General features: G+C 49.7%; 4 protein-coding genes across 6 annotated transcripts in view; 3 read left to right on the top strand and 1 right to left on the bottom strand.

Moving 5' to 3' along the window:
* Positions 1 to 57,742: 57,742 nt before the first annotated feature.
* Positions 57,743 to 62,253, top strand: S100A11 (S100 calcium binding protein A11). Its single transcript, XM_048828956.2, has 3 exons — positions 57,743 to 57,976; positions 61,259 to 61,414; positions 61,935 to 62,253. Exons 1-3 carry the CDS (start codon positions 57,974 to 57,976, stop codon positions 62,106 to 62,108), a joined length of 333 nt encoding a protein of 110 aa, XP_048684913.1. The 5' UTR covers positions 57,743 to 57,973; the 3' UTR covers positions 62,109 to 62,253.
* Positions 62,254 to 64,310: 2,057 nt separating this feature from the next.
* On the bottom strand, positions 64,311 to 97,971 carry COPA (coat protein complex I subunit alpha). Its single transcript, XM_048828950.2, has 33 exons — positions 97,814 to 97,971; positions 96,816 to 96,929; positions 96,219 to 96,292; positions 95,759 to 95,839; positions 94,839 to 94,915; positions 93,543 to 93,652; positions 88,532 to 88,641; positions 87,604 to 87,703; positions 86,783 to 86,918; positions 84,703 to 84,785; positions 83,209 to 83,359; positions 82,599 to 82,665; positions 82,162 to 82,237; positions 79,997 to 80,079; positions 78,754 to 78,893; positions 77,505 to 77,590; positions 76,034 to 76,172; positions 74,965 to 75,127; positions 74,717 to 74,863; positions 73,652 to 73,841; positions 73,299 to 73,394; positions 72,327 to 72,415; positions 71,966 to 72,089; positions 70,325 to 70,414; positions 70,119 to 70,228; positions 69,345 to 69,422; positions 69,036 to 69,104; positions 68,389 to 68,525; positions 67,496 to 67,682; positions 67,285 to 67,395; positions 66,725 to 66,886; positions 66,176 to 66,370; positions 64,311 to 64,973 (listed from the first exon to the last, which is right to left on the bottom strand). The coding sequence occupies exons 1-33, from the start codon at positions 97,851 to 97,853 to the stop codon at positions 64,914 to 64,916; spliced, it is 3,675 nt and encodes a 1,224-aa protein (XP_048684907.1). The 5' UTR covers positions 97,854 to 97,971; the 3' UTR covers positions 64,311 to 64,913.
* Positions 97,972 to 98,051: 80 nt separating this feature from the next.
* On the top strand, positions 98,052 to 121,669 carry NCSTN (nicastrin). Of its 2 annotated transcripts, none has more exons than XM_048828951.2 (17): positions 98,052 to 98,202; positions 100,312 to 100,416; positions 102,706 to 102,829; positions 103,719 to 103,837; positions 104,985 to 105,130; positions 106,351 to 106,501; positions 107,603 to 107,712; positions 109,252 to 109,404; positions 111,479 to 111,583; positions 111,840 to 111,917; positions 112,836 to 113,005; positions 115,080 to 115,182; positions 115,428 to 115,523; positions 116,738 to 116,825; positions 116,962 to 117,116; positions 117,989 to 118,201; positions 120,933 to 121,669. In XM_048828951.2, exons 1-17 carry the CDS (start codon positions 98,103 to 98,105, stop codon positions 121,053 to 121,055), a joined length of 2,139 nt encoding a protein of 712 aa, XP_048684908.1. In that variant the 5' UTR covers positions 98,052 to 98,102; the 3' UTR covers positions 121,056 to 121,669. The 2 variants fall into 2 exon arrangements, with proteins under 2 accessions (XP_048684908.1, XP_048684909.1); XM_048828952.2 differs by having other exon boundaries at positions 107,606 to 107,712.
* Positions 121,670 to 139,133: 17,464 nt separating this feature from the next.
* Positions 139,134 to 142,295, top strand: part of NHLH1 (nescient helix-loop-helix 1) — a 9,796-nt gene continuing 6,634 nt past the window's right edge. The window contains exons 1-2 of one of the 2 annotated variants that reach the window (XM_075122822.1): positions 139,134 to 139,402; positions 141,736 to 141,865. The gene's annotated coding sequence lies outside the window, so the exon portion shown is untranslated. The remainder of the gene's footprint in view (positions 139,403 to 141,735; positions 141,866 to 142,295) is intronic. The other variant, XM_075122823.1, reaches the window with a different exon arrangement.

Below are 142,295 nucleotides of genomic sequence, written 5' to 3' on the forward strand. Positions count from 1 at the left end.
TCACCTAAATATATGCCCCTCTGGATTTTTCAGTGTGCCCCATTTCTCTCTTGCTTACAGGACCCAATCCAACAACTGGAGCAGGACAGGCCCACATGTGGAACCCCACTGACCTCAGGAGCAGATGACAGGGTGTCAGCAATTTGGGGCAGTGACTGCCTCTGTTTTGTTCACTGTACTATGTCAATAGCACTGTCAACATGAGGAACATTAAAAACATAAGACCGGCCTTCCTGGGTCAGACCAATGGTCATCTAGCCCAGTATCCTGTTTTCTGACAGTGGCCAATGCCAGGTGCCCCAGAGGCAATAAATGGAACAGGGTAATTATCGAGTGATCCATCCCCTGTCATCCACTCCCAGTTTCTGGCAGTTGGATGCTTAGAGGCAGAGAACATGGGGTTGTGTCACGACAATCTTGGCTAACAGCCGTGGGTGGACCTCTCCTCCATGAATTCATGCAATTCTCTTTTGAGGCCAGTTTTACTTTTGGCTTTTCCAACATCCCCTGGCAATGAGTTCCACAGGTTGACTGTGCGTGGTTTGAAGAAGTCAACATTAAAACATGTTGATAATGAAGACACTGTGGAATCACCTCCCCCAGGGACTAAAGACCACTAGAAGCCTCACCACCTTCCGCTCCAAGTGCAAGGTGCATTTCTTTGACTTTGCAGTCTCTAACATACATTATATAGCCAAATTAGTATTCAAAAGAAACCATCAAAATAACCCTACCACCAAAACTAGATGCTACTCCACACACATCTCCCCTTGGGAAGAGGATGAGAGAAACAATAAGTGACAGATGCTAGTCACATCACTTAATGAACGACTGGAAGATGCTCAGTTGTTACAGTGATGAGGGCGGTACAAGGCATAGAACAGAACACAAGGGTTTTTTGTTTGTTTATTTATTTGGGGCTTTCTGAAAAAAAAGATCCGCCCCTACTCTTAGGCCTTGTGTTTGCAACACAAGGAGAGCACTGATGGTCCTAAGTACTTTGCAATCCTGCACTTTTACTTACTTTCCCAAGCTTCCAGTCTTGCAAGCTACCTCCCAAGGCTTTGTGCAGTTAGTTTCCACCCCTGCAAAATTCACACCATTCCAAATGCCACCCTGTTGCTGCTGACAATATTCTCCAAAACAGCCTTGTTCAATCTTGTTCCACAGCAGCCTTTCCCTCCTGGCCCTGGTGCGAGCCCTGCCAACGTGCCGGATTCCTGTCCTGCAGCATAGCGGTTTCTTGGTGTGGGCAATGAAGTATGAAGATGACATCAGTAAAGTCACTGATTTCATTTCTGACCCAGGCCACGTTTGGATACCTGTGTTTACATGGCGCCGGGCTAATGCTCTCACACGCTATGTTGCATCGCCTTTGATCACAGAAACAGTGGAGCCGTGCTTCTGCAGAGCAGTTTAACATTATGATCATTCTAATATTTAACATTAAGGTCCTATGACCAAGCACCTAGAGAAACCCAATGCCTGGTCAATGCACTAGTAATAGCAATAGGTCAGTTCAAGAACCAGAAGCTCTCCACTGACTCCCCCTTCTCCGCCGCATTAAGTTAAAACTTCCTGTCCTTGCCTTTAAGGTTCAGTGTCACAGTTTCCCCATGTCACACCCACCGATTGCTCCAAAGCTCAGTAAAATCCTCAGAAATACTCCCATTAACTTCAGCCTCTTGTCATGTCATCTCGGCCTCCCTTGGATCCTTCTTCTCTAACCATGCCCTGTTTATCTCTCAGCAACCTCCAAGCCTTTTCCCAATTTCCTCTCACTTCCAATCCTCAAAGCTCCTTCCATCTCCAATTTCCATCTTCCAAAGCCTTACTTGTGGCTCACTTCCACCATGACCACCAGGCGTGAGTCAATAATCACCATTCGGAGAACCTCAGCCGTTTTAACTGAACCATCAAGACGAGCCCGTGATGAAACTGAATAACCGCATAATCCTGCCTCATTCCCATCTCCTCCCTTGTTGCCTCGCACTAACCGCGGCATGTCAAAAATTCTAGCTATCAGAGGTTTTTACAGTGCTCACCGCCCTAGTATCTATGCACTTCCCAAGCCAATTAGGTCTGCAGTGTACTCCATGACTCCTCTCCCTTTCCTGGTGGCGGAGGGTCTTCTTGGTGTTCAGACATCTGATTTGATTGTAAACTCTTCAGGGCAGTGGCCACATCTTTCTATTTGTCCTGAAGCATGGCCAGAATGTTTGTGGGCTGTGAACAGCAATGTTGTCATAGCTGAGGCCTAACTCCCTACAGGGCTCAACACTGGTGGTGAAAAGTTAGTGGGGAAATAGACTTGTCTGGCAAAGTCAGCTTTGTTTGCCCAAGTATGTCACAGAGGCTGAAACTTTCAGAAGGCAAGAACTAATCATGATCCTTTTTCTCTGGCCTTCCTGGGGCCCTTTTATCCAAGGATCTCAGAGCACTTTATACATGTCAATCAGGCAAGCCTCCCAGCAATCCGGTGAGATGCTAAGAGAAAATAAACAGTACATAAGCAGCTCACCAAGCGTGCCTGTCCCTCCTCCAAATAGTGCAAGTCATTTTAGCCCAGAAAGGTGGCTTAATTCACCATCAAGGAAAATTTAACCTGGTCTAAACTGATCAGAGGAATTTTGGCTAAAAGTTGATCTTCAAAGCTGAACATTTCTTACAACCCTTGTGGGGTACTAATGCAAATCTGTGCTGCTTGGAGCCATGGTAGCAAAGTTCAAATGGCAAAGCTGATGTCTAAGGGACAATGTCCCGGCTGGAATTGTACATGTTTTTTTCTCCATTGTACATTTCATTTGTTCATTATATTTCATTATACTCTGTGTGTGATGTGCAGCTGCCTCTGCTGGTAAAAATGTGCACACAAAAGGTTTCACATCTGGAAGCCCTGCTTTAGAGCTTGAGAAATCATCCTGCTACAAGGGAGATAGGAAAGGCAAGGGAGAAATGAAGGAAAGAATCACTTATGCAGACTGTCACAAATCACTTCCTCGTGGTGCAATGATCTATGAAACATTGGTAAAGCCTCCCAAGCTAGGGGTGGCTACATAATAGTTATTTGACTAATTTCTTTTTCAGTTAAATTGTCCAATAAATTGTACATACAAATATATTTGACTCTCTTAGGAACACAGGAATTGCCAGACTGGATCAGACCACAGGTCCATCTTGCCCAGTACTCTGTGGCTGACAGTGGTCAAGAACCCAGATGTTTCAGAGGAAAGTGTAAAAACCCCACCGAAGATGATGTGGGAAAGTCTGCCCCCCACGTTCCTGCTCTCTAGCAGTTAGAGTCCGGCTTAAATCCTGAAGCAGGAGGTTTATTACCCATTCTACATTATAACTCTGGATATTCTTGCTAGCCATATACACGGCCAATCCCTTTTGCCATCCAAATCTAGAGACAGATACTAATCCTCAGATACATTTGTGATTCCCCCTTCCCCCGATCAGAGGGAAAGCCTATGAAATGGGGCATTTTAACCCTGAATATTAGAAAAGGCAACACAGAGGAGACTCCTGTCTTGGTGAGAAGGAAATGTCTCTCTCCATCTTTACCCTCTGCATATGAAATGTGGTTAAGCATTCTTGCAGCTAGATAAGCATTTATTTAAAAACTATTCTAGAGAACCCTCCTTTTGAAAATAGGCATCAAATACAGACCTAAAAAAAAAATCCCTACTAACCGCTAAGGCCATATTTTAACCAAGCACTTATTAAGCACAGATTTAACTTTAATCCTAAGTGTGTCCACAGGCTTAAGTGCTTTACGGAGTAGGAATCAGATTATCAGCATGCTTTAAGTGCTTTGCCGAATCTGGCCTGAGTCCAGTTATCTTGGGAGAAGTATGCTTATTATGTTCAATATGCTCGTTAATACGTGAAAGAATGTAAGTGCCTTTATTAGAGAAGTCAACATATTATTCAGTTAACATTAATCCAGCGAATCAGGAATAACAAGGCTTGTAATGGACTAAAAATAACCCGCTGGGATGTGCGGGAAGTAACGAAAAGAAACATTTTATTCTCATTGGTGTGATCCCTGATAATGACACAATTATTATGTTCTCTGTGCTAATGTGCCCTACTTCTTATATACCCAAGCTACGCTGTATTTATCTTCCCTTCTTTGCCCACAAAGATGCAAAAGGAAAGATGCAATAATAAGATACACAAAATTAAAACTGCTAAACAAAAATCTAACACCAAATACGCTCCAGTACTTCAAAGGGATCAGACAAATTGGAGGGGGAACCACAAGAAGTGGGAAAGAGGCTGCAAATAAGCGTAATAAACAACCCCTTTGAAACAGAAAAGCAGCTAGTTGTTGGTTAAATGCAGAACGAGGAATCGACCTAAACGTTAAAGGGGAAGCAGATTTCACACTTTCAAGGTCACTCCAGCAAAAGCAAGATTGCCAGCTGTCCTGAGACAGAGTGTGGGAAACCCTCTGCAGTTTATGAATCTTCCTGAGAGAGTTTTGCCCTGATGCTGCAGACGCATAAATAAACAACAGAGGGAGGGTAAGATCACCGCTCACTATCCTCAGTGCTTGATAAAGTAAGAGAGCGGATGTAAAAATCAGTGTTTGCCTACTAATAATAATAATGAAATACAAATACACTAGGAAAGAAACAGTGTTGTCTAATCCTGTGTAGTTTCTAAAAACTTGAAACTATAGAGAAGTAGTTTGAAATGATCCTTTAAGAAAGAGGGTCCTGCATGACATAGATTGTAAGTTCTTTAAGGCCAGAACCATCTTTGTGGTCTGTGTTTGTACAGCACCCAGCGCCATGTCTGGTCCGTGACTGGAGCTGCTAGGCGCTACTGTCATACACCTAGTAGTAATAATAATCCTTGCCCTTGTTACCCCTTGTCTCTGAGCTCCCCTGTATTGAAGTTCCCCAAACAATGGCCGTGGATCAGAGAGACTTAAGCCTCATTCATGAGATGAAATCCCAGCCCAGGGGCTGGAAGCCATTCCCAGATGATGCAAGGTGGGCGGCCTGTGTGACGTGTATCTCGGTGGGTCTCAGTTCACTGCATAGCAGGTCAGGTGGGCACACAAGACTAAACTCCCCTTGGATTGCTCAAGGGAAGCCCCTTCCTGATCAAGGCTGGTGGGTGGGACATCTCAGAAGTGTGCCCTCTTGTTTCACGCGCCCCATGGATGGAGGACTTAAGAACCCCATAGATCTTGGAGCCAAGCCTTATGCACAGGCCACCTCTGTCCTGTGTCTCAGAATAAGTGGACAAGCTGCACGTATTTAGTTAATTCAGGCCTGCTCCTTGCCCTCCTCGGACTCCTCCACCCGTTTATACCTCCCGCTCCTGCAGACTCAGCAGGAGAGGTGTCCTGGAATTCTAGAGGAGGGTCCACAGGGAACGTTCATGAGGCTTTGAGACAGGGTGGTGCTTAGGTGTTGTGGAAAAGGAGCTATAGAAATACCACAGATGGAACAACCCACTGAGAACCACCCACAGTAACCCACTGGAGGACTGGACCCTCATTTTGGGGACCCACTTGTAATAAACCCCCCATGGATTGGAACCCAGAACCTTCTGCATCACACCAAGGACCTCAAGTGCATGAACTTAAAAAGCAACTCCATTAGCAGGTAGCAGTAGTACACAAAATCTAGCAGATCAGCCCTGTCAAGGTTCCTTCCCCCCTCTGAACTCTAGGGTACAGATGTGGGGACCTGCATGAAAACCTCCTAAGCTTACTTTTACCAGCTTAGGTTAAAACTTCCCCAAGATACAAACTATTTTACCCTTTGCCCTTGGACTTCCACTGCCACCACCAAATGTTTATCTGGGTTTATTTATTAGGAAAGCGTTGTTTGGAAATGTCTTTCCCCCCAAAATCCTCCCAACCCTTGCACCCCACTTCCTGGGGAAGCTTTGGTAAAAATCCTCACCAATTTGCATAGGTCACCATAGACCCAAACCCTTCGATCTTAAGAACAATGAAAAAGCATTCAGTTTCTGAAAAGAAGAATTTTAAGAGAAGTAAAAAGTAAAAAAGAATCACCTCTGTAAAATCAGGATGGTAAATACCTTACAGGGTAATTAGATTCAAAACATGGAGAATCCCTCTAGGCAAAACCTTAAGTTACAAAAAGACACACAGACAGGAATATCCATTCTATTCAGCACAGCTTATTTTCTCAGCCATTTAAAGGAATCAGAATCTAACACGTCTCGAGCTAGATTACTTACTAAATTCTAAGACTCCATTCCTGTTCTGTCCCCGGCAAAAGCATCACACAGACAGACACAGACCCTTTGTTTTTCTCCCTCTTCCCAGCTTTTGAAAGTATCTTGTCTCCTCATTGGTCATTTTGGTCAGGTGCCAGCAAGGTTACCCTAGCCTCTTAACCCTTTACAGGTGAAAGGATTTTTCCTCTGGCCAGGAGGGATTTTAAAGGGGTTTACCCTTCCCTTGATATTTATGACAAGCCACTAGACAGGCACAAATCAATGGGACTTATGTGCTTTGGGAAATTTTACTCACCCTGTGTAAAATGAAAACAAATAGATTTCCTGTCCCTGGGAGTATGAGTTCTTTCCTGGGTGCTACAGGGCTTTTGCAGCCAGATACTTGGATTTAAATTTTCTATTTTAAACAATCTGTCTCAAGGTTTGCACTTCCCTTCCAGCATCCATGTCTAAACGATCCTAAAGTTCCTTGCTGAGCAGTCGCATTTATTGTCACATCAAGTCAGAGGAGCAAGCGACTATTATTTCCACGATTATTAAGAAACCAGTTGGTCTGCAACCCCAACCTATTTCCCCCAGCGAGCCCAAATTATCATGCCATTTCCCTGTCAGATACATCTTTAAAATCATTGCTATTTATTATGTAGCATTTGCTAAGTAAACAACCCACTGCTACACAGACTTGCTTCTTCGCCAGCCAAACCTAGCAACTTTTATCCATGGCAGCAACAAATCAGCATGACGAAGGCAGCAGAGAGGAATGTACATATGAATGGCCAGACTGGGTCAGACCAAAGGTCCATCTAGCCCCATATCCTGTCTTCCAACAGTGGCCAGTGCCAGGTGCCCTAGAAATATGTCTCACCTGCTTCAGTTCTGTTTGATCCCCACCTATTTGTCTTTACCATCAGCCAGGCTGTCCACTGTGAGAAAACACGAGTGTATGTGTCAAAATTAGACACACAGCCGCTCCCCTCCTGCCCTCAATTTTCTAAATTAGAACAATAATGATGGGTTTCTAGCACCTCCCTGTCCTGAGGATCTCAAGAAGCTTTGAAAAGTGTCATCAGTTTTGATACTATCTCCCATGACCTTCTCATAAACAAACTATGGAAATATAACCTAGATAGGGCTACTATAAGGTGAGTGCAAAACTGGTTGGAACTTTGTTCCCAGAGAGTAGTTATCAGTGGTTCACAGTCATGCTAGAAAGGCATAACGAGTGGGGTCCCTCAGGGATTGTTTCTGGGTCCAGTTCTGTTCAATATCTTCATCAATTATTTATATAATGGCAGAGTGTACACTTATAAAGTTTGCAGGTCATAGTGGATCACAAGCTAAATATGAGTCAACAGTGTAACACTGTTGCAAAAAAAGCAAACATCATAGCAGGAGTGTTATAAGCAAGACATGAGAAGTAATTCTTCTGCTCTACTCTGTGCTGATTACGCCACAACTGGAGTATTGTGTCCAGTTCTGGGCACCACATTTCGGGAAAGATGGGGACAAATTGGAGAAAGTCCAGAAAAGAGCAACAAAAATTATTAAAGGTCTAGAAAACACATGACCTATAAGGGAAGATTGAAAAAAATTGGGTTTGTTTAGTCTGGAGAAGAGAAGACAGAGGGGGTATGATAACAGTTTTCAAGTACATAAAAGGTGGTTACAAGAAGGAGGGAGAAAAATTGTTCTTCTCAACCTCTGAGGAAGTACAAGAAGCAATGGGCTTAAATTGCAGCAAGGGAGGTTTAGGTTGGACATTAGGAAAAACTTCCTACTTGTCAGGGTGGTGAAGCACTGGAATAAATTGCCGAGGGAGGTTGTGGAATCTCCATCATTGGGGATTTTTAAGAGCAGGTTGGATAAACCCCTGTCAGGGATGGTCTAGATAATACCTAGTCCTGCCTTGAGTGTAAGGGACTGGACTAGATGACCTCTCGAGGTCCCTTCCAGTTCTATGATCACACAAGCAGCACCACCACGAAGGTGCATTAACCTCCCAGTTCCTCAGTTTTCCCGCTACAAAATGGGGCTAAGTGTATCATCTAAAGCCACACACTACGTTTACTCAGGGAGGTAGGGGTGTGATTCCCTGCTCATGCACTCAAACCAGTAGCACAGCCATGGTGGCACGGGCAGCAGCCAGCAAAGGCATGGACTATCCGTGCTGAATATGTACCTACAGGCTACCCCCGAGCTTGTACTTTCCCCAAGTAGCTGGAGTATTTAATCTGGCCCATGCTGACAGCAAATGTAAAAAACTTGCCTGAACGAAATACCCTTTGGAATTCATGTTGCTTATGTGCTGTTCTCCCGAGGAACCCGAGGAAACCAGAACCATCAAATGTGCCGGTGGCACAAAGAGCCCTAATCTGCAGACACATTCTGTGGGAGAGAGACCTATTTGTACAGCACCTGGCACAACGGAGTTCTGACCCATAACTAGGGCTTCCTGGGTGCTATCTCAGTACAAACAAATGATAATCAGTGAACTCAGCAGCTTCTCTTGCATGACAACGTGAGGGTCTCCGATCAGGGCTTACCTCCATGCCCCTGGAACATAAAGCTCCAGTCTCAGGAAAACCAACTCTCTCCCAGCACACTCACCTCTTCATACAAATCAACAGACTCAACCATATTTCCCCATCCTCAGACAACTGGACTGGCCTCCCCATTCTTAGCAGGACCCAGTTCAAAGTCCCTTACCTGGCTTGCTAGAAACCCTGCATGGATTTACTCCTGGATTTCAGGTGTGTTTCTCTCTACTCCCCTCCCTGGCCTCAGTCTCCTTTGTAACCCTTTCACACAATTTCACTAATGGCAGAGCTTTCTCCTCCATCTGCATCCTACATTCTCCTTCTCATTTCAAAACCCAGTTGAAATATGTAATGAATTTTCTCCTTTGCCTGCACCTGAATTTCTCTCTGTGTGTTTCATGATTTCTCTCTGTCCATGCACTATTTGGCTTCTGTAAGATATTCAGGGATGTGGTGTGTATTAAAGATCCCCTAGAAAATAAAACTGTGTGATTGTCTCGAGTTGTTTTCATCAGAATGCTCCTCCCAGCTTGGAAATCACTTCAGAAGTGGGCCAGGCATTTAACTAGAAATAACTCCAGTAAGACGGTCACAGCACGCCTCCCTTCTCAGTACACTCTCACCAATTACACTCCTCCCACGTTACAGCTTAATGACAAGGTTGGCAGCCAAATATTTTGAATGCTACAGAGGAAAGAGGCCTGAGTAGGTGTATAATTTGGGCAAATGTAAACCGGTCTCAGCTCCAGACCGTGATCCCGATGTTCTTTCATAAGAGACTGTCTGTCCTTCTAAGCTCTGCGTTGTCTTGACCCTATAACTAGAGCGCTGTATAAAAGTGTCGGCGGGGACCAGAAACAGAATGCCGCAAGTGCTGTGCACCTTTGTGACCGTTCAAAGATCCTGAGTGCTGTTTCGTTGCTGAATATCAGAGGTTTCCCTCTGTAGTTTCAATTATAGGGACACAACACAGGATCCATAGCAAAGTTTGCTCGTTTTTAGTTCTGTTGCAACCCAGCAACAGTATCATATATAACAGGGGCTTAAAGTCCTGCTTTACCAGCTTGGCTCAGCTTCTCTCATCCCCTCAGCCTGTGCTGGTTTTCACCAAGTTTGGCTCCTAGGGCCATGCCAGCCAGGGCAAGGACTCTCTCGCGCTGGGTACTTACAGCTCCAAATATAAATGGGCCCTGATATCAGCTATGGATTCGACACACTACCATAAATCAAATAATTCCATTAACAACAACCGTGGCTTTGCCCCTTGACCATTCATGCAGCTCCTGTGACAGCTCAACTTAGTTAGTGTTGGCTTGAATCCTAGGGCTCAGCATTCACACCACCCTCCTTCCTCCAAATTTTCATCTGAGGACCCTCTTGTGTCCCCTATTTATGTTCACCTCCTACCTAATTCGTGAGTTATTAAGAGGCACACCTGTAGTGATTTCAAACCACCCCACTGAAACCATTTAACCCTTTATGTTGCTGGAGGGGCATTTTGATCCTAATGCTGTTTCTAATATAGATTCTGGAGCTGAATTTCCTTAGGTGATTTGGGCTAGTGGGTAGCACCCTAGACTAGGAGATAGGAATTCTCTCCTTGGCTGTCTTCCTGAGCGAGGGCAAATCTTTCCTCAGTTTTCCCATCTCAAAAATGGGACTAAAGACAGTGGCTTCCTTTGTAAAGATCTATTGATACATATCATTATTATTATTCCTTTTTCCCCCTCAAACAAAAATGTGTACTTAAAAATTGTAAGTATTTCTGCAGTGTTTAAAATAAAACTCTCTAATTAGCCATTTGTTGGCTAAAGCAAAGATGCTCAAAAATAGGAGCCTAAAATGGGGGGTCCTACTGTGAGGATCTTGCCCTAAAATGCCGAATAGTAAACTTTTAAATTGCACTTAGTTTGTAACAGCTTCTAATAAAGATATTTAGGGAGTTATTAAAACTTAACTTCTTGACCCAGTGAGATAAGTTTGCTGGGACTCACTCCAGGTCCCAGCGAACAAATGGACACATTATAAAAGCCAGTAGCAACCGTATGGACAGTCCAAGTGGAAAGGCAGAAGACTGATATCCATTGAGAATGAATTCTCTGCTTGCTCCTAGAGGGAGTTCTGCCTTGGCAGAGTGGTAGCAAATGGACAGGGAACAGCTCGGAGAAGAGATACATTGCCACGGTCTTTGCTGTCTGCGTTGTGGGCACAGTGGGCTTGCTTCAGCTGACGCTGGCTCTTGGAGGCTTGATCCAGCGTATTCCATGTCTCTACAGTACAACAGAGCTGTTGATGGAGAGAGTAAGTCACTTCCCTGCTATGTGCCTCAGTTTCCCCACCTGTAATAATTATACTAATCTTTCTTTGAACAGCCCTCCAGGATCTATGAGTGGGAAGAGCTAAGCATTATTATTATCCTCATTTCTTTTCACTGTCGGCAGCTGTCACTCCGCCTTTAGCTGATCTCATTGAGGTGTGCCAGGCTGCTGAAAGTCCTGGCTGCTATATATCGAAACTCCCAGCTGGTGGCACTCTTTGAAAAGCCGCCGTTAAGTCTGTCCAGGAAGACGCTTGAATTATGGCCAGCCACACTGTGCACCAGAAAGAGAGGTTATAATTTGCACCCCACCATTGGCTTCAGATACGCTAAACAAAGGGGTGTGCCTTATGCTCGTCATTCAGTAATACGTGTGGTAAAAGACTTAAAATCCTTACAGTCTGATTAGTGTTTGTTTCATTGGAACATGCTTAGGATGCTTTGCTAGCGAGGCCCAGAAGTAATCAAATGTTTTATTATAACAAACCCATGGGTATCTAGGCCTTCGTGGTTCTCGCTACGTCCCACAGCCCCTTGGAGTCTCCGGGATAGCTCGCCAACTTCTTCTGCTCTAAAGGCACAGGCCACCAAGATCCACCAAGCTTTTTAAGTGGAAGTTAAGCACCTAAATACATCTGTGGATCCGGGCCACAGTCCCGTGGTACTTGAGCTAAAGGAGCATTTTGGCTATGTGCTAGCAGAACGGGGCCTATGATGGATAGTTAAGCAGTTCTGATTCTCTCCAGCAGAGAGCAGAGGTGAGACACCCCATCACACTAACCCCCTTATTCTTATGGCCTGGACTATGGTTGTTTCCTTGAACCCACTGGACACCAGATTCCCAGCATTGAGCCTGAGGGAAAAGGGCTCTGTTAACTTGCTTTTCAACACGTGTATCACTGTTCTCTGCTAAAGCCATTAAATGTATTATATTATCATTATTTATTTATTTGTGTTCCTAGGGGCTATCCTAGGAACTCCACTCATAGACCAGGGCCCCACTGTGTGAGGTGCTGGACAAACGCAGAACATAAAGGCAGACTCTGCCCCAAAGACCTTACAGTCTTAGCCCTCTCCTACCAAAAGGCCAGCCCCTCATCCCCACGCAGCAGGACCGTATTCCACAAAGACGCCCGTTGACTTCAGTTGAACGACTCCTGGCGTCAGGGCAGTGTGAATAATGGAGCCACAGTTGTGTTTCCCTGCCTGTGCACAGGCCTCTGTAGTTTGCAGCGGACAGGCCTCAGTTCTGATTCTGTTGCTCTCTGCCCCCATCGGTGGTCCGGGAAGTTGACTCTCCCTCTACCCAGGCTGTGCAGAGGGCTTCGTGGCTATACAGAGGGCTTTGTTCTCCAGCACTATGAACCCAGCACCTTAAAGGGCATGATATAAATGCCTACAGAACACATCAGAGAATCCAGCTGGAGACTCTGACCCACAGCCTGCAGTGACATTTGCCTCGTAGTTGGTCGGAGCTCAGTGTTAGGGTCTGGAACCAGATACAGTACAAAATTCTTTGTCCATTTCAACTGCAATTGCTTTAGGGCAGGGACTGTCTCTTGCCGGGTGTTTTTACAGCTCCAAGCCCAATGGGCCTATGATCTCGGGTGGTTACTTTACTTTACTTTACTTTACTTTAACCATCTATTCGATCAACAGTCCTTGCTCAGAATGACTGTCCTGGCACAAGGAAGATGCAGCACAAGGAAGATGTAAAACCACAGAATACTCCACAGGCCCCATGGGAAGAAGCCAGGTGAATGACACTGTTTGAACACACCTCCATGAGTCCAATTGCCCACAGGGTGTTAATTACACCCCACCTTGATGCTAATGATATCCTTGGGAGACGGTAATTTTGAATGTTAAGTTTTCATGACAGTTACAATGAGAACAATTCAATGACGCTGGAACAAGTATTTTAGCCATATGTAGCTAATCCCAAAACACCTATGCAGGAAGGGACATGAAATATAGGTTGACCATATAACCTGCTCCCAGGGGAAAGACAGAAAGATGCATCCTTCCACAATCAACCCTAGTGCATAGTGAAATAATCCCCTTATTTCTCCAATGCTAAACCAAAAATAATTCTTCTCTATACCACTGGCCAAATTCTGCCCTCAGATACCTCTGCTGCCTTCTGATTGACATTGTAATTATTGTTTCTATTACAGCAGTGCCTAAAGTAACCACCTGAGATCATAGGCCCATTGGGCTTGGAGCTGTAAAAAAACCTGGCAAGAGACAGTCCCTGCCTTAAAGCGATTGCAATCTAAATAGACAAAGGATGGGAGAGGAACCAGAAGGCAAGAGATTTACAGAGGATTATATATTAGGTAATGGCAGAGCTAGGACTAGAAGCCAGATCTCATATCTCTTAGGCAAGGGTCTGATTCATTAGGCCGCATTGCCTGCTATGGCAAGTGCTGTAAATGAGGGATCGATTTTTCCCTACATGTTAAGTGGCTGCCCTATATGTGGTGGAATCTATAGATTGTATTTAGTTCTTCAATAGACATTTTCTCTCACCCCCACCCCCGCTCCTCTGTAATATTAATTACTATCATTGTCATTTATTTATTTAGTGCCTTAGGCACTTCCCAGCCATCAAACGGCATGGCCCTATTCCAAACAGCTTGCACTCAAAGGACCTGATCCTGCATTCTCACATGTGCAGGTGCATTGGTCGACCTGCACAGATCCAAGTGTAGAGCGCCTGATCCTGAAAACACTTACTGCCAGGAGCAGCGTTTGCTACTCTGAGTAACCCATCACAGGAGTGGGCCCTCAGTGAAGACCTGACCTCACAGAACAGAAGGGAGCAAGTAGGGGACTTAACTCTGACATTTCGGCTTCTCTTAAAAGTGCCTGGGGGGGAGAGGTGCCGTGTCAATTTCAAATGAATATCGTTACCAGGATGGGGGTGGTTCTGTGTTTGTCTTTAATTCTGCCCCTTTCTGCTCCTTCTTCAATGTGTCAGCATCAAATTTTTAAATCTACAATGTTCAGGCAGGTTCAAAGTTAGCCCAAATAAGAAATCTTTTAAATGATACTCACCACACACCCAGAGGAGCATTTTTAACCAGACTAACCGCCCTCAACAAGCACAGATAGGGTGTTAACACCTACCCCTCTACGCACACGCACTCAGAAGACTGATCCAAAGGATACTTACCCCCCAACACACACAGACACTTATGCAGAAGAGTGTCACTGACAACATTTCCCCTCCACGGCACGCACACAGCTGTGTGGTCCTAACAACAAGGCACCTACAGCCACAGGCAGAGTTTACATGAACTAACGCTGTCATATTTTGCGCTCAGAGACCGAAAGCACAATAGCAGTGGGAGGAGAGTAGTTGGGTTTAACCCGCTCATAAAAAAACGATTCCCGTCACTTTAATATCACAATCGCTTTTCAAAAAATATTCCACAGATTCCAAAGCCAGAAGGGACCCTGGTGATCATCTTGTCTGACCTCCAGTGTGACATAGGCCAGAGAACGTCCCCTAAGGAATATATTTTACAGCATATTCCTTTATGTTATGTGTGGCTTCTTCCCCTGCTTCTCCACCTAAAGCCCATCACTTTGAGAAGCTGATCCTTGCAAAACAGGTTTGCCCTACAGAAATTCAGAGACATTTCTGGGTGACACCTAAAGCAAAATTAAAAGTAGCCTTTCTGTAAAATGCCTTGGCAAGGCGTCCAGGGTGGGGCTAGCGTTAGACATATTCTGCAGTCGCTGGTGCAGCAAATCAGGACAACAGAAGTGAGAGATAAATAAAGCCGCAGAGGGGGAAAGCTGAACTGCTTAGAAATGAATCAGGCCATTGCACGTCGAGGGTGTCGCCTTTGGCAGATACACAGGGTATGATTAAGAACCCTATATAAGATCTCTGCTCCACTCCAAACTATTCTACTGCACTTTTCTTGTTACTGGACCAGGTAAGTCTGGATACCGGGGATCTTGTTATTTTCACAGATGTTGAATGTTATTGGTGGTAGTAAACCAGGACCGATATAAGTGAGGAACAGGTTCCTGGATGTATCAGTGCCGAGCTGTCTTAAAGGAATGTCTCTATTTGTTTTTTCCAACCAGTGACTGTAGCAGACCATGAATTAGAAATAACAATCGACTGTACTTAATCTGTGGTCAGAAGCAAAAAGATAAATGAGGAAAGGGGGCTATTTATCTATCCCTCCAACGCTCCATCCATCTCACTGTCAATCTCTCCATCTATCCCTCCAACTATCCTTCCACCTCACCAACTGTCTATCCATCTGTCTATCCCTCCAACTATCCTTCCATCTCACCAATTGTTTATCCATCCACCTCTCCAGCCATCCATTGATCTGTCTAGCTCTCCAGCCACCAGTCCAGGCATCTATCTATCTGTCTCTCCAGCCATGCATCCATGGTGCTGCCCATCTATCAAGCTCTCCATATGCTCAGCTAGGCATTATCTATTTGTCTGCTCATCCAGGCATCCACCTCTCCACCTACCCATCTTTTTGACTGTTCATTAGTCCATGCGTTTAGCCACTTCGTTGTTTCCATCATGCACATCCAAGTGGGATCTGAGATTAAACCTGAGTTTAGTGTCACTGGGGAAAAATTATGTCTGTTCCTCTCTTCCAGGCTCACTAGAACGTGTAGGGAGATGACTCAGCTGCTGAGCAATATCAAAGGCATTATCAATGCTTTCTACGTGTCCGCAAAGAAGGATGGCGCCTGCCCCACGTTGAGCAAGGGGGAGCTGAGGCAGCTTATCTGCAAGGAGTTTACTGATGTGACTGTGGTGAGCACTGCCATGATCCCTGTGCTAGTTACTAGGCTCAGGAGTGAGGAGGGGGAAGGTCTATGCAACGAGTGTCTCTTCTAGGACGCATGTGTTTTTGTTTGGGAACTGATGTAAGAGACTGCACAAGAGTCTGTTCTCCGGTTTGTGTCGTAATGAAACAGTTTGACAGGCTGAGCTGGTAAAGAAGGGACGTTTCAATCTGTGCTAAGGAGCAGCTGCCCTGAACATATTTTAAAATAAAATAAATATTTTGACCATTATGTCATACGATGACATGACACGCTATGAGATGCGTTATTATGCACAACGGCTGCTGACATGTCATGAAATAACGTGCAAATCATAAAACCAATGTAAAAAAGGAAAAAATATAATACATTTCAAACTGAAAATTTCACTCTGAAACAGAATTTTCTGAAGGGATTTTTTTCTCAGCATTTCCCTTTCCCGTTGACGTGGATCCCGCTAATGCGAACTAGGAACCTTTTTGCACGTGCCTGCAGCATCCATGCAGGGGAGCTACAGCGCAGCTCTTGGATTTTCTGGGGAATTCACACCTCCATAGTCCAAACTGTCGGGCCATTTCGCCCTGAGACTATGCCGGCACTTACGGTGGCATGCAGAGGCATTACACGTGTAACTACATGCCGCAGTGAAAGGCTCCAGCAGCAGGGAGCTGCCAGAGTCTTTCCCCACTGCGTCCCCACCGCCGGAGCCTTTCCTCACCGCCGGTGCCTTTCACAGCAGGGGCAAAGGCCACAGCAGTGGGGGGGGGGGGGGGGCAGCAAGACACTCTGCTAGAGACAGCAGTGGGAGGCACAGTGTGGGTGTGGAGAGAGCTGTGGGGGTTCAGGGGTGTAGGGCACTCTATTCTACTTGCCTAAGACAGGCCTCACAGGCTACACTGCTCTTTAGACCCATGTTAGCTGGATGTGGATGTCTGTAATCTACACCCCGCCATAAGTGTAGGCATTACACCCGGGCATTACAACCGAGCTGGCTTGTTGTTTCTAACTGGAGAATATTTGAAGGGTTAACAGGTTTTGGTCGGGGTGTTGTTTCCTTGCAGGTCCCCCCGGGTCTCCAGACCATAGACAAGATGCTGCAGCTGCTGGACACTGACAGTGATGGCAGACTTGACTTCAGCGGGTTTCTCGTGCTGGTGTTCCAAGTGGCCAAGGCTTGTTACAGGGAAGTAAGCCAGGGTCAGCGACCAGGCCACGGTGGACGCTCAGCATCCCAGGGAGAAGCAAAGTGTGGGGAGCATGCACAGGAGCCTCAGATACCAGAGCGAGACCCGACCCCACATCAGGCTCCGGAGTTCCAGATTTCAGAACGGGACCCGAGCCCCCATCAGGCCCCTGAGCCTCAAACACCAGAGCAGGACCCGAGCCCCCATCAGGCCCCCGAGCCTCAAACACCAGAGCAGGACCCGAGCCCCCATCAGGCCTTGAAGCCTCAAACGCCGGAGCGGGACCCAAGCCCCCATCAAGTGCTGGAACCCCAGAAACCAGAGCAGGACCTGAGCCCCCGTCAGGCCCTGGAGCCTCAAACACCAGAGAGGGACCCGACCCCACGTCAGGCTCCGGAGTTCCAGATTTCAGAACGGGACGCGAGCCCCCATCAGGCCCCCGAGCCTCAAACGCCGGAGCGGGATCCAAGCCCCCATCAAGTGCTGGAACCCCAGAACCCGGAGCAGGACCCGAGTCCCCGTCAGGCCCTGGAGCCTCAAACGTCAGAGTGGGACCCAAGTCCCCGTCAGGCCCCAGAGCCCCAGAAACCGGAGCAGGACCCGAGCTCCCATCAGGCTCCCGAGCCTCAAACACCAAAGCAGGATTCGAGTCCCCATCAGACCCCGGAGCCTCAAACACCAGAGAGGGAACTGAGCCCACGTCAGGCTCCAGAGTTCCAGATTTCAGAGCAGGACCCAAGCCCCCATCAGGCCCCCAAGCCTCAAACACCAGAGCAGGATTCGAGTCCCCATCAGACCCCGGAGCCTCAAACACCAGAGAGGGACCTGAGCCCACGTCAGGCTCCAGAGTTCCAGATTTCAGAGCAGGACCCAAGCCCCCATCAGGCCCCCAAGCCTCAAACACCAGAGCAGGATTCGAGTCCCCATCAGACCCCGGAGCCTCAAACACCAGAGAGGGACCTGAGCCCACGTCAGGCTCCAGAGTTCCAGATTTCAGAGCAGGACCCAAGCCCCCATCAGGCCCCCAAGCCTCAAACACCAGAGCAGGATTCGAGTCCCCATCAGACCCCGGAGCCTCAAACACCAGAGAGGGACCTGAGCCCACGTCAGGCTCCAGAGTTCCAGATTTCAGAGCAGGACCCAAGCCCCCATCAGGCCCCCAAGCCTCAAACACCAGAGCAGGATTCGAGTCCCCATCAGACCCCGGAGCCTCAAACACCAGAGAGGGACCTGAGCCCACGTCAGGCTCCAGAGTTCCAGATTTCAGAGCAGGACCCAAGCCCCCATCAGGCCCCCAAGCCTCAAACACCAGAGCAGGATTCGAGTCCCCATCAGACCCCGGAGCCTCAAACACCAGAGAGGGACCTGAGCCCACGTCAGGCTCCAGAGTTCCAGATTTCAGAGCAGGACCCAAGCCCCCATCAGGCCCCCGAGCCTCAAACACCAGAGCAGGACCCGAGTCCCCATCAGGCCCTGGAGCCTCAAATGTCAGAGCGGGACCCAAGTCCCCGTCAGGCCCCAGAGCCCCAGAAACCAGAGCAGGACCCGAGCTCCCATCAGGCCCCCGAGCCTCAAACACCAAAGCAGGATTCGAGTCCCTGTCAGGCCCCGGAGCCCCAGACACCAGAGCAAGACCCAAGCCCCCATCAAGTGCTGGAACCCCAGACACAAGAGCAGGACCCGAGCTTCCGTCAGGCCCCGGAGCCTCAAACGCCAGAGCAGGACTCAAGTCCCCGTCAGGCCTCAGAGCCCCAGATACCAGAGCGGGACCCAAGCCCCCATCAGGACCTGGAGCCCCAGATACCAGAGCAGGACCTGAGCCATAGCGAGACAGAACTTCCACCAACACAGCAGCGAAACCAAGGTGTTCAGGACCCAAGAGAACCTGCTGCAGGACAAGCCTCTAAATCATCTCAGTGCCTGTACTCCTGGCATTATCAGAAACCACTACCCTTTCCTCACTGGTGGCCATCAAAGAAGTAAGGGCCAAAATGGCTCCTTGTGTAACTGAGGCAGAAAATGCAATACAAATCCAAGTAACCCTAGTGCGCACTTACTGCTGGTGATCAGGGCATGGTCTTTCTCTGCACAGCCTCTTTGCTATGGCTCCAAACCTCTCCTGCAGTGTTTTCCTGCTACTGTCTATAAAATACATTAGGGAACAAGCTCTCAGCTGGTGTAGCACCCAGGCTTGTCCCCTAATGTATTGGCATTTGATTTGACAGCGGGGGAGCAGACGCTTTCATAGATGCATAGAGATTCAAAGCCAGACAGGACCATTGTGATCAGCTAGGCTGAACTCAGAGAAGGCCCCCAAATAATCCTCAGAGCAGATCTTTTACAAAAATATCCCATCTTGATTTAAAAACTGTCAGCGATGGAGCATCCACTACAAACCTTGGTCCATTGTTCCAACAGTTAATTACTCTCACTGTTCAAACTGTACATCTTATTTTCAGACTGAATTTATCTCGCTTTGACTTCCACCCGTTGGATCATGTTAGACCTTCCTCTGTTAGACTGAAGAGCCCTTTATTAAATATTTGTTCCCCATGACTGTACTTGTAGAGTGTGACCAAATCACCCCTTGACCTTCTCTTTGTTAAGCTAAATAAATTGAGCTCCTTGAGTCTATCATTCTAAGGCACGTTTTCCAATCTTTTACTCATTCTCGTGGCTCTTCTCTGAACTCTGTCCAATTTATCAACATCCTTCTTGAACTGTGGACACCAGAACTGGACATAGATTCATAGATTCATAGATTCATAGATATTTAGGCCAGAAGGGACCATTATGATCATCTAGTCTGACCTCCTGCACAATGCAGGCCACAGAATTTCACCCACCACTCCTAAAAAAGACCTCACATCTATATCTGTGCTATTGAAGTCCCCAAATTGTAGTTTGAAGACCTCAAGGAGCAGAGAATCCTCCAGCAAGTGACCCGTGCCCCATGCTACAGAGGAAGGCGAAAAACCTCCAGGGCCTTCCAATCTGCCCTGGAGGAAAATTCCTTCCCGACCCCAAATATGGCGATCAGCTAAACCCTGAGCATATGGGCAAGATTCATCAGCCAGATACTACAGAAAATTCCTTCCCGGGTAACTTGGATCTTACCCCATCTAAAAACCCATCACAGGCCATTGGGCCTATTTACCATGAATATTTAATTACCAAAACCATGTTATCCCATCATACCATCTCCTCCATAAACTTATCGAGTTTAATCTTAAAGCAAGATAGATCTTTTGTCCCCACTACTTCCCTCGGAAGGCTATTCCAAAACTTCACTCCTCTGATGGTTAGAAACCTTCGTCTAATTTCTAATCTAAATTTCCTAGTGGCCAGTTTATATCCATTTGTTCTTGTGTCCACATTGGTACTGAGTTTAAATAATTCCTCTCCCTCTCTGGTATTTATCCCTCTGATATATTTATAGAGAGCAATCATATCTCCCCTCAACCTTCTTTTAGTTAGGCTAAACAAGCCAAGCTCCCTGAGTCTCCTTTCATAAGACAAGTTTTCCATTCCTCGGATCATCCTAGTAGCCCTTCTCTGTACCTGTTCCAGTTTGAATTCATCCTTCTTAAACATGGGAGACCAGAACTGCACACAGTATTCCAGGTGAGGTCTCACCAGTGCCTTATATAATGGTACTAAAACCTCCTTATCCCTACTGGAAATACCTCTCCTGATGCATCCCAAGATGACATTAGCTTTTTTCACAGCCATATCACATTGGCAGCTCATAGTCATCCTATGATCAACCAATACTCCAAGGTCCTTTTCCTCCTCCGTTACTTCTAGTTGATGCGTCCCTAGCTTATAACTAAAATTCTTGTTATTAATCCCTAAATGCATGACCTTACACTTCTCACTATTAAATTTCATCCTATTCCTATTACTCCAGTTTACAAGGTCATCCAGATCCTCCTGTAGGGTATCCCTGTCCTTCTCTAAATTAGCAATACCTCCCAGCTTTGTATCATCTGCAAACTTTATTAGCACATTCCCACTTTTTGTGCCCAGGTCAGTAATAAAAAGATTAAATAAGATTGGTCCCAAAACCGATCCTTGAGGAACTCCACTGGTAACCTCCCTCCAACTTGACAGTTCACCTTTCAGTAGGACCCGTTGTAGTCTCCCCTTTAACCAATTCCCTATCCACCTTTCAATTTTCCTATTGATGCCCATCTTATCCAATTTAACTAATAATTCCCCATGTGGCACAGTATCAAACGCCTTACTAAAATCTAAGTAAATTAGATCCACTGCGTTTCCTTTATCTAAAAAATCTGTTACTCTCTCAAAGAAGGAGATCAGGTTGGTTTGGCACGATCTACCTTTTGTAAAACCATGTTGTAATTTGTCCCATTTACCATTGACTTCAATGTCCTTAACTACCTTCTCCTTCAAAATTTTTTCCAAGACCTTGCATACTACAGATGTCAAACTAACAGGCCTATAATTACTTGGATCACTTTTTTTCCCTTTCTTAAAAATAGGAACTATGTTAGCAATTCTCCAATCATACGGTACAACCCCTGAGTTTACAGATTCATTAAAAATTCTTGCTAATGGGCTTGCAATTTCTTGTGCCAATTCTTTTAATATTCTTGGATGAAGATTATCTGGGCCCCCCGATTTAGTCCCATTAAGCTGTTTGAGTTTCGCTTCTACCTCAGATATGGTGATGTCTACCTCCATATCCTCATTCCCATTTATCATGCTACCATTATCCCTAAGATCCTCTTTAGTCTTATTAAAGACTGAGGCAAAGTATTTGTTTAGATATTGGGCCATGCCTAGATTATCCTTGACCTCCACTCCATCCTCAGTTTTTAGCGGTCCCACTTCTTCTTTCTTTGTTTTCTTCCTATTTATATGACTATAGAACCTTTTACTATTGGTTTTAATTCCCTTTGCATGGGATTCCAACAGTACTTGCACCAGGGCCAAATACAGAACCCCCCAAACTTTTTCAGAGTCACCGCTTCCCCTGATGGAGTCCCCCATCCTGTAAGTATGGCCCGCAGCCTTTGTTCCTAGATATATGCATTGACATTTAGCCATTTTAACATAAATGCTTTTTTGCTTGTGTCATAAATATAAAGGGAAGGGTAAACCCCTTTGAAATCCCTCCTGGCCAGGGGAAAGCTCCTCTCACCTGTAAAGGGTTAAGAAGCTAAAGGTAACCTCGCTGGCACCTGACCAAAATGACCAATGAGGAGACAAGATACTTTCAAAAGCTGGGACGAGGGAGAGGAACAAAGGGTCTGTGTGCTGCTCTTGCCAGAGACAGAACAGGAATGGAGTCTTAGAACTTTTAGTAAGTAATCTAGCTAGGTATGTGTTAGATTATGATTCCTTTAAATGGCTGAGAAAAGCATTGTGCTGAATAGAATAACTATTTCTGTCTGTGCATCTTTTTTGTAACTTAAGGTTTTGCCTAGAGGGGTTCTCTATGTTTTTGAATCTAATTACCCTGTAAGATATCTACCATCCTGATTTTACAGGGGGGATTTCTTTATTTCTATTTACTTCTATTTTTTATTAAAAGTCTTCTTGTAAAAAACTGACTGCTTTTTCATTGTTCTTAGATCCAAGGGTTTGGGTCTGTGGTCACCTATGCAAATTGGTGAGGCTTTTTATCCAACATTTCCCAGGAAAGGGGGGGTGCAAGTGTTGGGAGGATTGTTCATTGTTCTTAAGATCCAAGGGTCTGGGTCTGTAGTCACCTAGGCAAATTGGTGAGGCTTTTTACCAAACCTTGTCCAGGAAGTGGGGTGCAAGGTTTTGGGAAGTATTTTGGGGGGACAGACGCGTCCAAACAGCTCTTCCCCAGTAACCAGTAATTGTTTGGTGGTGGTAGCGGCCATTCCAAGGATAACGGGTGTAATATTTTGTACCTTGGGGAAGTTTTGACCTAAGCTGGTAAAGATAAGCTTAGGAGGTTTTTCATGCAGGTCCCCACATCTGTACCCTAGAGTTCAGAGTGGGGGAGGAACCTTGACAGCTTGCAACCAGTTTACTAAGCGATCCAAATTGCTCTGAATCAGTGACCTCTCCTCTTTGTTATTTACCATTCCCTCCGTTTTCAAGTCATCTGCAAATTGTGACCAGGGAGTTACACCTTCTGTCTCATACTGGCTCTTGAAAGCAATGAGCTGCACTAGTCGGGTATGAGTGTGTGAGGCGGGAAAGACATTTTCTTTAATGAAGCACAACTCAAGTCGGAGAATTTTGCTCAAGCAGAGAGCAGGAAATTGGGCAAGGAGAATTTTGAAAGCACAGTGGTGGTTTGTCAAGGGCAGGAAAGTGAAACATTGCAACCTGAGAGCGCTTTATCTAACAAGGCCTAAGTTGATATTAGCCCAGACCCGCAGTTGATGCCACTGACTTGAATGATGCTCTTCTGATTCAACCCAGCTGAGAATCTGGCTCTGTCTGCTTTGGGAATGGGTTCTTCTAAGGGATAAGGATGGAGACGTTAGGTAAAATTGACCCCTAGGCCAAGGGCACTTACAAGATCCAGGCACGTTTATGTCACACAGGAGTGAATTTCACCTTGCGTGATTTATTTGAGCCTGGAGCTGGGATAAGGAATGATTATTTCTGAAGTGAAATTTAAGCCCAGACAGCATCAATTCCTTCTGCATTATCTACCGCCTGGTTCTGTCAATTTGTATCTCCCGATCAGAACCAGAATCCCCCACCCCCACTTCAGTGTGACACTTAGCTGGGTGCTGCGCTTGGATGTGAGGCTGAGACTGTATGAACTGGTTTGTACAATATGCTGCTAAGACTTCACTACTTGGGATACAGCTGGCCTGGTTCTCCTCTCGCTCACACTGATCTTACGTGAACTGGAGTTAGCTCTCACTTATGCCAGGGCAAGTGACAGGAAAACCTGGACCAGTGCCACACTGGGGGTTTGCTGCTGTACATTTTTGACCCTCTTACTTTTGACACCCAATATAACTTGAGGTTTCTTTCATGTCTGCTGGGCTCCTGTTAGGACAGGCAGAGCGTGAGCCCAAAGTGTGTACACCACTTACGTTCCGCTTAAGCCCTGAGAGTGAAATCCTGGCCCGTTTGAAGTCAATCACATTGACATCAGTGTGGACTCAGTCACATTTAAAGGACACACAGGGATGAATTTTATCCAGTAACACAATAGCTCTCACTTATCATTTCTAATGTCTTGTCTAAATGATGGCTTCTTGCTCCTCTCTGGCCCTTAGCTTTGCACTGCGGCTATGTACTGGTTGCATGAATATTCTTGATAGATACTTTCACCCTCACCTTTTCCTCAGTTGTCTTTGTAAGTGAGGCAATAAAACTGAATGCAACACTCCATGTGCAGTGAACGGTGTCTTGCTACTCGTGCGTTCTCTGGCTTTTCAGGGCTTCGGGTCACCATGCTGTCTCCTTGCTCTGTGAGACACTGAAACATATTCCAGGGGGTTTGCCCACCGCCATTCCCCTATCAAACCAAAAATAGGCTGACAAACACCTCCCCAGTTACTATATAAATGGACAAAGTAGCTGAACTCCCAGAAAGAGTTTGGACAAGGAGCCCACATTAATAATCCAGCCAATGCACATTTGAAAAAGAGTACTCCAGTCCTGTCCCCCCACAACTTATTTGCAAGGTGCGGGAAACAGGGATACAGCCCAGTGTATTTGCTGAATACCTGGCTCCTTCCTGCAACCCTGTTCATTCACGGGCAGCCCTGATATTGTCCTTCTGCCAACCAACCCAGTGTGCAAGCGGGAGCCTTCCCCAACCCAACCTGCTCTGCAAACACAGGCCACACATTATGCAACATCCAAACTCACCCATCTCCCCATCCCTGGGTTTTATTAACTAAGACATTAACATAAAATCCATCTCCAGCCGGCTCCCCAGACCCGGCTGCTCTTTGGGCTCCTCTCTCTGGACTGCTCAGCCCACACCACAGATCCTCTCTCCCCACATAGCCACTCCCAGCATCCTCACCTCTGGGTGGGCTAATGAGCTCCTGGCCTTAGTGAGTCAACAGAACCCACTTACCCCTTCCCCAACAGGACCAACACCCGGGGAGAAGGGGAGGAGTTTCAAGCAAACCCTGACAAACTGTTACACAGCGTTCTTCCGTTCTTCTGGGGCCCGACCCTGGGACGCACCAACTGCACTGGACACCCATTGCATTTAATAGGGGTTAAAGGCACGCAAAACCTCAGAGCATTGGGCTCTCAAGTTGCAGACAGGTTTGTAAGCAAGCAGTCCCAGGATGGCCCAGCTACTCTTCAACCTTCCCCAAGGAGTTTTCTGTCTGCTCTTGGGTACACTAAAAAGGGCTTCATGCACTACTGAAGGTGCATGGACCACACTGTAAGAAGGACTCCACTACCCAAGCTGCTGGCTGCCTGAGAATGTCCTCCTAGTCACATCATCCGCCTGCTGTTATTACCACCCTCCTATCCACTGTCTTGTCCAGCCACGTAGAATTCCCTTTGAGGAACTTCTCCCTCTAGATTCCCACCAGCCCCATGCACCACCACCCTGGCACCTTAGCTCCTCAGGCTATATCCACGTTGGAATCAGGTGTGATTGCAGCATGTGTAGACATAGCTCTGCACTAGCTAGATCAGATCTAGCTCAAATAACGACAGCAGTGAAGCTGTGGCTGCACAGACTAGCCTGACCTGCCCAGGACCATACTCAAATGGCTGCCTCCTATGCTAGATCAAAGCTCAGGGATGTCTACACATGCTGCATTCACACTCCCCAATTACAGTGTAGACATACCCTCAGATGACAAATAGAGTCTTGTTGGCAGTGGGGTTGTAGCCGTGTTGGTCCCAGGATACTAGAGAGATGAGGTGGCTGAGGTCATATCTTCAAACTATTGGACCAACTTGTACTGGTGGAAGAGACAAGCTTCCTAGCTACACAGAGCTCTTCTTTGGGGCTGGGAAAAGTAACCCGAGGGTCACAGCTAAATACAAGGTGGAAGGGATTGCTTAGCATAAGCAGTTAACACATATTGTAAGAGGTGAAGTGACCTGTTAACACCTGTGCAGTCATAGGACACAAAAGGGAGTTTAGTAGGTTACAGATTGTTGCAATAAGCCACAAGTCCAGTGTCTTTATTGAAGCCATGAATTTTAGTGTCTAGCAAAGTTATGAATTTAAGCTCCCTGGCTGAAATTCTTGTTTAGCATGTAGAGGCCTTTTAAGAATCTAACATAACAAAACCAACACTCCCCCATCAGCAAATGCCATCTCCTATTGTTTTCCATTGTCTTTTCACTCCCTGCCCCCTCCCCATCTGTTTTCATTGTTTATCATGTGTTTTGCCTGACTTCAATACAGATTTTTGGCAAGGATCTTGACTTCTATGTCTGTGAACCACTCTGCACTCCTATTGTTATATTGAAATACAAAGACAGTGTCTTTTGTACAAGCGACCCCCCCCTTGTTAGATACCTGCTGTCTTAAGGGACCAGTCCAAAGACATCCCCAGGCGTATCAGATACAAATCTATTCCACCTCCTTTATGGAACGGATCTTTGTCAGTATCTTGGGTGATCCCTTAAGCAGGTTTCACAAAAATAAACTTTACAAATCCCTTTCCCACCCCCGGCGAGCCTTTTATTGGTCAGGTGGATTTGAATGACACAGTCTCCTGTATGATTCGGTGCCAGGGTTATACAAAGTGATATAGCAACAATCACAACATTGCACAATGTACATGAGCCACCCAGTGGTGACTGGATTTAATGGCAGAGGACAAGCTGTGAAATGACCGTAGTGGTTAGTTAACATGGGAAAGGTCAGAACATGAACTTATATCGCCCCTCATGCCATCAGGAAAAAAATAACCACTCAATTAGCCTGCAATTCAGACACCCATCATTCTTTGCCATGTGAAAATGCAGAAAAGTTGTAAATTAACACTGAGTTGGAGAGAAAAATATTCTGGGTTTTCTATGTTGTGAGCAAAGAGTGTAAGTGGAAGTCAGCTGAATAAGAATGTCCTGTATACAGCTGAATTAGCCTCTATCCTCATCTTTACTAATTACAGCCCTTACTCCTAATAATGACATCTGAGCCATCCAAAGTGTTATATTTGGGTCATATTTTTAAAATGGGCACATTATGGTGCAATCTGCATGATACAGCTGCAATGAGGGCGTACGTAAAATCACGTGAGCCTGGACAGCGCGGAAAGAGAAACACCCAGTGCAGGGCATGGATGTTCTCTGATTTAGCACACTGTGAAATAACCTGCCTCTTTATTGTGCCCTATAATAAATGACAAATAATCCTTCGTCTGCTGTGTCCCTTATCACAGCCAGTGGTTTCGACAGTGTCATAAATCCTTGCAAAACAAACTTAAGTGTCCCACTGCAGCTTTTACAACTGGAGCCCACGCTGAGGGCAGGGGTGTGGCTGTGCTCCTCCCCAGAAGCAGTCACTGGAGGATTTCTGAATGACTCAGCTGAAATGGCACCAGCAGCCATGATGGGCTGCATGGCAGAGTGGCAGATGTGATACCCTTTGAAGTGCAGTAGCATGCATTCCCCCAACCTGGCCTTGGTCCACTGACCTGTGCAGAACTGGGGGACGTGGGGTAGAGGGCGCTGCTATCCAGTCTGGGGTAGCCAGTGCTGTTGTCAGAGCTAGACAGCCCTGCTCCTTGCAGATTAGATGCAAAAGAGCCAAGATTTTATCTGCCCCTTGGCAGCTACGCAACCTAGCTGAGGGTTCTTTGGTTCCTCTCACCAGTTCTGCACCAGGGCAAAACCAGAAGCAATCTCACCCTTAAATATCAAAAGTCCATCCGATGAAAATTCTCCTCCTTCTTCTTTTCTGTAGCCCCTGTCAGATCCCCAATACCAGATCCTGCAAAAGAGGCAGAAGCATCTCTAGATAAAGGCAGGTGGCCATTCCAGCACAACAAGGTAAAAGCCAAATTGTAAGGAGTCTTAAACACAAGGGGTAACATTTTCAAAGGCACTGACATGACTTAGAAGAATTCTGAAGCACCAAAATACCTTTGAGAATCTGGGCTTTAGGTCCGGAGGGGTATTTTCAAAGGTGTGTGATTTCAGTGGAGATTAGGTGCCTAACCTGATTAGGCACTTTTGAAAATACTCTTCAGTGCCTATCTGCATCTTCTGGCACCTAAATAGCTTTAAAAATCGGTCCCTAAGTCACTTTTGCAAATGGGATGCAGGCTCCTTAGTCATTTTGCTGTTTTTAAAAATTTCACCCAAGGTGCTTTCAGCTCCTGAGAGATCTTGCTGTGAGCAACCGGCTGAGAGTGACGTGCAGAGAAGGGTACATATTTTAAATCTGTTGACTATTTGCTAATCCAGTGAGTTCTTCCAGAGATCATCGGAGTTGACAGCAACAGGCCGCTGTGCTGTAACAGAGAAGCAATGTAGCCTAGTTACCCATGAGCTTCTGAGCTCTAACCCCAACTAAACTAAACACAACACTGACTCTCAGAGGCAAGGCACTTGCAACCAGATTTCCAAATGTCGCCTCTAATTTTGGATGTCTCACTGTTGGATGCCCAACTTGAGACAGCTTGAGTCAGATCTTCAAAAGAGCTCAGTACCCAGGGAGGTGGGCTCTCCTGAAAATCTAGCCTCTTGCATCTCAAGTCGAGCTCCTCAAAACTGAGGGCAGCCAAAATCAGTGGCCGCTTCTGAAAACGTCGGCTGTGCCTTAATTTCCCCATCTGCAAAAGATGGATAACAATGCTGCCGTTCAAAAGGCGTTTGTGCGGGTTAATTAGCTAACATAAGTAGCGCAGCCTTGAAAAGGTAAAGTTCTGTACACTGTAACTACACAGCGCTGAGGATTATCCTTATACTGTGATGAGTGCCATGAAATTTGTAAGAAAGAAAGATTATTTCACTATGCATTAAACAAATCATGTCTTTCAGTGGGTTGCAATGCAAGGGGGGACTGGTCACCCTAACAGTACTTGGTTGTCTGTATTCTTTTGCCCTCCCATAGGTGGGATTATAAACTCTGTTATGCAAGACTGAATCTACGTGCTCTGACTACTCTACAATATTCTCATGTTAATAACAACACTAATCTACCATAAAATTACTGTTCCTCAAGGGTATCATTACCCCTTGGGCAGGGTATAATTTGCACATGTATAATTTTATCTTAAAAGACAGGTTAAAAATGAAGAATCATAAGTAATAACCCTTCACATTTATGTACCTGAGTATCTCCAAGGGCCTTACAAACACTAATTTCTTAAACCTCAGAACACCCAGTTAGCTCAGTATTATCTCAGAAGGTAGCCAATTCCAGGACTCACCCAAGGTCACAAATCAAATTAGTGACAGAGCTGGAAATGGAATTGAGGAGTCCTGGCTCCTAGACCCTACACTTCCTCTCAAAGCAGAGAGATCCCACCGGTTATGACGATATTAAGGACAGCATGGCTAGCAAATGCCAAATTTTCACTGACTTCCAAAGGAGTTCGGGGTGAACAAAGACACAGATCTGGGCCCTGTTCTAGTCTGGTCTATTCTTGCTGTTTTAATGTAAAAAATTCAAAAGAATCCAAAAATAATCACAGAAAAATCTGCCTTAAACTAGCAGCTGAGGATCAAGCATAAATCACTCACCTTGCAGAGATCTATTTTTTGTTAAATTAAAGATCAAACAAAATTAAACTGAAAGTAGCATATGGATGAAAGTTAAATTGGCAAAAAAATGGACTAAATGGACATTTTCTTACAAAAATTTATTTTTGTCAACATTTTTCAGGGTTTTTTTTTAAAAACCAAAAACTGCGGGGGGGGGGGGGGGGGGGAATTGGTTTTCAACAACCAAAAAACATTTTGTTGTTGTGGTACTTGTTGGTTTGTTTGTTGTTTTTTCAATAAAAACCTGAAAAGTTGTATGAGAAATACCAATACTTTCATTTTCTTTGAACTATTTGCCAAAAATACTAGCTCTAATAAGGACACATTCAAGTGGTTACTTCGTACAAAGGGTAGGTTGGTGGAGGTGGAATCTTTCGAGAAGATTTCCCTCAATTTTATTGCTTCCATAATGAGCTTTTTAAAACTCTTCTCATGGATTTTGAAGTTCATCTTAGCCCTGGATTGAATCATCCATTCCCCAGTATTAGGATGGTATTTTCTGATGCTGCCAATTAATTTAATTCTACTTTTTTCCTCTCTACTAATGAAAATCGAACACAGGTAATGGTACCTGTTAGCTGATATGTGGAACTGATTGATTTTATTTCTTCACATTTTTAAATCTGTCACTTCTTATATTAGAGGGACAAGGTGGGTGAGGGAATATCTTTTATAGGACCAACTTCTGTTGGTGAAAGAGACAAGCTTTTGAGCTACACAGAGCTCACGCTCTTTGATAACTAGTATAAGACTTAAAGGTCATTAAAGGTGCTTATATACCAAGGAGATGGGCATGCTCTATATGGCTAGATATTGCAGATAGAGGAAGAGAAATTAGGATCCAAATAGATTGTTATGGTTTCTAAAGCATCAGTCTTCAAACTCTGGGCACAAATGAAAGTAACACAATCATATGTCTGAGCCCACTGTTGTAAACTTCAGCCAGCGTTTTAGGATCAATACTGGTTTTGATTGTTACAGATGATTTTCCAAATACTTCAGTAATCCCCATACACCCAAATGCCTTTCACTATGTTACAGACTCAGAAGCAAAAACAAAAGATGATCATCTTCGATCGATTGCAGCCATACAACTTCTAAGAAGAGGGTGCTACCACTAGTAAATAATTGAGAAAACATGGTGCTTGACTAGAAATAGGAATAAAGAAGGACGACATGCTGGCCTTAGAGCCAGGTGAAACTTTTGGTCTGAAACTTTTTTTGGTAAAAAATGTAGAATTGGCAACACTGAAATATTTTGCTAATTCTTGTCACTTTCAACATATTGTTCTGGTAGGAAAAAAAAACAACAGAACAAATCTGAATGTTTTGGGGGGTTTATTCAAAACAACTTTCAATTGTTTTGGAATTTAAACATTTAATTTCATTCAAACATTTAAACATTTCATTGTGAACTGTTTTGTGTGACCCAGAACTGTGGGTTTGTTTTTTTTACTTTTCGGTTCACCAAAAATTTCGAAATAAAAATTGGTTTTGGTTCAACCCAAAATATTTTTTTTTTCAGACTTGCTAGTGAACCGAGAAATCTGCTCTTCGCCCGGTCCGAACTGGCCCTCTTTCTGATCTCACGTCTCCTGGATTCACCCTGCTCTAACTTCAGTGACTTTGGTAGAGTTACTCCTAGTTTGCACTAGGGAAAGGGAGAGGAGAAGCCTCATTACGTTACATGGGTTAGACGCTTCTAAAAAAGAAATTTGGGGCTGAAATCGCCTCTCAGTTACACTCTTTGGGTTTCAGTAGGACTGTTCCGGTAAGAGCCAGAGCAGGAAATGACTCTCTGAGTTCAAGTACTTAGGCCAACCTCTCTACCGGTGTAAACTCCCATAGATCCATTAAGCCGTGTCAGTTTATACCGGCCGAGAATTTAGCCCATAATGTCTAATTAATTAGGACCTCATTCGGCAAACGCTTACTACCAAGAGAAGTACCTGCTATTGTGTGTATCTACAGGGCCAAGTATTGTGCTCATCCCTTAGTATCGAAAAGCCAAATCCAAAGTCCATTGACTCCAGCGCCGAGGGGCTATGGGACTACACTTGGATACGTCTACACTGCCTTGGGAGGTGTGATTGCAGCATGTGCAGACCTATATCCGAGCTAGGGCACCACCAGCAGGGAAGCCATCCCAGCAGGAATTTCAGCACGGGTTAGCTGCCAGAGTAAGTCCCCAGGGTCCTGAGCCCACGCTGAAACCCATGTGACAGCACTTCACTGCTCCTGCTCTAGCGTGGGGACATCTACACTGGCGGCAGTCGCACCTCTGACGGCCGTGGAGACGTACCACGTGCGTAAGCACCAATCTCTGCCGTTTTCACAGTGTCGGGCCTGCGCCGTAGACAAACAGTTCTATTACAGTCCCCGTTCCGATCTCAATTAACTCCATCAACTTCAATCCTTATTTCAAACCCCCCCACACACACACACCCTTGCAATGCGGAGCAGAATTTCATCCTGTGTTAGGAACGGCTGCCTTTTTTGCCTCGGTAACTTTATACAGAAAATCCCTTTGTTCCACCAGTCCTCGCCTACCAAGTTTGGCTGCTTGAAATGCATTCTTCATTATAAAAAAATGTAAAATACAGCCCTCCTGTAAAATGACCTTGCAATTCAGATTAGGTGGGACCCACCGGCACTAGAATTCTCACACTGCAGCTGCTATTTCTGGGGTAAAATGATAGGTGGAGGGGATAATGAGTCAAACAACCTATCTGAGGACATAAAGGTGCAGCTGGGCTTGGCTAAAGATGAATCAGGGCTCTATACAGAGAAGGCACCTCCTTCCCCTAGCCCAATTAGGAACCCTATAAAAGAACTCAGCTTCTCGGTGTTCTCCCAACGGCTTCACTGAACCTCAAGTGTTCCCGTTAGCGAGTTGGGTAAGTTGGAATTTACAGCCATCTCGTTACTTGCACAGAGAGCGAATGTTGTGGGGATGGGATTAAGTCTGGGGGGATACTGGCAGTCTTGAGGGATAATTTGCAGCATGCTGTCTGGGAGCCTTTAGCTCTGCCCTCTAGTGAAGGGCTGGTTGATTTGTTTGACAGAGATTTGCAGATTTTGGGGGGTACTGCAGAAAAGGACCTGGGGGTTCTAATAGATCACAACTTGAACATGAGTCAACAATGCAAAAAAGGCAAATGTCACAGAATAGTAGAATCACAGGACTGGAAGGGACCTTGAGAGGTCATCTAGTCCAGTCCCCTGCACTCATGGCAGGACTAAGTATTCTCTAGACTATCCATCCATTCTGGGATGTGTTAGCAGGAGTGTTGTAGGTAAGACACGGGAGATCATTGTCCCTCTCTACTCGGCAATGGTGAGGTCTCAGTTGGAGTCTTGCGTCCATTCTGGGCACCGCTCTTTAAGAAAAATGTGGATAAATTGGAGAGATACCAGAGGAGAGCAGCAGCAATGACCTACAAGGAAAGGTTGAAAGAACTGGGCATGTTTAATCCAGAGAAGAGAAGACTGAGGGGGAGACCTGATAACAGTTTTCAAATATGTTAGTTCTGAAGATCAGTTGTTCTCCCTGTCCACTGAGGACAGGGCAAGAAGTAAAGGGCTTAATTTTCAAGAGAGATTTATGTTAGATGTTAGGGGAAAACTTTCTAACGATAAGGATAATTAAGCACTGAAATAGGTTCCTTGGGAGGCTGTGGAATCACCGTCATTGGAGGTTTTTAAGAACAAGTTAGACAAACTCCTGTCAGGGATGGTCTAGGTTTATTTGGCTTTGCCTTAGCGCAGGGGGATGGACTAGATCAGCGGTGTCCAATAAAAATTCGATGCTAACCACACCGCCAGCCACACTTGTGGTGTTGAATGTTTCTTATTAGCCACATTATAAAAAAGCCACATGCATTAGCCACAATTCAATAGCCTATTAGCCACATGTGGCTAGTGGCGAACGTATTGGACACTAGATCATAGAATCATAGAATATCAGGGTTGGAAGGGACCCCAGAAGGTCACCTAGTCCAACCCCCTGCTCGAAGCAGGACCAATTCCCAGTTAAATCATCCCAGCCAGGGCTTTGTCAAGCCTGACCTTAAAAACCTCTAAGGAAGGAGATTCTACCACCTCCCTAGGTAACGCATTCCAGTGTTTCACCACCCTCTTAGTGAAAAATTTTTTCCTAATATCCAATCTAAACCTCCCCCACTGCAGCTTGAGACCATTACTCCTCGTTCTGTCATCTGCTACCATTGAGAACAGTCTAGAGCCATCCTCTTTGGAACCCCCTTTCAGGTAGTTGAAAGCAGCTATCAAATCCCCCCTCATTCTTCTCTTCTGCAGGCTAAACAATCCCAGCTCCCTCAGCCTCTCCTCATAACTCATGTGTTCCAGCCCCCTGATCATTTTTGTTGCCCTTCGCTGGACTCTCTCCAATTTATCCACATCCTTCTTGAAGCGTGGGGCCCCAAACTAGACACAGCACTCCAGATGAGGCCTCACCAATGTCGAATAGATGATCTCTTGAGGTACAGATTTCTGTGCATCTTTTCGGGGTGGCTTCTGCTCTCATGCACCACTAAGTTACTCCAGATGTATGCTGCTGTCACATAGAGCAGAATCTGGACCATAGTGAGCACAAGTGTGCGTGCGTGTGCGTGGGTGTGGATGTGGGTGGGTGGGTGTGTGGCTAAGGTGAGGTTCTAGTGATCAGCACAGAGCAGAGTATGAACCACTGGTTGGAGTCCGGACTCCTGCATTCGAGCCCCAGCTCTGCTATTGACTCACTCTGGGAGAAAGTCACTTTCCTTCTCTGTGCCTTCTTTTTCCCGTCTGTAAAACGGGGATAACTATATTAATCCACCTCTGTAACATGCTTGGAGGTTCTCTGATGCAAGGGGCTGTATAAGCACAGAATAACGTTGTTGTTACTGTACAGCAAGGTATGAACAGTGCGGTGGGAAAAGACCCTTCTGCCCCTATAAAACTATCCAGCCCCAGTCTAGCATAGGTAACCAAATCTCTCTGCCTGCTGGGCTCAAGACATCTCAAAAAGAGTTTGCCCAGAGACATGGTGTGTCAGCTCTTCCTGGGAAGATCTGGTTTTCTTGCCCTAGCTCAAGCTATAACTGCCTTCACTCTGCTTTCCCCCATCACTGTGGCTCTCACCTACCCTGTTAGGGTGCCCTTAGGCTGCGGTGCCAGGATGGACATCTCTCTTTTTCTTTTAAAAATAGCATTCCCAGGGCCTGACCCAACACCCGCTGAAGTCAGAGGACGTCTATTGACTTCAATGGGCTTTGGATAAGGCTCCAGGAATTTAAAAAAAAAAAAAAATTCTACGGAGCCTTGCTAGTTCAATAGCAACCTTCGTATTCTTCCCTCCAGACGTCCCTTTCCCATTCCCTCCTCCCATTTCCGTCCAGCGCTCTCTCTTGCGCTCTCTCTCTCTCGCTCTCTCTCTCTCTCTCCACGTCGGACAATTAAAAATAAACAGGGCAGTGGACCAATGTCATGCAAAGAGCTCCAAGCAAAAGAGATGAAGATTTGAATTCGCTACTAAGGCAGAATACAGATAAGCTCAGTGGACAGCCAGGCTTTGCAGCGAGGAAGTCCAATCAGGTGGTTATATCCAGGGGCTGTACGCCAGGGCTCTTTGGTTCAATTCCCAGTTGTGCTATTGACTTGGTACGAGTCCTTAGACAAGTCTTCCCTGCTCAGTGCCTCAGTTTCCCCATCCTGACAATGGGGATACCATTTGGAGCTGTGTTCGGCTTTAGCAATGAATGGTTTGGGGCCAGGTTTTCTTACAACTCCAAGCCCGAGCCAACTTTGGGTGTAAACTAACCCGGCACCATCATTTTGTGTGGCATTTTCTGGGCGGCTCAGAGCTGCAGCAGCAAGTGGCAGAAACCCCACCGGGGGGAGAAGTCTTCTGCCCCCAGCAGCCCTGCAAAGGGAAAGCGCTGAGTCTCCCACCATCCTGATAACACTTTGCTTCCTCATGGCGAAGTGCAGCGTGTTGGGATCCTCGGAGGAAGAGTGCTAGCAAAGCCCTGTTCTCAATCTCATTACCGTTCCTGTTTAGTAACTACCGGTCTGTCTACACTGCAGTTGAACACCCGGAGCTGGCCTGGAGCTTGCAGGGCTGAAAAATTGCAGCATAGACTTTCAGGCTTGGTCTGGAGCCCGGGATCTGGGACTCTTCCCCCTCATGGGGTCCCAAGGCTCTGCCCCAGCCCAAGCCCGAACGGCTATGGGGCTACAGCCCCACAGCCTGGCAGCTGCAGGTGTTTAATTGCCGTGAAGATGTACCCTCAGGATCCTGTCTCATTTCACAGGAACCAACCCCCCGATCGGTTCATTTGCACTAGAAACACGCTTGTCATACTTTACGTGAAGGGTCCATGTACAGATATACTTTACAAAGAGATGTACCCTCAGGATCCTGTCTCATTTCACGGGAACCAACCCCCCGATCGGTTCATTTGCACTAGAAACACGCTTGTCATACTTTACGTGAAGGGTCCGTGTACAGATATACTTTACAAAGAGATGTACCCTCAGGATCCTGTCTCATTTCACGGGAACCAACCCCCCGATCGGTTCATTTGCACTAGAAACACGCTTGTCATACTTTACGTGAAGGGTCCGTGTACAGATATACTTTACAAAGAGATGTACCCTCAGGATCCTGTCTCATTTCACGGGAACCAACCCCCCGATCGGTTCATTTGCACTAGAAACACGCTTGTCATACTTTACGTGAAGGGTCCATGTACAGATATACTTTACAAAGAGATGTACCCTCAGGATCCTGTCTCATTTCACGGGAACCAACCCCCCGATCGGTTCATTTGCACTAGAAACACGCTTGTCATACTTTACGTGAAGGGTCCGTGTACAGATATACTTTACAAAGAGATAAAACACAAGTGATTGGGTTCAGTACAGGAGCAACTGGATGAAAATCAGACCAGATGAGCCAATGGTTCCTTCTGGCCTTAAAATCTACGAATCTGTGACTACAGGATGACTAGATCTTTCCATAAATGGTCAATCGATAGCTGTAGATTATTATAAACTCCAGCAGGTTAGTGGGTTGACTACAACCATGGCTTATAACCATCTCTAACACCCTGTAGCACCTACTGCTCAAGTCTTGTACTAGTTCATCATTTATTAACGCTCTGTAAACTGTCCACAGATGCACCCTTGCTACGTTAAATTGTGACCCGTATGTCAGTGATCAGAAGAGGCTGATGCTTTCAGATGCCTCCTCCTGTCCCTGCTAGCACCTGTTGGCATTTAAATGCCTATGTTGTGTATTCACAAACCAGGTGCCACTGAAGTCAAGGGGATCTAGTCAAATCCCACAGGTTACGCTGGGAGAATAATTGCACATAATAATTGCACATTGTGGGCCTGATCCAAATCCCACTGAAGTCACTGGGAATCCTCCCCATCCGTCCACGCTCCGAGGAAGGGCCACCCAGGGAAAATTTAACCTGTGCTTAGCAGTGATCTTTCCTTTCAGGCTTGCTTGAATCTACTGGAAGATGCCTCAGCTCCTGGACAGCATCTCCACCATCATCAGCGTCTTCTACAAACATGGGAAGAAAGACGAGGACTGCTCCACCATCAGCAAGAGAGAGGTGAAAAGGTTCATCCAGAGGGAGTTTGACAACATCACAGTGGTGAGCACTGCCAGAAGGGGGAGCCTTTGAGGCCCTGGATGTGGGTTGAGTATAGAACTTGTTGCTTCAGAGACAGGGATGGCAGCTGCAGACGCTTCTTTCTGCTGCGGTACCGACCATGGCAAGCAGTATGGCAGCAGAATGGGACGGCCCTTGTCCATGGGGGCTATGATGGAGGCTGAGCAATGCCAAGTAAAATTAAATTATCTGGGTCATCTTTTCAAAGGGGGGGCAGCTCCCTTTTGCAGGGAAAAATGGCATATGTAAAAATATGCATCTGCATTTGTTTGCTCCTGCAACTGATCTGAGGGTGCAACTCTAGCAACTTGCACCTGTAATTACATAAAGGCAGGTACAAACAAGGGGCAAGAGGGGGAACGAGCGCTGAGTGGCACCGAGAGGCCATTTGTCAGGTGCAAATTTTGCCAGTGCAAGTTGCACCCACAAAAGCTGAAAAAATAAGTTAGAGAGACCATCTGCCATAACTGCCGTAGGACACCCAGGTTCAAATCCCTATTCTACCAGAATCAGAACAGGGACTTGAACTTGAGTCTTCCTGGTCCCAGGAATGAGCCCTAACTTTGGAATCATTGGCTATTCCAGGGTGGGTCACTCTTTCAGGTTTTGAACAGAAATTCCATCCTGGACCCAAGAAACCCTCCAGCAAAAATTTCACCAAAACTTGATACGTTTCGGTTTTGACCTACTAGCATTTTTCCAACCCTCCAAAAAAAAGTTGAAAATTTACCAACCAGCTTTAATGCTCAGCTAAGTGGTATGATTGTCCTTGAACATAGACCATGCAGACCTTCCCCACACAGCGTTGTAAGAAACGTAGTCATGCCAATTGGATTATCAGTTCCAATCTCAAATGTCATATATTTCTGTAGCCCTTCTGCCAGTCAGAGTGGGCAGCAAAAAGGGCCGGGTTCAGAATCTAGGGGTTCCTTTTCAACAATACAACACAAACCCACTCAAGCCCCCACCGAGCGAAACATGTATCCTGCGGCTCTTAGTCCGTGAATGATTCAGTCTGGAAGGGAGACATGAATCCACAAGCTGTGGATTCACAAAAAGGCTGAATAGGGGCTATCCAGGGCTGGATGAATACTGAACACAAATACTGAAGGAGGCTGGGGACGCAGGTGCCGACTTTCCAAAGTGCCAGGGTTGCTCAACCCCGAGGCCCCGCCCCCGTTCCATCCCTTCCCCAAGGCCCCACCCCGCCCCGCCTCTTTCCACCCCCCACTCCATCCCCGCCCCGCCTGTTCCCCCCCGCGCACCTCACACGCTCCACCTCTTCCTGCCCCCTCCCACGAGCATGCCGCGTCCTTGCTCCTCTCTCCTCCCCCCAACAGCTGATTGCAGCAGGAGGGAGTCGCTGGGGGGAGGGGGAGGTTCTGATAGGGGGGCCACCGGTGAGTGCTCAGCTTCCACCGTTTTTCCCCGGTGGGTATTCCAGCACTGGAGCACCCACAGAGTCGGCGTCTATGGCTCGGGGATGGACTATGGGAAGGAGTGTTCCAGGGATGGGAAGGAGTTAAGGAGACAAGCAGAGGAAAGCAGCGGGGTTGAGGTGGGATTCTTCACCAGGGACAGGTGGAGGACAGTAAGCTCCAGGAGAGGATGTGGTGTCTCTCAAAGGGAAGGGAACCAGCCAGCCGGTGAGCTGCCCTGCAGAGAACGACCAGCAGGATGGAGCACAGAGGACTGGCATGAGGGAGCTGCTGAACAGAAGGGAAAAGTCGTAGGGAGGTGGATGCAGGGAGCGTTGAACCACATCTGCCTTTGCATGTGTAACTGGGAAGGGCCAGCAAGATTAATACAGTTTCCTGTGGGTCTGGTTTTCCTACAGAACCCCTACGATGCTCACACCATAGAGGCAGTATTGCAACTTCTGGATCGTGATGGCGACGGGGCTGTAGATTTCAATGAATTCCTGCTTCTGGTGTTTAGAGTGGCGAAGGTTTGTTACTGGTACCTGCAGCCAAAACAACATCTCCCGCAAAGAACAGAGACGGGACTGAGTGGGGAGCGGCGCCAGGAGCCTGAAGCAGGCAGGGCCGAGGGGAGTCGCGATCAGCCTGAACCACCAGGGACGGAGAAAGGATATTACGAAACACGTGAGTCTGAAACTAGAGAGATTGAACGAAGCCGCCGTCAGCCACGTGAGCCTGAACCGCGCGGGGATCAGGGGGGTCACTATGAAATACGTGAGCCTAAACCTAGAGAGAATAATAGAAGCCGCCATCAACTAGGTGAACCTGAACCACGAGGGGATGAAAGGAGGCGCTATGAAACACGTGAGCCTGAACCTAGGGAGGAAGAGAGACGCCACCCTCAGCCACGTGAGCCTGAGCCACGAGGGAATGAGAGGAGTCACCGTGAGCCATTTGAGCAGTCACGGGAACCTGAGCCACAAGGGGATGAGAGGGCCCGCTATGAAACATATGAGCCTGAAAAAAGAGAGGAAGAGAGACGCCGCCGACAACCACGTGGGCCTAAACAACAACAGGATGAGAGGAGTTGCTACGGAACGCAAAGATCTGAATGTAGAGAGAAAGAGAGAAGCCACCGTCGGTCACGTGAACCTGAACCACAAGGGGATGAGCGGAGCCACTATGAGAGACGTGACCTTGAAACAAGGGAGGTAGACAGGAGACAACGTCACCCACATGAGCATGAACAACGAGAGGATGAGAGGAGCTCCCATCAGCCATATGAGCCTGAGCCACAAAGTCGTGAGAGGAGATGCCTTGAGCATGAAGCACGACAGGATGAGAAAAGTCGCTTCTGGCCCAGAGAATCTGAACCACAAAGGGATGAGAGAAGTCGCTATGACACATGTGAGCCAGAAACTAGGCAGGAAGAGAGGAACAGTCGTCAGCCACGTGAGCCTGAACCAAGAGAGGATGAGAGAAGCCGCCGTCAGCCATGTGAGCCTCAACCTAGAGAGGAACAGTGGAGCTGCCGTCAGCCACGAGAGCCTGAACCAAGAGAGGATGAGAGGAACTGCCGACAGCCACATGAACCTCAACCGAGAGAGGAGAAGAGGACCCGCCGTCAACCACATGAGCCTGAACCAAGAGAGGATGAGAGGACCCACCGACAGCCACGTGAGCCCGAACCAAGGGAGGATGAGAGGAACCGCCAAGAGACACTTGAACCTCAACCGAGAGAGGAGAAGAGCAGCCGCCATCAACCACATGAGCCCGAACCAAGGGAGGAGAGGAGCCGCCATCAGCAATACGAGCCAGAACCTAGAGAGGATGAGGGGAGCCGCCGTCAGCCACATGAACCTCAACTGAGAGAGGAGGAGAGGAGCCGCCGTCAACCACATGAGCCTGAACCAAGAGAGGATGAGAGGAGCCGCCGACAGCCATGTGAGCCCGAACCAAGGGAGGAGAGGAGCCGCCATCAGCAATATGAGCCAGAACCTAGAGAGGATGAGGGGAGCCGCCGTCAGCCCCGTGAGCCTGAACCAAGAGAGGATGAGAGGAACCGTCGACAGCCACGTGAATCTCAACCAAGAAAAGAGGAGAGGAGCCGCCATCAGCCACGTGAGCCTCAACCAAGAGAGGATGAGAGAAGCCACCTTCAGCCACGTGAGCCTCAACCTAGAGAGGAACAGTGGAGCTGCCGTCAGCCACGAGAGCCTGAACCAAGAGAGGATAAGAGGAACCATCGAAAGCCACGTGAACCTCAACCGAGAGAGGAGAAGAGGAGCCGCCGTCAACCACATGAGCCTGAACCAAGAGAGGATGAGAGGAGCCGACGACAGCCACATGAGCCAGAACCAAGGGAGGAGAGGAGCCGCCATCAGCAATATGAGCCAGAACCTAGAGAGGATGAGGGGAGCCGCCGTCAGCCATGTGAACCTCAACTGAGAGAGGAGGAGAGGAGCCGTCTTCAGCCACATGAACCTCAACCGAGAGAGGAGGAGAGGAGCCACCGACAGCCACGTGAGCCCGAACAAAGGGAGGAGAGGAGCCGCCATCAGAAATATGTGCCTGAACCTAGAGAGGAAGAGAGGAACCGCTGTCAGGCACGTGAGCCTGAACCAAGAGAGGATGAGAGGAGACGCCGACAGCCACGTGAGCCCGAACCAAGGGAGGATGAGAGGAACCGCCGAGAGACACTTGAACCTCAACCGAGAGAGGAGAAGAGGAGCCGCCATCAACCACATGAGCCTGAACCAAGAGAGGATGAGAGGAGCCGCCAACAGCCACGTGAGCCTGAACCAAGGGAGGAGAGGAGCCACCATCAGCAATATGAGCCAGAACCTAGAGAGGATGAGGGGAGCCGCTGTCAGCCACGTGAGCCTGAACCAAGAGAGGATGAGGTGAACCGCCAACAGCCACGTGAACCTCAACCAAGAGAGGAGGAAAGGAGCCGCCGTCAACCACGTGAGCCTGAACCAAGAGAGGATGAGAGGAGCCGCCGACAGCCACATGAGCCCGAACCACGGGAGGAGAGGAGCCGCCGTCAGCAATATGAGCCAGAACCTAGAGAGGATGAGGGGAGCCGCTGTCAGCCACGTGAGCCTGAACCTAGAGAGGATGAGGTGAACGGCCGACAGCCACGTGAACCACAACCAAGAGAGGAAGAGAGGAGCCGCATTCAGCCACGTGAGCCTGAACCAAGAGAAGATGTCAGGAGCTGCCATCAGACCTGTGAGCCTGAACCAAGAGAGGATGAGAGGAGCCGCCAACAGCCACGTAAGCCTGAAAGAAGAGAGGATGAGAGGAGCCGTCAACAGCCACGTGAGCCCGAACCAAGGGAGGAGAGGAGCCGCTGTCAGCAATATGAGCCAGAAACTAGAAAGGAAGAGAGGAGACGCCGACAGCCACGTGAGCCTGAACCAAGAGAGGATGAGAGGAACCGCCGACAGCCACGTGAACCGCAACTGAGAGAGGAGGAGAGGAGCCGCCGTCAACCACGTGAGCCTGAACCAAGAGAGGATGAGAGGAACCGCCGACAGCCACGTGAGCCCGAACCAAGGGAGGAGAGGAGACACCATCAGCAATATGAGCCAGAACCTAGAGAGGATGAGGGGAGCCGCTGTCAGCCACGTGAGCCTGAACCAAGAGAGGATGAGGTGAACCGCCAACAGCCACGTGAACCTCAACCGAGAGAGGATGAGAGGAGCCGCCGTCAACCACGTGAGCCTGAACCAAGAGAGGATGAGAGGAGCCGCCGACAGCCACATGAGCCCGAACCACGGGAGGAGAGGAGCCGCCGTCAGCAATATGAGCCAGAACCTAGAGAGGATGAGGGGAGCCGCTGTCAGCCACGTGAGCCTGAACCTAGAGAGGATGAGGTGAACGGCCGACAGCCACGTGAACCACAACCAAGAGAGGAAGAGAGGAGCCGCATTCAGCCACGTGAGCCTGAACCAAGAGAAGATGTCAGGAGCTGCCATCAGACCTGTGAGCCTGAACCAAGAGAGGATGAGAGGAGCCGCCGACAGCCACGTAAGCCTGAAAGAAGAGAGGATGAGAGGAGCCGTCAACAGCCACGTGAGCCCGAACCAAGGGAGGAGAGGAGCCGCTGTCAGCAATATGAGCCAGAAACTAGAAAGGAAGAGAGGAGACGCCGACAGCCACGTGAGCCTGAACCAAGAGAGGATGAGAGGAACCGCCGACAGCCACGTGAACCTCAACTGAGAGAGGAGGAGAGGAGCCGCCGTCAACCACGTGAGCCTGAACCAAGAGAGGATGAGAGGAACCGCCGACAGCCACGTGAGCCCGAACCAAGGGAGGAGAGGAGCCGCCGTCAGCAATATGAGCCAGAACCTAGAGAGGATGAGGGGAGCCGCCATCAGCCACGTGAACCTCAACTGAGAGAGGAGGAGAGGAGCCGCCATCAGCTACGTGAGCCTGAGCTTAGAGAGGATGGGAGAAGCCGCCAACAGCCAAGTGAGCCCGAACCAAGGGAGGAGAGAAACCGCCGTCAGCAATATGAGCCAGAACCTAGAGAGGATGAGGGGAGCCGCCGTCAGCCCCGTGATCCTGAACCAAGAGAGGATGAGAGGAACCGTCGACAGCCATGTGAACCTCAACCGAGAGAAGAGGAGAGGAGCCGCCATCAGCTACGTGAGCCTGAACTTAGAGAGGATGAGAGAAGCCGCCAACAGCCACCTGAGCCCGAACCAAGGGAGGAGAGGAGCCGCCTTCAGCCACGTGAGCCTCAACCTAGAAAGGAAGGAAGGAGACGCCATCAGCCACATGAGCCTGAACCAAGAGAGGATGAGAGGAACCGCCAACAGCCACGTGAACCTCTAATGAGAGAGGAGGAGAGGAGCCGCCGTCAACCACATGAGCCTGAACCAAGAGAGGATGAGAGGAGACGCCGACAGCCACATGAGCCCGAACCAAGGGAGGAGAGGAGCCGCCATCAGCAATATGAGCCAGAACCTAGAGAGGATGAGGGGAGCCGCCATCCGCCACATGAACCTCAACTGAGAGCGGAGGAGAGGAGCCGCCGTCAACCACATGAGCCTGAACCAAGAGAGGATGAGAGGAACCGCCGACAGCCACGTGAGCCCGAACCAAGGGAGGAGAGGAGCCGCCGTCAGCAATATGAGCCAGAACCTAGAGAGGATGATGGGAGCTGCCATCAGCCACGTGAACCTCAACTGAGAGAGGAGGAGAGGAGCCGCCATCACTTACGTGAGCCTGAGCTTAGAGAGGATGGGAGAAGCCGCCAACAGCCAACTGAGCCCGAACCAAGGGAGGAGAGGAGCCGCCGTAAGCAATATGAGCCAGAACCTAGAGAGGATGAGGGGAGCTGCCATCAGCCACGTGAACCGCAACTGAGAGACGAGGAGAGGAGTCGCCGTCAACCACATGAGCCTGAACCAAGAGAGGATGAGAGGAGCCGCCGACAGCCACGTGAGCCCGAACCAAGGGAGGAGAGGAGCCGCCATCAGCAATATGAGCCAGAACCTAGAGAGGATGAGGGGAGCCACCGTCAGCCACGTGAACCTCAACTGAGAGAGGAGGAGAGGAGCCGCCGTCAACCACATGAGCCTGAACCAAGAGAGGATGAGCGGAGCCGCCGACAGCCATGTGAGCCTGAACCAAGAGAGGATGAGGGGAGCCGCCGACAGCCACGTGAACCTCAAATGAGAGAGGAGGAGAGGAGCCGCCGTCAACCACATGAGCCTGAACCAAGAGAGGATGAGAGGAGACGCCGACAGCCACGTGAGCCCGAACCAAGAGAGGATGAGAGGAACCGCCGACAGCCACGTGAGCCCGAACCAAGGGAGGAGAGGAGCCGCCGTCAGCAATATGAGCCAGAACCTAGAGAGGATGAGGGGAGCTGCCATCAGCCACGTGAACCTCAACTGAGAGACGAGGAGAGGAGCCGCCATCAACCACATGAGCCTGAACCAAGAGAGGATGAGAGGAGCCGCCGACAGCCACGTGAGCCCGAACCAAGGGAGGAGAGGAGCCGCCGTCAGCAATATGAGCCAGAACCTAGAGAGGATGAGGGGAGCCGCCGTCAGCCACGTGAACCTCAACTGAGAGAGGAGGAGAGGAGCCGCCGTCAACCACATGAGCCTGAACCAAGAGAGGATGAGAGGAGACGCCGACAGACACGTGAGCCCGAACCAAGGGAGGAGAGGAGCCGCCGTCAGCAATATGAGCCAGAACCTAGAGAGGATGAGGGGAGCCGCCATCAGCCACGTGAACCTCAACTGAGAGAGGAGGAGAGGAGCCGCCGTCAACCACATGAGTCTGAACCAAGAGAGGATGAGAGGAGACGCCGACAGCCACGTGAGCCCGAACCAAGGGAGGAGAGGAGCCGCCATCAGCAATATGAGCCAGAACCTAGAGAGGATGAGGGGAGCCGCCATCAGCTACGTGAACCTCAACTGAGAGAGGAGGAGAGGAGCCGCCATCAGTTACATGAGCCTGAGCTTAGAGAGGATGGGAGAAGCCGCCAACAGCCAACAGAGCCCGAACCAAGGGAGGAGAGGAGCCACCGTAAGCAATATGAGCCAGAACCTAGAGAGGATGAGGGGAGCTGCCATCAGCCACGTGAACCGCAACTGAGAGACGAGGAGAGGAGCCGCCATCAACCACATGAGCCTGAACCAAGAGAGGATGAGAGGAACCGCCGACAGCCACGTGAGCCCGAACCAAGGGAGGAGAGGAGCCGCCATCAGCAATATGAGCCAGAACCTAGAGAGGATGAGGGGAGCCGCCGTCAGCCACGTGAACCTCAACTGAGAGAGGAGGAGAGGAGTCGCCGTCAACCACATGAGCCTGAACCAAGAGAGGATGAGAGGAGCCGCCGACAGCCACGTGAGCCCGAACCAAGGGAGGAGAGGAGCCGCCATCAGCAATATGAGCCAGAACCTAGAGAGGATGAGGGGAGCCGCCATCAGCCACGTGAACCTCTACTGAGAGAGGAGGAGAGGAGTCGCCGTCAACCACATGAGCCTGAACCAAGAGAGGATGAGGGGAGCCGCCGACAGCCATGTGAGCCTGAACCAAGAGAGGATGAGGGGAGCCGCCGACAGCCACGTGAACCTCTAATGAGAGAGGAGGAGAGGAGCGGCCGTCAACCACATGAGCCTGAACCAAGAGAGGATGAGAGGAGACGCCGACAGCCACGTGAGCCCGAACCAAGAGAGGATGAGAGGAACCGCCGACAGCCACGTAAGCCCGAACCAAGGGAGGAGAGGAGCCGCCGTCAGCAATATGAGCCAGAACCTAGAGAGGATGAGGGGAGCCGCCATCAGCCACGTGAACCTCAACTGAGAGAGGAGGAGAGGAGCCGCCATCAGTTACGTGAGCCTGAACCAAGAGAGGATGGGAGAAGCCGCCAACAGCCAAGTGAGCCCGAACCAAGGGAGGAGAGGAGCCGCCGTCAGCAATATGAGCCAGAACCTAGAGAGGATGAGGGGAGCTGCCATCAGCCACGTGAACCTCAACTGAGAGACGAGGAGAGGAGCCGCCGTCAACCACATGAGCCTGAACCAAGAGAGGATGAGAGGAGCCGACGACAGCCACGTGAGCCCGAACCAAGGGAGGAGAGGAGCCGCCATCAGCAATATGAGCCAGAACCTAGAGAGGATGAGGGGAGCCGCCATCAGCCACGTGAACCTCAACTGAGAGAGGAGGAGAGGAGCCGCCGTCAACCACATGAGCCTGAACCAAGAGAGGATGAGAGGAGACGCCGACAGCCACATGAGCCCGAACCAAGAGAGGATGAGAGGAACCGCCGACAGCCACGTGAGCCCGAACCAAGGGAGGAGAGGAGCCGCCATCAGCAATATGAGCCAGAACCTAGAGAGGATGAGGGGAGCCGCCATCAGCCACGTGAACCTCAACTGAGAGAGGAGGAGAGGAGCCGCCATCAGTTACGTGAGCCTGAGCTTAGAGAGGATGGGAGAAGCCGCCAACAGCCAACTGAGCCCGAACCAAGGGAGGAGAGGAGCCACCGTAAGCAATATGAGCCAGAACCTAGAGAGGATGAGGGGAGCTGCCATCAGCCACGTGAACCGCAACTGAGAGACGAGGAGAGGAGCCGCCGTCAACCACATGAGCCTGAACCAAGAGAGGATGAGAGGAGCCGCCGACAGCCACGTGAGCCCGAACCAAGGGAGGAGAGGAGCCGCCATCAGCAATATGAGCCAGAACCTAGAGAGGATGAGGGGAGCCGCCGTCAGCCACGTGAACCTCAACTGAGAGAGGAGGAGAGGAGTCGCCGTCAACCACATGAGCCTGAACCAAGAGAGGATGAGAGGAGCCGCCGACAGCCACGTGAGCCCGAACCAAGGGAGGAGAGGAGCCGCCATCAGCAATATGAGCCAGAACCTAGAGAGGATGAGGGGAGCCGCCATCAGCCACGTGAACCTCAACTGAGAGAGGAGGAGAGGAGTCGCCGTCAACCACATGAGCCTGAACCAAGAGAGGATGAGGGGAACCGCCGACAGCCATGTGAGCCTGAACCAAGAGAGGATGAGGGGAGCCGCCGACAGCCACGTGAACCTCAAATGAGAGAGGAGGAGAGGAGCCGCCGTCAACCACATGAGCCTGAACCAAGAGAGGATGAGAGGAGACGCCGACAGCCACGTGAGCCCGAACCAAGAGAGGATGAGAGGAACCGCCGACAGCCACGTGAGCCCGAACCAAGGGAGGAGAGGAGCCGCCGTCAGCAATATGAGCCAGAACCTAGAGAGGATGAGGGGAGCTGCCATCAGCCACGTGAACCTCAACTGAGAGACGAGGAGAGGAGCCGCCGTCAACCACATGAGCCTGAACCAAGAGAGGATAAGAGGAGCCGACGACAGCCACGTGAGCCCGAACCAAGGGAGGAGAGGAGCCGCCATCAGCAATATGAGCCAGAACCTAGAGAGGATGAGGGGAGCCGCCGTCAGCCACGTGAACCTCAACTGAGAGAGGAGGAGAGGAGCCGCCATCAACCACATGAGCCTGAACCAAGAGAGGATGAGAGGAGCCGCCGACAGCCACGTGAGCCCGAACCAAGGGAGGAGAGGAGCCGCCGTCAGCAATATGAGCCAGAACCTAGAGAGGATGAGGGGAGCTGCCATCAGCCACGTGAACCTCAACTGAGAGAGGAGGAGAGGAGCCGCCGTCAACCACATGAGCCTGAACCAAGAGAGGATGAGAGGAGACGCCGACAGACACGTGAGCCCGAACCAAGGGAGGAGAGGAGCCGCCATCAGCAATATGAGCCAGAACCTAGAGAGGATGAGGGGAGCCGCCGTCAGCCACGTGAACCTCAACTGAGAGAGGAGGAGAGGAGCCGCCGTCAACCACATGAGCCTGAACCAAGAGAGGATGAGAGGAGCCGCCGACAGCCACGTGAGCCCGAACCAAGGGAGGAGAGGAGCCGCCGTCAGCAATATGAGCCAGAACCTAGAGAGGAAGAGAGGAGGCGCCGTCAGCCACATGAGCCTGAACCAAGAGAAGATGTGAGGAGCTGCCATCAGACCTGTGAACCTGAACCAAGGGAGGGTGAGAGCAGCCGCCGACAGCCACGTGAGCCTGAACCAAGGGAGGAGTGGAGCCACTGTCAGCAATATGAGCCTGAACCTAGAGAGGAAGAGAGGAGGCGCCGTCAGCCACATGAGCCTGAACCAAGAGAGGATGGGAGGAGCCGCCGTCAACCACATGAGCCTGAACCAAGAGTGGAAGAGAGGAGCCGCCATCAGCCACAAGAGCCTGAATCCAGAGAAGATGAGGGAAGCTGTTGTCACCCACGTAAGCCTGAACCTAGAGAGAATGAGGGAAGCCACCTTCAGCCACGTGAGCCTGAATCACGAGAGGATGAGAGGAGCCTCCATCAGCCACGTGAGCCTGAATCTAGAGAGGATGAGGGGAGCCGCCATCAGCCACATGAGCCTGAACCTAGAGAAGGTGAGAGGAGCCGCCATCAGCCACTTGAGCCTGAACCTAGAGAGGATGTGAGGAGCCGCCATCAGCAGCATGAGCCTGAACGTAGAGAAGGAGAGAGGTGCAGTATTCAGCCACAGACACCTGAGCCACCACATGAGGAGGGGTATTTGCCTCCATCTAGTGAGCCTGAAGCCCGGGAGGATCTGGGGACCCTGCATGAGCCGAATGATCCTGAATCAACCGATGATTACAGGAAATGCCATGCAACACATGAGCCTCCACCCACTGGAGATGAGGGAAGCCAGCTTCAGCCCAGGGAGAGTGCACTGCCAGGGGATGAGGGCAGCCCCCAGAAGAGAAGTGAATCTGAATCTAGGGACGATGACGGCAGCCAGCCTCAGCTCTGTGAACCAGAACACAGGGAGGGTGATGGGGTCCTCAGGCACACACCAGAGTCTCAGCCGCTAGAAGAGGCGGGGAGCCAGGAACAGCCACATGACCTGGAACCACGAACGGAAGGGAACCGCCATCAGCTGCCACAAGGGGGAGAAGCGAGCCATGTCCAACGAGACACTGAACCTCACCAGGGCAATGGGAGCCACCACCAGCCGAGGGAGCCTCAAGAAGAGAGTGAGAGGAGCAGCCATCAGGCCAGGGAGCCTCTGCCACAGCTGGGAGAGGAGCCCCAAGAAGGTGAATGGAGCCAGAGCCATCCTGAGCCTGCAATCGCAGAGAAGGAGCCGGGTGAGACAGATCCAGATGAAGCCAAGGCCTCACTGCCTTGCAATCCGCTCTATGTCTATCTGCTGGAGCAGACGGTGGAGAAGCAGCTTTACCTAGCACCGCCGTGCCAGAAACGGCCATAGTGTGGAATATGTGGTGGTGCCCACTTTCTCCGGGGGAACGTGTGGGCTTCTGTCCATCCGCCTTTCCTGTGAAGCTTCCAACACCTCGTCCCTAACCTCTTTCTTCTCATCTTTTCAGGATTCCTTATAAGCTTGGGTGCATGTGAGCATGTTAGCAAGTACTGGCACAGATGTGTCCAACACAAGGGGCTAGCGGGTGCTTTGCCCTTGGGTGAAGTCCCCGCTTGGTTTCACAAAGGTCTTGGGCTTCACAGGCTAAGGAACAAAAGTGAGTGAGCTTGATGCCTCCATGACTAGAATAAAGGGTATTCCAGGCTCTATCTAGCCACCTTTCTAATGTATCTACTCTAGCATATCTACCTAACCACCGTCTCTAGGTGTCCATTATATGTATCTCTCTCTCAACAAACACACCCGTCATCTGTCCATCCATCCATCCATTCATCCATCCATCCATCCATCAGTTGCGTCTAAATCATATCTACCTAACCACCGTCTCTAGGTGTCCATTATATGTATCTCTCTCTCAACAAACACACCCGTCATCTGTCCATCCATCCATCCATCCATCAGTTGCGTCTAAATCATATCTACCTCCCTCTGTGGTCTAAGTGTTTATTGGATCTATTGGGTCTTTTTGTCTATCTGTCAGTGTGCTTATGCTGCTCTCATCGCTGTGGTCCTGTGTCTGACTATCCTGTTTGTTAACTGCTGTCATGCAACACAAAAACCTGTATGTATCTTTCCATCTAACTTGCTGGGTCCTGTAGGAGATTGGAGACCGTTTTGGTTGGGAAAATGCAGGTTGAAATGCAAGTCTCGGAAGACCACCATTCTGGAAGCATTTAGTGACAGCCCTGCACAAGCACTGGCTGAGCAAAATCCCAGCTTTGCTCTCCCACAAGCCTTGACGCAGATGAGTAGCATTGGGGTATCTAGAGGGGTCTCTTGTTCACACTGTTGTATTGCATGAAAAGTCACAATAAATGACAACTGAGTTCACTGGCTTTGTCTGTCAACCTTGTTTCTTGTTGCCCCAAAGGACAACAAACAGTGGAAGGTTTTGTCACCGCATCGAAGCTCACAAGTATCATTTAAGACCAGCCCTCCTTTAATTTTTAATTAGCTCCCCCAGAGAACAGCCAATGACATGGTCCATGGACCACCCCGATGGAGTCTACTCTTTTATTAAGACTTGGGGTAAAACTTTCAAAGGCACCTAAGGGCTAAGGTGTGCAGGTACCGGAAGATGAACGATACAGACAGGTGCCTAGGGTAAGTTTCAAAAGCTCCTAACTCCCATTGAAATCAATGGGAGTTAGGCACCTACGTACTTTTGAAAATCCCAGTAGGTGCCTATCTGTATCTTCAGGCAGCTATGTTCCTTGGAAAACCTGGCCCTAAGTGACTTAGGAACCTAAGACCAATGAGACAAACTGGGCCACATTTGTCAGCACAATGATACTGCAGCAGGAGCGGAAAGAGGGCATTGCAATTAGAGCATGTGATGCAGGGGCCCTGTAGGGGGAAGCAGGCAGCTAATCCCCCCTCCCCCAGGTTCGGGGGGGTAGGAGAACAGAGCAGCAGGGTGATGGGCCAGCCAGGTACCCCGTGGCGGGGTTCTCAAGCCCTTTGCCATCATGCCCCCACTTTTAACAAAGCAAAAGAGCTCAGCCCTGCCCCTCCTCCCCTGTGCTTGAGCTGACATTCATAGGGATCAGCTGTTTGTGATACATTCGAGTGTGAGATGGGGTACGGTTATACCAGCCACACCTTGCAGGAAACGAGGGAGCCGACTGCTGTGAACAAAGCTGAGCCAAATGGAAAGTGGGACCAACCTGTGAGTCCCCCTTGACCCCCTCCGCCCCCCATGAACAGGGGCTCAAGGGAGAAAAGGGAAAGGGTTGGGGTGATGGGGGCTCAAAGGGAGTGGGACAGGCTGGGAGAACAAGACTCAAGGGGAAAACAAGATGAGGGGGATGGTCTGGGGGGGGGCGCAGGGCTCAAGGAAGGACTGGCTGGGAGGACAAAGGGTCAAGGAAAAGAAAGGCTGAGTGGTTCAGGTTATCAAGGGGGTGCCCCCATTCCCCAGCCTGCCCCTCCTTGAGCCCCTTCTCCTCCCACCCTGACACCTCCTTGAGCCCACACATGGCCTGGTATTGACACCTCGGGTTATAAACGAAGAGCGGGGGACCACCTTGCTACAGTCTCGGATGACTGCCATATAAATGGCTAGGAGCCTGCAGCCCCCAGCATCGGCTGGAATCTGAATCCTTCTGGGTGGCATCATTTAGGGCACAAGCCAGGCATTGTCTATCCTGGGCTGCTCTTTTCGTGTCCTCTAAGTTGTTAAGTCCCGTAAGTTTTCCCTCTCTAAGTGCTACTCCCCGGAGAGGCTACTTCGTGTTTCTGTAACTTCACTTTTGTATGAGGATAGGTTACTGGCCTGTCACTCAATCCCCAGCCTGGAGAGCCATTGGACTGCTTGTCCTTTGGTCCCTACCCTTTGACCTGTCCGCCTTGGGTGGTCCTATGAGGAGTTAAAGCTCCCACCAGCGTAGCTCGCAGGGTCATTGGACAACACAAACCTCCCCACCCCGTCAAGGTGCAATCCCTAGGACTCTTTTGGTGCCACTACAATAAGTTTCTTGTGTTTGTTTGTGTGTGTGGGAACCCCGATGAAGTGGGTTCTGGCTCACGAAAGCTTATGCCCAAATAAATCTGTTAGTCTCTAAGGTGCCACCAGACTCCTTGTGGATACAGACTAACACGGCTACCCCCTGATACTTGTGTGTGTGTGAACTTACGATGGAAATGATCCGTTCAGCCAGCAGATGGGGCTGTGACTTAACAACATGACGGAAGAGGAAAGGACGGATCACCATGCCCTGCCTTTGTGAGTTTGTCTGAAACTTGATCTAGGTTTTCAAGTCAGAACCTGCCCCCCCCCCCCCCCCCCTGCATTCAGGAAAAATCATGGTAGGAACAATGGATCTGGAATGATCAAATCTCACACTTCAGGGTGTGACTTGGCTACCATACCAGGCATGTAGGACTCCTCGCTCACCCACCCATGTATCTCACAGGCACCCACCCACCAAGCTGGGAGGGTTTGCAAGTGCTTTGGAGGATAGGATTAAAATTCAAAATGATCTGGACAAACTGGAGAAATGGTCTGAAGTAAATAGGATGAAATTCAATAAGGACAAATGCAAAGTACTCCACTTAGGAAGGAACAATCAGTTGCACACATACAAAATGGGAAATGATGGCCCAGGAAGGAGTAGTGCGGAAAGAGATCTGGGGGTCATTGTGGATCACAAGCTAAATATGAGTCAACGGTGTAACACTGCTGCAAAAAAAAGCAAACATCCTTCTGGGCTGTATTAGCAGGAGTGTTGTAAGTGAGACACGAGAAGTAATTCTTCCGCTCTACTCCGCGCTGATTAGGCCTCAGCTGGAGTATTGTCCATTTCTGGGCCCCACATTTCAGGAAAGATGTGGACAAATTGGAGAAAGTCCAGAAAAGAGCAACAAAAATGATTAAAGTTCTAGAAAACATGACCTGTGAGGGAAGATTGAAAAAATTGGGTTTGTTTAGTCTGGAGAAGAGAAGACTGAGAGGGGACGTAGTAACAGTTTTCAAGTAAATAAAAGGTTGTTACAAGAAGGAGGGAGAAAAATTGTTCTTCTTAACCTCTGAGGATAGGACAAGAAGCAATGGGCTTAAATTGCAGTAAGGATAGTTTAGGTTGGACATTAGGAAAAAGTTCCTAACTGTCAGGGTGGTGAAGCACTGGAATAAATTGCCTAGGGAGGTTGTGGAATCTCCATCATTGGAGATTTTTGAGAGAAGGATGGACAAACCCCTGTCAGGGATGGTCTAGATAATACTTAGTCCTGCCTTGAGTGCAGGGGACTGGACTGGATGACTGCTCGGGGTCCCTTCCAGTTCTATGATTCCTCTAAAGTATCTAGTCCTCCCAGAGGCAAGATACGGGACTTGGTGAAGCAGTGTTCTGATTCAGCAGGACAAACCTTGGGTTATCAGGTTCCTGCCTGATACTGACGTGCTGTGGGATGCACTAAGTGATGATGATGTTACATATATATGACTCTTGTGTATCTTGTTGATAAACATATGTCCGCACAGCTGGCCTATCTGGAAACATCCTCATACACAGTATGCTGACCAAACACAGAATCATTTGTAAAGCATCCCCTTGAAAATCTGTTTTTTCAGATAAAACAAGACCTGAATCTCTCCTGCCTTGGGATTTGGTCTTGTAGCAAAGAAAAAAGAAATGTCCAAACGCAGCTAGCTCTGGTTTTGCCTTTAGTTGGGACACAAAAAATTGAATTTTCAAAACTGCCTAAGTGAGTTGGGAGCCCAGGGACGAGTGGTTTTGAAAACCTCCCGCAAAGAACATGGCTTTCCACTCAGTTTTCATACACACTGACATTTTTCAGAGAATTTTTCAGGTTCCAGTTTTTTTTGGCAAAATTTGATGGACAAAAAAAAGATTTTGGGGGAGAAATTTCCCCGCAAAATTTGATGAAAATGAAGATGAGGGGAATTTTCTCTCCAAAATCGATGAAACCAGACACTTCGGGAAAGGGAAAAAAATCCCCAATATTTGATGGAAACACCCCCTCCCCCACCCCACGCATGGAAATTTCCATTTAGTTAAAAAGCCATTTTGCATCACACAAAAAAATTATGCAAAATTTTCATCCCGCTCTGCTTTGGGCTGAGTTTTAGGGCCAGATTTTCCAGAGAAACATGAGCTCATGCTCAAATAAATTGGTTAGTCTCTAAGGTGCCACAAGTACTCCTTTTCTTTATGCAGCTAACAGCTCTCATTGAGAACAATGGCAGACCCTCCCTTCCACCCACACACCCACCTTGTTCTCAATGACTGCCAAATGCTTTTCAAAAGCTGGCTCCTTTGTTCTGCTGCCTAACTGGGATCTGGAAAACCTGGCTCTGAATACCTAGACGCTGCGTTTAAAGAAATCAAAACCTCCACGTTGACTTGCATCGTGGAGGAATGCAGACGTACAAGCTGCCACACCGTGCAGAAGCTGCCTGGATGCAAATAAAATGTGTTTCTTATAAAGTGTCTGAATTTCTTGCTCTGACATTTACCGATCACAGGCCGGGAAATCAGATCTAGCATTGCAACATTTTACCCAGTGACTTGGATAACAGCGCTTACCATTTTCAGACAGAATTCCACTCGGGCTAGAATTGCTTAGCTGTCCGCAGTGATCTGAGTTTCTCTTGGGTTTGCTCAGTGAACCAGGAAACTAAACCCAAACAGGCTGGGGTAGTTCGCACTGCAGCCAAGTCAGTGGGCCAGATTCTCCTCTCATTTACACGAATGGACACGCCACTGGGCCAGATCCTCTGCTGACGTAACCCAGCATGGTTCCATTGAGCCAACTGACACCAGCAGAGAAGCTTGTAGCCCCGCTGACTTCAGGGGAATTACAGCTGATTGATACGGGGATAAGAGAGTGGAGAATCAGGCCCAGTGTGTGTACCATGAGCAGAAATTCCCTGATCTGCCCTCTCCCAGCTTGGCTTGATACCAGCTGAGAAACACCAGGTGGGGCAGATGGACTGGTTGCTGGGAAGCCACAGAGGTGGACGCCGCTGCGGGTGGCCGTAGCTTGGGCAATCCCTGGAAAGCAGCGGCTGGAGCTGTTCCGATGGCGTGGCCGGGGCACGTTCCTGCAAGAACCCTTGAGCAAATGACACAGGAAACCTGTTTAAATGACACAGGAAACCTGTTTAAATGACACAGGCAGAAATTCACCCTTGTGCAGAGAGACCAGGCCGCTCCCGCGCCCTGCTGTGAGGCCGATAAATGGTGTATGGGCCTCGTGCTGGCTCCTCTGCACAGGGCTGAATTAATTCCCCCCCGAGTGAGATAAAGAGGGAAAAGAGAAGTTGGAAGGTGAGACGCTGCCAGGTGGAGTCAGCAAGACGAGCCAGCAGCTCCGTGCCAAGGACAGGGAGCGGCTGGAGAGCTGGCAGGGGCAGACGCAGCTTGCGGAGCAGGTATAAATCCTCTAATCCAAGACAGAGCAGCGAGGCCGTTTCTGGAAGCCAGCAAGGGAGACGACTGAGCACCACAGCCCCAACACTGGTGACAACTCTGACCACGCAGATTTAAAATAAACAGCAGGAAATGCTTCTTCACACAATGCGCAGTTGACCTGCAGAACTCCTTGCCAGGGGATGTCGAGACGGCTAAAAGTATAACTGAGTTCAAAAAAAGAACTAGATAAGTTCCTGATGGACAGGTCCATCAATGGCTATTAGCCAAGATGGTCAGGGATGCAACCCCATGCTCTGAGTGTCCCTAAGCCTCTGACTGCCAGGGGATGGATCACTTGGTAATTGCCCTGTTCTGTTCATTCCCTTTGAATCACCTGGCACTGGCCACTGTCACTATCTGAATCTGGAATGTATGGCCCATTGGTCTGACGCAGTATGGTTCTCATGCTCAGCTCTGCCCTCCACCCCGGCTAGAAATGGGGTCAGCAGGGCTCATACCATGGTGTAGCAGCTCAGGTAGTGGATTAGAATTCAGGAGAGCTGGGCTGTAATCCCCGTTCTTCCACTGACCTGCCGTGTGACCTTGGGCCAAGTCACTTCCAGCTGTGTGCCTCAGTTTCCCCTCCAACCCTATATCTCTTTAGGCCGGAAGCTCTTTATGGCTTGGGCTGTCTGTGCAGTGCCCAGCCCAACGGGGGCCTGCTTTCAGCTGTGGCTTGTGGGTGCTACAGTGATAATAAATCCTACACGAGACCCACATCCTGTCAGCAGTTACACCCAGGCCACCCCACTGAAGTCACAGGTGCTGCACTTGGTTGTGCCAGGGTCCCAGGGTGTTTTCAGGCAGATACAGCTCAACTACAGGGAACAGCTCCGTCTGCACTAGAGGACTTTCTTACCGCTCCCCCGGCAGGCCTAGGTAGGCCTTAGCAAATATTATACTGCACTGAGTCATTCACTCTTCCGAGACTCAGGTGCAGCAGGTAAGTAGTGTAATGAACTGGGCCATGTGCACCACCGCCTTCTGCTGCTTAGAAGCACTATTGCTCGTCTGTGTGTCAGCAGCCTTACACTGCCTACAGCTGACGGGGAGTCACCTGCAGGTAACATAGCAGAGACCTGGGCTTTTGGAGCTGGAGGGTCTGGATTCTAGCCCTGCTGATGCCCTGAATTTCCAAGTGCCCTCAATGTGCAGCATGGAGACTAAGGCCCAGATTCACAGAGGTATTTAGGCTCCCAACTTCCATTGCAATTAATGGGAGTTAGGAGCCTAAATACCCTTTATGGATTGAAATGCATGGGAGGTGGGAGCCAATATGGTTTCAAGGATTGAAATTCATGGGAGTTAGGAGCCTAAATACCATTGTGGATTGAAATGCATGGGAGTTGGGAGCTTACATACTTTTGTGGATTGAAATTCATAGGAGTTAGGAGCCTAAATACCATTGTGGATTGAAATTCATGGGAGTTAGGAGCTTACATACTTTTGTGGATTGAAATTCATGGGAGTTAGGAGCCCAAATACCATTGTGGATTGAAATGCATGGGAGTTAGGAGCCCAAATACCATTGTGGATTGAAATGCATGGGGGTTAGGAGCTTACATACTTTTGTGGATTGAAATTAATGGGAGTTAGGAGCCCAAATACCATTGTGGATTGAAATGCATGGGAGTTAGGAGCTTACATACTTTTGTGGGTTGAAATTCAGGGGAGATAGGAGCCTAACTATTGTTATGGATTGAAATTCATGGCAGTTTGACGCCTAAACCCCTTTGAGGATCTGGGCCCCAGGGGCTATGGGCTTGTTTACCCTATTGCCACACAGAGGCACCCACCCGTTCAGCAGCTTAGCAAAGGGCCCCCCACCGCGTCTCGGCGGCGGCGAAGGGGAAACTCGGAGGAGAGAGAAAGGCAGGAGGGGAAGAGAGAGGAAAAGAAGTTGAAGGAGAGAAAGGAAGCGAAGGGAAAGGGGGTGCGGGGGGGGGAGATGCCGGGGCGGCGGGGGGAGCCCGAAGGAAGGAGAGGAGAGCCCCAGCCCAAAGCACATGCCTGGGCGCCCCGCAGCCCGAGGGCGAGTCCGGACCCGCCGGTAGCCGGGCGCAGCCTCCGCCCAACCAGGCGAGAGGGGCCGGGCCAGCGGGGCTGCCGAGGGCGGTGGCCGGGGCTGGGCGCGGCTCAGAGGCTGCCCCAGAGTCTGCTCCTCGCAGCGCTCCGCGGTCCGCTCCCTCTGCTGCAGCCATGGTGAGTGGGGGGGGGGGTCCCCCGGGTTTGGGGGTTCGGGCCCTCCGGGTTTGGGGGTTCGGGCCCCCCCGGGCTTGGGGGCTCGGCTCCGACCCAGCACAGGGACTGCTGGGGAAAACCAGGGCGGCGTTTTCCGACCGGGCAGGGGAACCCCCCCCACACCTTTGGCACGGGGGGAGCAGCCCCCGGCGGAGTTATAAGCTCTCCCTGGGAAGGGCCGGGGGGGGGGGGGACGACGACTCGGGAGAGGGCGGGGGGCAGGGCCGGGCCCCAGGGGAGCCAGGGACAGAAGCGCCCCTGGAGTTTTTAGCATGTGAGTTGCACACAGGACTGGCGATGGAGGGAGATGGGGGGTGCTGAGCTCACCCCTCACCCATCAAAGGCCTGTACGGGGTGAAAGGGGAGAGGGTGGGGGCAGGGGGGCTGAGCTCACCCCCCCTCCAAAGGCCTGTACGGGGTGAAAGGGGAGGGAGGGCGGCCAGGGGGGCTGAGCTCACCCACCCCCAAAGGCCTGTACGGGGTGAAAGGGGAGAGGGTGGGGGCAGAGGGGCTGAGCTCACCCCTCACCCACCAAAGGCCTGTACGGGGTGAAAGGGGAGAGGGTGGGGGCAGGGGGGCTGAGCTCACCCACCCCCAAAGGCCTGTACGGGGTGAAATGGGAGAGGGTGGGGGCAGAGGGGCTGAGCTCACCCTTCCCCCACCAAAGGCCTGTACGGGGTGAAAGGGGAGAGGGTGGGGGCAGGGGGGCTGAGCTCACCCCCCCTCCAAAGGCCTGTACGGGGTGAAAGGGGGGGGCGGCCAGGGGGGCTGAGCTCACCCACCCCCAAAGGCCTGTACAGGGTGAAAGGGGAGAGGGTGGGGGCAGAGGGGCTGAGCTCACCCTTCACCCACCAAAGGCCTGTACGGGGTGAAAGGGGAGAGGGTGGGGGCAGGGGGGCTGAGAGCCATTGAACCAAACTGTAAAATCTGGATTGAATGGAAACCACTTCAAGCCAGAGGGTGCAGCACCCCTAGCCCAGCACCTCTGGGTGGGGCCCCAGCTAACAGGATGGGTCAGGGCTCCAGACTTCTCGTGGCAGGTCCGTTGCGAGGAGGTGGAGCTGGAGCTGATCCGCGCCCACGCTATGATCTCACTCTCTTCCCCTCCTGCCTGCCTCCTCCCTCCCCATCCCCAGACTTTCTCTTCCCCTCCTCATCTCTCCAGCCTGTTTCTGGGCTGCTCCCGCCCCCACAGCCCCGGGGGCCAGCCCCTGCCCCCCTGACCCAGCTCCCTGTGGCCCGCGGGCAGAGCTGGCCCCACACAGGAGGATATTACGCAGTCGGGTTTTGGGTTAAGGAAGCTGAGGCCTGCAGGGGCGGGACTCGTTTCCTATCCCACACAACCAAAGAAGGGTAAATGCAGCAGCAGGGAGGATAGGGCTAGCGATTCCCCAAGGGGGGCAGATCTTCCCCCCCCAACCCCAACCCGCCCAGGCTCCTCCCGCATAGCTCAGACACTGCTTAGCGCTTTCCTGTCCCTGAGTCACCCAGCTGCCTTTGATTGTCCCGGCTCTCCCCTTCCCTCCCTCGCCTCAGCACCCTGGCCTCTGGGGAAGAGCACAAACCCTGCGCCAGAAAGGCTGGAGGCAGAACCGGTTCCTGCTCCCCAGCAGAGAGGGGCTGGCAGTGACTGAGTCCCGGGCGAGGCCAGAAGGGGGCAGGCGGCCCGGCTCCCTCCTCTGCCCGAAGCGTGGCCCCTTCCCGCGGCTGCAGCCTCCTTGGAGGGACCCCAGCCGGGCTCACGAGGAGAGGGGAGGGCAGGGCAGGCTGCACGGCCCGGTCATTCCCTAGAGGCAGGAGGCGTCGTCTCCTCGGAGCCCCAGTCCCGTTTGCCCATCGCTGCCACCGTAACCAAAGTCCGACTGGAACTGGTGCCTTAGAGGAAAGAGGCCCCAGCTGCTATTCTCTGATGCCCCTGAGCCAGCCAGCCGGCCCCCTGCCCGGGGCTGGATTGGAAGTGAGGCCCCCTGGACGTGAACCCCCATTTCCCATTCCCCTTGCCCTCCTGAGCCAGCTATTCCTCCCTGAGCTAGGGCTGGAATAGAACCAGCGTCTCCTCCCTCGGAAAGGCCCCATATCCCATTCCCCAGCCCAGGCCCCTGCTCTGGGGCCAGGCTAGAATCAGCATCTCTTACAGAGGAAAGGTAGCACATACCCTTTGCTGGTCCCCTGAGCCAGCCGTCCTGCCCGCTGCCCTGGGAGGAGGTAGGAAGCAGGGCCCCCTTGAGGGGAGAGGCCCCATCACCCACTCACCATCTTCCCCCCCCCCACAAGCCAGCCAGGCCTGCATTTCACCCTCTTCCTGTCCTGTCTCACATGTGTCCGCAGTGTTTGGAGCAGGGAGGAGATCCCTGCAGGATCCCATCCTATTCCCATTTCTCTCTCCTCAGAATTTCTCCCATGACAAACAAGGATTGGGGAGGGGGATGCATTTTTCTCTCCCCCACCCTCCCTGGGCTTGGTAGCCGAAGCCAATTAATATTAACGAGGGCGGTGGAAAAAACCAGACACTGTCTACCCTGAAGAATCTCTCTTGCACAACCTCCACGCAGACACACCCAGCTCCTCCTGCCCTGCAAGGCAACACGGCCGTTCCTAGGAGGCAGCTGTACTGGGGCTTGGAGGAGCCTGGCTCGCTGGGCCTGTACCCAGACCCCACCCATGATTCACCCCCATCCCTGCGCTGGGCTCTTTCCGCCACGGCCGGGAGGTTCCTGGCCCCGGCGGGGAGGCACTTGCAGCAGTTAGGCCCTGGACTGCGCTGGCAGCTGCATCTCCTCTGTGGTCTGTCTTGCCACATCCGTGCCTAGGAACGAGAGCCGGGGAAGGGGCTGCACCAGAGGGCCTGGGGAAATGATGCAGCTGTAGCCAATACAGCCTGAGCAGCAACACTTAGTTCTAACCTCAGACCCCACCCTCCCTCTGGGCCCAGGGAATAGAAGCCAGGAGTCCAGATTGCCTAACCCCTAGACCATAGTCCCTGCCCAGAGCTTGGAAAAGAAGCTCCCAGGCTCTAACCACTAGACCATGCTACCAGAAGCGGGATCAGAACTCCGGCATCCTGGCTCTGTCCTTGACTAACCCCTGGACTCCTCTCCCCTCCCTTTAAAGGCATTCATAGCAAGCGCCAGGAGGGGTTTGTGCGGTGTGGGGCAACTAGCCGGTAGCGCCAGGAGTTTGCTGCTGGGAGAGTGTGTGTGTGTGTGGGGGGGTGTCATCAGTGACGTGGTTTTGTCCCTGCAGTCGAAGAGCCCCGTGTGCCCGACGGAAACGGAGCGTTGCATTGAGTCCCTGCTGGCCGTCTTCCAGCGCTACGCCGGGCGCGAAGGCGACAACTGCACGCTCTCCAAGAAGGAGTTCCTCAGTTTCATGAACATCGAGCTGGCTTCCTTCACAAAGGTGAACTTTGCACCCTCCTTCGGGACACTCAGCCCAGGCGGGGCGGGGGGATTCCAGCTACTGCCACTGTTAGAACCCAGCAGCTCTGCTGAGTTGCTGACGGGGACACGGGTTGGCAGGAAAAGTGCTTCCAAAGGGGTTCTTGCCTGCAGATGTGGCTTGGAAACTGGCTGTCCTTTGGTGCCTTCCCCAAGTGCAGCTTCCTGTCCCCTATTACAGTACATGTCTCCAGCTGTCACTCGCCCAGGCAGAACGCACAGGGGGGTGGAGGAAAGAGCTGTGGCCTTTGGAACTCTCTGCCACCAGATCAGGATGCAAAATGCATCTCTGTCTAGGCTCAGCCTCACTGACCTGTGGAGGGAACCAGCATCGCTGGCTGCAGGGGGTTGTGGAGTTTGCCCCCTCTATTTTGTTGTACAATCTCGATCCACAATTCCATGAAGGGTGCTCAGATATGACCATATGGGTCTCGTAACTGCAAGTAGAGATACTGGTAAAAACCCTCCTTGGCCTTCCGCAGAACCAGAAGGACCCAGGAGTCCTGGACCGGATGATGAAGAAGCTTGACTTGAATTGCGACGGGCAGCTGGACTTCCAGGAGTTCCTGAACCTTATTGGGGGCATCGCGCAGGCTTGCCACATTGCACTGTGTGTGCAGGCCCCCCCTGGCCACCACCAGACCAAGAAACTGTGACCCCGCCCAACCCACACCTACAGCCCCGCAAACATTCCCGATGCACCCTGTGCAAGACCAACCATCAGCTGCAGACCTGCCCCCAGCCTGCGTGTCTGTGGGGGGCTCTCATTGCTTTTGTATCAGTAAAAGAATGGTATAAAAATTCCTACTCAGTAATTCTTTTTAATCTCAGAAAGTTGGGGGGAGGTGGGGGAAGGAGGCATGATAGGGGACCAGCATAGCTCCAGTAGTTTGAGCACCAAACTGGGCGCCAGGACTCCTGGGTCTTATCCTTGCTGTGCCACTGCTCTTTGGCGTGTGATGTCTCCCCCCTGCCTCAGTTTCCCCACATGTAAAGCAGGGGGATAATGCTAATTATCCACTTTTTGTCAAGTGCTGTGAGCTCTATAGATGAATGAGCACCATAAAAATCCAAATTATGAGAATTTTTAGGGATTTTATGATCATTGCATCTGACTTCTTTAAACAAAGGAATACGCAGGTCTGGGGGGAGGGCAACTGTGTAATTTTAAAAGAGTGAGATAGATCAGTGCAAAATGCAGCAGCTACAGGGTCAGGAAACTAACATTTAGGGTTGCAAAGAGTTTGGGGACATAACTTGCCTACTCATAAGAGACAGTCCACAAACTCTTGAGATTGGACCAGTGAAGCACCCCCTGGTGGTGCTGTAAATCAGATCAGCAATGCTGAGACTTGGGCTCTCTCCAGCCCTGAGCTGGGAGAACAGCTGTTAACAGAGCAGGGACCCTAAAAGGGGAGAAAAGCTGAAAAGCGAGGGTGAGGGTCTGAACAATACAGGCCCTTCTCAGGTGCGGGAAATGCCTGTGATTAGAGAAAGAGGGGAGAGAGAAAGTCCCACAACAGCATGGAGATCCCCCCCATAGCTGTAAAGTCACAAACTCGGGGCACCAGCGTGTGCTGGCCCATTTCACAGCTTGGTTTTGGGAACAAGGCCACGCTGACGTCATATGTTCTGAGGCCAGATGCGATCACTGTGATCGCCGAGTGTGCGACCACAGGCCAGAGAACTTCCCCCCCAAATAATCCGTAGGGCAGATCTTTTAGAAAAACATCCAACCCTGATTTAAAAATGGTCAGTAATAGCGACTCTGCCATGACCCTTGGTAAACTGTTCCACTGATTACTCACACTTAATAATTTACGCCTTTTTTCCAGTCTGAATTTGTCTTGCTTCCACTTCCAGCCACTGGATCATGTTAGACCTTTTCTCTCTAGACTGAAGAGCCCATTATTAAATATTTGCTCCCCCCGAGGGTACCTCTAGATTGTGATCATGGCACTCCTTCGCCGCCTCTTTGTTAAACTAAGTAGATTGAGCTCCTTGAGTCTATCACTGTAACTAGGACATGCCATACAGTGCTTTGCCCATCCTTTCTCAAGGGCACCAGTGGCTGGGATAGGGAGCAGCTGCTGTCTCTGAAGAGATGTAAGTATTTAGCACCAGGCCATGGTTAGCAGCCTCTCAGGGCCAGTTGGGAAGAGGTCACATTAGATTATCATAACACTCCCTTTCTGGCCTTAAAGGGAGTTATTCCAAAATAGCTATTCCTGATACGTTCTGGAACAAGAGCACCCACCCCTGGAGTTCATCAGGAATAATCAGCTTTGAATTCACCCTCCCTTATTCTGGATTAATTTTCCTGTATAGACACACCTAAAATCTATATTAAACACTAAATGGGAAAGGCACCATTCTGACCATGGGCGCTCCGGCACAGCACAGAGAACCTCACCCAGTGGGTCAAGCCCAGAACTTGTCTGACCTAGAACCTCAAGTTTTCCATGCCTCATTCCACACATATTAAATAAACCCTACTCGGCACTTAACAGATGCTTTCCCCTCTTGGCCTTCAAGCTGCCAGGCCACCACTGAGCCGTATCCTCTACCCCATCCCTCCAGGTCATTAGACCCTGTCCAGGACAAACACCAGAAGCAACTAGGCAAGGGGCCATTTCTTGTGGGAAAAATCTTTCATATTTCCCAGTGAATCAGGAGTCCCGCTCTCTCTAAAGCAAAACCTCAATGCTTTATGAGCGTGACTGTCCCTTTAAAGCCTCAAGAGCAGCACTCCTAAAGAGAAGTGCAGTGCCACCGGCTTACATCACCCCACAAAGCGAAGCTGGAGCAACCAGCTCATTGTAGTCTCTATCGAACAGCTGAACCAGTGCAAGGGGGAGTCTGGTTGGTTAACTCACTTTATTAACGTGAAAAGGAGACAATGTTGAGAAAAGCTGCTAAGGACAAAAAAAAAAAAATCAACCAAAGCGCTGGGATTCCGAGCCACTTTCCCGCTCCCACCAGGGAAGGCACACAAAGCCCATGAGCCGCCTTGGATCAGGACTCGACTGCCCGTAGGACAAACTCACCTCCAGTGACCCTGATTCTACACAGAGCCATGCTGAACTTGAACCAGGCTGCTTTTCCTGCTCTTGGGCAGAGGGCATGTTCTCTTCTGATGAGGGCGATGCTGCCTCCAGGTAACAGGGGGTGCATGCCACATGAACTGCACCTTGTGCCAGGACCCCATGTTATTACTTGTCACGCTCAGGGGAGGGGGCAGGACTTTCACCAGGGCTTGCCAACTGTGGCATGGGAGGGAAGAGCAGATCTCACAAACAGCCCAGTTCACAGCACTAGTGCAAAGGATCCAGCGATTCGATTAGGAGCTGGAATGAAGGAAGGGAGAAGCAGAAGCAAGATGAAGATTTCAGGGTCACAGGACTGAAGGTCTAGCCAGAGGGAAGCCAGAAGTTCCTGTCTCTCCAGCCTGGGGCAGGACCTTAGCGGAACTGGAGTGGGCTGATTCGCAGCCCAATGACATCTTTGCCGATCTCTGTCACCTGGAGAATAAAAGGGAGGCGGTTAATGGTTAAGAGCAACACAAGCTTGGGGTTCCTGACACAGATAGCTTCTACCAGTACACACTGCAGGGATCGACAGAGACAGCTTGAGAACCTCATCTCAACCACATACAGCTTTGTGACACCAAGCCTCCTCCTATAGCCCAGAATCCTAGACCAAATGGCATCAACGGGACCAGGACCCAGCCCTATGTGCATTACAAAGAACTGCTGGCACAGTTCTCCTGGCCTGACCCCACACGATGGCTGCGTTAGAGTAAGAAGCAGCGTTTTAAAATGAAGTCTTGAGCAGGAAGCTCAGTCTAGAGCGACCCGCAGGGCTCGAGGAAGGCCAGACCCAGTTGTGCTTTGATTTGTAGGACATGCTGCTGCCGCTGCTATTCTGAAAGGTGTCTCGATGAAAAGAAAGATGAACTGCCCAGCTGGGACTTGAGGCAGGGGCATGAACACCCTGGGCTGCTCAAGTCACTCCCCAGAGACAAACGGGCGCTCTCCCACCAGCGGCTCCAGGCGCTTGTGTTCACACACTCCTGTGGTGCCCCTAGACCAAGCTCAGCCCATCCTCAGTGTCTGTCCCTGATCTGAAGGAGCCAGAGACTGCGAGTGGCAGGGATACACTGCAGGTCTTTGCCTCCTAATCAGGGGAGGCTCACACTTAGCGAGGGGATTTCACTGCAGCACCAGCCACCCTGCAGTCTCATCCCCAAGGAGCTGTCAGTGCTTCCCCAACTTTATACACACCGCACCACTCCAATGTGGAGGGGGCCGGCAGCATGGAGTATAAGTGGCAGAGGAATGGGGGGATGGCGTGTTTGGGACAGACACCAGGGAAAACACTGTCTCTTAAAGTGCCAGGCAGCCATTACAACCCTTGCAGAGCAAACGGGAGCTGGGTGATAAAGGTCTCACCAAGCCCCCAACTCAACTCAGATCCATCCGCCCTAGGAAGGATGAAGGGCTGAGTTGAACCTGCTAGGATTAGAACCTGGGGTTCCAGGGACTCTCGATATTTCAACCCTGAGGCCTGAACCACTCAGATGTTCCCTCCTGCTTATGAGCCACCCTCCTGCCCGGACTCAAGGGAAACATTTACAGAGAGCAATAGGCAGGGAGAATTTGCCAGGAGCCAAGGACCAGAGGTGGGGGGGGGGAGGGGCTGCCACCACAGGCGGTGCCCTTACCGTGGTGACTCGGCAGATCTGTCCCCGGAACTCAGGGCAGTAGCAGGCACCGCTGAGCGGGCACTTCTCCACCGGCTTGCCGCGGTAGATGGGCCGGTAGGAGGCGGCGCAGATGTCGAAGGGGTTGTGCATGTCGTAGTTGAGCTGGTAGGTGTCGGTGGGGTTCTTCTCGCAGGCGGACAGGATCTTGCGCGTCTAGGGAGGGAAGGGGACGCATTAGCGGGGAATGGAGAGCCAGCTGCAGAGCATGCAGGGCAGGAGCCGTGGAGCACACCGTAGATGGAACGGCTCCAACCTGACCACATCTCTCTGCTTTACACACCAGGAAACCCCACACAGCCTTTGGGGCTGGGAAACATCCTTCCCTCCCAGCACAGCCTCCCTACCCGAGACATACATTCCCCCCACCCCAGCGGAGACACCTGCCCCAATCCCAAGCTCATCGCTTCCCACTCCATGGCCTCCCCCGCCCAGCCTGGTCCCATGGGGAGTGAAGGAACCTCAGCACACCAAGACCCAGTCCCCCCTCGCCGTGCCCTGCACGCTTACCTGCTGCGACACTTCGGGCTTGGGGCCCAGCTCCAGGAGCCGGCGAGCGAAGGTGGCAGCTGTCTTGAAGTTTTTGAGCTTAAAGAAGAGATTGAGGGCGGTGCGCAGCACAAGGATCATGTGGACGGGCTGCAGGTTGGAGTGGGTGAAGTAGGCTGCCATCTGCATTGGGGGAAGCCGAGGGGAGAGAACACCGTCATGAGGGGGCTTTGAGGCAAAGATGGAGTTGCATCGTGGGAGGCGACCCCGCCCTAGCACAATGCACTGTGGCTGCTAGAGGGAGCAGGACAAACCCAGCGGGGTGGAGCTGCAGAGGGACAGGCTGACCATCAGTGCTGTTGATGGTATGGGAGGTGGGTTAGTATAAGGCCTGCTTCACAGATGGGGAAACTGAGGCCCAGTGACTTGCCCAAGGCCACCCGGGGAATCTGCGAGAGGGTCTGGGCATTGAATTCAGGATTCCCAGTCTCCTATCACCACTAGCCCATTCCCTCCCAGAGCCCGGAACAGAGCCTAGGAGTCCTGGCCATGATAACTGGAGTGCAGTGCAGCGTCTGTACCTCGCAGGTGCGTTTCTGCTGCTCCAGGGTCTCTTTGGGGAGCTTCTTCCTCTCGATCTCCATCGACAGCCCCACGATGTACTCTCGGCAGATGGCAATCAGCTGCTGGGCCTGTGAGGAGGAGAGAGAGCGAGAGAGAGAGTCAGGCACCATTTGCCCGCGGCTCCTGAGAAGGAGGGGAATGGGGGCCGGGAAGAGAGGTGCCCCTCACCTCAGCGATCTCCTGCTTGTTATCCACTACCAGCAGCGGCACGCTCAGCAGGATGGACCGGAACTTCTCCACCGCCTCCTCGAACTTGCCAGCGGTGGTGAGCTGGTAGCAGACTTGCAGGCGCTGGATCAGGTCGTTGAGCTTCAGGCCGATGACAGGGAGGGCATTCTTCAACCCGGCGTCCTTCCTGGCGGTGTGGGAAGGGTGGGAGCTTCAGTGAGAAACTGAGAACCAGCCAGACCACGTGGGAGGACAAGGTTACCCTGATGGGCCATCTGCACTACAACCAGTCAGTGACACACTGGCCTGGCTGAACTAGGTCCACACTGCAGCTCCTCGACCATCACAGCTGTCTGGCAACCACGGAGGGGTCTCCAAGCCTCCCCTGCTGCCTGACTGGTGCATGCTGGGAAAATCTGGGTTGCTAGCCCACAATGCCTCAGCTACCCCTGCAGAGGACGTACTTCCAGATCTAGCTCGGCTGGAAGAAACCAGGAGCAGGTGGCAGGGGAGCACTAACCCCACCTGCCTCACCTTGTTTAAGCTCTAACAAGAGGAGCTGGGTGCTTCCCGTCATCAGAAAACTGCCCCGGGATGGAATTCTCCCTAGAACTTGGGCTATCAACAGAGGGGCCGGTCCCACATCCACTCAAGATCCATTGATTAACACTGAGCCGTTTAAAACACGATTCAAAATTTGCTTGTTTACATCAGGGGAACGGGAAGGCGACACCAGGCAGGGAGTGGGCGGGGCCTGTTTTGTGTTTGAACATGACTCACCCACTGGGGGCACTAACCTGCACCACCCCTCCAACAAGCAGCATCCAGGCAAGAGTCAGGGGAAATGGTAAAGAGACCTGAAGGGAGAGGCCGGATTCCGCCCTACTGCTCACCAGTTGCGATGTGGGTATCCATACATGGCGGGGAGGCAGGGCAGTGCTTGGTAAGTGGTGCGGCCCCGGGCATAGGTCTGCAGGAAGAGCTGCTTGTAGGGGCCAAAATTAGTCACTCCCACCTGGTCGTGGAGGAGCTGAAGAGAAAGAAGGGAAGCACCACACTCATTGGCTGGTCGCGGCATAAGTGCAGCTCCAACCCCGCCCACAGCCTAGACTGGGATCTCATCCTGCCCAGACATTAGCCCCCAGCCTATTAGAACTTCTCCTTTATACCTGGGGAACTTGAAGCACAGGGAAAAGAAGTGACTTATCCAAGCAGACACAGTGAGTCTGCGACAGAGACTGAAAGAGAACCCAGGTGCCCTGAGCTTTAGCTGAGAAACTCTCCTCTTCCTTAGGCAGTGGGGTGGAGCTCCAGAGCACTGCGGAGGGATTTGGCCCCATCTCCCGATTAACATCTCACCCCGAGAAGGGACCTCTAACGCTGTCCTTCAGACTGAACAGCATGGAGCATGAGACTACTGCATAATCTGCCTTGATCACCCCTTATCAGCTGACACCCCTCTGCCCGACTACCCCTCGCTGGAAGGGGTCACAAACAGGACGGGGAGAGGGGATCTCCAGGACTCTCCAGAGTAACTTACCCGCATGGCTGTCTCAAAGGAACCACCCAGGATGTGATCAACAGGCAGCTGGGAATTGTTACACCAGACCTAAGGGAGAGGAGGAAACGCATTTCAAGAGGAGCTGCTGGGAGGTCATGCCTGCCCAATGCTACCCAGCACACTCACATCCCATTCAACACCAGCAGCAGGGCTCCAGCCACTTCTCCCAACAAGGCACCACCAGTTCCTGACGCTGATAATTAACCAGCACAGGACAGTGAGCAGGAGGGACCAGACCAGGAAAGGCAGGTGCCCGAGAGAGAAGGTTTCAGAGGCAGGTCCTGTTACCTGAGCTGGGCTGGTGCCCTTGGTGGGTGGCACAAAGAATCCATCCTCAGCTCCTCCTGCCAGGCCAGCAGGGACATCCTAGGAAGCAAACGGGGCACTTATTAGCTAGTCAATGCTGTGCTGGTGACTGACAGCTCTGCAGCCTGGCACCGCACGGTGAAAGCTCACCCCTGGGCTGCCCTGCCAATGTGCTTCAGCCTTAACCTCAAGAATGACTTCTAACAGGAGAGAGGGGAGGAGAGAGTCACCTCCATGGCCCATTCTATCTTTGGCCTCAGCTGCAACTGCCAAGAAGGGGACAGCTGGGGCATGGGCTAGTCTGACACCCCTCCACGCATTTCATAGGCCAAACAGCCATCAGGACTCAATCACCAGAGCCCAGTGCCACCGAATCTTGGATTTCACCTAAAACAGATGGATTTCTAGGGCGGGGGAGAGAGGGGCGGGAGGGGACCTCAGCCTGAATAAAGCATGAAGCCATGGGGTGATGCTACAGGCAGCCTGATACAGTAGCTCAAGAGTGTGAGCTGCCCCATACATCACAATGGGGCATTGGGTTTCACAGCTAATGACAACAATTGAACCACTGACATTAACCCTTTCCCTGCTGATCACTTCAGCAGAAACATCCCACCCAGATCATGTTAGCATGGCCTCTAATTATTCTCCTTGCTTTCCCAGCGCCCATCCCTCTTTCTTAAGGGCTGCTGCAACTTCGCTACTTAAGGCTCCTGACTCCTTCCAAGGTCACCTCCTGATCCCACAGCTCCCTACCAGTTCAGGGGGAAGGTCCAAATCCTCTTCAACTTCCCATCCGCCTCCTTCCTCCTGTCCTTTACCAAGGGCTTCATCTCCAAAGCCTTCCCCGGCATCCACAAAGCCATCTGCACGTTGCAACAGAACTAGAGTCAGAACGTGCTGGAGAGGAGAGACACTATCTACACACTCCCCTGCATTAAGGGCTGCTCATGTGTTCTCACCTTCATCCAGCTGCAGCTCAGCATCCTCTCCCCAGCCTTCAGTGCCAACCGTGTCAATATCAATATCAGCAGCCAATGCCCCTCCTTTGCCTAGGGAAAGGGACAGGATTCACTCATTCACCCCCCTTCAACAGGGTCAGATATTGGAAAGAACAGGCATTAGGGTGGCCCATCACAGCCCAGCTCCTATTGTCACAGATCTGTGCCACGTTAAAGGCCAAAGTCATTTGAAGCATAGGTGAATTGCATCCAGGGGATTTCCTGGGAATGGTTTAAATGTCATCTTTAATGGGGTAACAGCCTGCACCAGAAACCCGTGAGAAGCTGGATGTTTAACAGCTGGGCTGCTGGAGTCACGAGAGGGAATTAAAGCATGTCTAGCCCAGCACAGAGTCGGTTCTGTTGTGATTAATTGGGCCTACAAATTTACCCTGATGATGAAAGTTAGTAAGACGTCACAATAACCTATCACAGCAAATGTTGATGGGAAATGGTGCAATAGCCAGACAGACAGACAGACTGAAGAAGGCCAAACAAAAAAGGCATCCTGATAGATTTCCTGGGCTGCGTTAAGATCACGCCTGATAAACAAGAACAGAGCGAGACCCGAAATTAATCAAAATTGGTGCGTCGGAAACGAGGCCTAAAGGGTGGACAAAATAATGAAGGAACGGGCTATTCCACCATTGCTCCCTTCTGGGGTCCTGACAAAAGACGACTTTGGGAGGAAAGCTACTACCACAGTGCTGGCTGGCTGAAAGCTGAGAGAAGGTGAAGGAGGGACCCGGATCCTCTCTGTGCTAATCCTGAGAGACGTCTTGACCAGACCAGGCCAGAGAGTGAGCCCGATGACACTGCCACCCTCTAAATCCCAAAGACCACCTGGGATGGGAAACTTTCTCTTCCCCTCCACGAATACATCCTTTCCCTACCTTATTTCTTCTCTTTTCCATCTCTCTCCTTTCTCTTTCGGTCTGATAAGAATCTGGCTTAGCTGGCCAAGACTGCATATTTTGCAGCACTGCTGTAAGCTTGTGACCAGAGAAGCCACTAAAAGCAATGCCTAAACAGCCCCATGCTGATACAAGTTTGCTGGATCTCAGAGGGACTAATAAGACCATGTGCTATTCCTATGTCCTTCCAGCAGCAAGGCTGCAAGTCAATGTCAATACTAGCGATAAATGCTGCATTTTCTATCTTTGCTGTTCTACTCTCCCCCCTCGGGTGTGTGTTTTTGTCTTGTCTTTTAGGAACCAGGATCAGACTTTAACAGCAGCAACAAGGACAACTTCTCTTTTCCCCAAAAGTACAGTTTATTACCATCTTTAACACCATCTCAGAGACTGTCAAATGGAGTTTCTTTCTAAAACCTCTCTCCAGCTAAGGGGAAAGGGAACAAGGAATGTTAGAATGAACCCTGTTCATTTCCAAGGCTTTAACTCATTTGCTTCTTTTCTGAATCTTTAATACAAAGTTAAAAGAATTTTTAATAACGTGCCTGCCACAGCACTGTATAGCAAACCCCAGACCTTGTTTAACCCCGTTTACTATTGGACAGTGACTGTGTCCTGTTCACACCTTTGACTATTTGGGCCCATTCCATCTACATTAATACAACAGTTCCCAAGTACGCAATGCTACCTTTGCTAGCAATTGTTCCTTCAAAGAATCCCTTGGAGACAGTGAGCAATGGCCAGTTAGTGTCCAGAGGCATGATGGCAGCAGGGGGCTGGAGCAGCTTTGCATTGGGGTCAATGTCTGGAATCTGAAAAGAGAGAAATCCATAACTACAGACCATGGAAAGAAAACCCTCGGCTTAGCCTCCCCTCCATGTAATGCAAGGTGCTGGTCTCGGCCCTGGCTGGAGAGGGGGCTCTTCCTTCAGGGAGGGTGTCAACTAATGCCTCGACCCCATCAGCCCCAGTGCTAACTCCCACTGCTATCCTCTCCTCTTCCGGGTGGAGCCTGTGACCAAGCAGGAAGCAATAGATGATCAACTAACCGTTTCCTTTTCTGGGTCAAACGTCTCCTTCAGACTCTCGGCTTCTTCATCCAAGCCATGGGTTGCAGCGGTGAGATAGGCCAGGGACTCTGAAAAGGCACATAACACATATGGCAGATGGATCCATCATCTGCAGGGCCCTGCGTAAATCATCTTTCTTCCTTATTTTTAGAAATGTCATGACAGTGTAAACGTAAAGTATTGAATTTCACGGAGTTTGCATGGAATGAATATTACAAGCAAGTTTAGTCAATTTCAAGAAAAACATCTTTAGAAGACCACGGTTTGGGGGCATGGTCACAGATTCTGTGCCCTCTGTGAAATCATGATTCACACAAGACACTCAAAATGTGGCAGACACTCCATATACCATACACATGCACTGCTTGGAAGGACAGGGGACTTCCTGTACCAGGTCTCTAGACTTGCTGAGATGAAAGTAAGACTGGCAGCATATACAGGGGCCCTTCAGCCCCCATAGGCAGCACAGGAGGGGGTTGTGGGATCAAGGAAGAAGGATGGACTGTTTTCTAGTGATCAAAGCAGGCGATCAGGAGTCCCAGGACTATTGGTAGCTCTGTCACTAATTGTTGTGAGACTTTAGATAATGCACTTCCCGGCTCTGTGCCTTAGTTTCTCTGTCTGAAAAGTGAGGGTGATAATGCTGAGCTGCCTTCAGGGGGCACTGCGAGGGTTAACATTTGGAAAACACTGAGAAACTTGGCTGAAAAGCAGATGGGGAAAGTGTGATCCAACAATCCCAAACGAACAGGTGAAGTGCATCCATACAGTGGGGTCACACCCAGCCACGATGCAGCAGCTAAACCTCTTCCTGGCCCCCCTTTAGCTGTGGTTCTGGACAATTAAGTGGGAGGCAAAGCAGAGATGCAGGAGTTGACATTTATTGGATCTTTCCTGCTGTCCCGCAACCCACAGGGCAGCAGCATAAGATGCTGGTGCTGCGATACTCACTCTGCCCGCAGTTCTTCAGGATCCTCACCCTCTCTGCTACATCTCCGAGGTACAGGGCATTCTGATAGTGGCCACTCATGTCTTTACGGATCTCAGCTAAACCAGAGGACAAGACAGAAACAGTCACCACTCCTCTGTAGTTCTCAGCCTCCTCTACGAGCTGTCCCTGCTCCCCTCTCTCAGGTGTAACTTGGCTCCATTATTAATTATTATTCTTTATTTGTATTGCAACAACATCTAGGAACCCCCCCTCATGAACCAGGATCCCACTGTGCTAGGCGCTGTACGAACACAACAAAAAGACCGCCACTGCCTCGAGGGGCTAACGTTCTAACCCCCCTCCCGGGACTCACCTATCTTCATCATCTTGCGGAGCTTCTCCAGGTTGCCCGTGATGAGGTACAGGAAGGAGAGCCTGTCGAAGTTCTTGGTGCGCTGGTAACACATCTCCACGATCTGATGGTTTCCCTGCAGCAAGGCCACCTCCCCCAGCTTCTCCCAACAATTCTTGTCATCCAGAGCCTTGGCTGCCTCCAGAGCGATCTAAGAGAACACAGCAGACATGGGCACAGATGGAAGGAGGGTCCAGCAGATGCTGGCCTGGGACTCTGGAGACCTGGGCTCAGCTCCCTGCTCCGCCTAAGATGTTGTGTGTGACCTTGGGCAAGTCTCTCTGTGCCTCAGTTCCCATCTGTACAATAGGAATAACAGCACTGCCCTACCTCACAAAAGGTGTTATGAGGATACATTAAGGACAGACTCTGAGACTCTCAGATACCTGTGACAGCTTTTCCCTACAGCTCTGATCCAGCTGCATTATAAGGAAATAAAGCAGACACATCTCTGTCCTGGCCCACTCCCCACACGTGGACTTTACCATCACTCTCAACCACAGCTCCAAACTGAGTTGCAATCTGATCTTGGTTCCTCTTCAGGAACTCCATATGGTCTGTGCCTCCAATCACATCCTCATCTAGCTAAGTCCACTGCGGATCCACAGGCCCACCAAACCTTGTGCCCAAGAGTGGGGCCCTCCAGTTATGTCACATTAAATGGATTTCTAACACTCTTCTTTAGTATAGAGGTGCAGCTTTGGGAAATGACAGGGCCCATCACGCACTGCTCCAAGCAACCTTCTATTCAGATTAAGATGCGCCATCGCCCGCAGGGAGCTTTAGACCCTGGGGGCTGGCATCTAAGTGTTAATGATGAGGGCCAGCAGAGGCCTCAGGGTACAATTTCAGAGGCTGTGCCTGGACCGCAGGACCTTTACTGCACCACCACAAGTTATCCAGAATGCAGATGAGCCTTTCCCCAAGACCACACCACACAACCTGCCATCTGCACCGGCAGCATTTGAGAGAGAGGTACCATGCAGATACCCCCCTTCCCTGCCCCAGTGCAGGCTGGCCTCTCACCTCGATATTGCCACACTCCAGTGCCAGGCTGAAGCGGGTCTTCTCATCCTTTACGAAATGCAGCGCCACCTCGGGGTAGCCCTTCTTCTGCAGGTAGGCGATGATGGACTGGCCCACCAGCTTGGCGTTCCTCACCATGTGCAACACCTGGAAGGGAGGCAGCCAGGCAGAGGAATTGAGAATACCACATGGAAGGCATTATCCTATGGCACCAGGTCGTGGAAAGATGCCATGCCCTGGCCCCTCACCTCATCATACTTCCTATTGATCAGCGCCAGCTTGAACTTGAACTCCGTGGGGTCGATGGTGAGGACCCTGGGTCGGCATTCCCTGTCTAGACAGTACACGTTGTTCCCCTTCACGCGGGTGACATAGATAGGCAGGTCCAGAGTGCGGATGATTCCGTGATCCCTACACCAGGAGACAACATATTTGTACGTTACCCAGCATGACTCATTCTAACATCATGCGCCTCTCTGACCAGGTCCATTAGCTTGGGAGAAGCTACAGACTCACATACCTCTGTATATGGCCTTGCCACTAGCGTGGGTTATATAACAGCAAGCCCCAGTCTAGGGAACAGGCCACCACAAGGCCGGTGTCAACAAGAAAGAATCAAAAGGTGCAGCTGAGCACCCACAGGCCTCGCTGCAGGACTGCCTCACTCTACAGATCGCAGAACTGACTTTGAATCCAGTGTTGGGGAGAGGAAATACCGAGCAAATTCCTATTCTGCCTGAAAAGCTATTTGGGCTCCTGCAAGCTAACGAAGTAGTGAGCTAGCCCTTATTTGATAGCTCCGACTGCTAGGGCGTGAGCGGATATGATCGAGGCAACTGACTTTTGCACGGTGGCTTCAATAAACTCCACCTCCATAAAAGCACAAGAGGGGAGACTGAGGAGAGATTTTTAGCAGCGGTTTTGAGAGGGAGAGCTGATGCAGTGGGAGGGAGAGGCTGTTCCCAACAGAAAGCTGTTGGTGCCCAAAGTGAGCAGAGCCAGGTTCCAGTAGCTTGTTCTCGATGGTGGGGGTTGCAGAGCAGGCTCTTGCATCCACCCTGGGGAGCTGCGTGGAAGAACAGAGGGAGGGTCCCCCGGTGGTTGTTCCTGACAGCAAGAGGTGCAGAGGAGAAGGCTTGCATACCCAGAGCGAGCAGATATTGCCAAGGCTCAGAAGTTCAGCAGCTGAGGTGCAGCCCAATCTCGAATCAAGCCCAGCCACATTTGGCGAGGGGGTAGCGCCAAGGACAGGTCCTTCAGAGAGCGGATTCAAGACACTCCCCCTGGACTCCTGAGCCCTGCAGGCAGCAGACTCACCCTGTGGTGACAGCGTATTTGATGTGGTTGCTGGTGGTGTAGATGAAGACACCACTCTCATCCCAGGCACCGCTCTTGACACGGATATTCTCATGGATGTTACACAGGGACTCTAGCTTCCGGTTGCAGATCATGATGGCTGGAGAGGAGGAGGAGGAGGAGGAGGAGGAAGTCCAGAAAACCGTAAGTGTTAGGATATAGATATTCAGGCCTGTCTGTAAAGGCCTATACTCTAAGAATTTAGGTGTATTCTTATCACTTGGCTCGTGATAGAGGTATAAAAGAAAGAATCAAAACCACTGTCTGCCAGTGTAAGGGCCTTCTCTTACTGTGACAGTTTGTGGCCCTGTGCTTAGGCTCAGGCCTTTGGCTAAGCAGCAGAGGCAGCCATAAGCTGGGAAGCGAACAGTCACATCCTCACATTCCAAACTAGTCACATTGAAATAAGGTGCTATTGGGCTGTTAGGCACTATCAGGACAGGATTGTATTCCTCTCACCTCCAGAGAAAGGGAAGTGCCTAGAAAATGTAAAAGGAAACTTAGTTTGATAGCATCCTGTCTGGCAAGAACTCACTTATCAATAGCTGGGATGTGAAATCCTCACTTCTGTATTGTTTTGTCATTATAGTTCCCACTTTGCTGTTGTTTGTCTGTATAATCTCTGTCTGGTTCTGTGATTGTTCCTGTCTGCTGTATAATTAATTTTGCTGGGTGTAAACTAATTGAGGTGGTGGGATATAATTGGTTACATAATCATGTTACAATATGTTAGGATTGGTTAGTTAAATTTCAGGAAAATGATTTTGGTTAAGGTATAGCTAAGCAGAACTCAAGTTTTACTATATAATCTGTAGTCAATGAGGAAGTGACTGGGGGTGGGTGGGGGTGGGCATGTGGGTGTGTGAGATGGGAACAGGGAATGGGGGTAAGAAAATTGGAATCATGTTTTGCTAAAGGGGGAAATGGGAACAGGGAATGGGAGTAAGGAAGTTGGAATCATGTTTGGCTAAGGGCAGGAATGGGAACAGGGACACAGGTGTAAGGCTCTGTGGTGTCAGAGCTGGGAAGGAGGATACTAAGGAAGGAAACTGGAATCATGCTTGCTGGAAGTTCACCCCAATAAACATCGAATTGTTTGCACCTTTGGACTTCGTATTGTTGCTCTCTGTTCATGCGAGAAGGACCAGGGAAGTAAGTGGGTGAAGGAATAAGCCCCCTAACAGTAAGGGTTACAAAATTCCTGCTCATTGTGTCTGCCTCAGAGGGCCTGTCTAGACAGCAAATCACTGCACAGCAAAGCAGGGTGTGAATCTACCGCGCACCAGCTGGCGATGCCATAACCTCCCGCATGGGCATTGCTACAGCACACTAGGCCCCGGAGTGCAGCTTGGTGTACTAAAGAGCACACAGCTGAGACAGGCAGAGCTGCTGAGAACCCTACATGGGCGTAAGTAGGAAAAAGGTACCTTACCATGCTTAGCCAGCAGAGCCACATGGGACATGTCAGCTGACCAGATGACATACTTCACCTTGGAGATCTTCACGGAAGCCTGGGTTCTGTAGGGGGGAGACGGGATTACCGTAAGGGCCTCTTGCAGGGAGACTGTCACCATATTCCTCACCAACTAAAAGAGCTATGTTATCTCTATTGACTCCCACTCCCAAGAACTCTGGGGCTTGATTGTCAGATACCCTAAGGCCCCTTTACACCATCCTGGCACTGTAAAGTGGCATTAAAGTGAGCCTAAATGAAATTTACACTGACAGACTAGTGTGAAGGGGCCATAGCGTATCGGAGAATTGCGTCCTCTGGAGTTTATCCTAGCCAGGAGAAGGCCTCCGAAAGCAACACAGGCTGAGATATGTAAAGTGACAACTTACTTTAAGTCCAAAATTCAGATTTTATTTTCAGAGGCAGATTTTACAGAACAAGGAAAGTGTTTCCCATGCAACTTTCGTTTCAGTACAACTTGACACAAGCCATCTCACGGTGCTAGAAACCCAGAGGCACCAGTCCTGGGACAGTGTACGAGAACGAGGAAGTGAAACGAACCAAGCTAGTTTTAAAGCACAACACTGAGTGAAATTCAAAGTAAATCTATTTGTAAATGCTTCAGTATTATTAATCTGGGATTCTAAAGTCACTGGTAGTATGCAAGGATGTTTAAAAGGCATAGTTTGTATATCAGCAGGGTCCTTTAAAAACTGAACCAGACGCAGCAACACTGACAAATATACTGTAGTGATCAATCCTGCACTGGATTAGGGATTTGGCCAGATGCAGGGCCTCGGTCTCTATTATCCTCTACCTCGCATGATCAGTACAAAGTGCTACCACATTCTGAGGTGGCAACATTTCACGCTCACGGTGAACTAGTGCAAATGATGTCACAAGGTGCAAGGCAACAGAGAGTCAGGGCCTGACCTACACCAATGAGTCTTTCCCTTTGCCAGTCTCTATGATTTTGTAGTTGTAGCGATAGATGGGGAGACATGCCCATTTTCTCCTGTGAAAGGTGACAATGCCTGCAGAACAAATTGCACCATTGCTACGTTTATATTTCGCTCCTCATAACAGCTGTTAGCTGTGATTTGGATCAATCTGACACAGCTTGCAGCTGACACTAGGTTTTGGAGCGTATTAATAGCCATGGCCTGTCCCCAAAAGGCACACACTGGCAGGAACAACATGAAATCTCTCCCAGCAGGTGGGACCTTACCGTTTCTGTTGCACATCAAAGAGGGTGATCGAGTCTGCATCCCTCAGTAACAGGTTCCCAGTGCCAGCGTAGAAAATCTCATCACAGTTCGGGACCTGCACTTTCTTGGTAATCTCATTCTTCAGGTTCTTGATTAGGATCTGTCGTGCAGGGAGGGGGAAAAATCAAGAGAGAGAGTTAGATAGGAAGAACCAAAAGATTTCCCTGCCAGAATGAAAATCAAGTCTAAACACCAAATTTCTCTCTTCACTGTATTAAAAGAGAATATTTGGGGAAGAGTTGTCTAGCACTTGCAGAAGAAGTCTGGAAGAGGGCCAGAGGAGATTTCTCTTCCCCTAGTAGAAGCCAGGAGGGTCTGGAGTGGGAGCAAGGGGGAAAAAATGGAGATCCTTCTTCGTTACAACAGCAAAGTGGTTTGTTTGTTGAATGGGGAAAGGAAGTGTTCAAATGTATCGACACTTAGTATCTAGAGGCCCAATGAAAAACGGAGCCTACAAACCATGAACAATGGTCCATATGCTGGTAGGGATCCTACCCAACCTCCACTTTGACAGGGTGGAGAGGAGCTGTTTTTTCTGTTCTCATGGTGCCGTACCAGGGGAAGGGAGAAAACATCACACCCTCCATATCTCTTTGGCAAGTGAAGGTCAACCTTCTGGTAAGATTTCCAAGCACTGTCCGTGAGAGGGTGTATGGGTAGAGAAGATACAGTGGAGAAAAAGTAGAGAGCTCAGTGTAGGGAAAGAAACAGAAATAAAGGGTTGGAGGAAGAGAGGAAGTAGTAGACAGTGAAGAGGCCAATCCAAGGAAAGAAATCAGAGAATGAAGCCAGGAAGGAAGGAAGAACAAAACTAAGAGATGTAGCAAGCTTTCAATGTCTACTCACCAAAAGTAGCTTGATAATACAACTAAACACAACAGAAACTAAATAGTATACAACTATTTTATTTAAATTGCAAGAGGTGTGCATGACAGTGTAAGTATTTTCACCGTGGCTAGCTGGTGTTGGTGAACATTAAAAAATAAGAAAGGACAAAAACTATTTTCATTAATTTAAATTTCATTTCTATATTAAGCTTCCTTTTTTACCTAACTGCAGAGCCAGATCTTCCTGACAGCGCCCCCCCAATACATTTGAACTGACAACAATTTGATTAGTTGTTTCTGTCTCTCCCACTCCATGCACACACACTTTCAAATGACAAAACACAGTTAAACAGACCCTGATGAGCGTGGCCCTTACCGAATGCATGCGATCCAGGACTGCAAAGCGGTTGCGAGCTACCCACACAGCTGTCAGCCCAGAGGAACGCTTCCCTTCTGGGGCTGGGAAGAGCAAAACACAGGCAGCGAATAAAACCTCTGGCAGGCTCGTACGGCAACACATTAGTCAGTCTTGTTTGATTCCATCTTGGCTGAGTTGGATCAGCTGCTTCCTACTAACTCAAATTTAACCTGAGGCTATTCACAAGATTCATTTCCTCCCCCACCACCCTTTCAGATCTCAGCATGGCCAGCGCCAGCCCTTCTCTCTAGCCAAGGGCCAAGATAAGTGGGTGCCTTCACAGCCAACACCACTGCCTGGCGGAGAAGCAGGCCATCCTGGGTGACAGCACATTCGATCAAACTAACGAGCAGAGCCTCACTGGCCAAACAAACTGAGAGCAGCAAGGGTCCCGGCTTCAACGTAAGCCCCCCTGCCGGGGCTACCCGGCATAACAAGCTGGAGGAGAATGAATGCACTTTCCCTAGCGTGCAGCTGCTCCCTCGGTTTTAAAATGCTAATATGAACACAGTGCTGCGCGTATCACACGGGAATGGAGAGAACTGTACCACAGGACCCGTTGCAGATGTAGCGAAGGCTTCTGCAGCAGTAATACGGGTGGTGTGTGCTAAGGGGTGGGGGAATAGATAAGCCCGGGAGAGACCTGCTGCAGTTACAGTAAAATAAAGTGATTGTCCTACTCTTGGGCTCCCAGACTCTTTCCTCGTCACCACCCCACTACTCATGACAGTTGCGCGTTAAGGGAGATGCGCTAAGGATATCGGAGATCCAGACAGTCACAAGAGTCAATGAGACCTTACCAATCATGCTTGTGACAGATCAGTGCCCCAATGAGGGGAAAAGGGGATCAAGTCTCTTGTACTCCACATTGTAAGTTCTTGTAGTTAAAAACACAAGGCTGGAGACCCGGATACTATGTCCAGCTCAGACAGGGTCTTTTCTGTGTGAACGATGGTCATATGGCTTTCCCTGAGTTTACACATCTTTAAAGCCAGATTATTACTGGCCTCTCTAATTGGTTCATGTCCAAGGAACTTCCCTCATTAATGTTCATCATATAGAGATGCTCAGGTAGAAGGTGCTTGAAACATTCCTGTTACCCTACATATTTTCTTTACGATAGAAGGTTGTGTAATGATCTCCTCTGTGGCTGTTCATTTTCTTCCTTGGCCCAAAAGTCCAGATTTATTGACTTGGCTTTTCTCTGGATTTTGGGTGCCCAATTGGAGACACCTTTAAAAGGGCTTCGTTTTCAGAAAGCACTGAGTATTTGCCCTCTGAAAAATTAAGCTCTTTAAAGGGGTCTCAACGTCACATGCCCAAACCCACTAGTCAATTTTGAAACTTTCAACCGAAATATGTGAAGTATAATCTGTACTGTTCAATATAGTTAACATATATTAAGGGACTAAAAAAGACCCCTCTTTGCTTCCCATCTCTGAGATATACCAGCTGACTTTCGTGCCAGAGACAGTTCTCTCCATTAGACCTGCATAAACCAGTAAAGTTACTAATGAGTGAGCTGGATTCTAGTCTGCCTCATACATCACCCCCAACATTGCCAGCTAAGTACTCATCCTAGAATCTTTACTGCCATGACGACAGAGGCAGGAAGAATCCAGCTGGAGTTTCAGATCCCAAGTGGAAGAAAAAAAATGAATTATGTTTTGACTTGTAAATTGAGCAAATCTGATCTGGAATTTGCAGAGCGAGAATATGAATACTGGGCCCCAGCAGTGTCACTTTTACAGCCGCTTTTCAGACTATAAACCCACTTTGAATACAACGTATCTGGGTGAAATCCATCTCCACTGACAAGGCAGGGAAGCTGCCTGCTGTGTCGAAAGAGAAAATGGAAATGTCCTAATAATTGAATTATAAAATATATATTTGCAGCTGTAAAGTTTGGGATGAACATGAATTTTTCAAGTCAATGTACCACGTGATATAGTAAGCAGGAAGGCCTGCCAAATGACGCACACTACAGGAGCTACAGGAAACGTAGGGAGAGAGTGCAACAAAGACTTGGAGAACAGAAGCTTTTTTACAATGGGATAGAGAAGGTGGGGGCAGGACTGAAGAAAGGGAGACTAACAAAAAAATGCAACACATTAAACGCCTACCATCAGGGTTCTGGGAGTCTGCGTCCTTTGGGATGGTGTACAGGTCATAGGTGCTGTTCTCCAGGTTACTGGCTCTCTATAGAGGGAAAAAGATATATATACACACACACATATATATATATACACACACACACGGCGCGCATGCACCGTCTACTCATTCTTCCCTCTACAGAGAGAATTTAGTTGCAAAGAATAGTGGGAAGAAGTCATCTCCCTTGAATGTTGTCCAGGATACCAAGGTGATGGGCACCCTTTTGTGTTTATGGGAGACGGTGAGATCCTTAGCTGGAAAACTCCACACAAACCAGTCTCCTGCCCAGGTTCCCAGTGATGGGACTGTTCTGTAAGATGGAGGCTAACTAGTGTTAGTTCTAACAAACCCTGAAGACATCATTCACACCCCCGCCGGTCCAGCTTCCCTTTCGGGGCTGGCTTACCGTGCAGAGCAGGACAGCATTCTCAGCTGGGTTGTAAGACATGTTGAACACTGGGAACTTGGAACCACTGAAGAAGAGACACAAAGATAAGAGAAAGCGAACAATGGTTCACGCCCCTGTGGGATGGTGCTTGGTTTGTTGCTGATGTCCCAGACTGCATCTTCCTGGGATACCACAGATGCCTGAAGGGCCCAAGACAAGTCAATTCCTGCCTGTTTCCCAGCCCCGCAACACTCATGGCACAGTTCTCAGTCATTGGCCTCTGCTGACAGAGACAATTAGCATTAATGGTGACAGTGATTTACATGAAGGACACCTCACCCCACAAGGAACTGGACTGAGATCCATCACTCTCGTCACAGAGGTCACCGAATGGCCATTACCAATTTCGGAACAGCCTAGAAGTTCGAGGCTCTATAGTCTGTTATCTACTCCCCAAGCCCAGTATCAAAGGTTACGTTTGCATTTGACTGAACAATCAATTTGAAATCAACCTGAGGGGAAGGAGGAAGACAGCGCAGCTTGCGTATCTGCAATGGATTAACCGGGAGCTCAGGGCAGCGGCGTTTATCTGAGCGCCAGAACTGCCCCGGCACCCGGGCCCCCTCACCTTCTCAGCTGCATGACAGCAACGTCTTTGGAGCTGTTGAAGTCGAGTTGGCGCAGGAAACGGTCCTTCACGTAATACAGCATGTTCCCATGCACCGCATAGGCAGGCCGCTCACGCTCCAGCTTGAACACGATCATGCCGCCATCGTGGCCTGGGAAAAGAAAGACAGGAATCACTGCTGGCCACCACAATTCAATCCAGATGGGGCAGGGACTAGCTGTGCCTATTTGAAGAGATGGTTGGCCCCATCTTCCTTCCTTTACATTAACCAGTCAAGCCAGGCCCCTGGCCTCCTCCCTGGGGACTATTCAGCACAGGGCACGTCTCCATAATAGGATCCCAGACACAGGGGTTTAGGTGACTCCATCTCCTGTGGCTATAAGGGTCGGGGCATGGTAAGACTGGTGGATTTTATTTGTATTACAGTAGTCCCCAGAGGGCTCAGTAAGGGATCAGGGCCCCATTGTTCTAAGGGCTAATCACATTCACAGAGTAAGAGACAAGCTCCACACCAAGGAGCTTATAACCTTGGGTTCTGCCTAGAACCATATCCCCAGTTACATCCATTCAGAATGTCAGTGCAAAGCTCATTTCCCCATCCCTTTGCTTTGACCACATCACCCCTCTCTCCACAGCCCTCTGCTGGCTCCCCCTTCTCTACTGGGAACATAAGCTACATGACTTTGCTTTTGAGGCCCTTCATGGCTTATCCCCAATCCGACTATCATCCCTCATATGCTATTGAAATGTTGACTCCTGCCTCCGATCAGCTCATGCTGCCCACCTCCATCACCCACTTGTTAAGTTTTCAAACAAGAACCTTTGTGCTCTCTCACGTGCCTGCCCTTGTCCTTGAGAGGAGCTTGCTGTAAACACATGCAAAACTCCCTCATGACACACCTTCACATCCCTCCTTAAAACTCTCCTTTACCTGACACCTATAAAAAACGTTGGTTAGTCCGCTGGTTTTTGAGACCACTGCCTGTCAAGCCAACCAATATTATTTCCATGTACTCCACCATCTGTCTGTACCCACTTGTCGTCTCCTGTCGTCTCTCTTACACTGTAAGCTCTCTGGGGCAGGGACTATCTTTGCTCTGTGCACACCACCTAGCACCCTGGGGTCCTGCTCCATGACTGGGACACCTAGACACTATGGCCATGGTTCTCAACCTATTTACCATTGTGGGCCGCATAGGCAGCTCTCTCTGTGTTGTGTGAGCTGGATCCACACACTATTTATACTACCTATATGGCCCTGAGAATGTCACATGGGCTGCAGCTGTGTGCTGATTGGGCCACAGGTTGAGAACCACTGCACTATGGGAATATCAATCAGAAGCATTTTAGCTCCTCCTGTACTTTTTCTCTAGGGTAAACCAGACCATATAAAAGAGCATCTAACCCACGAACAGGGCTCTGATATGGGCCAACGGACCCCATAACCCCTTCCCCGCATCACAACCTGCCAGAACCTGGAAGGATTACTTTTACCTGCAGCAAAGAGATTGAGGTTGGGGTGAGCAGCCAACACCCAAAAGCGATCGTGATCTCGGCGGAAGGTCTGGACGCCCGTGCTGGGTAGGGGAACAAGAAGCAAAATGAAGCAGAAGCCTTGCAGTAAATACCAGTTTGCAAAAGAAGACTTGGAGCCTAAAGGTCCAGAATGTATGTGGCACTCCCTGGGGGAGCGTGACCCTAGGCAGCCCTGTATTCACACCCCTACACACTACAGCAGGAATATCTGTACAGACTACGCCTGGTGAGGTGGTATCTGAACCCTAATAACATGCTGGTCATTAGTATCATTGCAAAATGCATGTGTTAACAGTACATGTGAAGTTATGAATTCCCTCTGGATGATATTACTAGAATATGTTTAAGACCAAGAGGCTAGCCTAGGGAAAAGTGGTAAACCAGTCTGTCCTGGACAAAGGAATATGGGTTTACCTCACTTTACATATTACCATTAAACAAAGCCATGGAGCTAAACCAGCCGTGCTTATCCTGATCCTGAACTTGAGAGACAAAGAATTAACATTGCTCCTGAATCCAAGACAGACACAGAGGACAATCCCCAGGATGCCTTCCTGACTTGCAAGACAAAGACATCTCTTGGGGGTAAAGTAACAGAAAAAAAAACTCCATCTTTAGCTTCCACCCTAAGAGACAAACAAACTAAGCGATTGGATCTCTGTGATGGGTCCTGGTCAGGTCGGCCAGTAAAAAGCTGAAAAGACAACTGGAGGTGAGAGAAACCATCTTGTACAAAGACTGTATCTTGCTATGCTAAAGTTTTAGTCTTTTTGATTAATGTTTTCACTTTTACTTGCTTGTAAGTATCTCTGCCTTTATCCCTTTCACTTGGCATCACTTAATCAGTGTTCTTCTGTTAATGAACTTGTTTTATTTTCACTATAAGCCAACTCAGTGCAGTGTTTGAAGGGAAAGGTGTATTTCATCCAGTTCAAGTAATAAGCTGTAACGTACTCACTCTTTAACAGAGCAGCAAACTTAAAATCTTCTGTGATTATTAGTGATAGGCACAGTGAATTGCAGAGAAACATCTCTGAAGAGCTCGGAGGCTGGAATTCACTGATTGTTACCTGCTAGGCAAGGTTTGGGCTGGGAGAGCCTTGAGTTTGCTGGTGAGGAAGACAAACTAGTGTGGCAGGGACCTGACACAGTCTAATCTCTAGCAAAGCTCCCTGTCTGCCTCAGCAAGAGGGAACAATGGCGCTCAGCTCTGGGTGCCCCCAGCAGTGTTACAGGGAGGCAGTAGTATCCAGTAGTTAGAACAGGGGACTGAGTGCTGGGACTTCTGAGTTCTCCGCCTTGCTCAGGAAGGAAGGATGTTCTAGGAATTACTCTGGGGAGTGGGGAATCACGACTCACAGGTACCATTCTCACCTCTACCACTGACTCACAGACACAGCAGACATGGGGCCTGATTCTCATTTACACTAAAGCCTCTTTAGATGTCAGAGCGGAGTCAAGGTTTCAGGGTAAACGAGCAGAGTCAAGGACTGACTTTTGTCCAAGTGATCATCAAGATTCACTGACCACAGATGTAGCACCCCAATAAGTCCACTCCAGTTTTAGAGGTATTTCTGCTTCCAACAACATTCCCTATTTTAAACACAGGGAATATTGCTTCATTGGTAACAGCTCTAAAACCAGAATTAACTTTTTAAGTGTGCCCATTGTACATATAAACCACTGCTTTGGCCTACTCAGTAGCTCTCTCAAGAGAGCGACACTCATCCAAATATAAAACCAATAAATACATTGCATACATTCAAATCATTTCCATCAGAGAGGTCACTAAACAAGCTGGCTCCTCTCACGACTGTTTCCAATCATTTACAAACCTAGTTTTCCTCCTTATACTTAATAGCTGTCTCACAGGGAAAAGGTGGGTTCATGCGTGTTTGAGACTATCTTTGCAAACACAGCAACTGATGTTTAAAGACTGCATTTGGTTTGGGGTTTTTTTGGGGTTTTCCCATAAAATGAGGACATTTAACAGGAATAACAGGCCCGTGAGAAGCCTAGCCAGTGGCAGAGCACTCACCGTTTAGACATATCCCAGACACGGATGCTCTTATCTTCTGAATTGCTGAGGATCAGCTCCTGCCGTGGGTGAAAGACAGCACAGGAGACATTGTTGTAGTGTCCACGGCAGGTGTCAACCTCCCAGGCCTTTGATTCTAACCAGAGTGGAAGAAAATGAGACAGGGTCACATTTAAAAGCTCTTGCTGTTCCTGAGCTATGAGTAGTGATATCAAATGTTCCATATCCTTCTCTGACTTATGCCTTTTCTCCAGCCCAATCTCTCTACTGTAGCTTCTGACCTGTACTGCAACTGAAGAAGCACAACTAACTGATACATAGACTAAAACACCCAAAAGTTGCTAAACTTTAGTTACATCTGAATCTCTCGGATAAGAAAGATCAGCTGAGGCAACTCTGATGACAGTCCCCAGATCGGAGCATGCAGGCGCTTTATTCTTGACGAAGGACCTTTGGCAACGGAATGAAATTCCTTCGTTGGTCGCTCAGCCTGAGTTTGACAGACCTCAGGGCACAAAGCTAGGCTCATCTCTTTACTCTAGCCTTTGCTTGAGGGTAGATGAGCTACAAGGGAAGCCTTATAAGGGTTGGCTGGAGAGTTGGGCTTTCCCCAGGTTGTTCCTCCAGTGCAATCTTTGGGCCTGGGGGCAGAGGATTTATACTTCCATGTTGCCTGTTTCAAGCACTTTCCAAGTGTACACATTCACACACAGGTTCACGTCACAGGCACGTTTATAAATAAACTTGGCTCCCACCACACTCTCCCCAGCCTGTTCCCTCTCTTCTCTCCCAAAGAGGTTCCTTTGGGGGCTGCTTCTTACCATTCATCCTCCAGATCTTCACCTGCCGATCATCAGCACCAGACACGATGAGAGGCATTGTGGGGTGGAAGGCAGCCCAGTTCACCCCACGATCGTGTCCCTGTGGGATGGGAGAAAGGGGTCTCACACCAAGCCTGGGGCTCCATGGGGTCAGCACACAGAGATGGAGCAGCCAGAAAAATTGCTCCAGCAAATAAGATACAACCTGCAGACTTCAGAATGACTCGTGAGGGTCTGCAGCTAGCTCCTGTTGTTTTCATTCTGGTGGACTGAACTTCATGGATGTGCCATGATGCTCATACTAGATGCTCACAGACCAAGGCTGCCCCTGTACTAGTAAACTCTGCAGATAGACTTCCCCACTCATGCCGGTAATGGTGGAAGCGGAAGATAGGACTCAGGTGGCTTTACAAGTGTGTTACCTACCCTTGAGGGGTAGTGAGATGACAAAGAGGAAGTGACGCACAAGATCCAAGCACACCACCCCTCCTCTTATCGCTTCCCCCAGTGGGGCTGCAACTGTGATCAATTACGGCAACATCTGCTAGGACAAATGTGGCCCAGTAGCAACAATGGAATCTCATTATCCCATCTTCACACAACTTGACTGGCTTTCCATTCTGTTCCGAATTGCTCTCCTTGGTAAAAACCCACAATGGATCTGATAACATTGCCATTTGTACCGCAGAAGAGTCTGGGTCCCCAGTCACGGATCACCATTGACTCTACCTTTTAGGTTTTAAGCTCTTTAGAATAAGGCATTCCTTATCCCCAAAGGAACATATGAATTTATAGAGCCGTATCAAGTCTCTTAGCTTCCTTCTCCCTTTGTTTCTCAAACCTGTTTTAGGATAATTTGTACAACAGGGGCTATCTTAAATAGAGCTGAATGAGCTATGCCACAAACACACATACACACACACAGTACCTCAAGAACATGTTTCACCACCGCATCTGTCGTCCCGAACAAATCCACTCCAGTAATTCCCCTGACATCCGACTCCACAGCTCCAGGAGACAGATTCTTCTTCCTTAGGCCTTCAAGAGGGAAGGAGAAGCAGGAGTGGAGGAAGCAAACACAAGGTTACCAGACAGTGTACTAACTCAGAGACATGTAAGTCAGTGCCCTCCTGTACTGTTCACAGGTGGAGAGAAGAAGGAATTTTGAAAAAGAGGAGAAGTGAGAGAAATATCAAGGATTCCCTTCCTCTTTCCCCAAAAACACAAGCTCAGACAAGATGCACAAAGATCAAACTTGGCAATAAAATGCTCCCAACAAGCAGCCATTTCTCAGCTCCCTGGGATTGATAAGCAAAGCTGCTGCATTGGAGGGACACTGTCACGCAGATTCCTTTCTCTCAATATTTAATTCCCAGTTTCAGCTTGGACCTTTAGGGGGCTTTCATCTATGCCAGTTTGATAGGTGCTCTCGCTGTCAGCTTTTGCTTGTTGACTTGGGCCATTTGTGTGGACATCTGAGTCAGTTGCAACTGATATACGGCCTCTTGAGTAGTCTTTAAGGTGACCAGGGATCTGCAAATTCTCCAAGGCACCAGGAATTGGGGAGAAATACAGCTCATCTGGAGGACACAGGTAAAGAGGAATCGCTTGATTTTTTTAGGAAGTGGTGACAACCCACAACTCTAACAAGTCTTCAGTGGTATCTCCAAATGTCAGGCCAGAATTCTTTGGCAACTTCTCCGATTGTTGTTACTGAACACACTCCAGTAAATTCAGTCCCAACATTCGATCAACCCCACCTTAAAATGGTTACAATGTGATGAGGGAATAGCCCCTAGATTCTAGATAGCTTTAAAATAGTCCACCACGACATGCTAAACCCAGGCTGACAGAACTTTCAACTTGTTGGGGGTTGCAGGTAGGATACTGTCCGGGAAGGGGCTATGCTGTGGAATTTGTTTCTGCCAGAGACCAGGCTGAGACACTTTAAGGTTATGACTCAAAGTGGAACTCTTCTGGTAAGTTTTTGTTGAAGAACCAAACAGACATGGCCCCAGCAGTGCACTCTAGGAAACAGAGTGGAATTTAAAGTGATTCCTGCAGGTTGTGAATGGGGTGTATAACTTTCTTCCAGTTCCTTAAGGGAACCAGTGTATTTCTAAATCTCTGCGGTGACAATTATAGGGACTGGCACCTTAGAAACAAACACCAGTATATATAAAACTCACAGTACTTTGTGTTGTGCAGTGGTATAACCTTTCCTTCCAGGGGCACAGTGACCATCACAGGGAACATTACCACTTTCCATTTATACAGTATGCCAAACAAAACGGAACAACATTAACTGCTCCCTCACCAGAAACTAAAATACCTGTACCAGGGAGAAATTGGATTGTGCATTGCCAGATGAAAGCCTAAGCTTAGGAGAAAAAAGGCTTGAGACTTTTAAACAAAGGAGTTACAAACAAACCTTTATACCAGACTTTTAAACAAAAAATACTTGAATGTGGGACCCAGACTTGAAACTGACTAGGAACAAAGTGAAACTGACTGAGTTGGCAGGGTCATTGTCCAAGGTGGGTGAAGAGCAAGAGAGGATCAGACAACATTGGGTTTGACAAGTCTTTTTTTTTTTAATTCTCACTTTTGATCTTCTCAGGTGTTAGTAACACAGGGGAGATTTAAGACAAGGGGATCTTAACAGTGCCCCTTTGACAAGATCTGTAAGATTTGTCTAACGAGAGTGGCCTGTTAAACAGTGAATCACGAGTAGGTGCGAACATTACACATATTGAATCTCAGATGCACACACAGAGGGTCCAAATGACAACGGGGAGCCAGACCCAGAGAAGGGGGGTGATAGACGCATAATTCAGAGAAACTATGGAAAGTGGAAACAGAGGATATTTCGAAGAACAGATACTTGAGCCTTCGACAGGCCAGTGGAATGGACTGAAACGACAGGTGAAAAATTTCTGGGTTGACTGCACAAATCCAGAAGGAAGGCAGGACACTTGCAGAATGTACCAGCTTCCTATGCGGCTCTGGGGAGGGGGCGAAGGAGAGAAGAGGGGCTGGGAGCAGCGTGATAGATATTAGACATTCTGAGGATAGCTGTTACGAAAGAGCGTGGGAAAGGAGCCTGCACTCAGCATGCCCAAGAGCATTCAAATAAAAGAGCAGATGTTAAGAGGGGTCACTGACAGTTCAGGAAAGAGATCTAGTGAAAAGGACCGGATCCTGACTACAACCTGACAGCTTGTGGGAGAAGGGGGAAGGAAGAGGAAGTTCCTGCAGCATCAGGAGGTTTCTAGGATCACTTTTCCAGAATGCAATGGCCAGAGCCACACAGAGGCATTGTAGCCAACTGGAAGCTCAAACAATGGACCGTGTTAGCTGCAAGGGCCCGGGGCATCTAGGCTGCGATCTCCTCCACTCTCCCAATCAAGGCTGCACATCAAGGGGCTGCCACCTACCCAAGGGAGAAACCAAGAAAAGGTTCTTGGGTTTTGACCAACCTCTTCATTCTGGTCTCATGAGCCTTCCTCCCCTTATAATCCATCAGCACTCACAGCATTAGCTCTGTGGTTGAAATAGTGCAGTACTGGAGGTGATGGGACAGTGTCTGTCAGCTGTCACTACACACTCACTAGGGGGCCTTGCAGTAATGTAGTCTGCCCCACAGTGCCCCCTTCTGGGACTCTTAGCATCACCTCTGATGTTCCCAGCCCCCAACAACCTGTGTTCCAGATCTCCTCAATAGCAGGATGCTGGATTACCAGCCAAACCCCTCAGGCTGACTCTCCCTGTTTGGAAACTAATCACCCAGCTCTACTGAACAAAGCCCTGAAAGCACAAGAAGATTCCAGGAAAGCAACAGACGTTAGCTCTTGAGATGGGAAAGAGAGTTAAAGGGAAGCTGTTTTATTTTACAGGACAAAAAAAAAAAAAAGCATCTTCCCATGCAGGTTAATGAGAAGAATCTTCCATCAGGATTAATGGTAACAGGGAGGCAGAACAGACAGGAGGTTATTTTGTAATAACGTTAGTGTCACAAGCAAGAGACTTCACTCCACAGTACATGGCAATGGCATTATGTCATGTCACAGCTTTTCATGCATTTTGATACAGCAACTAGAAGCCAGCTCACGCTGGTTACACTGACACTCGCTCTCAGGAGACCAGCAGAACAAGGACCCCTCAATTTTTAACTTGTGAATCTGTGTTGGAGAAAGATGCTAAATTGACAGCCATGGAGACAGAAGGCCTCTATCTACAGAATAAATACATCAATGCATCCCCCACACTGCCCTGGAGTGAGAGAGTTCAGTCTCCTTGGCCCACACATTCCTTGGCCTCTTTGCTGAGACTGCTAAGAAGGGTGAAAACTGTGCGATGATTAGGTCTCTGGACAATTTGCCACTAGGAGAGGGAACAAGACCCACCAATTCATTTCACTTAAATCAAACTACTAACATCCCTAATCCCTAGAGATGCTGAGAATCCATAACTCCCACCAAAGTCAATTGGGGTTGCAGGTACTCAGCATCACTCAGGATTGGTTTTTAGGTCACTTTCAATCCAGGCTGGACCCTTAATTTGCAAGGTGAACGTGCATCTCCACAACTGACAGCAGCCTGAATGCAACCAAGGCTGTTCCCAACAGACCTTTTGTGCTAGAGCCAAGCTACCAAGGTCAGAACTCAGATTTGGGGTGACCTTGCAAAAATCCCACCCACCCTTAGTTTGTTCTCCCACTAGCATTTTAGCCAGGTGATGATGATTTAATGTAGTTGCAACTAAATCAATAATTCAGCATCCATAGCAGAGTCTCTAAAACCCCCTCATCACAGATCAGCTGGAAAAAACTGTACCCTCTCCAAATCCATTTGGCTATAGGAACTCTGCTGAGAGCGTGTGTGGGTTGAATGCAGCAGTGAGGTTACAGGGAGAATGGATGTTAAGCTCCCCATGCTGGCAATAGAGAGGAGGGACAGGTTTTAAATATTCAGAGAGCCTGTCCCCAGCTCCTATTGTTGACACAGCTGGTCAAGTCTGAGCGTGTACTACGAACAGAGCAACTCACCCAGTCAAAACTGCAATGGTGGAAGTGACAGATGGGGTAAAGGGCCACAGCTCAAGTTCTAGAACACCTTACAATGCAGTAACACTGCTACCCTCCCTTCCCTCCGTTCGTCACTTATCTGTATCTCTAGCACTCGCTTCAACTTCTGTATGTAGCGTAGCCTTTCCTAGGGGGCCTTCAAGTGTTTTACCAACAGCCCTTAATTAACCCTCCCAATACATCCTGCAGAACAGATATAACTGTATGTGCAGACCACGGTGAGTCAGCAGTGGAGCCAGGGATAGTAACCAGGAGTCTTGACTTCCAGTTCCCTACTCTTGCCTCTAGGCCACACTCCATCTTTGTGAAAGGGATATCGATGGAGTAGCAGCCACTGTACTTAATGATCTCTTCTTCCATTTGCTGCTTAAGAACAGCTGGGCCAGCAAAAAATCAGCTCTGCTCCTTAGTCAACACAGAAGCCATTTCAGGGCTGTCCGAGAGAGAACAATTCATCTCCGGAACATTGCTGACTCTGGGAACAATGTTTCCCAAGGGATGAAGGTGTCCCACAGAACCCAAAACTGAGCCTGCCGCTTCTCTTTCCTGATGACAAAGGCAAAGCCGACCTGGTGACAGTAGTGTGTTCCTTCCTCAGAAGCAGTACTCCTCTCTCGCACAGCCTAGAGAATCCGAACAGGATGTCCAAGTGAGACTGCGGGGTGTAAATCACCATCAGTGGACACAGCTGTTATGCTCGGATGGCTTTTCTTTGTGGGTGGCTCAGACCCAACAGCTGCCTTTTTTCCTCCCCCGAGCTGAACTGGCTAGTTCTTTCCCCACTTGGCTTTCAACAATTGCAGTTTTGAACTGGGCCTTGTTGCTGGATACCCCCTCGACTTGGGCAGCTCACCAGAAATATCCCAAACGCGCACAGTCTGATCCAAGCTGGCGGACACCACCAGGTCCTCAGAGGGATGGAACTGGGAGCACATCACATAGTGGTTGTGTCCTGTCAGCACGCTGCAAGAAAGAGGACAGAAGACACCATTTCAATCAAGGAGGCAGCAATGCACAATCTGATCTGTACCAACATTTCAAAGCTGAATCTCGTAGGGAAGTTGGGGAGGTTGGTAAGGAGCAAAGCCATGAGAGGAGAATATTGGGGAGTATGGAGAAGGAAGGCAACTCAGCAGGGCAGAGAGGGAGGAATAAATAGGAAACATCACTTTGTAGGGGAGCATACAAGGGATAATATATATTGATATCTATAGCTATCCACATGAATAACTATCAACACCGATACACAGTTACTAAAAAACCAGGGAAATTCCCACACTAAATCTTTTGAAGATAGCTTAGTTTGCCAGATTGCATAGCCCACCAAAGTGAACCAACAAAAGGAAGAAAACGAGCAGAGAAGCCATTTCAAAAACCCTCCAAAACCCTCCTAAAATTCTTCTTGTCAAACTCATCCCTTCCACTGCACACAGTCCACATACCTCTGACACAAAACCAGGTACAATGCAATTTATGAAAGCCACACCAACCCTACATTAATTCTTGGAACACACAAGCAGTAAACACAACCAAAGTTCGAAGTCCTCCTTCAATATGGAGGAGGAGTCTGTTAAGAGAAACTCTTGAGTGGAGTTTTCATGGGATACTGAAGGACTTAACTGTTTATCTCAGATTTTGCATGCGTGGCTCCACACTCTAGCACATTTAACCCTAAAATAACTTTTGTTTACTTGGGAATGCTACTTAAAAATAGCCCAGCTCCTGAAATGAAGCCAATAAAGAGGGAACAGAGAAACCTAAGCTTTTTAAAAACAGCACTTTAACCACCATTTGCTGGAGATTACCTAGAGCTCTCTCTAAGGAAGGAATGGAGAAAAACTCTATTGCTAGCGTTATTTCATAACTGGAAACTACAGAGGAGGACATAACCCTGCACTGGCAAGAAGAATGAACTAGATGGGACTTCAGAAGTTATTTCTACCTCATTTCTAGAGTCGGTTTAATAAAAAAGAATAATTTTTTTTCTAAAATTGTTGGAAAAAGAATTTTTAAATTTTTCTTTGACATTTTAACAACGTTTTATTGAAAGACACAGAGTTCAGACTATTTTAACCCTCTGTTCATGTCTAAGGTTCAAGAAAACTCATGTTTCCCTAGTTATTATTTCTATAGCACCAGTAGTTTTTACCAAACACAGGTTCTGGACTGCCAGTTCCAAACCCGGATTGTCTGATCATCAGAAGCACTCAGGATCCAGGGGTATTCCTAAAAAAACATTTAATAATTAATATCTGAAACAAGTGTCTCAACCCTCATGTTTCCCTCCAAATGGTTTGCACGCAGCCAGAGATAACCATAGGATTTCTAGTTCATTGGGTCAGATGTCCCAGGCAAGAATTACAGCTCTACTGTAGAATCATTTCCCACATAAGAAAAAAGAGGGTACAGAAAGTGATGGTATGTTTGGTCCTATGTAGCGCACTCGATACAGCACTGATTATTTCTGCAAGTGTCCTGCAGGGCTCCGCCACACCTTGCTTTGCACACATACAGAGCTTCAGCATAGATGGGCAACAGAGGGGATTACCAGGGAAAAGACTGTAACCCATCACTCACAGAGAAGAAAGTTGATGGACTAAACCGCCTTCAAAGGCTGTTTTCCTGAGGGTGTCAAGATGTGTACTAGCATCTTCCTCACCAGAGGACTGATGTGTGCTTGTGCATGTTGCTGCTGCTCTTCCACTGAAAAACTTATTCTAATTGTTCTGGGAAAGTATCACTTCTACTATTTCAGACAGCAAGAGCGAGAAGTTAGCCAGCACAAAGAAGGAGACGCATAGCCCCATCTGTGCTCCAAATGCCAATGGAGGGAGAAAAAAAGCTTCCAGTGAGCTCTGCAACTGGAGGTACTAACTGTCTCCATGAATGATTTCATATTATAAGATCTTTGGGGAAGAAATCAGGCGTTCCTAGGTTTGTATAGCACCCAGTCCATTTTGTGCACTGTATGTCTGCAGGAAAGAGTCCTACTTAGGGAAGCCACAGAGATTCCTATAAAGCAATGTGGTGAGGTGCATATCAGTGAAGTTTCACAGCAGGGAGACTCACATGGTGGAAGAATGTGGTGCGAATGTAATCCAGGTGCCCGAGCAGCGTGAAGAGACAGCGGCGCAGCTTGTAATTCCAGACCTGAATGAGACAGAAGGCCAGTGAGAGGGAGCTGCCAAACTCTGCCCAGCTCTCTTCTGCCATCTCATTTAGCACATGAGGTTTTTACTCATCCCCAAGTTGGTCTCTCCCATGTACATTACAGTTCTGGGTGAGGCCAGCCATAGATCTCATCAGAAATTGTCAGGCTGCATTTAATTACTCCTACCGCCCTCAGAAAGAGCAAAATCCTGAATTCTACATTTCCCTTTTTCCATCTCTATCCACTCACTGTTTCTGCACCCACCACAAAAAACTAAATTAACACAGATTCCTTACACATCTGTGTCAAATTCCCCATCTTCCTTTGCCCACCAACGCTTTTTGGGGGGATGGAAGGTGGAAGGAAGAGTTGATCTACCTTTATTTTGTAGTCATCACCTCCAGAGACAAAGAGTGGCTGCTGTTTGTGGAAATCAATACCTCGGACTGGTCCTGCAGGGGGAAGAGGCAGGTGAAACACAGGGAGACAGCTAATAGCTGTATATGAAGCCAAACTGACAGCCAGAACAGACCATTCCATTCACAGCAGAACAATTCTATCACGTCATACTCCATTTTAATCGGATAAATTGTCCCAACGTGACACTTGGAGGTTAAATACAACTTTCTGAGACAACATTTCCCCCAGGCCAATGTACAAAAAGTTCTCTTCTGTGAGGTTATACAGCTACGGCACCATAACATCTGACACCTCTTTTACAATAATGAAGTTATTATCGTAACAGCTCTGTGAAGTATTTTCCCTATTTTACAGCTGGAAAAGCATATTCAAAAAGTAAGCGGTTTGCCCATGATCACACATGGAGTCTGTGGCACTGTTAGGACCTGAAGCCAGACCTCTTGCGGCTCAATCCAGTGCTTCAGTCAAAAATCCATCCTTCCTCCTCTCAAGGACACTCCATTTTCTGCAACGAGCCCTCGGCTTTCGACTCTTTCAGACTCCAAACTTACTCACCATCATGCTCATCAAATTTGTCAATAAGGGTGCACATCCGGTAATCCCACAGCTGGATCACTCCATTGTGCAAACTCGTTAGGATCCAGGGCCGCTTCGGGTGAAAGCTGAGCCCTAAAGAGAGAGACGCAGAGAAGCACAGCGGTCAAGTTTTCAGTTAAATTCTATCTCTGAAGACACAGAGGAAGTGAAAGAGGTCAGCATTTTCCAAAAAGAAGGGCTTTTTAAGGTGCCAGAAGTTGGATACCCAAAACTACTAGCACCTTAAAGACTAACAGATTTATTTGGGCATATGCTTTCGCAGGAAAACAAAAAACAAACCCGCTTCTTCAGTTGTGCCTGAAGTCTTTTAAGGCGCCACCGGACTCCTCGTTGTTTTTGTGGATACAGACTAACACGGCTGCCCCTCTAATACTTGGCACCAGGCAAGGCACAAAACTACCGGCCACTTTCAGAAACCTTAGCCCCAGTCCCCGAGCGCAGAGCACGCGGCTTTCCACTCATACGCAATTCACGGCTTTTTTTTTTTTTAAAAAAAAAACGGTTTGGTAAGTGTCTAAACCTGTATTAATAAACTGACAGCGGCATGGCATCTTTTGTATTTGACCATCAGCTGCGGGGGTGGGGGGGTGGGGGGGGTGCAATTAACACTTTTTGACAACAGCCGCAAAGCCAGAGACGACAATAGGAGCGTCTCTAGCAAGCCAGAAGAATAACCCAGGCCAGCATTTAGAGGAGGGCTCTTCCCAACCCAAAACGGGGGGGGGGGGGGGGTCCCAGTGTCTACAGCCCCATAACCCCGGGTTAGACACTGGGTCGGGGGGGGGGAGGGGCCAAGGGGGAGACTGGGGCACAGGGCGGGAGGGCAGGTGAAGGGTTTGGGGGGTGGGGGGGGCAGAGCACGGGGCAGGAAAGGAAGTGGGGGCGGGGGGGGGGGCAGCTGGGGGGAGGGGCGGTGAACGCGGATCGGGGGGGGAGGGGCTGGAGGGCCTCGGTACCTTTCACCCGGGCCGACTTGGTCTCGAACTTAGTCAGCATCGCGCCCCCCGGCTCCGGCTCCGGCTCCGGCTCCGACCCGCCGCCCGGACTCGCCCCTCAGCCGCGAGCCTCCACGTCGGCCCCGGAACCGCCCCGCTGCCGCTGCCGCTTCCGCTTCCGCCCGGGAACCATAGAGCGGGAGGCCTCCGCGGGCCAGAGAGGCGCTCCCCGCGTGTGTGCGCGCGCACGCGCAGAGGGCCCTGGCCCGGCCCGGTCCACCCCGAGCGGGAAGCGGAAGCCGCGGAGAAGATGGCGGCCGGGGCCGGCTGGAGAATGGGAGCCGCGGAGCGAGGGGGCCGGGGGGCGGAGACCCTGTTCCGTGGGCTCCTCTTCTGCGTGCTGGGCTGCGGTGAGACTCGCTCCCCCTGGGGGGCTGTGGGGGGGGGGGCGGCGCTGGGGCCCCTTCTCCGGGGGGGGTGGCTGGACGGCGGGCCCCCGCCCCCTGGGATGGTAGGCGGGGTGGTGGGGCCCCTCCCCCGGGAGCTGGGGGGCGGCTGGACCCCCTTCTCCTGGGGGGCGGCTGGACAGCGGGGTCCCTCCCTGGAAGCTGGGGGCCCCTTCTCGGGGGGGGGCGGCTGGATGGTGGGGCCCCTCCCCCTGGGGGGTGGCAGGCGGGGCGGTGGGGTCCCTCCCCGGGAGCTGTGGGGGGCAGGGCCCCTTCTCCTGGGGGGCGGGGCCCCTTCTCCTGGGGGCTGCGGGGCCCCTTCTCCTGGGGGCTGCGGGGCCCCTCCCCCGGGGGCTAGGTGGGGGGCGGCGGCAGGCGGGCAGAGGAGCGGAGGGTTGATTCAGCCCTTGCAGGGGATGGGGGCGTCTCTGTCGAGGCGTGAGACGCTCAAGCCCGGAGTCGGGTCTGCCCAGGGCTGGCCTGTTGGGGGGCCGAGGGGGTGCAGAGAGCGTCTGTAGAAGGACTGCGGCTAAACAAGTTTCTCTCTTGATGGGGGAAGGTAAAGTCAGCAGCAGGCTGGTGATGCTCCTGTCCTGGCAGGCTGGGAATGTGTTGCTGCGCAGCTTAGTTGCGCTGGCATTTCTTCCCACTGGCCGAGAGCTCCCCCAGGCCTGGTGCTAAAAGGTGCGGGGTGGGCACCCTGTGTGCGGTGACGGGCATTACTCAGCTGTCTGCCGGTTTGCTGCTACCACGATGCTGAACCCGCACGAGTGTTTTGTGGCTGGCTTTTTGTTTGGGTAAAACGAACAGCGACTGTGGGAGCTTCTATCCCATATCATCCTTCCTTCCACGTGCTGCATTCGCTTAGTGTGCACGTTAAAGTCAATCAATTTTATTTTGAGATGCTAGATTCCAGTGTTGTGGAAATAATCCTAATTTGCATATCATTTAATTGGGGAGATGTTGGGGTTTTTTTTAATAGCGTGTTTCGTATTAAATTTCACTCTGAAATATGGCAGTAAATAGAAAATAATGAAATAGGGTATCCTATGCTTATGTGTGGCATTATTACCAAATCTCTAATATTTGTGCTATTTGCAAAGACAATACGCCATTTATGTATCCGCTAAAAGTGATGCTGATCATCAGTTCTGTCACTTACTCAGAATTAGGAATACCCAGATAAAAGATTGAGTAAATAGCAAAGCCACAGAGATGTGTTGAGATGCTTACTGGATAGACTACTGGACTGGGATTCTATTCCCGGGTCTGCCCTTGCCTGCAGGTGGCCTGGAGCAGGTCACTTTGCCCCTCTCACCTCAGTTTCCCCATCAGGAAAATGGGGATAATGATACTGACCTTTGGAAAGTGCTATGTAAGAGCTAAGGATTGTTGTTGCTATAATAAAAATCACAGTCCATACTTAGCACTTAGTATCTTTGAAAATATTATGCAAACATTGTTCCTCACAGCCCCCCTGTCAGAAAAGTTACTATTACACATGTTTTTCAGACAGGGAGACCAAGGCACACAGAAGTGATGTGGCCTTGCATGAGGTCTCTTATTGAGTGTGTGTCAGAGCTGGGATTAGAACCCACACGTTCCTGATCCTGTGTATGGACCACGAAGATCAATCTACCCTCATTTTAACTGTTGGGTCAGAGATGATTGTCGGACCACAGAACTGAGAATTGACTTCTTTATTCTGCTGCGTTTCTAAATTGGTTCATGTTGCATATAGCATCTTTCATCCAAACTTTACAGAGCTCCACCCACCGCTGAAAAGCAGCATCTTCACGTTAGGTATGTGATAGCTTTTTAAAGAGCGCGTATCAACACTATGCCTCGGTGGGTGATAGGAAATGAAGAATACTTCAGTTAAAACTGCAAGGGAATTTACAGGGAAGTGAATTATTCAGTTGGTATTTAGCAGAGAGTCTAGGAATTACTTTAGTCAGGTGCCTTTAATTTTCACCCAGAAGGCAACGAGACCTAGATGAAATTGAATTTGTTCCTGTTACAGAACCCAGTGTGACCTCTTATTTATCCTGAATTTTGTTTCTTTTTCTTCAGGTTTCTGTTGGGGCAATTCTATAGAGAGGAAAATCTATATCCCCTTAAACAAGACTGCCCCGTGTGTTCGTCTTTTGAATGCCACTCATCAAATAGGCTGTCAGTGTAAGTGTTGTGAACGCTTATTTTACTTTAAGTTCAAGAGACAATCCCCTCTCTTTCACTAACTGAGAGAACATGCATCATTTTTGTGGCTTCTTCCTGAACTACTTTTAGTTTGTCAATGTCTTTCTGATAATGTAGTGGCAAAAAATGAAAGCTGTATATTCCAGGTGTGATCGCACTAGAGCAGAGGGTGGGCAAACTATGGCACGCGAGCCACATCTGGCCCGTGGGACCGTCCTGCCCAGCCCTTGAGCTCACGGCCAGGGAGGCTAGTCTGCGGCCCCTCCCCTGCTGTCCCCCCACCCCTGAAGCCTCACCTCGCCACGCTGCTAGTGCTCTGGCCCGCCACTTCTGCCTGGCAGCATGGCTGCGGGGCTGCAAGCTCCTGCCGCTCTGAGATTCATGATAAGAGGGCAGGGAGTGGGGGGATTGGATAAGAGGCTCTCGGGGGGGCGGTTGGATGGGGTGGAGGTTATGGGGGGGCGATCAGGGGACGGGGAATGGGGGCGTTGGATAGGTGTGGGAGTCCCGGGGGTGGGGGCTGTCAGGGGGTGTGGATAGGGGACAGGGACTAGGGGGTGTTGGATAGAGAGTGGGGTCCCGGGGGGCATTTAGGGGTGAGGATACCCCGGGAGAGGGTGGTCAGGGGACAAGGAGCAGGGGGGGTTGGAGGTCCTGAGGGGGTGAGAAGTGGGAAGGGGCGGATTGGGGCCGGGGCCAGGCTGTTTGGGGAGACACAGCCTTCCCTACCTGGCCCTCCATCCAGTTTTGCAGCTGCGATGTGGCCCTTGCCCAAAATTGCTTTGATCTTTCTTGGTGCCAAGTCCTATCGCATTCATATGTAATTAGCTTAATATCCATGAGAGGATAGTAGGAGATTTCCTGTTATTTAAATAGTTAGATTTCACCAGGGCTCAAAAGTTTCCTTAATATCCTCCCAAAACCAAGGAGCCATGTGCACTGACCTGTCCCTCTATAATGTAGGCCTCTCATTGTGAAATTTCTTTATATTGTTTTCTGTAATGTCGTTTTTGTGTCAGTTTCCTTGACTTTTGTACAGTTACTAATAAACCACAGCATGTTTAGTTACTTCGGTAAGGCGACATGCCTAACATGCGGCTGGCCAGTCACGTGTCTTTCGTTCCAGGGTGCGTGTAATCAGTTAAGCATCCTCCCTTTCACGTGCTTTCCTCTGTCTAGAGTATTGTTTTAAAACTCTCCATGGGCTGTGGTTTTAGTTTGTTATTAATTTTGTTGGTTTGTTGTACTACTGAGGTTTGCGGGTTGTTGGGATGACAGAGAAGGAGCACTGATCTAATAAAATTCCTTCGCTGCTATAGATACTGTGCAGAAAGGGTTTCCTGTGAGTCAGCATTTTGTTAATTTGTAGTTGGGTCTCATTGTGTGTCCTCAGAGTGAACCACGTTCCAACATGGACCCTGTCAGCATCAGTTAAAGGCCAGAACAACTGCACATGGCCTTCTACTCTAGTGTAGCAGGTGCTCCAACTTTCTCGTATAACAATGTGAGCCACCTCTTAATACAGATTGTTTTACGGGCACCTCCCTTCCCAATCCCATAATACTCCTGTGACAACTACAGCAATTGCTGACCAGGAAATGTGATCACCTCTGTGTATTTTTAGCTGTCTCTGATGCAATAAGTGCTTTGGAAAATGTTAAGCACGCTGTTTTCTTTTGCTTCTCATTTGATTCCTGCCCCAATCCGTCCTGCTCCGCTCTCCTCCTGCATATGGCTTCTCTGCTGCTGGACCCCTCCTGTCTCACTGCACATGCTTCCCTTCTCCCTGTGCTTCTCCAGATGTACTCTCAGCTGATATGTTCCCTTCTTTCCTTCTCTTCTGGACCTTCCCCACTTGCTGGTGGCTGGCATCTCCTGTTTCCTCCTCGTACTTCCATCTCAGTGCCTCATTTCCCCTGTATACAGTGAGGTTCATACTCAACATCCTCCTTCATCCCCCAAGAGGCAGGTGATGTTTAATTCATTGATATACCTAAAGTACTTCAAAATCTTTAGATAAAATCTGCTTTAAAAAGGCAAATGATTATTATGATTATCTCTTAAACAACTCTTTCAGCCTGATTCATCTAAAAGACAACTGTGTTTTTTAGTTGTTGGTCATCTCTTAGCTGAACTGTACAAGTCAGTCGCTCCTTCGCTCTCATCCCATATGTTGGTCTTTCTTTCACTGAAGTGCACAGAAAGTGTACAGCTGTGAGGGAAATAGATTTTGGTGAACCATGGACCATTCTGTCTTTCTCTCTGCAGCTTCCATGAATGGAGACACAGGAGTAATCCATGTGGTGGAGAAGGACCAGGACTTGAAATGGGTGCTTACTGATGGACCTCATCCCCCGTACATGGTACTGCTAGAGGGGGGGCTTTTCACCAGGTAAGGAGCTACGGTTAATCGCCTCTTCTCTGCCGAGGCAACGTGAGCCCAAATTGCAAACACAGGGGCCCTAAATTCAGTGGCCACATTTGCCATTTGGGCACTCGGAACAAGCTCCTGTGTGCGTTTGAGCAGCCAAATCTGGAATTCTGAATTCACTTGAGATGGGTGCTTGGGAATTGCTTCCGAAAGGCTTGGTTTTTTGGCAGTGCTGTACCTCTGAAGCACCCTTTGTAGGCTGCAGAACACCACTGAAAACCAGACCCTTGTGCCTACTTTTAGAAAAGTAAATTGGAAAACTAGATTGAGTGTTCTTCATGTATACTGGTACCTGTACCTGTCAGTGCCTCAACAGACGGCTTAGTAGTTGGAGCACGATTCCTGGGTTCTCTCCTGGCTCTGCTAATGACTGTGTCTGTTTCCCCATCTATAAAATGCAAATAACTATCTCACAGCGGTTTGGTACAGCTTATGGAATGGTTTTTGGTTTGTGATACTTTTACTGGTGCTTGGCCTAAACCAGTGGTTCTCAAACTGTGAGTTGGGACCCCTTTTTAATGGGGTCACCAGGGCTGTCATTAGACTTGCTGGAGTCCAGGGTTGAAGTCAAAACCCAGGCCCCACTGCCCAGGGCCAAAGCTGAAGCCTGAGGGCATCAGCCCTGGGTAGCGAAGCTCAGGTTACAGGCCCCCCTCCTGGGGCTGAAGCCCTTGGGGTGGTGGGGCTCAGGTTTCGGTCCCCCCTCCTGGGGTCATGTAGTAATTTTTTTTCATCAGAAGGGGATCTCAGTGCAATAAAGTTTGAGAACCCCTGGCCTAAATCTTTCCCTGTGGTAAGATTGCCAGGGAATCTGGGGGGCTGTTTCATCCATATTCTCTCTTTGTTCCAGGGAGCTGATGCTGCAGCTGAAGGGATCTTCACGAGTTTCTGGGCTGGCTGTGGCCATCTCCAAACCCATCCCTGCACAAGGATTCTCCCCTGGCTTAAAATGCCCAAATGATGGGTTTGGTAAGGAAACATTAAGCCCTTAGTTTGGCTCAGGAGGGGGTGATCAGAGTAGGAAGTGTTTTGCAAAAGACTGACAACCTGGAGCTTTACGCTTGCTCTGGGATTGTGTGTGAATTATTGCTTTACAATTTAGGCTCATTAACATTCTGTAGGTGTAACCAGTTTGTGCTGGAATCTTGTCAGATTTCACAAGGGTTGGGTTGGGGTCAGTATGCAAATGGGAGACCTTCAAAGGAACACCTGAGGTGCTCTAGAAAGTGATGTTAGTGATTCACTAAGGGTTTTCTTCCTTGCGTCATGCAGACTGACCTGGTCTCTCTGCAAGTTCCTCTTTCAGATGAGGGATAAAACTCATTCTGACCACCTGTGGTCATTAAAAGGTCTTGTGGCTCTCTTTATAGTATTGCACTTTTAATCCCAGTGTCCTGGCCAAATTCCAGCCCTCTTAATTCCATTCTACCTCCCTATGTTCCCCCTGCAGGCTCATTTGGGTATTCACTTCAATGGGTATTCACTGTCTGCCCTAACACACCGCTGTGTGCTGCTAACCCACTGCTGTGTTCCACCTCAGAGGTGGCTGCAGGTTGGTGGTGGGTGAAGTGATGCTATACTATGTATAGATTGTACAGCACTTTGCGATGCCTTGCAATGAAAGGTGCTGTAGAAACACACAAGGTGAGTTTGGTCTGTTGGCATTTGTCATACCATCACCTTCATGCTGTTCGCACAGCACGTAGGTGTTACAATGACTGGCGCTTTATAAACGCTTCGAGGCGCTTCCAGCACATGATGGAGCGTGGAAAATGGTGTGAGTGTCTCTCTTTCAAAGTACAGTATTTCTCTGTATGCATCTCCCACTCTCTCAGCATGTGATAAATGCTCATTATGTGCTTCTGCCAACCTCTTGGCATGTGATGGCTTTGCTTGTGCCTATCTATCGTTCTCTTCACATGGCAGTGCTCTGTCTCTTCTGTTTTCCCCGCATGTGGCAACTGAATCCATCTCTCTGTTCGTTTTGCGGCTGGTTTCTTAGCCTGTGGTGGTGGTCTCTCTGTTCCTGCTGCTGTTTGCTCAGCGGGCCCTGCCTTTCCAACGCTTTGCGCTGTTCCCTCAATGATTTGACCCGCCTGTTTCTCCATGCCCGCAGGTGTCTATTCCAATGATTACGGCCCTCAGTATGCTCATTGCAACTGGACTATGTGGAATCCTCTCGGGAATGGGCTTGCTTATGAGGATTTCAATTTCCCCATCTTTCTACTTGAAGATGCCAACGAGACTCAAGTTATTAAGCAGGTACTATACCTTAACGCAGGGGTGGGCAAAATTTTTGGCCCGAGGGCCACATCTGGGTATGAAAATTGTATGGCGGGCCCTGAATGCTCTCCAAATTGGGGGTTGGGGTGCGGGAGGGGGTGAGGGCTCTGAGGTGGGTCTGGGGATGAGGGATTGGGGGTGCAGGAGGGTGCTCTGGACTGGGACCAAGGGGCTCAGAGGGCAGGAGGGGGATCAGGGCTAGGGGTGCAGACTCCGGGCAGTGATTACCTCAAGCAGCTCCTGGAAGCAACGGCATGTCCCCGCTCTGGCTCCTGTGTGGCCAGGCAGCTCTGTGCACTGCTCTGTCCACAGGCGCTGCCCCTGCAGCTCCCATTGGCTGGGCTGTAGGGGCAGTGTATGGGGCAGGGGCTACGTAGGAGCCAGAGGGGGGACATGCTACTGCTTCCGGGAGTCGTGCAGAGCCACGGCACGTGCGGAGTGGGGCAAGCCCTGGACCCCACTCCTTGGTGGGACCTAAGGGCCGGATTAATACATCTGAAGGGCCGGATGTGGCCCCCGGGCCGTAGTTTGCCCACCCCTGCCTTAACACCTGCAGAGGGGAGTCTAGCTGTGCCACTTCGGTAGGGAAATAGTTTCTTCCACACTAACTTATGCTCATCTGAGCTGCCAACTTCCCAAATTAGTAAAATTTTGCAGGTGGGTTCGGGGAAACAGGCCGTTTGTATGTAAGGTTAAAATTTGGAACCAGTTAAGAGTCTTCATCTGATAGGGGAATCTTGGTTTAAAATCTATTCTGTGCTTGTGTACCCATCTGTAAAGAGGAGAGTAGGGGTCGGATACTTACCCAACTGTGTAAAGTGCTTTGAGATCTTCAAGTAAAAGATGCTGTGTAAGGGGAAAGTATTACGTGGAAAGACTTATTTCTCTGATTTTATTATTTATATTGTGGTAGTGCGCCCTACCTGAGACCAGGGCCCCATTGTGCTAGGCATTGTACATACGGTAAGTGGCAGTCCCTGCCCCAAGGAGCTTACAATCTAAATAGACAAGATAGACAAAGGGTGGGAGGGGAAGCAGGCACAGGGAGGGGAAGTGAAATGGTTTGCCCAAGGTCTCACAGCTAGTCAGTTACAGAACGGGGACTAAAACCCAGGTCTCCTGAGTCCCAGTGCTGCGTCCTATCCGCTAGACCACTCTGCCATATAAGAGTGAGGTATTTATTTATATTTCTGTCTCAGTGCTACCAAGACCATAACCTCCCGCAGAATGGCTCTGTCCCGGAGTACCCTTTGTGCGCAATGCAGCTTTTCGCCCACATGCATGCTGTCACCAACACGGTTACCTGCATGAGACGGAGCTCCCTCCAGACCGCCTTCAGTCTCAACCCAGGTGAGTGCACTCCTAGCAGGATGGGGTGGGGACTGGTGGTGGGAATTCGAGTGGGACGTGGTGTGTGCATTAGAAAGAGGAAACTCAACCCATAGCTTTATACAATACAGCCCAGAACCACTCTGATCTTTAACGTTCGAGGAGTGGTCTGTGGTCACAACAGGTTCTGTAAGGAAGGCAGCATCCAAGCCAAACTACTGCCTGCTGGGACCTGTAGTCACCACAGACCATGCCTCTGTGCTAAAGGGGACTGTTGCTGCAGTCTGAGTCTTTATTTAGAGGACATGTGGTCCTAGCAAATACCAAAACCGTTTGGCCCTTGGTTGAGGAAAGTGGTTCTGTTGAATTAAGGTCTCTCGAATTCCTTCTTGGCTATGGGTTTGGAGTGATGGCACTAGCCTCCATCCCAGTGCATAGCCCAAGAACCTGCCAGGCTATTGAGACTTAAATATGCAAAACACAAGAACAATGTGCAGTTAATTTCCTTAATCAAATGCTTTTGTGACCTCAAAGCAGCGGACCAGCTTTGAGAACCACTGATTTAGGGTATATATTGTTCATTTTGCTAAGCTAATATTGAAGCAATATTTCTTATGTTCTTGTGAACTATTTTTTATTATAACACCACAATAGCACAATTAATAATAGCAGAGGTACCCAAAAGGCATTTCATTACATATTTTTACAGTTTCCTCCCTGTAATGTAAATAGTTTTCAGTGAAAGCAATGAGACACCCTGGGGTCCCGAAGTCCATGGTCTACAGCACAGGACGCCCATGAGAAAGGGAGATAAGGGATGAGAAGGGACCTAGTGCCTGCTAAGTATATTACTCGTTTGGGGACGGTGGGGTGAATAGACAAAATGGTAGAGGAGCAGTGAACACACAGGGTGACATTGGGGTCAAAACGAAATCCATGGGAATTTTGTCATTGATTTCAGTGGGGTCAGGATTTCACCCCGATCACTGGGAAGGGGCCTGGTCGTGTTGGATCAGTTGGTAAGCTATGAACCTCCCAAACTGGCCAAAGAATAGCTTCAGTTCCTTGTTCTTTCTGCGGTCAGAGTTCCTGCTCTTAAACCGTATGGTTTCTGCTTCCTAGAAGAAGTCTGCGACGCTCTGTCTGATTATAATGTGTGGAGCACGCTGAAACCCATCAATACCTCCAGCAAAATAGACCTTATGGATGAAGTCATCATCGTTGCTACTCGAGTAGGTGGTGATGCCTAATTTTTCTGGGCTGGGGTGCAAGGGAAGGTTTTCTAGGGGAGTTGTGCCTTTATGGACTGCCCATCTTACATGCATCAAGTCTTCCTTCCTGTAATCCAGATCTCCTACCTTAAATCTTGCTGACTAGCTGTGGTTGGTATCATTCTGCAGGTAGGAGCCATTATTCAGGTGCCAGCGGTGTCTACTGGTTAATGTAGGGGCTGAGAACGTTGGAATTCCTGGGTTTTATTTCTGGATCTGCCTCTGACTTGCTGCATGATTCTGGGCAAGCTACTCACTCTGTTTTCCTCTCGTAAAATGATGATAAATGTACCTACCTCACACAGATATTGCGAAAGTTGAATTGTTTCCAAAATGCTTTGTGATGCAAGGGTCTAGTGTACTCCAGGCCTTCTTACTCATTGATTCATAGAGTCTAAGGCCAGAAGGAACCACCAGATCATCTACTCTGGCCTCCTGTATAAGACAGGCCATTAAATTTCACCCATTTCTCCTGGCTTGAGGCCAATACCTTGCTTGGCTAAAGAATATCTTCCAAAAAGGCATCCAGTCTGGATTTGAAGATGAAGAACCCACCACTTCCCTTGGTAGTTTGTTCCAGTGGTTAATCACCCTTGCTGTTAAAAATCTGAGCCTTATTTCTAATTGTAATTTGTCTGGCTTTAGCATCCAGCTGTTGGTTCTTGTTCTGCCTTTTGCTGCTAGATTAAAGAGCCCTTTAGTACCCAGGATTTTCTCCCCATGAAGGCATTTATACACTCGAATCTAATCATCATCAAGTTATACTGTAATGTCCAAAAAACCAATCAACTCTCTATTCTTTAAAGAATGGATATTGTTCTGTGGATCTTCATAACTGAATGATGGGGGAGGCCAGATTAGTGAATACCTGGCACTCCTATGATGGTTTTCTTCCATTGATCTCAAAGCACTTTACTAAGATAGGATGAGTACGATTAGCCCATTTTGACAGGTGTTGTGGGGAGGGGGGCTGAGTCATATAGGTGATAGGTCCAGGGTTTTGCAGTGAGTCAGTGGCAGAGCTGGGAATAGAACCTAGGTCTCCTTGTTCCCAGTCTGCTGCCTTATCCGCTGGACTGCCCTGCAGTTGGTGAATACCCTGTTTTTCCACCCCTGCAGATGAGAGAGTAGAACTCGCTGGGTCATCAGGTTTAATGGCCACAGTCTAGCCTATAGTGAACATCAGTTGAACCATTAATAGCACATCACAGTGGGCATGTGCTGCTTACAAGAGATCCAGGCCTGGAATACGAGTATGTGCTGCGGGCTAGGAGTGAGATGCATTGGCACAGCTGCGCATGAGGCTCCAGGACTGGTAGAGCTATGGGAGCATGTTAAGATTCTCTGGCAGAGCAAGTTGCTTTTGTGCTTCAAGGGTGGATTCAGTTTGCGGGTGAAGGTTCTGGCTGTGTCTTATCGAGTTCTTCCGTCTACCAGTCACCCTGTATTAGTTTCTGTCTGTGTACATGAGTTCGTCATTCCTCCCACTTGTGCTCACAGATTGACAGCCACTCGTTCTTCTGGAATGTAGCCCCAGGGGCAGAGAGTGCTGTCTCCTCCTTCGTGACCCACTTGGCGGCTGCTGAAGCCCTCCATAAAGTGCCAGGTGTTCAGACGCTACCAAGGAACATCATGTTCACCTTCTTCCAAGGGGTAAGATCTCCATCTCCTCCTCGCTTGTCTTGGGCAAGCAATCCGCTCCCCATCCACTCTGCCCTTTCAGTAGCAGCTCCACAGATGCTGGTAGACCTCTATGCGTCTGCACCTGCCTTGTGCCAAGCCAAGAGATCCCTCCTCCAACCCAAGCCCTATCCCGCAAAGGGGAGAGGTTCAGAGAATATGGAGTTCCTTCTGAGGGAACTGCACAAAAGCTACTAACGAATGGGGCCTGCACTTTCTAGGGGCGTCCCCGCTAAACTGTTGCAATTAGTTGAGGGAGCAAAAGAGAGTCTCTCTCTTCATCCTGGTGCAAAATAGTTTCTTTGCAAACCTAGAGCCTGGGTGCCTTGGTTCTTCATATTCATATTCCCTTAAGCCGATGCAACCTCTCCCCGAGGCATTTGTAGCCTATCCTGACGTGGTGATGGACCCAATGAATGAACGGGTCTCTTGTATCCCTAATTTCTCACCCGCACCTTCCAGGCTTCTTTAGACCTGTACCCTGCCATCAGGATAAGTTACAACTTTGCCAGTGTAAATCTTCAAATGAAATCAGGTGAGACCAGATTAAAAATATATGTGCTGTCTGCAGTGCAGTGCGAGCACGCAGCAGTGGCTCTGGCAGCTGTGTTAAGCCAGGGTTAACTCTTGGGAGCAGGAAGGAGAGTAATGGTTAGCAGCTGATGTTCCCCTCCAGGCATGTGCAGCGATGGATGGCCTCCTTTGGGTAGCTCTGTGAAGCTAGCGCCCACGGTCCTGTGGAGTGACCATGTGACACCCCCAGCTTGGGAATCTATAGTCAGTCCTTCCCTAAGAGTTGTGCTTGGAGCGGTGGATTGGACAGTCTCTGTGTACCATGTAGAGGAGGTAGGGAGCGTTGTCAGGTTCCACTGTACAGGAGCTTTGGGAAAGGGTTGTCTAATGGCAGCCTGATTTCTGCCTGCCGTTCCCTGGGGAGATGGTAGGAATGCCCTTACCTATAGACACCCCCAGGATACCTTCTGCCTCTCAAAATGGGTGTTCATCTCTGTCTTGCACACTCCCCTTATGAGATGGCAGGATCCCCTGATTTCCTGTTGCAGCCCATCCCAGAGGGGTGGAAAGAAGTTGGAATGCCCTACCCTGATTTGTGCCCACGCTCTAGTATTCAGAGTCTCACGGGAGATGGTATGATCTAGTAGTTGGGGTTAATAACTAGTGTTAACATTGTGATTCAGAGGAGCAAAACAGTGGAAAATAAGGACATCTAACTCATTGGTTTGTCGCGAGCCATTGCAGGCCTGTCGGATCCATACGGGAGGTGGCATTTAGATACCACAATGATGTGCAGAGGCTGTTGGGGCTTTGTGCCCATGCATCTCCCATTAACTGTAATGGAGCATGAGGCACGTGGGGCCAGAGTTAGGGCTTCTCGACACATAGCGTTCTCCCTGGTTTTGGAATAAGAGCACCTGCGTGTGGAGTGAATCCAGGCTAGATCATCAGCAGTAACTCCATGGGTAGAGAAGGCTTTTAGGCACCAAAAGGTGCAGAAAGGAGACTGGTGGGATTTGCATAAGTGGCTAAGCTGATTAGGCACCCAGCTCCCATGGCTCTCTGTGGGCTCAAGGCACCTATCTGCATCTTGAGGTGCCTAAATGCCCTTGTCAGTCTGGCCCATAGAGCCTGTTCACGCATGTTACAGAGAGGCAGAGTTTGTGCTGCTTTCTGCCGCTGCTGGATCAGTGTCCTTCAGTCCTCACATAGAAACAGAGATGCGGGGTGGAGATTTCCTTGGGTTTGGTGGAATTCATTAGCCACTCTGGATGTTGTTATAGGCCCATTCCTGCCATCAGGGCCTGTATCCCTGACTCATAAGGAGACAACAAAGAGCCTTTTAATTTGGAGGAAGAGGGGTTGGAATGCCCCAGTCTTCACCAAATGGCAGAATTTTCAGAAACACACAAGGGGAGGAGTTAATTCCAGATTCTCTCTTCTTCTCCACGTCCTCCTCTCCAACGCTGGTTAGGATTGAGCTCATTAACCATCCAAATGCCTATGGTTCATGCATGAACTTGTTCCATCACAGGAGACCTTTGATTACATTGGCAGCTCGCGAATGGTATATGACATGGAAAATGACAAGTTTCCCGTCCGGCTGGACAACATTCATTCCTTCCTGGAGCTGAGTCAGGTGCGAGACAAGTTTTCTGCCTGTCTCTTGGTGACAGTTCAGTTGGGCTTTTCCCAGCCAGCCCTTGCCCTTGTTCCTCCCCTTTGGTCTCTTTGTGATTACCCATGTGGTGGTCGCTCTCGCTCCCATAGTCTGTTTTGTCTCTCCGGGGGAGTTTTTGGTCATTTCCCTCTGCACCAAGCTCTAAATAAGGCAAGCATTGTAAAATCCAGATGGGTCAGCAGTGTGTGTTGACAAGCGGCTTGTTCTCTTGCAGGTGGCTTTACGGAACTCTTCTGTTCTTTGGGTGCACACAGACCCTGTCTCTCAGAGGAATGAATCTATTCAAACACAGGTAATGAAACTCTCCCTTCTGCACAGAGGACAGTCTGAGTCCCTGTGCTTGCTCTGTGTTTCCAGCTGCACGGAGATGCCTAGACGAGCAATGGAAAGGAAAAGCCACTTACACACTGAGCACAGCTTCATCAGAACAGAGAGGCTTCTCTGCAGTTGCATCTCTCCACTGACACTGGGCCCCATTGCTGGGCAAAGGGCCAGATCCTCGCCCCACTGTTTTTTGAAGAGGGCATGGCATTGGCATAGGCATGTCTGACTCCTTCCATTGATTTTGCTGACCCCCCGATGACCTGTTGATAGCGTCAGAGGTGGTGGGAGGGAGGCAGGAGGTCTCTTAGTTCTGAGTCGCTCTCCATAGCCTCTTTAGTTTCCTAGATATTTAACAGCAGTTTTCATCCCAGAGGAGCCCACTGGGCCTTTTTAACTTCACTGACCCCTGATATGCAGCCATCTCTGGGATGGAATGAAATGAGCAGCACAACATAGCTCATGGCATAGTGAAAAATTCTATATTCAGCTGATACCGTGAGGGAATTTAAGGAAACAGAATGAAATTTCACAATGTGGTAAAATCATAGGGCCACTGCCTTGACTAGCAGAAAGTGCCGTGAGATCTTGAACAATCACAAGAGGTCAGGACCTTGCTCCATCTTTCTACTTAGACTGCACCTCATGTACTGCTGCGCTCCCTAGCATCATTGACTCAGCAAAAAGAATCCTCTGCTGAATTACTGCTGCTTCTGCAGCACTTGGGTTCATGACAGTCTCCCCTCCAAGTACTACCCTGCCCTGACCCTGCTTAGGATGAGATCTGACATGATCCCAGCCCAAAGCGGTTCAGCTCCAGGCCATTTGCGTTAGCTGTGACCAAACACTGAGCATAGAGCATTCCTAACTCCTCTCTCACCCTTTTCAGGTTAAAACCCTGCTGGAAGCTCTGATCAACAGCAGCATGAGTGCCAATGTGACTCTACAGGAGGTCAGGCAGTCTCAGCCTCTCCCGCCTTCTTCCTTCCAGCGCTTTCTGAAGGCCAGGGGCATCCCTGGGGTGGTCCTGGCTGATCATCGCACTTCCTTCCAGAACAGGTATGGGGAGCAATGCTATCTCCGTTGTGTCTGTGAGGGGTGTGTGGAGAGCAGGTGGTTTCACATGGGATGTGACTGTCTTCCTGTCTGGTGTTTAAACTCTAATAGCAAAATAAAATCTTAGTGTTGCTTAACAGCCCTGCAGACTGAAGGCTGCTAGCCACGGAAGCTTCCCCCACATCACACCACCCATGTGCCAAAACCTGGACCAGGTACAAGGGGGAAGTTCAGGCTCCTTTGCTCTTTAGCCTCTGTGCTGAAACTGATAAGAAGGGGGTCGTTGTGATGAGGACACCTGTTTGCTAGGAACTGGACTCAGTGTCTTCCTCTCCCTTCCTCACAACTCATGTCAAAGTGGCCCCAAACAGCTGAGACTTCGGATCCCAAGACCGTGCTGAATTTGACATGGTGAACTAGAGGAGGGGCAGTTTGAGACACAGATTAGGGCAGAAATTCTCCAGGGTCTAGAAACCCAGAGAATTGTAGATGACGTGGTTTGACTTTCAGAACCCTTGAGCACCAGGTCTCATGATGGTAGCCAAAGTGACTTACCGAGAATGGCAGAGCCAGGATTCCTAGCTCCAGTCCAGTGGCTGCAGCCTGGCATGCTGCTTTGTAGCGTAAGGATTCCCGGGATGCATTGCATTTTCTAGTAGAAACCCAAACACCTGACTCCCTCTGCAGTCCATGGTAAAGAAACTCAGGTGTGTCCACTCTGACCGCAGCCAGCATCTGCCCCCATGAGGCTGGAGCCTCCTGTCTCCAACACTGTGTGGGGTTGGGGGCACTATCAAAGCTTAGCAAACACGCATGCAAAACCGTTTCCAGGGAGGTGCCCAGCTCGGAAGGCTACATAGACTCCATTTCCAGTGGTAGCCAGCAGAGGGCAGCTCAGCCTCCCAGAACATCCCACCTTGGGGGTGCGCTGCCTACCATACAAGCAGTGTGGTGGATGGAGGACAGAGGGGAGTGGGGGGAGCAACCATGTGCCATGTAATTGAACAGGCGCAACATAATTATCCTGACAAGCGAAAAAAATCCAGTTTTGTACAGAAAACGTTCCCCGCAGCTGGCTGGGAGCCAGAGGTGAGCAAATGGCAGCTGAGCGTGTCTGAGCCTCATCTGCTCTTCCAGAAGCTGCTGTTTTTTTTAATATATCTTTCTATTTGTGGTGGCAGGGGCCCCAGGCAGTGGAAGAGGCTCTTCCATTTACCCCACCTGACCCCCTCGTGGCATGTTCCATGAGCATCCTCTCCCGGGGGGCATTGGAGAGTGGAGGGATGGGAGTGGGGAGGGAATTGCTTGTGACTCGTACCCAGCCCGTCATTCCAGGTTGCCTCTCTCCCCTCATGCCTACCCCTTTCTCTGATCTGTCACGCCGTCTCTGCAGACAGCCAGGGGAAGCAGCCACCTTCCAAACTCCGGAGCAGCACAGCTCTGGGAGCGCAGGAGAATTTTGGAGAGAAGGGTAGTGCATCTCGTCCTTCCAACTCTTCTTCACTCTTGGGAAATTGCTTTCAGTGTTCCCATCCAACCTGGAAGCACAGACCATTGTGCTGGGCTTTTCGCCCAGTCCTCGATTCAGCTGTGCACTGCTGCTGCAGATGTCTTGACGCTAGACTGTCACAGAGTTAACTTGGAATCTCTCGGACCTTTCAGTGCAGGAAAGTCAATAGGTCCGGTTGGAGAAAGGAACTAGGAATCAGCACTTCTGGGTTCTGTTCCCACTTTCACCGCTAACTTGTGGCCTCGTGTATAGTTTCCCTGCTCTGTGCCTCAGTTTCTCCATCCACGTAACGGATGCGGTAACGCCTACCCAACTGAGGTTTAATCACTGCTCGTCAGTTGCGTTGAGATCCTCAGATGGGAGAAGTGGTGCAAGGCCCAAAGATAATTATAAAGCCTCATTAAATGGTTTAAGGAGTGCGTGGGAGGCCAGCGCTCTGGCAAAGCTGCGACTCCACTCCCTGGGGACCCCTCCCAATGTCTGCTTCAGGCATGGACCGAATTGAATTCCATGTCCTGTGATTTCTTTCCGCCCCCTTCCCCAATCCTGTTTCCCTTCCTCTTTCAGATATTACCAGAGCATGTATGACACAGCAGAGAACATCCTGATGAAATATCCTGAGGGGCTTAGCCCTGAGGAGACCCTGGACTATGTCACTGACACAGCTAAGGTTTCTGTAAAACACTATCTCTGCCCATTGCTTGCAGGGGGGTGGAGACTTGGGGGTGGCTGGGATCTGGGTGATGGGTTCTCTGCCCATTGCTGGGGTGCTTTCTACTGGGCTGGTGGCATTAGGCACTTAGATATGAATGTGCTATAAATGCTTTGATGGATGTGTGGGGACTGGCTGGCTCTCCTTCCCTGTTTTACTGGGCCTGCCTGTCTTGATTAACACAGAGCCCTCTTTCCTTGCAGTCCCTGGCAGAAGTAGCCACAGTAGTCGCCCGTGCTCTCTACCAGCTTGCGGGGGGAACCGGCAACACCTCTGCTATTCAGGCAGATCCAAGAACGGTACGAGCAGATGGGAGCCAGTCCCTGGCATCCATGCTGATCTCTCACGTATTTCCCTTCTGTCTCTGTTTATGTGTGTTTACACGGCATGCTGGCCTGTCTGTCTCCCTATGTGCCTGCCTCCCTCTCCCTTTCTCCACCATAGCTGAATGACTAGCACTTTACCCTTCTCTAGTGCCTCCCATCAGATCCCAGTGTCTTACACAAGCCCCCAGCAAAACAGAACAATATTTATCCTTGTTATGCAGAGTTGGGGGTGGAATGGGGGGAACTGATACACAGATGGGTCATGCAAGCAGTTGGTGGCAAAGCTGGGGATGAAACCCAGAACTCTCAACTCCCAGCCCTTCACTTTAGGTACTAGATCATCCGCCCTCCCAGAACTGCAAATGGAACCCGGGTATCCTGGCCCCCAGTCTTGTGCTTCTGCCATTAGATCACATTCCCACAACTGAGAATGGAACACAGAAGTCCTGGCTCCCAGCCCTGTGCTTTTAGCCGCTAGATCATAGAAATGAAGGACTGGAAGGGACCTTGACAGGTCATCTTGTCCAGTCCCCTGTGCTGAGGCAGGACTAAGTATTATCTAGACCAGTGCTACTCAAAGTGGTGGTCCAGTCTGCGAGCCATCAGCTGCCAGTCTGCGCACACATTGGGGAAAAAAAATTGCCGGTCCCCCACATCAGATAGCTCGAGAAGCACTGCTTTAGACCATCCCTGACAAGTGTTTGTCTAACCTGTTCTTAAAATACCCCAGCGACAGAGATTCCACAACCTCCCTAGGTAATTTTGTTCCAATGCTTAACTACCCTGACAGTTAAGAAGTTTTCCTAATGTCGAAGCTAAATCTACCTTGCTGCAATTTAAGCTCATTGCTTCTTGTCCTGTCCTCAGTGGTTAAGGAGAACAATTTGTTGCTCTCCTTTTTATAACAACCTTTTATGTACTTGAACACTGTTATGTCCCCCCTCAGTCTTCTCTTCTCCCAACTAAACAAACCCAGTGTTTTCAGCCTTTCCTCATAGGTGATGTTTTCTAGCCCTTTTATCATTTTTGTTATTTTCCTCTGGACTTTCTCTAATTTGTCCACATCTTTTCCAATTGTGGTGCCCAGAATGGGACAAAGTACTCCAGCTGAAGCCTTATGCTGGTGTACTTCCTGATTTGTCTTGTAAAGTTGAATGTGGATGAACCCATTTCCATCTCACTTTCAGGTCTCCAGAATGCTCTATGGGTTTCTGATTAAAACTAACAACTCCTGGTTCCAGTCCATCATTAAACAGGACCTGAAAGGACTCTTGGGTAAGCATGGTCTGGGGAAGAATTCAGAGCCAGCTTAAACCTTGGTATGTCACCTGGGAACTTTCTAAAGTTCTGTGGTAACCTCTTTGGCATCTGGCTTTCTCCCTGCCAATCCTGTTTTCTCTGACTCTCCCAGGTGATGAACTTCCCCAGCACTACATTGCAGTTACCACACTGGTGAACACCACCCAGCTAGTGCAGTATGTTCTGGCCAATCTCACGGGCACGGTTGTCAATTTCACCAAGGAGGAGTGCCTGAACCCTGAAAAAACACCCAACCCTGAGAAGGAAGTAAGTTGCCATCTGAGTAGAATGAGGGTGGGGGATAGGAACAGAAACACTGGGCTAGTGAACTCCACTGACGTCCCTGCGATGAATTGGTCTCACTTTCGCCTCTCTGAAGAAAGTTGGATGGAAAATTTTCCTTCTGTCCTGAACAAGGCATGGGAGAGATGAGGAAAGTCCTCCTCCTTCATAGAGGCATCCCAGCTGCATCCTAGTGCCCGAGGCAGGAGAAGCTTCAGAGGGAGTGCTCCTTTAAAGTGAGTACAGCTGGGATGGCAGCATGGGTCACAGATGCATAAGTCTGAGGGTTCTTTGCATGTCCAATATACGACTGCCTGTGAATTATGCCATTATGCCATGGAATTGAGTCTCATGTCAACACAGGCATTGGCAGTGCAAGCATCCACCACCAGTGGGCCTCTACCCAGTCCTGGTGTCAGGGTCTTTCGTTCTTTGGCCAGTCAGTCTCTCTAACTTCTACAGAGACTCATAAAACTGAGACCTTGGCTACTCCCGGGCATCAAAGATCTCATGATGCCTTCGACAAGAGATGGGGCGTTAGTCCTGAGGTCCTGGATAAACTCTAGCTTGTGAATTACGTTCTGCCAACATAAATTCCCCTGCAGTTTCAGCTGGACACAGGACTGTCACTCCCAGTCCTCAGCTGTTGTACACTGTTGTGTGTAGTTAAACAGAACCCACACTCCACCTCAGAGAGAGCCACTTTTCAGCAGTGGGTGAAGCGAACCTCATACAGTCAGTACAATCAGTAAAGCCTGTTATGATCCCAGAGAGCAAGTGAGGTTCCAGGAAAACGGGTCCTGATGGTTTTTTGCTAGTGCCCTGTTGGGTCTCACTCCCCAGCGTTCTCTTTGCAGATGTACGTTTATACGTGGGTGCAGGGTTCCAGGGACGCAAACTCAACGTCGCGAGTTCCCTTCTGTGTCCAGTCAACTGTCCGTCTAACCAAGGCCGCCTCTCCTGCCTTCGAGCTGAAGCAGTGGGGATCCACAGAATACTCCACATGGACAGAGAGCCGCTGGAAGGATATCCGCGCCCGCATATTTCTCGTAGCCAGCAAGGAGCTAGAGGTGAGTTGGTGTCTCTCCAAACACTCGAAGATGATGTTGAGTATAGATTTTAATGTCTCCTGGCAAGCTTTGAAACACATGCTGTGACCAGGTTTTATGACACCTTGTGCTATCCTCCTATCAGATCTCAACAGCTAAGCAGGGTTGGGCTTGGTCAACTCTTAGGAGACCCTCTACAGAAATCCAGGGTGTGGCAAAAAGTGGCAGCAGTGATGAAATGGATGCTTTTCCCCAAAGTAATTTCTGAACCAACAGCCTAATATGGTGAGAGGGGTTCTGACCATTTTTGGTGACTAAAGAACTTGGGACACTTTGCAGGACTAAAGGCTTTAACTGTAGTCTTCTGGTGAAATTCCAACAAGGATAATTCCATTCAATTCCCCAACGTAGTTTAACTAGAGGCCATGTTAGTCTTCAGTTTCTCCCCTAAACAGCTGCATAATGATGCTTCATGCTCTTAAACTGCTCTGAGCTCCCTCCCAACTTAAAATGAAGGTGCATCCTGTATATTGTGTGTTGGATTATGCATGTAAAACGCTTTGGGATGCTCTGAGCTAACAGGGCCCTGTATAAATTTAAGAATATTCTGTACATTAACCATTTGTCTTGCTAAAACATGTGTAATCAGAGCTCTGATTGCTCAGTGATTTTGCCTGTGTGGAATTGTGCTGCATGAGCTCTTCTTCCTTTTAAAAACAAAAATTCTAGCCCTTATGATGAAGGAAAGCCTTCCAAACATGATGCAAGTGTGAATGAAGTGCCGTCTCTTGGATCTGTAGATAGCCGGGGGAGGGGGGAGCTGAAACATCCTAGTGGGATGTTAACTTTGAATCCTGATAGTTACAATTTAAATGTCACCATTAACTCCACCTTAATTAAATGTAATCATATAAATAAAGGCTGTATCGTGTGTGCAAAAAGAAGGAAAAGCCAGAATTCAACCTGTCTTTCGAGTGCTTGATTTTGCAATCCTAATGTGTTTGGTGTATTTCTGAAATGGAATTTATTTTGATTTTGCCCAGTACGAAAGCCAGCCATGGCTCAGGTGCCTTTATAAGAAAATCCAGGGATCAAATACAAATCAATACATTATCCGATGTTTCAATTAAAAGCAGAGAATCAGTCAACAAAATTCTTTCAGCAACCTTCCAGTGGCTACATTGATGTTTAGCTACCAGCCAAATAAGGGTTAATTTTGAGATGGCTTTTGAACTGTGGGCCTACTTTGGAGCTCTCTGGTAGGCTGTTAGTGATGTCATACCCCTGTCTCTAAACCCTGTGAATGTACAGACCTGACTCTCATCGTCGTGTGTGTTACAGCAATAAGTCACCCAGGGGCTGGGCATGCATGTCGGGGCAGTTGCTGGGCTTCTTGGGTTGTTACTCAGCGGGTGGTTACTCAGTCTGTGTTCGCAAAAAGAAAAGGAGGACTTGTGGCACCTTAGAGACTAACCAATTTATTTGAGCATAAGCTTTCGTGAGCTACAGCTCACTTCATCGCATCTGATGAAGTGAGCTGTAGCTCACGAAAGCTTATGCTCAAATAAATTGGTTAGTCTCTAAGGTGCCACAAGTCCTCCTTTTCTTTTTGCGAACACAGACTAACACGGCTGTTACTCTGAAACCTGTCAGTCTGTGTTGTGCCTCTTAACTCCACCCCAGGCAAGTGTAACTCCCTGCCTGCCATGTCTCAACCCTTAAATATCCAGCACAAGAAATGCAAAGCTAGCGAGGGAGCTAGCTAGCGACATAGGAGCTAACGAGCTGGGTGCTCAGTTACACGAAGGTTCCTTTATGACCCTGTGAGAGTATAAAGGTGCCTTGGTTTAAATGAGAACCAGGCACAGTGACTCTGGCTTTGCCACTGGTAGGTGTTTGTACAGGAAGAGCAGCCCATTATAGGACCTTAGGAATGGATAATAAGCTCTGCAAGGGCAAAGGATTGATGCCCAGTTATATGTATTTATCCGTTGAAATAAAGAACTAATAAACTGACCAGTTAATTTCTCTGCTTTCTTAAAAAGGCATCAAATAAGAGAGGAGATAAGTGTATAAATAACGAATAGTAAAGATAAGGTGGACAGGGAGCTTCTGCTTTTCCTGTCTGATGGTACAAGAATAAGGGGACATTCAATGAAATGAAAATACACCAGATTCAGAATCAATAAAAGGAATTTTTTTCCCCACACAACACTTAGCCTGTGTAATTCTCTGCCACTGGATGTAGTTGAGGCCAAGGTTCAAAGCGGGATTGGACGTGTCTGAGGATAAAATAGTGAATCAAATACACATTTTGGAAGAGCTATTAAACCTCATGCTCGGAGCTTAAACCAATCTCTAACAATTAGGAATTAGAAGAAAAGCTAATGTGGGGAGCAGTTTATCCCACGTCTACCTAATGCAAGGTCTGTTCTCCCTTTGTCTGAAGCATAATGCTGGCCACTGTCAGACTCGGGGTACAAAAAGCTGGGTGGAACATGGGATCTGGTCCAGTCTGGCAATTCCTTTGTTCCTCTGGTTTTAGATTCTAAACTCCTTGGGCAGAGACCCACTCTTTAGCACCTAGAACAGTGGAGTCTGGATCCTTGATTTGAGGCCCCTAGGAGTCACCACAATACAATACTGAGTCTCTGCTGAGATGCTTCGGCATCCAGGAGCCTTTACAAAGTGAGTCCGTCATTCTGTATTTGTAACCACACCATTACATGTTTCCTTTCTTGTCCCCACCTAGATAATCACACTGGTCGTGGGCATCGCCATTCTGATCCTCTCTCTCCTCGCAACCTACTTCATCAATGCCAAAGCGCACGTGCTTTTCAGTAGCCCTGGGGATGCTGGGGCCGTGGCTTATTGAGTGCTTCCCGTGGGTTCAGAAACCCCAGCACTTGGATTACAACTGTTCTGACAAAAACTGGTTGGCTGACACTGGAATGTCTCTGCCTTGATAGGGACACAGGTGGATCGCTCCATGATTTCCAAGGGTGAGCCCAAGAAACTGAGCCCAGAAGCAGAAGAAACTCCCCCAAAAAACTGTGTTGACCAAGTCCTAAAGAGATCATGTTGCTTTAAAGTTTCCAAGGGCCTTGATTCTTTGACCTCCCTTTTGGGCAACTCTGAAGAGGGTCAGTACTGGATGCTACCAGCATCCAACTACCATGGATGTGTTTCCAGAATGCGGGTGGGTGTGGAGCGCATGAAGGGAAGGCCTCTCTGGGACATACATGGATGGCAGATTTCTTTGCTCTCTCGGAGCCTTGGTTGTACCTCTTTTATCTGGATTAGCTGAAGAATTGTCTGACAGCTGCTGTGAATCTATGTAAATTACAGTGCGGACAAGGGAAGGTGTGTTGAAAAAATAATTAGATGTCAGATCTCCCTTTTTAATAGTGCAATATTTGGGAGGCGGTAGGGTTGTACATATATAAATAGCTTGGCTTAATTAAAAAAAAATCACTACTTACAAACTAATCCTTTGCTCCCACTGCCTTTCTCCACTGCTGCTTCTTATAGGACCAAGGAACTCTGGGGAATGTAGTCCATTGGATGTTGACATGTCTGTTGCTCGTGGGAGAAGTGGAACTTGTCGGATATTTACTTTCCTCACAACAAAGCTTTTCTCTCCTGTTATAATAGGCCGAAGGACGAGAGAGCTATGTCCGGAGATTGGGCTGGGAGTTGTTACCCTTGTCTCTTTAGAATGTCAGGCTTTCAGGGGCTGGGATTGTCTGCTACTCTGTTTATACGGCGCCTAGCACAAAGGATCCCCAATCTTGATTAGCCCCTAGGCACTATCACAAAATAAACATAACGAGCACTGACCTCAGCAGCTTGCAGGATTGAGCATTTGATAGCAACTAAGGCTGATTGGGGTAGGAGAACCAGCCATTCCAATGGCCCTAGATTAACTTTTTGTATCAAAAATCCCTCCCATCCTTCAACATCCTTGATTTAAGAACAAGACAATGATGTTGATATCCCAAACGAACAGCTCAGATTTGTGGAAAGGAACAAATGAAAGAAAATGGAGCTAGTCAGCTCCAACCCAAACATCATCTTCACCCTTCTTAAGGAAAGGAGTACTTGTGGCACCTTAGAGACTAACCAATTTATTTGAGCATATGCTTTCGTGAGCTACAGCTCACTTCATCGGATGCATACTGTGGAAAGTATAGAAGATCTTTTTATACACACGAAGCATGAAAAAATGGGTGTTTACCACCACAAAAGGTTTTCTCTCCCCCCACCCCACTCTTCTGCTGGTAATAGCTTATCTAAAGTGATCGCTATTACCAGCAGGAGAGTGGGGTGGGGGGAGAGAAAACCTTTTGTGGTGGTAAACACCCATTTTTTCATGCTTCGTGTGTATAAAAAGATCTTCTATACTTTCCACAGTATGCATCCGATGAAGTGAGCTGTAGCTCACGAAAGCATATGCTCAAATAAATTGGTTAGTCTCTAAGGTGCCACAAGTACTCCTTTTCTTTTTGCGAATACAGACTAACACGGCTGTTACTCTGAAACCCTTCTTAAGGGTTAGTTATTCCATCTGTTCTCCAGTGGAGTCTTGAAGTGATGCATGCTGTGGATTTCCACTGCTTCCCTTAGGGAAACTGTTCCACTCACTAATACGTTTTGCTGTCAGGACATCATTCCTGAGACTCCAAGACGGACTGTTCCTTTGCTCCCTTTCTTCTTGTTCCTAGTAATGCTGGAGAAAAGCTTCGCGTCTTGGCTTAGGCTGAAAAACTACCCTTGCATTGTAACCGATTTTGACACCCTTCACCTACCAAACTTCTAACCCACCCCAACTCTGTCAAAACTAAACCAATCTGCCTGGAATTGCCCTCAATAGAATGTGTCTGCAAATCAAGCTGTTTAGGTAATGGGGAACTCAAAGATATGAGCTCACAAAGAGTTCCATAAAGGAGGGAGTTGGGTTGTTCAGTACTTGCTCTCCTCTATAAAATGCTGTAAGATTTATGGATGAATTGTTCTACTTAAGGCCAGAATGGAATGATTGTTCTATTTAATCAAAAATCATGTTGCCGCTATCAGGGCTTCAGACATATTTTTAAGTTTTTTTTTCTTCTTCTTCTACATGCAGATTTAATGCTCATGCTGTTTTCAGAAGGTTGCTTCACTGATTTTTTTTTTCTCCCTCCCCCACTCAGTATTTATTCCTCTATGAAGAGAGAAATAAACCTTCTCCCCGTTCTCCTCTCCAAGCTTTTTGTTCTGAAGCCGATCGCTGGCGAGGCTAACAAACAGCTGCCTCTGTTGTCTGTGCCTACGCCACTCCATAGATGGCCAATAGGTCTCCCTGTGGACAGTGCAATAAGCAACCCTCCTATCACGGACTGACAAAGGGAAAGGAGAAGCAAGGGGCCAGGCTGGAAAGCAGAGCAGCAAAGACAAATTTTCCACGCTGCTGCCAATGCTGGAAAACACCAAAAGTCACTTGACTGACAGCCCAAAATTTGTTCTGGGTTTGGGATGTTTTAGTCTCTCAGAAATCCTGGTTGCCAGCAGCCTCGCCTAATCAAAAGGGTGAAAGCAAGGAAATAGCCCTCTGAATGTTTCCCTGTCCTTCTGTAATCAGCGAGTGACTCAGTTAACCCCTGTGCCTCTCTTTTTTTAAGAGAAACAGGATTGAGAAGTCAGGACTTCTGTCACCCATTAGATCTCACTCCCCTCCCAGGACATGAGGCAGCAGCCCCTGGTTTCTGTTCCCTGAGTGAATCACTTCCCCTGGGCCTCAGTTTCATGATCTGCAAGCCGGGAGAGGATATTGTCCTGGTGCATAGGAGCATGGTGAGACTTGATTCATTTCCATTTATAAACTGCTTTGAGATCCTGGCAGGGACTGTACTAAAGAAGGCAAAGTATTTGTGATTAAAACGTAGCTAGCACTGGTGAAAGGTGTTAGCTTGCTAGCTGTGACCAATGCAATCCTATATTTACCCATGATCAACACGGGGCAAACCCTCGTCACTCACAGTCCTGGTGTGGAAGGGGGCTGAAATTGTTTCCACGGCTTATCCAGTCCTTTGGCTTCACCTCTGACCTGAAAACCCAGGGCTCCATGCTAGTTGTGGGTTTTGGGATACAAAGACTCATCTTACTGGGAGCAGATTGGCTACCCAATGGCTGTCAGCTGTTACGCGCTCAGTGCGGCTTCATGGCCGTGACCTAGCACTGGAACAGCTCATTCTCCTATTCCCAAGCCGTTCCTTCCCTGCATTCATTTAGATTTCAAATGTCTCCAGAGGAGGCCGAGTCCTCACTTTGAAACTACCCAGCTCAGTCCCGTTTCGTTCCCCTGGCTGATCTGCTAGCTGCTTTTATAAATCACAGTAGCTGCTCTGTTGTCAGGGCTGCATCTTGGTCGGGGCTCTGGCTTCTGTTGCCAGCTTCTACTGCCCATCCTGCTTTAGCTGTAGCAGTCCTCAGCTGCAGGGATGGAAAAGTTTATAACTCCCCTGATACACTTTCTCTATCATTCCGGCGATTATACACATTAATTAGAGCATTCCTAATGCTAATAAGCAGTGGTGAATAAATGCCTTCCTGGTACCTGACTGCCATGCTTATTCTGTACATGGATGTAGAAAATAATTTGAGTTTTTTGCCATTGACTTTGATTCCCTCTTAGCCTTTGCAATAAACATAAAAGCATTGAAGTTAGAGGTGATTCATTTGTGGTGAGAGGTAAAAATCTTCCAGTGCCTCATGCTGGAGAAAATAATGTAGAAATCCAGAAGAAAAACTAGTCAGCACTTCTGTTTCTCATGCACTTCTATAGAGTCTTTCATTTAGGGGTGTCCCAGAGCCTGGAGGATACTACCACCTACTTCTTATCAGCAGTAGACTTCAAAGCTCTTTACAAAGGAGATGAGCATCAGGGGTGCAAAGGATGGTTTAGTGGATTGGGATGCTGGAGACCCAGTTTCAGTTGGCGGCTCTGCTACTGACTTTGTGTCTGACTCTGGGGAAAGGTGTTGGCAGGATAAAGTCCATTAATGAATGAGATGATTGGATTCTACAGTAATAAGGGCCATATGAGTGGCTAGAAATATGAATGACTATGGATTGTTTAATATGCGTCGTGTAGTAGCACAGGCCTTGATGTGCCGGATGTTGTGGGTGTATGCATACTGCAAAGGCAGTCCCCCCTGTCTCCCCCCCCCGCCCCCAATAAAAGGAGTTTACGATCAAAATACATGGTGAAAGGCATCAGGTGTGTGCAGCATTCTCCCAAATTTTCGGTTGGGGAAACTGAGGCACAGAGCAATGACATGACTTGCCTCGGTCCACCAGTGGCAGAGCTGGGACTAGAACCCAGGAGTCCTGAATCCCAGTCCTCTGCTTTAACTGTGGGACCACACCACTTCCTCCTGTTCCCTGCCTCTGATTTGTGTCAGTCTTTTCAGGACATGGTCCAGCTTCTGTTTCTGCTTGATCTTATGCTACAGCCGGCTGCGTTCACTTTAGCTGGCACCACAGATCCAGCCTTGCCTTCTCTTCAGGAAGATGAAGCGTGCTGGAGAATTCCCTTGTTCCAAGCCAGTTTGCTTTGATAATTAGGAAAGGTGGCAAGGGAAATTATGCAAAGCACATGGAAAGTAAATAACTTCTCTGCAGCAGGCTCTGTGGCAATGTCTCGCCTCCTCTGAAGCGGCTGAGTGTTCTGTCTGGTCACAGTTTAGTCCCCAGCTGTGACTTGCGTAGCTGAGTGAGGCACAAAGTGGAGCTTTGACTATGTTGTCTGCGTGGGGTCTCAGTCCATCTAGGGTTGGGCCAGGAATGCTCAGCTGTCCCTAAGAGCATCTCCCTGTCTGGTACTTATACAGATCCCATCACTGGAGTGTCTGTGCATTTCACAATTTTTAATGTATTTATCCTCACAACCTCCTGGGAGGCAGGGCAGGGCTTTTACCCCCATTGTACAGCTGGGGAAATTGAAGCACAGAGAGAGAGAGATCAAGTGACTTGCCCAAGGTTGCACAGAGTCTGTGGCAGAGGATGGAATTGAATTGAGGTCTCCTGAACCCCAAGCTTTCACCCTAACCACTGGCCCATGCTTCCTCTCAAGAACAAGAGCAGAGGAAGTGCCAGACTGGACCCACTGGTCTGAGCCACTTAGTCCAGGATTCTGTTTCTGATAGTGGCCAGCGCCAGCTGCTTCAGAAGAAGGTGCAAGAACCCCACAGTGATGAGATAACCTGCCCCTAGGCAATGATCCGTCCTGACCCTGTTACTGCCCAGTAGTTAGAGAGTTGGTTCACACCCAGAAGCTTGAGGGTTTCTCTCCTTCCCACAAATAGCAAAATTAAAGCCTGTTTTAACTCTGTGTGTTCTTGCAATCAATACTAGGGTTCGGTCCTCTTTTTAAGTCTCCCGAAGCTCTTGGTTTGCTTGGTGTCCTGAGGCACTGAGTGCCACACGTTAACTTTCCGCTGGGTGCAAAAGTATTTCCTTTGATCATTTTAAAACTTACAGCTTTCAGAGTGGGTAACATAAAAACCTTTGGATTTTACATCACACTCCAGTGCAAATACGCCTATATGATATGCAAAGATGGCAAAAGGAAGGGAGAAAGGGGAATGCCAGGCTCTGGATTTGATTTTGAGCCATCCTTTCCGCCCTTCGCTGGGGCAATAGAAATGATGCAACTTACGGCAAGTGTTGCTGAGATGCTGTTTAAAATAAACAGGTTCCTGACGCCGGAGAGCATTGGGGCAGCTGCTCCCTGGGGTGGGGGGGGATGTCTGTGCACAGTGCTGCTGTTTGCTGAGCAATGTGCCTCTTCGGGGGAGGGGGAGGGCTGCCCTGCTACTTCATGCCCAGTTCTTTAGATGCTGGCCTGAGGGCCCAGGAGAGGGGATAGGCAGAGCTGGGGGAGGGCAGGCTCCCAGCCTCTGCCCCGCCCTGGAGGAAAGGGTGGGCAGGTCAAGCTACATTGCCCCTGCTGAGAACTTGGTTGAAGGGGTGGAGTGTGAGGTGCATTCCCCTCCTTGCCATCTACTAGTAGCTCGATTGTTCCTTCCATGCATGCCCCCCCCCCCTCGTGTCCAGTACCCCCACCATATGATGAGTGGGTGGGTCTCAGGGCTGAGCCTACAGTGTAGTTGTAGCCATGTTAGTCCCAGGACATTAGAGAGTGGAGTTCGGGGAGGTCACGTCTTTTACTGGACCAACTTCTCGTGGGGGGAGAGACAAGCTTTTGAGCCCCACATGGCTCTTCTGCAGGCTGGCAAAGGTACTTCCAGGTTTCAGAGTAACAGGCGTGTTAGTCTGTATTCGCAAAAAGAAAAGGAGTATTTGTGGCACCTTAGAGACTAACCAATTTATTTGTTTAGCATAAATAGTTAGCACGTATTGTAAGGGACTGTCAGCGCAGAGTGGCCCGTTGACCCCCCTGCAATCACTGGACAAGAAGAGGGGGTTAGTGGGTTACAGATTGTTGTAATAAGCCATAAATCCAGTGTCTCTGTCCAGTCCATGATTTTCAGTGTCTACCAGAGTTATGAATTTAAGCTCCCAGGTTTCCTTTGAGGATGAGGACCGAGAGGTCAGACACAGAGTGATCGCGTGTGAAGCGTGTTTTTGTCTTGTATCGTTTTCCTGTGAGAGTTCATTCGCGAGCGGGGTGATTTGTCTGTCTGGTGTCAGCCACATAGTGGTTATCGGGGCATTTAGAGCACCGGCTGAGGTACCCCACGTGTTCTGATAGGCATGTGTCAGGCCGTGGATCTTGAAAGGTGTGTGGATCACTGCAGCAGTGGGGATATGCCTGCAGGTTTTGCCTCTGTTGTTCTAGCAGGGTCCGGTGCTGCTTTGGGTTGGTGTTTCTTGGTCTGGGGGAGCTTGCTTCTGATGATGAGCTTGGCGGGTTTGAAGGCCAGAAGAGGGGCTGATTTCAGGATGGGGCTCCCCATTGAGTATGGGTTGTGGTTGTTTGATGATACCCCGTATGGTATGGGCTATCCCTTCTGGGACAAGCATAGCATAGACTGTAGACCGAGCTCTCCTCGTGCCCAGAAAGGGCAGTAACTCAGTGGTTGCCCCCTCCAGCTACCGTATTCCCCTCTCACCGGCTATAAAGCACCATCGCTTGGCCAAGTTCACCACTGGCGGTGCTGGGGATAGAACCCAGGCGTCCTGAATCCCCATCCTCTGTGCTTTGCTACTTGCCCACACATCCTTCTGCTGTGCTGCCCCAGGGCAAGTTTCCCCCCACTTCTATTGTGCCCCTGTACCCCTGCCTTCTCCTGAACCCTCCTCCACAGGAACAAGGGGGAGTTCAGGTTGCATCACCTTTGGCAAGAGCTGGGTTAAAGGGACAATTTGACAGACATCCCACCCAAAGGCTGTCCTAGGACCTCCCAGGAGCCCCAACTCCTCTCACTCCCCTGCATGCCCTCCCTACTTCGAGGGTGCCCTCTGCTTGGGTGACCCCAGCTGCTTGCTGCAAAGAAGGGGTGACTCTCCAGAGGCCACTCCTCCTCCCCCACCCTCCATAGCCACTGTTTTGGGGTCACACAAGCAGTCCCGATTTCCGATCCTTGGGCTGGGGGGCCCGGGAGAAAGGCAGCTAAGGGGACAGCTGGCCATTGCAGGCCCTTCTGTGGAGCATTGTCGGCCTCTAGCCGCGTCCGACACCCCAGGAGGAAACCCCGGCTCTGCCAGGCTCCCCTACCCTTTCCACCCCCACCCGCCTACTCCCCCCCCACGTGTTTATTTCCTTTTCCCTTCTGACTCTGCGAGGGGCTTCTGCACAAAAAGATGCTACTGACTGTCTCGACCTCTGACCTCAGCTACATCCCTGGAGGCAGAGGAGTGGGGCTGAGCCCGGAGAGGAGGGTTTGCAGCTGCCCTGGTGCCCGGGGGCAGGGGAGAGAGAGACAATCAAGAGAAGAGAGGAATCAAATAGGAAATGTGCATCTTCCTAGCTGCCCGGGCCTCCCAGCCCGTAGAACTTCTGGCTCCGGGAATATAAAGAGGCGGGGAAGTTAATGAATGCCCAGAACAAAGCCAGGCCTGTTTTGGCTGCTCTGATAAGGAAGCACTTTAGGAAGATGGGGGCAGGGGGAGAATCAAAATTGGTGCCTCTAAGTTATTAGCTTATTAAATTTTAAAAGCAGCTAAAATGAAGACAAGGCTGAGCTGTGGAATTTGGAGCTGGATTTCCAAGGCGCCCCGCTCTAAGGGCAGGAGCGGGGAAAGTGGGCAGCAAAGATGAGCAATGCCGGGGCCTGGGGCAGTGGTTAGAGCTACTCATAATTATGTGAAAGGCTCAAGGATATATCAGTGCAAGGCTGTTGCCTACATCTCTCTAAGGAACGTCCCTAGCCCCTATTACCCATAGCACCCATCTCTTTAATGGAGTTAGCATCCCAGCAAGGCAGGGCATTGCTACCAGCCCTGCTTTACAGGTGGGGAAACTGAGGCGCAGAAACTAGTTCGATGCCTTTCAGGAGGTGGGTGTATATGATTTGCCCAGAGTCCCACAGGAAGTCTGTGGCAGAGCAAGGAATTAAACCTAGCTCCAGTCAGGGGCTCTAACCACCAAGCCATCCATCCTCTGGTAGTGGACCGGACAAGAACTAACCCACGGCCATCTCTGAATGCCCCTAGGTCTTTTCCCATCTCTGGGAGAGACACACAGTTGGTGTGAGCTTCACTGAAACCAGCTGAGGATCTGGGTCCTCTGATTTTGTAAAAACAGCAGAAATCTTTCCAAGTCCCCAGCTTTGTTCAGAGCATCTTCCCTGGTTAACACAGCCTCCTCTGGGGTGGAACACTGCAGCTGTTCAGCTCAATGGCTTTATTATGGAGCAGTTGTACCATAGCAGCAGGGCTGAACACAGCCCGTGCTGCCTATGTGTACTTATTTGATTCCCCCAGCCCAGGCCATGAGCTTAGCAAGTGACGACAAGAACATCACCCATTTACCAGCACTTCACAGGCATGAAATGACTTCACGGGCTGGCTGTCCCACTAATTTATTCTCAGCCCTTTGACAGAGGACTGAAAAATTTGCTAGCATGAGAAACAGGTGACATATTTTACCAGCTACCAGGGTATTATTTAATCCAGGGCTGGAGCCTGGTGCATGCTAGACCATTGCCTCGTGACAGGACTTGGCAATATTCCCCCCAGGTGTTCACATTTCTCCTGCTCAGTGTCCCACATGCACTCTGCCAACGGCATGCATTGCGCCCAAGCTTCCTCCCTGTCATATGGATCTGCAGGGATGCTGCTGCCTTTAATTTTAATGCTGGAATCCAATGTCTGCATTTGGCAAACAGCGTTTGCAGGTAGCCTGCGTTGGATCCCCCACAGATGGGCTTGGGACTGTCACGCATCCCCAGGCTTCCTTCTGATGAGGAAGGCTGGTCGGATGGTTAAAGCACTGGCCTGGGGATCGGCGTGCAACTCTGAGCTCTGCTACTGATGTCCTGTGTGACCCTGGGCAAGTCATTTAGGAACCTAAATACCTTTGAGAATCTGGGCCTTAGTCTCCCTAAGTCTTGATTCCCTCTCTGTTCTGTGGGGATAATAATCCTGCCTTTGTCTATGTAGATGGTGCAGGGACTGTCCCTAACTGTGTACATGCAGCACCCTGCACAACGGAGCCCTTAGCTGCAGCCATGCTATGGATAATAAGTGCTAGTGATGGGTAGAGAACTGCTCAGATACAGTAAATAAACCTGGAACAGGGAGATGCGCAGAAATCAAGAGAAAAGAAACAGCTAGAAAAAATACAAACCTGACCCGGTTTGCTCTTTACTTTTACTGTGTTGATCAGAAGTTTGCACATCCCTTGTGCCTTTCATATGAGGCGCTTCAAGAACTTCACAGACATGGACTGACTGAATTTCACAGCCACCTGCCTTGCCCCACCCCCATGTGATGCTCAGATACTATGGTAACAAGGAAACTAGACTGATAGAGATAGGTAAGTGTTGTCATCCCCTTTTTACAGCTGAGGGAAACTGAGGCACGGAGAGCCTAACTGGCCAGTCCAAGTCATTCAATGAGTCCCTAATAGAGTTGGACGCAGAACCCAGGACTCCCAGGTCCCCTGTTCCAACCACTAGACCCCATTCATTCCTGGCACTCTTGGCCCAAATTTTAAAGATATTTCTGTTTGCTGTGCTCAGTGTCACGACACCTAGCTGATCTCATTTTCAGAACAGATCTAGCCATTGAGGAGTCTAATCCCAACAACCATCAATAGGATTTGAACTGCAAAGTGCCTACATCCCTTTTGAAAATGACATTTAGGCTCCTAAATCGGTTAGGCTTTGCGACACTGAGCACAGCGTCACCTAAATACCTTTAGAAATCTGAGCCCTACTCCCATGCTCTGATCCTCTGTGGTATCTATCAAGTAGCAAGTGAGATCGAACTGAGCGAGGTGAAGCAGTGGAGCTAAAGGGTGAATATCACAGGATTCAAAGTACGTTGGCTGGCACCCAGCCTGCATCTAACTCCCACCATGTGTTTGCAATCCGGCTCTGAGGATTACAAATAGGAACCAAGGTCCCTGCTCCATCTACCCCTGCATCCTATCTCTGACCGTGGCCAGAACCAGCTGCTTCGCAGGAAGATGTCAGAACCCCACAAACGGCCCCAACATCCAAACCAAACCCTACCTCTGACCTGCCTCTTCCCCGCCGAATCTTGGAGTGTATAAAAATGAAGAGACCAGTTTTCCAGCACCCTCATTCCTTGTGTCATCGGCCACAGCCATGCAAAGTGGGTGCAAAATGTGACAAAATCCAAATCATTGTGGTGTGTGTCGCTTTGCGCACTCTCTCTGTCCCCATACACAGCTGACTGTCTATCTGTCCTCATACACTCCCTTTTATCTGTTGCCCTACACCCCTTTCTGTCTATTTCTCCCCATACACACCAGTCTATCCCCATACACTTCTTTCTGTCTATTCCAATACTCACCCTTCTATCTATTTCTCCCGTAGTGTTTTCATTCAGTGTAAAGGAGCAGGCAGGTCAGGTTTGGTCTGGTCCCTCATGTATGTAGACTCTCTATTCCTCAGGACTCTGTTAATGATGGAATATTTTCCCGAACCAGGTTTAGGAAGAAGGGAGACATTGATACTTCCTGACATTTACTATTTCAAATTGGATCCCTCCCACCCCACCTCCATGGGCGTACCGCCTGCAGCCCGATTCTCCATTGCCCTCTGCCTCGTGTTATCGTTCACGCCTGCACGAAGTGGGTACAAGGCGCTGCCCGGTCCCAACGGTGGCATTTCACACTCACTGCGCACTGATGTTAATGAGGAGGTGAGGTGCAGGGCAACGGGGAGGCCTAGGCTGTGTAGCCCCGAGGAAGGATGCTGCGTATGGCACAGGGCTCTGTGCCACGCAGGTGATCTCTCCCCATCCCTGCCAGCAGAGCTTTAAACAGTGAGGTTGCTGGGGCTAATCAAGATAGACTTGCAAACTAAATAGCAGAGCCACATCCAGAACAGCAGAAAGGGAGAAGCAGATGGGCAAAGCGAGGCAGGGAGCTGCTGCTAAATGGATTGATGGAGAGGCCTCTAAGAGAGACTGATTGGAGAGGGACCCGCTGGAGGAAGGGGCCGGGGCAGCCACGCTGCGATGGGGGCTGGGGCGCGAGGACATGGTGGGGAGGGAAAAAGGCCTGCAGATAACAGATGCATGGACACAAAGACTGGAATGGGAGAGAGGGACAGATGGACAGGCAATAGCGAGAGTCAAGAGAAGAGAGGGATCTGAACGTAATTAGATTGGATCCGATTATGACAGACTCGATTAGAGCGATATTATGATCAGGAGCTTCTGTCGCTATTTGGCTTTTTTGGGGGGGGGAACAAAGCCAGGGAGCACATAGGGAAGGGGACAAGTGGGGACAAGGGGAGCCGGGTCGGATGAAAGGAAACTTCTCCTTGGGAAAGCTGTCAGCGGTGGCAGTGACAGATTGTCTGGTTATCGAGTACCGGGGCCGTCTGTCACCGGCCGCTAACAAAACCTGCACTCCATAAAAGCCAGGGAGACAAAGGCGAGGAGGGGAGAGGGGTGACGGGAGCCGAGACCTTCTGTCACCAGCCAGACGAGCGTGCCCAGGGCATGGAGAGAGCCGTGCAGAGCAGGGACCTTCTGTCAGGAGCTGGGCGCGCACGCATGTAAACACCCCTGAACCTGCACACACGCACCCCCTGAACCTGTGTGCACGCACACCCCCCTGCACACAACTCCCCCACACAAATATTAGTGTGTCATACACACGCATGCGATTGCACAACCCCCCAAAACCACTGGTGCACAAACACATGCATCTGCAAACACAGAGACCAACACATCTGGAGACATTAACACACACACTCTCATATGCACACACGGAGGTTAACACACACACACGCAGGATTTAGGGCCAGGCAAAGAGAAAGAGGCTCTCACACCTAGGCCCTTGGGCTTTTACCACCCAGAGACACCCCGCAGACTAGATTTGAGGGTGAAAGGGAGAAGGAGACAGCAGCTGTTAGACTCTGGGCACTAGTGAGCAAGAGGCCGGGCTGGATTCTGATCAGCAGTGCCGGTGTAAGCCCACTGAGGTCAGGTCACTCCGAGAGCAGAATCAGGGAGAGGCAGATGGTAGGATGAAGAAGGTGATGGGGGAGAGCTGCTCGGAAGGGGCAGAGCAAACCCACCCCTGCTGTAACTGCATGGATCTCGGAGCAGTGTCGTGGACGTGAATCCAGCCCCAACTTGGGTGTGAATTCACAGGCAGGCCTGTTGCTGTCCCCACTGCCTGCGGCCTGGGAGGTTGGTAGCTTCAGGGCCTGATTCTCTCTCCCCCTAGGAGCTACGGTTGGGGCCAGCAGCCCTCGTGCTCCAAGGCGCAGGCTGATCACCGCAGCATTGCTAGCAAGGTCTGTGCCGCCCCTTGCTCCAGCCATAACCGCCGTCCCGGTTGCACTAAGCACTCTGGGATAGGTGCTCCAGGACTACCACCATGCACCGGCGCCTGGCAGGCACCTGAGAAGGGGGGGTGTCAGTCACCAGGCAGGAGACGACTCGCCTGCTGTAAGGAAATGTGAGAGCCAAGTGCAGCATCCCTGCCATGCGGTCCTCACTGGGCTAACCAGGTACCATTGCCCCCTCGTCATCCAGTGCCCACGGTGCTACAAGGCAAGGGGCCTTAAGGGGGCCCTCACCCCTACGTGGGCAGGAGCTAACTTGCCTGCACCATAAACACTTGCAAACAAAAGCGAGGGCCCCCAGAGAGGAAGGGTGGGCTACTGTTTAAAGCACCAGAGCAGGACTTAGCAGCTCTGACACTGGGGGACCTTGGGCAAGTCCCTGCATTCCTCTACGCCTCAGTTTCCCCTTGTGTAAAATGGGGATAGTAATTCTGCCTATCCCCCACTGCCTGTCTATCTTTCTTGCCTGTATAGAGTGTGAGCCCTTTTGTGGCAGGGACTGTCTCTTACTCTGTCTCTGCGCAGCACCCAGCCCAACAGGGGCCCTGATCTCTGTTGAGGCCTCTAGGCAATGATTTAGGTTTCCAGCGTCGCAGCGTAAAAAGCTCCGCAAGTCAGGCTTGCATCCGCTCCAGCACCTGAAGGGTTAAAGCCGTCTGCTCTCCCTGACAAGCACGAGCCAGTTTGGGTCCCCAGTGGGTTTGTACAATATGTCACCTCATCTCCTGCCAAATGCTGCCTCTTTCCTACCTCCCTGAGCCCCCCTCACACACACAGCCCCAGGGGTGGCCAGGGTAGCACTCTCCGCTTGTGGTACCAGAGTTGACCTCAGCGGCTCCATCTTTGCAGCTGATCCCCGGCCCCCATGTCCGCCAGTTGAGGTGGGCAGTTCTCCGAGGGTCCGGAGGGTTTCGCCCTCTTGGAAACGTTACCAGGGAAGCAAACTCAGCGTTAGGAGCAGGGGGCCCTGTAGATCTTCAGCCACCCGGAGCCCAAGCCCGGCCTCGTCTGAGATTCGATAGAGGGTTGGGCACCTTCTCGTCCCTTTCCCGGTTGTTCTTCATTTCGAATCTGGCGTGAGCACACGTTGCACAGGGGAGCCTAAACTGTTCCTCACGAGCTGGACCCAGCGCAGCTGTTCCGTGCAATCCCAGCAATGTCGGGCAGAAAGGGCCCTCGAGAGGTCATCCGCCTAAAGGCAGGCCCTAGTCCAGAGTCTGTCCTACCTGTTCTTAAAAACCTCCAGTGCCGGGGAGCCCACGGCCTCCCTTGGGAGCTGACTCCAGTCCTTACCCATCCTAGAAACAAGCCCCAAGCTTCTACTTCAGACACCTAACGCCTTCCCTGTGCCCCTTAGCGACCCCGTCTCATTCCCCCTGTCAGAGCTAGGGCCTGATCCTGTGGAAACCCCTTCCTCGCAGGCTGGTGGGTTTGTAGCACTCAGCCCTGACACTCTAAGCCAAGTTCCTCTTGAACCACGGACTTTATCTAGAGGGTCTCCTAAGCTTGGAAAACGATTGCTCATTGTAGTAGAGTAGGGCCTACCGGCCCTGCCCCCCTTGTGACAGACATGGCGCAGCTGGAGAAACAGTCTGTACCCTGAAGCGCTTACAATCTAAAGGCAAGGCAAACGTAGGAAGGGATCTTATCCCCATTCGACCGATGGGGAAACTTAGCCACAGAAAGAGCAAGTGGCTTGCTCATGGTCACACAGGGAGTCAGTCTGGGGCAGAGCTAAGGCCTGAACACAGCTCTCCGGAGTCCCAGGCCACTGCTTAAACCCCGTCATGGAGCTTCTCCCCAGCTCCAAAATACACACGGCCACACCCCATCTCTCGCAAGGAGCTTTATTTTCATAAAGAAGCAAGTCAACAAACAGCAACACAATCTTTTAACCCAGTCCTAACGTTCTGGTTTCATCTCCGGGCCCTGAAGGGCGTCTGGCCGCTTCCCAGTTCTGACCAGTTCTCTAGGCTATGGCCCTGGGCAGCTGGCCGCTTGCTCCAGGGGAACCCACCACTGGGGCTTCCCACCTCACAGCCCGCAGGAACAGCCTGTCCCAATCAATTCCCCCTCCCTGGCCACTAGCAGCCTACAGGCCAAAGTGTAGCCCAGCCCCTTTAAGTGGCTGAATTGGATTCACCGGTTCTGCTCCAGACGGGATGGGCCCGGTTCCACTCACAGGGGCCTACTGCCCCGTGACAAACCCCAGCACCAAACTCACCCAGCTCACTGGTACCAGAACCATGGCACTGAACAAGCCGGCAGCCCATGGGAGCGGTGATCTGCACTGCCCTGGGGCAGAGTGGTGTAGAAACAGGCGTGGAAGGCTCCGATTTTGATCGGGGAATTGTCAGTGAACGTCGATTTCGCCCCGCGCGCCCGAACCGGCGGAAAAATATTTCCATCAATAATGGTTGAGATTTACAGTGAGGCAAAGTAAGCAAAAGGCTGCCTCAGAACTTAGGAGGGTCTCCTCTGAGGCAGCTGGCTTTGTATCTTTTGAGGTGCGACGGTGAGATGCGACGTTGCATGGGTGGCAACGCAGTGCAGTGTGGGTAGGTAGCCCAGGGTGGCTAGGTAGCCCAGGGTGCCTTGCTCTGGGCGGTGAGAATTCGGGGCGGGCCACTGGGTCTCGGCTACACAGGACATTTGTCTAAGGCCTGGAGGAAGCAGTCACCAAAGAGAACACAAAGTAGAGAGACCCTGACACTGACCTGGGGCTATCAGGAAGCCGAGAACAGAGCAGGCGTGAGATCCCAGGCTAGCTGCCTGCGTCCCCTCCTCCCAGGGCCTGGGCAAGATGCCCAGAGACCATCCCACCATCAGCTGCAGAGATAGGTAGGGCCCGGCTGGCATCCTGGCAGGGAGAGAGGCGCTGGCCCCTGGGGGTGGAAGAGAGACACAAACAGGAGGGGCAGGGAGTGCAGAGAGAGAAATAAATAAATATGTATGTGGCCCATCAGTCATGGGGAGAGGGGAGTGCGGGCAGCAGCAGGCAGAGAGTGTGTGTGGGTGTGATGGGCATGTGGTGTGGGTGTGGGTCATGAGAAGAGTGTTTGTGTGTGTGTGTGATGGACCTGCGGGGGTGATGACAGGGCTTAATTTGTAAGAAAAGAGGTGCCGGGCTCAAACAATTTTTTTACATTCATAACAGATGCAGCAATCCCAGAGGTGCCAGGGCTATGAACTGCCGAGCCTAGAGGTGCCGGGCTCAGCCCTGGCAAGCCCTGGCACAACTTAAGCACTGGGTGTGTCATGCGTGTAGTGTGTGGTGGTGTTGAGCGTCTGTGATATTTACAAAAAGAAAAGGAGGACTTGTGGCACCTTAGAAACTAACCAATTTATTTGAGCATAAGCTTTCGTGAGCTACAGCTCTGTGATGTTTATGGGTGTGATGTTTGTGTGTATGTGATGGTTACAGGGGGGTGATGCATTTGTGTAAGCGCATGAGTGTGTGAAAGAGAGAGAGCTGGGCATGGGGGGGGGGGTGATGTGCACACATGTATCTATATGAGGGTTAATTTCAAGGTGCATGCTGCTGTTGCCACGAGCTCATTAGGCAGATATTGTTTTTTAATCAGTGCCATAGCAATGGTGATGCAAGCTCCTCGCCACCACCTGATCCCTCCCCTGCCCTCCCCTCCTCTCCCTGCAAACTCCGAGACCATCTGCTAAGACGGGGCCCCGGACTGGAGCTTGCCCAGGTGTGTGTGCCCATCACCTGGGCACCTCCTGACACCGCAGCAAGGAGAAACCAGCCCCTGGGGTGCACTGAGTGGGGACTGGAAAGGAGGGCGGGGGTAGAAAGGAAACCCCAGACACTAATGGGGGAAAAGGGGGAATAAGAGATGGGACTGGGAAAGGAGGGATGTTCCCAGTCAGCAAACTGGGGAGCTGCAAGATAGATAGATGGATGATGGGTGTGTATGGGGCTAGATAGATAGATAGATTAGATAGATGATACAGGGCTAGTTAGGTAGATAGTCCAGGGAAGGGAGTTTGTGGAGAGATTATTGGTATTGAGAGCAAAGTAGGAAGGATTTAAAATGAGATTTTAAAGGGGGGATCTGAAAGAGGAGGGGACAGGCCGCCTGGCAGGGAGGACGCTGCTTAATCTAACCACCAAAAAGATTCTAATGTGTTGTTAAAGCGCTTGTGAACATGTCGTATGGATATTTGTATGTTAGGAACGGCTGGCTGGCTGGCTGGCTGGCTGGCTGGCTTTCTTATCCCATCAAACTTTCAAAATCTATACACGTGCTTTAAAATCAATCCTCCACTGATGCTAATGGGAGCCGTGAGTTGTGTGTGAGGCACATCCACATCCTGTGCTTGCCTGCCTTACACACCCACACACCCACGCACATACAAGCCTGCACACCCACGCACAAAAAAACACAACGCACAAACTCACATGCGCACACACCAACTCAGGCACGCACACACAAGCATATGCACAAACACACACGCGTAAACGTACACGCACACATATGCACAAAGGCCCGCTCAGTGCTTCACACTGACTGTCGGAGTGAATCCTCAGGCCAGGTTCTGCAGGGTGGCCAGTCTCTGTGAACGCAGCATTATCCGTTCAGTTTCTGTTCCAAGCACTGTCCCCTCTGTCCCACCCCCATGCAGAGGAGAGGTCTCTGTTTGTTTCTCTCTCCCTCTCCCCCTGTCACACTCCCCCCACCCCAGTCTCTCTATTTCTCCTTTATGAAATATGCATGGTGAACAGATGTCTCCTTCTCCCTCCCCACCCCACTACCTCCTTCTTCCCTGCAGGACCACATCCAACCCCACCTCCCCTCCCAGGGGGGCTTTAACTTCCCTCCCAGCCAATGGGATCCCCTCTGCTTCTTTTAATATTTATGAGGGGGAGCACTGGAGTGGCCAATAGGAAGCCTGGGGTGGGAGGCAGCATGCTAGCTTGGGTGTGTGTATATATAGTGTATGGGCCGCATGCTTCAAGGTATGTCCATATAAATGTGTAGCAGCCCGTTTGCACCTCCGCATGTCTGGGCCCCAATGACAGGATCACTCCCCTCCCCGGGCCCATCCATCAGTGCAGGAGTCTGAGCACGCAGAGGGGAAACTTTCTTCCCCGTCAATGAACGAACGAGCCAACCAGATCCTCAGGGCTGGGATTATTCGGGCTTCGTCCTGCAAGCAGAGAAAAGCCAGAGGAACTTCAGAGATTGAGGATGTCGTCCGGTTAGGGGTAAGGCAATTGCTTGAGACGGGGTGAGGTGGGCATTAGAGATACACTGATAGATTGCGATCAGATTCATTGCTGAGGTACCAGGTGGTGACATACTATGGTGATAGATAGATAGATAGATAGATAGATAGATAGATAGATGGGTATATGGGGGATAGATAGATCATTCCATATAAATTTAGAAGGACAATATTCAAGACAGAGAATTTCCCCACCCACCCTCTGTTAGCCCTTTGATATAACCTTTGGCACACACACACTCACTTAACTTTGGAGAAGTCGAGAGGGGTTTTTTGGGTGTTGTGAGGGCTCTACAAAAGAAACCTTAGATCCAAACACCCCATACTCCTAGGCTGGTGGGGGGGGAGGTGGTCCTGAGTCCAGATACACAGCTTTGGCTGTCCAGGGTCGTGTTGCCTGTCACAAGCAGTCACGTGCTGCATTTGGTGACACCGCACTCGGAGGCAGGGAAAGGGCCACGCAGGGAGATTCTGGAAAGGGGAAAAAAGGTCTTTGGTCAGAATTTTGTTTTAGATTTTAATGGTCATTGAATGTGACAGCTGGATCCTGCCCCACTTCCCAGGGCGAGGGGTTCTCAACCCAGGCTTTTGCAGCAGCTAAATCGACCGGAACACTCAGTTTGCGTTTATTGCAGAGAGAAGTGAAAATCTCCCAAGAGGGAAAGTCACTGGCGTAAAGCATCAGGGGCTTGCAGGATGGAGTAGCTCAGACAAGCAGGCAGTAGGGAAAGGAAGCTGTTTAGACCCAATTCTGCAACCTGTACTCATGCGAGCAATCCTGGGAGTCCCGTGAGTCAGGACTTGATTAAGGCTCCTGCGTTGAGCCCCAGGGGTATAAATCATTGTCCCTGCCTGGCATTCACACCCAGAGGCCTGTCTTGCTAGTCATCTCACTATAATAACAAAGGGCCAGACCCTTGGCTGGTGTAATTGGGCGTAATTCCACTGACTTGGATGGCGCTATGGCAATTTACACTCACTCAGAACCTGGCCCGGCCAACTTGATTCCCATCTAGTGGGTTCCATGCAGAGGGTTGGCAAGTGAGGACAGGGCCAGCTCTCCTGGAAATGTGGCTGGTGATTATTCTGGGGTGGGGTCAGGGAGGTGGAGGTGGCGTACCCTGCCCCCACCCCAGATCCTATTGGCCACTCCTTTTTCATTAATCACCTCCCCTGGGTTTGGGGCTGGGGCTGGGTGTTTAAAGCAATTGGGCCTGCGTCAGGGACATCGTCAAAACATTAAATTGTGGAAGGGGAGGGAGGTGTGTCAGCGTATGGAACATTGTATGTGGTTATATTATATCCTGCAACATCGGGGGGGTAGAACAGTGGAGCATCTAGACCTATGGACAGTCTGGGGAGGGGGCAAAAGCCCCGCTTGTCCCACAGCAAATGAACCCCCTGGTCCATATTTGTGTCCTCACCCATTCACCCCCATGCAGGAGCAACAGAGCCAGGCTTCACTGCAGCCTCACTGCATCATCACCGTGCACCTTGTGCAGTCACTCACACCAGCTCAGAGCGAGCGCTGGGCCCCCCTGCTTTGCACAGGGTGCGAGGCACAGGGCGACAGACAATCCCGCCCGGTGTCTTCAGCACAGTGATGCTGGTGTCAAACTGGCCTAAGCGAGCGGTGGGGCAGTCCCAGGGCATCAAAGTCCACGGTCCCAGGGAGCGCGGGGCATGGTTAGAAAGGGACGTAGGTTTGACAGACAAGTGTTACGGGCGCCAATCCAGCGTGAGTCCACCAAAGCCAGGCAGCTGCTCTCAGGGGCTGCAGAGACCTGGCTGCAAGGAACACAGCCCTTGCCCGAGGCAGAAGAGTGAAGCACCAGCTCCCTCTAAGCTCGGTACTGCTGTCCAGGGATGTAAGCACAGCCATCCGGGGAGCCCTACTTGCTCCCATGGCTTGGTGATGCTGCAGCTCTCCATGGACAGCAATTGTGAGCCAGGAATGTGAACTCTTTGGGGCAGGGACCATGTCTCGCTCCATGTGTGCCCAAGCGCTCGGGAAGGAAAAGCAGCTCCCGGCTGCCCCTGCTGCACACAGCCCTTCCCTAGCTATTACCCACTCTCCCAACACACTGCTCCCAAGGCCAAGCGGGGAGGGAGGGGTTCTGGTCTCCCCTCTCGGGCTTAGAAGTGGGAGATCGGGGATCCTAGTTCTGTGGGAACATCCTTGAGAAAACAGGAATGGGAGAGCAGCGGAGAGAGAGAGAAGGGGAGGTAGGGAAATGGAAGAGAAAACAGAATGGATACTCACTTAACTTTGGAGAAGTCAAATTGAGAGGGGTTTTTTGGGTGTTGAATTAGACAGGCACAGCGCACACTGGTGATGGGACAGACACACACAGAATTTAAACACATGCCGACGCGCTCAGCTGGATTGGGGCCTTCTTGATTGACACCTGAACGGAAGCTTCTGGGCCTTGCCATAAGGAGGGTAAGTTACGAGTGGGTTGCACAGTTTGTAGCTCATTGCACAACCCAGGGGCTCCCTGCTTCTCTCCAGCCCGACCCCACAAGCTCTCTGGGTGTCCTTCTCCCGGCCCCCTCTATTCTAGAGAGTCCCAGCAACTCTCCCCAATCTCCCACCATTGCAGGGGTTCTGTGTGCTCCCTGTTTCCCCTTCCTCCCAGACCAGGGTCCCCCAGCTCCTCCTCCATCACACACACTTCAGGGTGCAAAGCTCAGAGCTGTGAGGGAGAAGGGGGCGTTGGATCCAGCTACAAGCAGTGCCCGAAAGCAGTTCCACCCGAAAATGGTTCCATCTTTGCTCCCCGAACCCTCGACCTTCGCTAGAATAACTTTTAATTTGTTTTTAATTAAAATGTGCAGGATGAATGAAATAATTTGCTTTCTGGATTTTTATT

Source organism: Caretta caretta, chromosome 24, assembly GCF_965140235.1.
Source record: "Caretta caretta isolate rCarCar2 chromosome 24, rCarCar1.hap1, whole genome shotgun sequence".
Classification (NCBI taxonomy): domain Eukaryota; kingdom Metazoa; phylum Chordata; order Testudines; family Cheloniidae; genus Caretta; species Caretta caretta.

Excerpts from the sequence above, each read along its gene's own strand:
- S100A11 (XM_048828956.2), top strand. Across the intron at positions 61,415-61,934 it reads AGCTGGCTTCCTTCACAAAG|AACCAGAAGGACCCAGGAGT; the intron begins GTGAACTTTGCA and ends GGCCTTCCGCAG.
- COPA (XM_048828950.2), bottom strand. The coding sequence starts at position 97,853 with ATGCTGACTAAGTTCGAGACCAAGTCGGCCCGGGTGAAAG. Across the intron at positions 68,526-69,035 it reads CCTTTGAGACAGCCATGCGG|CTCCTCCACGACCAGGTGGG; the intron begins GTAAGTTACTCT and ends CTTTCTCTTCAG. Across the intron at positions 67,396-67,495 it reads ACAAGCAGGAGATCGCTGAG|GCCCAGCAGCTGATTGCCAT; the intron begins GTGAGGGGCACC and ends TCCTCCTCACAG.
- NCSTN (XM_048828951.2), top strand. The coding sequence starts at position 98,103 with ATGGCGGCCGGGGCCGGCTGGAGAATGGGAGCCGCGGAGCGAGGGGGC. Across the intron at positions 102,830-103,718 it reads GAGGGGGGGCTTTTCACCAG|GGAGCTGATGCTGCAGCTGA; the intron begins GTAAGGAGCTAC and ends TCTTTGTTCCAG. Across the intron at positions 109,405-111,478 it reads TGTTCACCTTCTTCCAAGGG|GAGACCTTTGATTACATTGG; the intron begins GTAAGATCTCCA and ends GTTCCATCACAG.